This window comes from Hyperoodon ampullatus, assembly GCF_949752795.1.
Source record: "Hyperoodon ampullatus genome assembly, chromosome: X".
Classification (NCBI taxonomy): Eukaryota; Metazoa; Chordata; class Mammalia; order Artiodactyla; family Ziphiidae; genus Hyperoodon; species Hyperoodon ampullatus.
This window is the reverse complement of record NC_136913.1, coordinates 42,950,121-43,094,299: the sequence shown is the minus strand read 5'-3', so window position 1 is coordinate 43,094,299 and position 144,179 is coordinate 42,950,121. Positions and strand designations below refer to the sequence as shown.

The window sequence follows — 144,179 nt, the reverse complement described above, 5'->3', positions numbered from 1 at the left end:
CCACCCCCCGCCTCTGCAGGAGACCCTCCAACACTAGCAGGTAGGTCTGGTTCAGTCTCCTACGGGGTCACTGCTCCTTCCCCTGGGTCCCGATGCACACGCTACTTGGTGTGAGCCCTCCAAGAGTGGAGTCTCTGTTTCCCCCTGTCCTGTCGGAGTCCTGCAGTCAAATCCCACTAGCCTTCAATATCTGATTCTCTAGGAATTCCTCCTCCTGTTGCCAGACTCCCAGGTTGGGAAGCCTGACGTGGGGCTCAGAACCTTCACTCCAGTGGGTGCACTTCTGTGGTATAAGTGTTCTCCAGTTTGTGAGTCACTCACCCAGCAGTTATGGGATTTGATTTTATTGTGACTGAGCCTATCCTACCATCTCATTGCAGCTTCTCCTTTGTCTTTGGATGTGGGGTATCTTTTTTTGGTGAGTTCCAGTGTCATCCTGTCGATGATTGTTCAGCAGTTAGTTGTGATTCCAGTGCTCTCTCAAGAGGGAGTAAGCGCACGTCCTTCTACTCCACCATCTTGAACCAATCTCCCCATCTTCTGTGCGCCCATTTTAAAACAACCCTTTATTCTCTGTGGTCCTAGGGGACTCACAAATACGGAGCCCTGTTTGCCCTCAAAGCTAAATGACTTAATCCTCAATTTTGAAGATATTTTTGCCAGGTATAGAATTCTAGGTTATCTTTTTTTTTTCAATTCATTATTTTAAAGATGTAACTTCACTGGTCATTTTTATATTTTCCATGTCTCTCTTTGAGTTTTTGACCTTGTGGAATACCATTATAATAACTTTTAATGTCCTTCTCTTCTAATTTTAATATCTATGTCAAATCTGGGTTGGTTTTGATTGATTATTATTTTTATGTTTTCCTACTTTAGGATGAATGATAAGCTTTGATTGGTTGCCAGATATTGTGAATTTTTTCCTTTTGGGTGTTGGATACTTTTGTATTACTATAAATATTCTTGGACTTTGTTTTGGGATGTAGTTAAGTTTCTTAGAAACATTTCTATCCTTTCAGGTCTTGCCCTTAGGATTTGTTAGATGGGGTCCTAAGCAATGCTCAGTCTAAGGTTAATTATTCTCCTGAGACAATTGAATAATTGAGGCAAGACCTTCCTGAGGACTTTACCCAATGCTTTATGAATTAGGTTTTTTTTTTCCAGTCTGGCTGGTGGGAGCAGGTCCTATTCTTGCCCCTGTGTGAGTGCCAAGCGTTGTTCCCTCTAATCCTTTCAGATGGTTCTTTCCATGTTCTCCTCACATGCATGCACTAATTGGTACTCTTCTGAATACGCAAGAGTACTATCTTCATATCTACAGGGTTCTCTTTCTGTATTAGTCAGCAATCACTAGGGAAACAGAACCAGCAGGAATAATCTAGAACAATAGGAAACAATCTAGAATAACGTTAGACCAAATATATGAATACTGTGGCCTAGCCAAGTAGACACATACAAAATTAACTGTCACATTCTCTGTACAGCTTTTTGCTCTTTGGTACTCTGTTCTATCAACTCTAGCTGCTTCAATCTCCCATGAGATTCAGTTCCAAATCCTCAACTCAGGGAGTCAGTTGGGCTCTGCCTCAGTTCCTCCACCCTGAACCATGGCCTGAGCACTTTCTCAAGGCAGTCTGGGGGAATCATAAGTACTCACCTCATTTGTTTCCCATCTCTCACTTCTTGGATGCCTGCTCTTCAATGCTTAAAACCTGTTCTTTCATTCATTCTGTCAGGTTCCTTTGATTGTTTCAGGTGGGATTGCAAATCTGGTCCCTGTCTATCTTTGATGGAAGCAGAACCAGAATCATACATTCTTCTCCAATATAACCTCTCAGTGTGACTTAGAAGAAATCTAGACAAAACCAAGCAATTTACTTTCAAATAACTTGGGTCCCTAAAAAAATCTTTATTGGGGACTTCCCTGGTGGCACAGTGGTTAAGAATCCACCTGCCAATGCAGGGGACATGGGTTCGATCCCTGGTCCGGGAAGATCCCACATAAGTACTTATATGAAAACAAACTCAGAATTGCACATTCTTCTCCAAAGTAATTTCTCAATACCAGTTAGAATAAATCTAGTGAAACTAAGCAGTTTGTGTGCAAATTATTTATTTATTTAATAAATTTATTTATTTTTGGCTGCGTTGGGTCTTTTTTGCTGCGCGTGGGCTTTCTCTAGTTGCGGCTAGTGGGGGCTACTCTTCACTGGGGTGTGTGGGCTTCTCATTGTGGTGGCTTTTCTTTGTTGCAGAGCACGGGTCCTAGGCGTGTGGGCTTCAGTAGCTGTGGCACAAGGGCTCAGTAGTTGTGGTTCACGGGCTCTATAGCGCAGACTCAATAGTTGTGGTGCATGGGCTTAGTTGCTCTGCAGCATGTGGGATCTTCCCAGACCAGGGCTCGAATCCATGTCCCCTGCATTGGCAGGCGGATTCTTAACCACTGCGCCACCAGGGAAGTCCCTGCAACTAATTCGGAATCACATATTTCCTGTAAATAAACTCTTTACAGTGAGTTAAAGCAAATCTAGGTGAAACTAAGAGCTTTATTTAATTAATTAATTCATTTATGGCCACACCACCTGGCTTGTGGGATCTAGTTCCCCAACCAGGAATTGAAACCAGGCCCTTGGCAGTAAAAGTGCAGAGTCCTAACCACTGGACCACCAGGGAATTACCAAGAGCTTTATTTTAAAACATATTCAGAATCACAAATTTTTCGCAAAAGTAATATTGATAGAGTAAATGAAGATGAAACTAAGCTGTATATATATAAATAAGCACAGAATCACACATAATTCTAAAAAATAACTCGTGGTGATTTAGTGCAACTTAAATGGATTTAAACAATATAAGTGAAAACAAGCTTAGAATCACACGTTCTTCTTAGAAGTAATTCCCCAAAGCAGGTTAGGGCAAACCTAGATCAAGAGAAGCAGTACGTTTTAAAACAAGCTCAGAACCTCACACTCTTTGCCAAGGAAACCAATTCTTGAAAGAGCAAATTTAGATTAATCTAAGCAGTATAAGTAAAAATGTGCCCAGAATCACACATTCTCCTCTAAAGTAGCTTCTTACTGTAAGTTAGGGTAAATTTAGATGAAACTCAGCAGTATTTGTGGAGACAAGCTCAGTGAAAACAACATCAAAATAACCCATTTTTCTTAAAAGTAACTTCTTATGGCTAGAGAAAATCTTATTATTATAAACAGTATATGTAAAAACAAGATTAGAATAACACATTTTCCTACAAAGTCAGCATAAGGTTAGGTTTAGGGTTAATGTTAGTGTCAGGGATATGGCTAGGTTTAGTATCAGGGTAAGGTGCAGGATCAGGGAAACAGTTAATTTCATGATTAGGGTCAGGGTTAGTTTCAGAATCACTATCAGGATGAGTCAAGTTCATTGTCAGGGTCAGAATTAGGGTTATGTTTAGTATTAACATCAGGGTCAGGGTTAGAGTTAGATGTCAAGTTAGGTCAGGTTCTGGGTGAGGGTCAGTGTTCTGGTTAGGTTTAAGTCACGGTCAGGTTCATGGTTAGGGATAGGTTTAGGGTAAAGATCAAATTTAGGATTAGGTTAGGGGTTAGGCTTAGAGTCAGGGTCATGATCAGGTAATGTTTAGGATCTAGTTTATGGTTAGCTTTAGGGTTAGGGTTTATAATCAGGTTTAGAACCAGGTTTAGGATTATGATTAATGTAAGGGTCGAGTTCATGGTCAGAATCAGTGTTAGGGTTAAGTTTAGGGTGAGGTCAATGTTCAGTTGTTCGATTTCAGGGTCAGGGTTAGATATGTGTGAGAAAGAGGGCCAAGAAGTTCTTTACTTGAGATTGGTTAGATAGCTGGCTACAATTGGGATTGGGGGGCACATCTTGGGGATCAGGATCACCCCAGTTCCACAGTAAGCCTCTTCTAAAAAGTCTCTGAGTCCTCTGTGTTGGCCTCCAAGGACTTCCCAGAGACATCCCCCACAGTCTCTGCACCCCCTGACAGGTCCTAGAGGCCTCCTGGTGCTAGTCCTTCTCTTCCTTGACCTCCTCAGGTTAAGAAGGGGGGTCAGAGGACAACCAGGTCTACGTTAGACAGCTAGCTGTTTACAGGTGAGGGAGCATAGTGTTAGGCTTCAGATGGCTCCTGGTCTGCTGAAATTCCACCTGAAAGTCTTCTTCCTTCACTGAAGGGACCCTAAGGGACTCAAGTCACTTCACATGCTATCTGATTTCTCCTAGCTGATAACCAAGGCCAGGATGTCACTGGGTTGCAGTAACCTGGTTAACTTGCTGCAGTTGGAGGAGGAGTTTGGTCTGGAGGTAGGGACCAGCCCTGAATGTCAGGACATTCTTCAAAAAGGCCTCTTCTCCCTCTGAAGAGGCCACAAGGGCTCCTGGCACTGGTCCCACTGATTGCAGAGGTAGGAACCCAGGGCCCAGCAAGCCTATCCTCTGTTGAAGCCTTCAAAGGACCAGGGAGCCTGTCCTACTTCTTTCTGACCTCACCTGCTGAGAACCGGGGCTGGGAAGCAACAGGGTAGAGGTGGAAGAGTTAGCCTCCTGAGGTGTGAGGAGCTTGATCTTGGGCTTTTCCTAGAGCTAAGTGTCTGGAAGGGACCTCCTAAAAGGTCTCTCACCTTGTGTGGAGGTCCATGGGGGCTGAGCAAGTCAATCTAGCTTCCAGAGTCAAGCTGAGCAAGTCAGTCAACCTTCCAGACCAGGGCATCAGAGAGTAACAATGTCAGATCACAAGCTGGCTGAAGAGGGTGGAGCTTAGATGAGGTTTCAGATAGTCCCTGTTCCATAGGAGGCTCCCCTGAAAGATGTTTTTATGCTTCACATTGGTCCCTGGGGTCATTCCATGGGATTCCATTGCTCCCTCACATGATAAACTGGGCCACAGATCCCTGGTAGTTATTGGAAGACCAGCTGGATGCAGAGAGGGGCACTGCTTGGGGCCTCAGATCCATCGAGTTCTTGCATTGCCTCTCCTGAAAGGCCACTCACTGCACCCACCACGGAGAACCCCAGGGTTGACTTGTGCCATTTTCATGAATTCTTTTCTCCCCTGCATAAGAGATGAGGTCACTAAGTGCCCAGGTGCAGGCTGTGTGTCTAGCCAACTCTGTTGCAGGAGCATGTGCTGGTATTTGGTTTTACCTCTTTTTCCCAGTGGGTTCTTCCTAAAAAGCCTCTGTACCCTTGGTGTTGGCCCCTGAGGTTGTTCCACTGCTCCCCAACCTCCTCTACCCAAGAAATGGGGCTTCTAGGTGCCTGGGTCATTATCGACAGACCAACCAGCCACAGAGGGTAGAAAGGGCCTGCTCAGGGTTTGTTACTGTTCCTGGTTTTCCTAGGATCAGTCCTGAATGGACCCTGTACCTTCTTTGTAAGACTCCAGGGTCTACCTTTGCTGGTCTCTCCCCATTCCTTTCTCCTCTGCATGAGAAATGGTATCATGAAATACTCGGTTGAGGTCAGGTGGCTAGACAGCTTTGGTGACCACTTGTGAAAGTTGGGACATCCTCTGCAGTGAAAATTGGAGACTTCATCTCATGACTAAGAATAAGGATTTAGATTCTGGAGCTGAAATTGGGACTTAGCATCTCGATGCGTACTGGAGGTTTGGCCTCTAGAGGGGAAACTGGGGAACCTAGTTGATCATGGCACAGGTTGGGAGGCAGAGGTCCTGACAATCTCTGGCAGGAGAGGTCAGGGCTTGGTCTCTGGAGAGAGAGGTTGGAACCTAGTCTCTGAAGCAAAAGGTAAGAGGTAGGTTCTGGAGCTATTTGTTAACCTCTGGGGGTGGGAATTGGGGCACTAGTAGTTGGCAGCAGAGGTTGGGAGTTGGTATCTGGCAGGGGGGGAGACAGGATCTAGTGCCTGGTGTGAGGAGCCTGGTGTTATTTACCGCCTGGCCTGAGAACATTGGACTCAGTGTCTGATGGGTGCAGGTCAATGTCCAGAAATGTAAAGGGTCTGAGATTTTACCCTACTTGCAAGCTAACAATCTATCCTGTTTCATGGATGCAAGCAGAAGACATAAGACTCCTGGGTCAGAGATAAAGGATTTTACTCTTCACAGCAAAAGCAGTAGCCAGAGTGCTAGTGTGTTGTTTGAACTGGTTCTCCAAGGGGGTAATACAGGTGGGCTTAGATGCATGCCTGTGCACATAGTGGGTGGTGTTATAGAAGAGGAACACTGAATGTGGGGGATTAATTGCTCCTATAATGAGCAACAAACCTGCTTTTTGTCTGGAAGGAAATACTACCTCATTTCTCAAGGGAGCTTGCTACAAATACAACTCTGAAACTGTGTAAAGAGTGACTAAGGCCTTGCATTCTTGGCATGCCCAGCAAGAAATGTGCAGGTACCCTCAGGGATGATGAAAGATTTCCTTTTAAGTCAAGCTGACCAGATGACCTGCTTTGGGGTTTGACAAGGTGTTCTGATTTGGTGGTTGATCTTACTTCTGTGTTCGTAAGTTAACCAGATGTCTTGATTCACTGCCAAGTAGATGTCGTTTTAGAAGTTTGGTTGATTAGATGGCCATCTGGACAATTAGCCAGAAGAGACTCAGTGCAAGGGGGTTAATGTTTGTCATGGGGGAGGCTTCCACCACCAGGCTAGGGGGCTAGAGCCTGGGTCCCACTAGGTTGAGTTCCTGGGGCTAGGGGTCCTGGAGAGAGCAGGAGAGCCACTCTGGGGGCTTGGGATCACCTGAAATTCCAGGAGATTTCCTCCTCACAGAATACCCCACCTTGGTCCCTGGAGCTCCTCAGACATTTCACCTATCTACCTCTCTGACCTACCTTGAATGACCTACCTCCTCAGCCATTCCACCTCTATCACTGTTTGGAAGTGAATGGGTTAAGAGGCTAGCCAGCTGTATTGGGGGGAAGGGGAAGGTGCTCTATTTTGTGCTTCACATCATCCCTGGTCTCCTGCTGGCCTACAATAAAGCTTTCTACATCCTTCTTGGAGTGCTGGGAGTCTCCTCATGCCAGCTCTGTTGCTCTCTGAACTCCCTTGAGAAATGGGGTTGGGAAAGGACCAAGCAGAGATCAGACAGCTAGTGGACTGCAGTGAAGATGGGGGAGAAGCTGGCTGAAGCTTCAGACCCACATGCTCCCTGGAGATCCCCAATGAAAAGGCCTTTGCAGATTGGGTTTGAGCTGAGATATTCATAAACAACTTTATGGAGTTGCTTTTCCCACCTTCTGACCTGCATGTGCATGAATTGGATCCTGATTAACATACCAAAGACTTTGAGAACTGAGCTAGTGCTAGATCCCTTCCCTGGTCCCAGACTGACCACTGGGGGGTACACACATGAGACAGACGTGAATAACAGTGAAAAGCCTGTGAAAACTGAACCGACACTGGAACCACACTCACAGAAGATAGGATGGAACTTGTGGACGGAACCTAACCATGCAGATAGTCTGCTAAAACAAATGTATCAACATTCTTCATAGGATTTATTTATTTATTTATTTATTTATTTTTAACAACTTTATTGGAGTATAATTGCTTTACAATGGTGTGTTAGTTTCTGCTTTATAACAAAGTGAATCAGCTATACAAATACATATATCCCCATATCTCTTCCCTCTTGTGTCTCCCTCCCTCCCACCCTCCCTATCCCATCCCTCTAGGTGGTCACAAAGCACCGAGCTGATCTCCCTGTGCTATGCGGCTGCTTCCCACTAGCTATCTATTTTACGTTTGGTAGTGTATATATGTCCATGCCACTCTCTCACTTTGTCCCTGTTTACCCTTCCCCCTCCCCGTGTCCTCAAGTCCATTCTCTAGTAGGTCTGCGTCTTTATTCCCATCCTGCCCCTAGGTTCTTCATAACCTATTTTTTTTTCTCTTTTTAGATTCCATATATATGTGTTAGCATACAGTATTTGTTTTTCTCTTTCTGACTTACTTCACTCTGTATGACAGACTCTAGGTCCATCCACCTCACTACAAATAACTCAGTTTCATTTCTTTTTATGGCTGAGTAATATTCCATTGTGTATATGTGCCACATCTTCTTCATCCATTCATCTGTCGATGGAAACTTAGGTTGCTTCTGTGTCCTGGCTATTGTAAATAGATCTGCAATGAACACTGTGGTACATGACTCTTCCTGAATTATCTTAATAGGATTTAAATAAGACCTAGAGTCTCATAATATAATATTCAAAGTGTCCAGGATACAATCCAAAATTACTCAGCATACAAAGAACAATGAAATATTCAATTCAAGTGGGGAATGACAATCAACAGGTGCCAAGAATGAGATAATGCAGATGTTGGAATTATCTGCCAAGCACTTTAAAGAGCTATTATAAAAATGATTGACTGAGCAATCAGGAAAATTCTCAAAACAAATATGAAAATGGAAAGTATTGGAATAGAAAAAAGACATAAAGATTAACCAAATGGAAATTTTAGAGCTGAAAAATAAAATAACAACAACATCAACAAAATCACTTGATGGACTCAACAGCAGAATAGAGATAACAGAGAAAAAAGCCAGTGAACTTGAAGATAGATCAATAACAATTGTCCAACCTGAACAAGAGAGAAAAAATATTTTAAAAAATTAACAGGAACTGTTAATTTCAGGAATTGTACTTCAGGAACCTGTGGGACAACAACAAAAAGTCTAATATTCAAGTAATTGGAGTCCGAGAAAGAAGAATGTGAGGTAGAAAAAAGTATTTTAAGAAATAATGGACCCCCAAACTTCTCAAGTTAGGTAAAAGACATAAGCCTACAGATTCAAGAGGCTGAGCAAACCCCAAACAGGATAAACCCAAAGGAATCCATATCCAAACACATTATAATCAAATTGCTGAAAACTAAAGACAAAATGAATTATCTTGAAATCAGTGGGAGAAAAATGACTCATTACCTGTAGGGGAACAATGATTTCAGCAACTGCAGATTTCTCATTGAAACCATGAAAACCAGAAGGAAATGGCACAACATTTTTAAACTGCTAAAAGGCTGAAAGAAAAGAACTACCAGCCATGAAGTCCATATCCAGTGAAAATAGCCTTCAGGAGTGAAGGTGAAATAAAGACATTCTCCTATGAAGGAAAATTAAGAGAATTCATAGCCAGCATACCTGCTCTAAATGAATTGCTAAAGGAAGTTCTTCACACAATAAAAAGGATATAGGAAGGAAACTTGGAATATCAGAAATGAAGGAAGAACAACAGAAATGGTAAGTATCTTGGTAAATATAATAGACTATTCTCCTCTTGAGTTCTTTAAAACATGCTTGGGAGTTCCCTGGTGACCTAGTGGTTAGGATTCCAGGCTTTCACTGCTGTGGCCCGGGTGCAATCCCTGGTCGCGGAACTGTGACTCCTTAAGCCATGCAGCATGGCAAAAAAAAAAAAAAAAAAAAAGAATAAAACATGCTTGACGGTTGAAAGCAAAAAAATTAACATTGATGAATTTTCAGTGTATATAGATACAGTATACAATACACTTATACATGAAGGAGGAAGTGTAAAGGGACCTATATGGTGGTAAGGTTTATACATTCCAATTAAAGTGATAAGATGTTGATTCTAAATAGACTATGAAGAACTAACTAGGTATTTTATAATCCCCAAAGTAGTCATCAAAATTAATGCAAATAGATATAGTCAAAATCATGATAGGTACAAGAATAAGTTCAAATAACCCAAAAGAAGGCAGGGAAGGGCAAACAGAAGAACAATAAGCAGGAAAAAGAGAGAGAGAGAAAGCAAATAATAAAATGGCAGACTAAATGCAAACATACCAGAAATTATACCAAGTGTAAATGGTTTAAACACATCAATTAAAATATGAGATTGTCAGAAGATTAAAAAAATGACCCAGTTACACCTGAAACTAACACAATATTGTAAATCAACTATACCTCAATTTAAAAAATGACCCAGCTATATATGCTATCTAGAAGAAACTCACTTTAAATATAATGATATAGGTAGTACTTGAAAAGTAAAAGGTTGGAAAAAGATATACCATGCAAACTTGAACTAAAAGAAACCAACAAAGTAGACTTTATTTATTTATTTATTTTTGGCCATGCCATGGGGCATGCAGGATCTTAATTCCCTGACCAGGGATCGAACCCATGCTCCCTGCATTGGGAGCACGGAGTCTTAACCACTGGACCGCCAGGGAAGTCCCTGACAAAGTAGACTTTAGAGCAAAGAAAATTACCAGAGATAAAGAGAGACCTTACATATTGAAGAAGAGTCAGTTTACCAAGAAGACAAACAATTCCAAAGGTATATGTACCTAATGACAGAGTTCCAAAATACACAAACCAAAAACTGTCAGACTGAACAGATAAATAAACAAATCCAAAATTATAGTTGGAGATTTCAACACTCCTTTCTCATTAATAGAACTAGAAGACAGAAGCTTAAGAAGGATATAAAACTGAATAACACCTGGGGGCTTCCCTGGTGGTCCAGTGGTTGGGAATCCGCCTTCCAATGCTTAGATCCCTGGTCGGGGAACTAAGATCCCACATGCCGAGGGGCAATTAAAACCCACACACCCCAACTAGAGAGAAGCCTGTGCACCACAACTACTGAGCCCATGTGCTCTAGAGCCCACGCACCACAACTAGAGAAGCCCGTGTGCCACAACTAGAGAGAAGTCCACAACAAAGAGCCCGCACACTGCAACGAAGACCCAGCGCAGCCAAAAAAAATAATAAAAATAAAAATAAAATAAAATAAAATAAAAAATTAAAAAAAATCAAACAACATCATCAACTGAATCTGTCATCTGTAGAACACCCCACTTATAACAGCAGAATACACGTTTTTCTCAAGTGCACATAGAACACTTAGCAAGATAGACCATAACCTGGGTCATAAATCAAACTTTAATAAATTTCAAAGACTTGAAATTATAGAAAATATGCTCTCTGACCATAATGGAATTAAACCTGAAGTCAATGCCAAAAAGATAACAGTAAACTCTCCAATCATTTGGAAATTAAACAACACACTCAAAAAGTCTCCAAGGAAATTAGAAAATATTTTGAACTTAACAAAGATGGAAATACAACATATCAGTCTTTGTGGGCTGCAGAAAAAGAAGTGCCGAGAGGAAAAATTATAGCATTAAATGCTTATTTTAGAAAAGAAGAAATGTCTCAAATTCATAATCTAAGATTCCAATTTAAGAAGCTAGAGAAAGAACAGCATAAATCAAAATAAAGCAGAAGGAAGAAAATAATGAAGATAAGAGGATAAATCAATGAAATAAAAAATCAGTTCTTTTAAAAGATCACTACACTGATAAACCTCTGGCAAGACTGACAAAGAATAGAGAAGACACAAATAACCAGTACCAGGGAGAAAGGGGGATGTTACTACAAACCTCATAGACATTATTTTTTTAAAAAAGGAAATACTATGAACAACTCTAAGCACATAAATTTGACAATTTATATGAAAATGAATAGTTCCTTGAAAGCCAGAAACTACCAAACCTCACCAAGATTAAATAGATAACGTGAGTAGCCCTATAATTATTAGGGAAAGTTTAAAAAACCTTCTGAAAAAGAAATCTCCAGGTCCAAATGGCTTCACTGGTGAATTTTGCTAAATGTTTAAAGAATAAATAACCATAAATAGACACTATCTTTTCCAGAGAATAGAAGAGGGATTACTTTCTAACTCATTTTCTGAGGCCAGTATTACCCTGATATCAACACCAGGCAAAGATAGTAGAAATAAAGAAAACTAGAGACCAATATCCGTGATGAACATAGATGTAAAAATCCTCAACAAAATTTTAGAATGTTGAATCCAGTAATATATAAAAAGAATAATATGCCACCACCCAGGGTGGGGTTTATCCCAAGGATGCAAAAATCTATCATATTAATGTCTAAAGAAGAAAAACCATATGATCGTATCAACAAATGCAGAAAAAAATTGATAAAATACATCCAGAATACTACTACTGGGCTTCCCTGGTGGCACAGTGGTTAAGAATCTATCTGCCAATGCAGGGGACATGGGTTTGAGCCCTGGTCCGGGAATATCCCACATGCCGCAGAGCAACTAAGCCCACGTGCCACAACTACTGAGCCTGCGCTCTAGATCCCACGAGCCACAACTACTGAGCCCATGCACCACAACTACTGAAGCCCGCACGCCTAGAGACTGTGCTCCACAACAAGAGAAGCCACCACAGTGAGAAGCCCGTGCACCGCAACGAAGAGTAGCCCCTGCTCGCCGCAACTAGAGAAAGCCCGCGTGCAGCAAGGAAGACCCAACACAGCCAAAAGTAAATAAAAAATAAATAAATAAAATAAAATAAAAAACCAAAATACTACTACTACTACTAATAAAAACTCTCAGCAAACTAGACTAGAGGAGAACTTACTCAACATGAGAAAGGGCATCTACAAAAAATTCTGCAGCTAACATCATATTTACTGAAGAAAGACTCCATGCTTTTCTCCTAAGATTGGGAGCAAGGCAATGATATCCACTCTTACTATTCCTATTCAACATAATGCCGGCAGTTTTAGTCAGTGCAATAAGGTAAGAAAAAGAAATTAAAATATACATATTGGAAAGGACAAAATAAAACTGTCTACTCACAGAAGACATGATTATATATCCAAAGAATCCCAGAGAAGTTATAGAGATACTCTTAGAACTAATAAGTGAGTTTAGCAAAGTCATCAGATACAAATTCAAGCTACAAACACCAATCATACTTCCATAAATGAGCAATGAACAACTGGAAACAAAAAAATTTAAATAATAATAACACAATAGCTCCAGAAAATGAAATACTTGGATATAAACCTAACAAAACATGTACAAGATCTGTATGCTTGGGACTTCCCTGGCGGCCCAGTGGATAAGACTCCACTTTTCCACTGCAGGGAGCGGGGGTTTGATCCCTGGTCAGGGAACTAAGATCCCACATGCTGCATGGTGCAGCCAAAAACAAAAACAAAACAAAACAAAAATCTGTATGCTGAAAACTACAAAATGCTGATGAAAGAAATCAAAGAAGACTTAAATAATTGGAAAGACATGCCATGTTCATGGGTTGGAAGATTCAAAATAGTAAAGATGCCAATTCTCTCCAAATTTTTCTACAGATTTAAAGCGATTCCAATTAAAATTGCCCCAGGATTTTTTTGTAGATATAGTCAAGCTGATTCTAAAATTTATATGGAAGGCCAAAGGAACTAAAAGAGCTAAAACAATTTTGAAAAAACAAAGTTGGAGAAATCACAGTACCCAATTTTTTTTTTTTTTTTTTTTTTTTTTTTTTTTTTTGCGGTATGCGGGCCTCTCACTATTGTGGTCTCTCCCGTTGTGTAGCACAGGCTCCGGATGCGCAGGCTCAGTGGCCATGGCTCACGGACCTAGCCGCTCCGCGGCATGTGGGATCTTCCCGGACCGGGGCACGAACCCGTGTCCCCTGCATCGGCAGGCGGACTCTCAACCACTGCGCCACCAGGGAAGCCCCACAGTACCCAATTTTAAGGCTAATTTATAGTGACAGAAATCAGATGAGTGGTTTCCTGGGGATGGGTGCAGGCATACAGAAGGACCAAAGGAAAGGATTACAAAGGGACACAGGGAAAATCTTGGGGTAGTGGATAGATTCATTATCTTACTTGAGGTGTTGGTTTCATTAATGTGTATATATATGTCAAATTTATCAAATTGTACACTTTAAATATGTGTAGGTCAATTATAACTCAGTAAGGCTATTTTTAAAGTATTCTTTCCAAAGTGATACATTACATCTACTAGGTGGCAGTCGGAACCACAGATTTTGCCAAAATGTTTGATTCTTATCCTCCAGCAATATTTTAGTTTGTAAAATAACATACAGGAAAAGTAATATGAAGGTAGGTCGGCACTGCAGCATATTTTATAAGATTATGATGAAAATAAAAAGGAACATAATCATAGCAAGTCATTACCAGACTACTAATTTATTCGTGTTTTAAAGCTTTAGGTATAGTAAGTATGGAATGCAGAGTAAAGAGCAAATTATGGTCCCTTCCCCCTTCCCCGATTCCACCAGCAATTTGCAAAGAATCAAGAGGCAGGTTGACGGTTGAACACCTCTATATTTCTATAGCACTTTTGCAGAAGGCCTTATAGTATGTTATCAAAACCACCTGTCACCCCTTGTTAAAAATGCTCTATGTTTTAAAAATTGTAATTAAAAATTTAATCCTATTAATATCATTGCTTCATTTTTTTTTGTAACTAGACTGAAATTTCAGCACCAGAATTTTCTAGTTGTCTTCTAAGTCTCCTCCACTATGAAGGAAGGCCTGTCACTCATCCTGCATAGGGATAGGGAGGAATTCCTTTGACCCCCAGGCCAGTTATCTGTTAAAAAAAGAAAAGAGAGAAACTCTGATACAAGGTAATTCACAAGTATTCTCCAAAAACATTTTTATGGTTCACAATAATATATTTAGCCACCTATTATCCTTGTTTTGTTTCCTATAATATAAAGGAACTATTTGATTAGGTATTTATGGTCCAACCCAATTATTCACATAGATAATAATTCAACTAGCAACCATTTACAACTAGAATTGAAAACTGAATTTATTTCTATCTTCTTCCCATCTGTTAAGAAAGGGGTTTGCGCCAGATGATTTCTACATTTCTTTTCAGCTCAAGAGATCTATAACTCTTATCAGTGTTTATTTCACTGACAAAAAAACTTAAGAACCTGAAAATATTCTTGCAACATCAAAACAATCAACTAATCTTATAAATGTGTTTCAAACACTGGTTTTCCAAGCCTATTCTACTGATTTATAGAATTTCAAACACCGTTGAAGCAAAAAAATATTTTAAAGCACTGTACAAAGTGGGCTAAACACATTGTCCTGGATTTCAGGTCTAGAAAATCTCAATAAAATGTTTTTAAGTCTAGCATGATGAGCTTAAATGCCAAATACAGTTGTATTTGGGAAGTATGAAAAGGCACCAATCATTCAGTTACTTAACCGAAGATCTCCCACCTCACCCTCAAAATAAAAGAAATAGCCAGATCACCTTGAAAATTCCACCAGCTTCAGGTTGCTGCAGTAGACCCTCGGGGTCCATCCCGTCCCGGGCACTGGTCACATACATTTCAGAGTAATCCTTCCCTCCAAAGCAGCATGAGGTTGTTTTAAGAACAGGCAACTTCACAGTTCGGAGTCTTTTCCCTAGGTCATCAAATATTTCATCTAAAGTCTAGCTCTAGCAAATTTCCACCCGCACAACTTTTCGGGACCCCTTGTGGAGCAATAGGAAAGTTCAAAGAAGATTTGGAGGTCAGACTTCGTCCAGGTATTTCACCTACCTTCCCTGACAATTTCTTCTGGGCAAAAAAGATTTACCTCTACAGGAAAAGGAGTTATGACTATAATATTTTGGGCTATATCTTTGGCCTTTATTTCCAAAATCATCCAATTGAGACCTTTGAATGTATCTCTATATAACTTTATTAGTAATGAAATTTCTCTGGCCCCTAGTGTCTGGTGTTTTCTAGACATGGCGGGGGGTTTTCATTTTGCTGTGGGCCTACCTGTCTCAGGATCCAAACGGATCACTCTTCCTCCATTGTAACAGGCCACCCAGAGCTTCCCCTCAACATCAATACACATTCCATCAGGGATTTGTTCTTCTTTCTCCAGCTTGTAAACACTTCTGCGGTTGGCTATGGTTAAAAAAAACAAACAAACAGACAAACCAACCACACACACCCACCCCAAAACCACAGGCCACTCAATACTGAGCATCAAACAATGAGCAATCGAGTTGATTATAAATACTGATCGTTTCTGCTTATCCAGTGTCTGGCAAATGGGTACCACAGGCGGGATGATTCAGGAGGAATCCTAACTCTAAAAATGTCTAAAAACATGAGTGAGCACCCCTCAACGAAGGATTTGTACTGTAGGATTTGGGGTGGATTCACTCCCTTTAGTTTGGGTACAGACACAGCTACCTAAGCTTTCAGAGGAGGAGAGAAAAAAGAAAGCAGAATTCTTAATAAAATAACAAAAGATCTTTTTGAGAGACCTGAACTGAAGCCCTGCATGCCCACCTCAGACACACTTCAGTCTGTGGTTAGACCTTTGCTGTTTTACTTCCAAAAATGCCTACTTTGGGGAATTCCCTGGCGGTCCAGTGGTTAGGACTCCACGCTCTCCAGCCAAGGGCCCAGGTTCGAGCTGCCAACAGTTCACACACAAAAACTAACAAGGTGTATGAGTTCTGTTTCTGCCCAACTAAATGCTCCAAAATCACCTTATCTAAATATTAGAAGAGCTTGTTTCTGCAAAGGGGTATTCTGAAACCAACTGGCCAGCCTTAAAGGGAATCATAATATACAAAAAACAAGCATCAAAATCCAGAGGAACATTACACTACAAAATCCAGGTCATTACAGTAATCAGACTGAGGTATAAGGGAAAAAATGTTAAAGCCATGTGTAAGTAAAGTGGGTAAAAACAGTCATGAAAAAGAGCACTACATATTTCAAAGTAAAACATCTGTGCTGGAATATTTTGCCTCTGATTAAATCTACATGAGACTCATGATTTTTTTCAAGTCATTTTTATGACTGGTTTTGCTCTTGTGGTCTGGCACCTTTCATGAAAGTTTCAAGCACTCCTTTTTAAATTCTTTCCAATAATTCCTTCCCTCCCAGTTTCCAGCTATGGCTCATTTAGATCCCGTTGGTGGAGTTGAACAATCTGCAACTACTTTTTTTACTTTTCCATTTTGAAAGGTTGTTAATTTGTCTTTAAGTACTTGCCTATAGTTAACTAAAGTACAAGTAAGAAATATCAACCCCAAACTCTAATTTTCTGTTCTTTTGTCCCATTCTGCTGTATACTATTTGCCTTTAAGCACCAGCTGGTAGAACAGGATCCGTTTTACAGTGAGCCTCTTTCTAGTGATGGTTGCAAGAAAAAGGATTAAGGATCTAGCCATATTATGCCAACTGTGGCCATATTTAGTTGTGCTGAGAGCCATGGCTTGACTGGCAGCATAGTCAAGTCTGTGTAATCATTACAATATTGGAATCATAACATTAGGCAGTTCTTTGTTTGAAAAGTAAGGACCTTTTCAAATGGGTTAAGGGCGAGGCAGCCTGCTAGTCATATGCATATGAAAAAAATACCAGCAATATTAAGAAAAATAATGAAAAAAGTACATACAGATCTTCCCTGTCTGCAGGTCATAGTCAAAAGCATCCACGGAGTAGGACAGGCTATCGATGTAATAGAAGATCTTGTGGTCCAGAGACCAATCCAAACCATTGGAGATGTCCACCTGGTCAAAGTACTTTTCCACATGGTGGTCGGGAAAGAGGGAGTACAGGGACCCTTGGTGCCTCTCCAGAACTGCTGGAGCTGTTTCCTCAGCCATGGTACCTACAAAACCCAAAGAGCACGGAGCTCAGCTGCACAGCATCCCACCCATGCACTGCACCATCTTCTCTCACCAGGACTCCTTCCCTGTGATGAAATCAAGGAAATTATTATACAATCCCAATCTGGGTCCTATGGGTTTTTTTTTTTAATGACAACTACCTTGCTTATAATGCAAATTAAAACTACCTTGAGAGGTTCTGGTTCCAGACATCTGCACCAACCTCATTTTTCTCGCACTGAGCACAACTCTAAGACCTGGACAAAATGCATGGCATAGCTATTTGACAACTCTGCGATGTAAATTATCAGGTGGCTCAGAGAAGAACACAGAATTTGAAGTATCACCTAATTGGTGGCGAGTTCTTGATTTCTCCATTTTATCCTCTAGTATGTCCTGGCCTGAACTCAACCCAGCTTGAAACTTGGAAGTGAGCACCATGGTGCAGGCAGAAAGAGGTCCAAGAGAAACCTCTAGATCTGGCGCAAGGAGCAGAAAACACTCCTACGGCTCAGAGAGAGAGTGGAAGAAACCCCCTGCTTATTTTCTACTCCTTTTTCTCCATTTTCTCATGCACCAGCCCCCAGGCAATTCTGCAGTGAGGGTAGCAAAGGCAGAGAGTGGTCAGCAACAGGAAACTACAGGAATCAAAACTCTGAGGGAAGGCGACATTCCTCTGCATTTAGTGAAGCTGCAGGGACAAAAGGGCAGATCAAACATCGTTGCTTTCATGTTCTCTCTCTCTCTCTCCCCTCCTGCCACTTGGCCCTGGAGGCAGAACAGTCATAGAAGTGGGTGGTTTCTGACTGGAGGAATGAAAAGGAGCTACAGGAAGCTGGAAAGTACTAGAAGATAGTAAAGAGGGATGATACTCAGGAATGCAACCCCATAAAGTTGTTTGTGATCTGCTGGGCTCATCTGTTTGTACATGCATGGATCTGATTCTAATTGGCATGCTAAAGATTTGGAGAATGGCGCTAATGGATAGAACTCCTTCTAGGTCTCAGACTGACCACTGAGTGGCACACCTAATGGCACCTAATAGAAAGTAGGTTGGAACTTGAGGTCTGAACCTAAACATACAGATTGCTTACTGAAACGAATATACCAACATTCTCCATAGGATTTAAACAAGACCCAGCATCTCATAAGGTAATAGTCAAAATGTCCAGGATACAATCCAAAGTTACTTGGCATCACAAAGAAGCATGAAAATCTCAAGTCATATAGGAAAAAGAATCAAGAAGCAGACAGTGAGATGGCACAGATGTTGGAATTACTTGACAAAGACTAAAGCAATTCTTATAAAAATGCTCAAATGAACGATCTGCAAAGTCTTAAAACAAAACTCAAAATAGCAGCGAAGGAGGAGAAATATAAAGAATCCCCAAGTGAAAATTTTAGAACTGAAAAATAAAATTAATCAAATAAAAAACCCACTGGATGGACTCAATAGCAGAATAGAGATGACAGAGGAAAGAGTCAGTATATCTGATGCTAGATCAAGAAACTATCCAATCTGAACAACAGAGAGAAAGAAAGACTGAAAAAAAATAGAGTGTTAGGGACCTGTGGGACAACAACAAAAGAGCTAACACATGTGTCACTAGATTCCTAGAGAAGAGGACAAAGAATACACGGCCAAAAAATATTTGAAGAAGTAATGGCTCAAAACTCTCCAAGTTTGGTGAAAAACATAAAACTATATATTTGAGAAGCTGAGCAAACCCCAAACAGAATAAGCCCAAAGAAACCTATACCCAGACACATCATAATCGAATTTCTAAAAACTTAAGTTGAATAGGGACTTCCCTGGCAGTCCAGTGGTTGGGACTCCATGCTTCCAATGCAGGGGGCATGGGTTTGATCCCTGGTCAGGGAACTAAGATGCCACATGCCATGTGGTGTGGCCAAAAAAAAAAAAAGAACAAACAAAAACACATAAAAACCAACAACCAAACTTAAGTTAAATAGAAATCCTTAAGATTAATGAAAGAAAAATGACATACATACAACATATAGGAGAATAATGATTTCAATGACTGTTGATTTTTCATGAGAAACTGTGGAGGTCAGAAGAAAGTGATACATTTTTAATTTGTTGAAAGAAAAAAAATGTGTCAACCTAGAATTTTATATCAAGTGAAAATATCCTTAAAGAATGAAGGTGAAATAAAGACATTCTCCTATGAAGTAAAGCTAAGAGAATTTATAGCCAGCAGACTTGCTCTAAAAGAATTGCTAAAGGAAATTCTTCAGACAGAAGGGACATACCAAAAGGAACAATAGGAATGAAGAAAGAGCAATAGAAATAGCATGTATATGAGTAAATATAATAGACTATTCTTCCTTTTAGTTCCTTAAAATATTTCTGATGATCGAAAGCAAAAATTACATTTTCTGATGGGATTTTAAATCTACGTATATAAAGACAACTATGATATAAATGGGTGATTGTCAATTGAAGTGGTAAAATATTGGTTCTAGATAGACTGTGAAAAGTTAACTATACATTTGTAATCCATTCAGGAACCCTTAAAAAACTATACAGAGAGATATAGTGAAAAATCACAATAAGTAAATTAAAATTGAATTCTAAAAAATATTCAAATAACCTAAAAGAAGGCAGGAAAGGGGAAACAGAGTAACAAAAAATACAGAGGGAAAGAAGAGAAAACAAATAATAAAATGGTGGATCTAAGTCAAAGCATATCAATAATTACATGAGATGTAAATAATCTAAACACATCAATTAAGATAATGTCAGAATAAACTTTGTGAAAATAGAACTACATGCTGTCTATAAGAAACTCACTTCAAATATAAGGATATAGGTAGCTTAAAAGTAAAAGGATGGGAAAAGACCTATCCTATGCAAATATTAATTTAAAAAAACTGTAGAGGCCATGTTAGTATCAGACAAGATATACTTAGAGCAAAGAAAACTACCAGGGATAAATAGGAGTAACTACATATTGTGAAAATAGTCACTTCACTAAGGAGACATAATAATCCTAAATGTGCATGTGCTAAACAACAGACCTTCAAAATACACAAGGCAAAAGTCAGAACTTAAAGGAGAAACACACAAATCCATAATTCCAGTTGGAGATGTCAGCATCCCTTTCTCTGTAATAGACCCAAGTAGATAGAAAATCAGCAAAGAAATAGAAGAACTGAATACCATTAACCAAACTGGACTTAAGTGACATTTATAGAGAACACTCCATTCAACAACAGCAGAATACACATTCTTCTCATGTGCCCATGGAATATGCACTTAGACTTGAATGTGATCTCAGAGGACAGAGCAGAATTTAACATAATGAAGAAATTGGAAAGCTCATTTACTATAACATGCTCCATCTGAAAGAAGAGTGAGTTAGAGGAAGATGGCCTGAAACTGGGAAGCCTGAACAGCAAGCCAGACCTCCCTCCTTGTTTTTTTCTATAGGGCAGTTGGGCTTGTTTCTATTATTTCTATTCCACCCCCACCTACCCCCTTCCCTCACTATCCGCCTCACAGAAGGAGGTGCCTGGAACATGAATGTGGATCCCCCACTGCTTAGAAAGGGCTCTTCCTTAGTGGGAAAGAAACTGGAGCCCTGGTTTATCATTATCTAGTAGTAAGCCCAGACAGGTGAGACCTTGGGTGTTGGGACACCTTCAGGGTACTACCCACCACTAAGAGACCCCCATCCAGACTATCAGATGACCCCACCCTTTTCTGGGCCAGGGACAGCTCTCAACACCTGCCGGAAGCTATAAACTCTCTCTAGAAAAAGTTTCTCAGGTGCTTCTGACAGATGCACATGACCAGTATGTATGCACACTGATGCCTACAATTTTAAGGGGTCTCCAGAGGGCAAAGGTTAAGAATTAGGGACTCCAGGCTAAGGACTCAGGCCTCTGAGGGCATTTTAATTCTGTCTCACCAAGTGCCACAGAGCTGTAAACTTCTAGCCATAAGGGAGAGAGAAAATCAACTTCAACAGGAGGTAGAGTATCCAAGCATATTTCTTCATCCTGCAGAAATTACTGGCAGAAGGGCTTCCAATGGGTTCTCATCTTTAATCTTTCAACCTGTCCTGGACTAGATCTGTGGTTGTGTAAAGTCCAGGAAGATGGGAAACAATCCACGCAACCTGCTCAGGTCTTACTTATCTTCCATGTTGAAAGTGAAGGGAGGGACTTCCCTGGTGGTCCAGTCGCTAAGACTCTGTGCTCCCAATGCAGGGGCCCCGGTCTGATCCCTGCTCAGGGAACTAGATCCCACATGCATGCCACAACTAAGAGTTCACATGCTGCAACTGAAAGATCCCGCATGCCACAACTAAAGATCCTGTGTGCCGCAACAAAGACCCAGCACAGTGAAAGAAAGAAGGAGAGAGGAAGAGAAAGGAAGAAAGAAAGAAAGAAAGAATGGAGCCAGGACAGCATGGCTGATGATGTGAGGGGCAGGGTGGGGAGGTGGAAACAGCAGGGATTTAGAATCAACTTTGGCTAACTATAGGGTTGTCAGGATGGGAGCTAAATGAGAACTAAATGTGAAATGCATTATTTAATTTCAAACTAGAGTTAAAATTCATTTAAATCTGTATATAAGTCATTCTGCAGCCATCATAATAAAGATGGCTTCAAGTGAGAATCATCAAGGAATGTAAAATATAAGGAAGGTATTTTGAGGAGGACCAGGATATTTGCTTGGACTTAAAGTATCTCCCCATGTTGTAGCCAGCCTCTAAGATGACCCATAATGATCCCTGCCTCCCAGTATTCACACCCTTGTCTAGTCCCCTCCATAAGTTTGTGACCAATAGCTCATGGCAGAAGTGATGCTATGTCACTTCTGAGCTTGGTTATAATAGGACTGTAGCTTCCACCGTGGGCTTTCTCTCTTTCTCTCTCTCTCTGCCTCTCATCACTGGCTCTGGGGGAAGCCATGTCCCGGGCAGTCCTATGGAGAGGCCCACGCAGTAAGGAAATGAAGCCTCCTGCCAACTGCCTGCCATGTGAGTGAGATTTGAAGCAGATCCTCCAGGCCGCTTCAGAGACTCCAGCTCCCTCCAAGGCTGTAGCCCCAGCCAACAGCTTGACTGCAACTTCAGGACATAGCCTCGAACCATCCAGCCAAGCCAGACCCAGGTTCTTGACCTTCAGGAACTATGTGAGATAATATATGTTTGTTATTTTAAGCCACTAAATTTCAGGGTAATTTGTAACACAGCAATAGATCACTAACAGACCCCACAAACTGCTTATAAATTGCAATTTAAAAATAGTAACTATGTAGTAGAGAAATCTAAGATCTCAACTGGGTGATCAAAACTGACATCACCAATGAGGGACAGATGGTATCCAGATGGGATACCCCGAGAAGAACAGAACAGCACCTATGCAGTGATTCCAGCCATGAATATATAGCATCAATCTAATCACAAGGAAACATTAGACAAACGCAAAAACATGAGGAATGTTCTGTTAAAAAAGAGGGGAGTTGGGTGAGATTGTAGTCTTCAAAAATGGCAATGTCATAAAAAACAAAGAAAGGCTATGTTCCATTCCAGATGAAAGAGGATTAAAGAGAAATGACAACTAAATGCAGTACATAATCCTAGACTGGATTCTGTACTGGAGGGAAAGAATGCTATAAAGGACATTATTTGGTGAATTGACAAAACTGAAATATAGATAGTACATCATATAAAATTGTCATGTTAAACTTCTTTGAGTTGATTACTGTACTATGGTCATGTAAGAATATGTCATTTTTTTCTTGGGAAATTCACACTGAAGTATTTTAGAGGTAAAGGCACATGATATATGCAACTTACTTTCAAATGATCCTGGAGAAAAATGTTTATGTACTGAGAGAGCAGTTGGAACAAAATGTTGACAATAGGTGAGTCTAGGTAAAGGCTATACAGGTGTTGTTTGTACTATTGTTACTTTTTTCTTCTGAAAGTTTCAAATTATTTCCAATTTTAAACAGTAACCACAACACAACCTCTATCTTAAAACTCATTTAAACTACAAAAATACAATACAAATTTTAGTCTGCTAGAGACAGCAGTTGAAAGGGATATCTATGAAGTTTTTCTCATGGGATTTTTTTTTTTTTGGATACAAGTGACTTAAGTAATAATAAAAGAAGAACCCAAGACCTGTTATGAATACTTCTTTTACTACTGCAGCTGTGAGGCTTTTGTAACTCATATTCTGGTCTTCCCCAAAGCTCAGTAAGTAGGTGCTAAAGGTAAACCATACCGGCAAAGTATCTCCCAGCGGGATCCACCTTCCCGTCATTGAATCGATTGTTTTTCTTGTCTTTATCTACTGTGGCCAAGACAACTGCTGACTGATCTTCCCAGTTCAAAGCACAGAACTTTGATCCAACTGTGGCGACATAGCCTCCTGACTGGCGAAGGGCCACAGAGCTGACTGGGGCATCTGCAGAGATAAAAGCAGCAGTCAGGGGGCAGCCAGTAGTCACACTGGGTCCATCACACCACCCGGCATCTCTAAGAGGTTGCAGCTCTTTTGACAAGGGGCGTGCTCCCTCCTCTCTGTTGAACAGTGAAGCTTACATAACCCAGTTTATTCGTTGAGCATGAACTCCGTGTGCTGTTCCGGGCAGCATGGATGGAAAGATGAATGAAACCCAACTCCTCTGGAAGCTCCCAGTCTAGCGGGAGAAGCAGAGAAGTCAAACCACAGCAGCCACCATACACTGGGGCAGGTGCCACAGCAAGTTCAGAGGAGAGGTTCCTAAGGGGGTGGTGTGTAAACCAGGGCAGTTGTCACAGAGCAAGCGATGCTCAGTTTGCCTGATCTTCAGGAAATGCAGGGACACAAACTGTGTTTAGTTCCAGCAACTGGGTTTTGTGACATCTCTCTCTCCCTCAAGTACAGGGCTTGTCTTTTTTTTTTTTTTTAAATTAGGACTTGTCTTTTTAAAGGGAACCTGTTTTGTATGTATTTAATTGAAAATTGTTTCTTAAATCCTTTTTGGAAGTAAGCACGATTAAAAAATAATAGAGGGACTTCCCTGGTGGCGCAGTGGATAAAACTCTGCACTCCCAACGCGGGGGCCCGGGTTCGTTCCCTGGTCAGGGAACTAGATCCCACATGCATGCCACAACTAAGGAGCCCACGTGCTGCGACTAAGACCCGACACAACCAAATAAAAAAAAAAAAATAGAAATGTAGATGCAGTGATTTAAAAAATCACTTCTTCCTTATATTACTATATTTTGTATATTTAAATTTTAGGTTTTCTGGGTTTAACGTTTTTCCACATATAAGGAAGCTTTTTTTTTTAAGTGGAGAGATTGATTACCATGGTGAGTACTCACAGGAAACAAATTGACAGACTTTATTGTGAAAACATTTCCTAAGCATCTATTCAGTGCAAGACACTTGGTGCCCTGTGCAGAAGTTGATTGGAGCCGTGGAGGGTCCCAGGGAATGTGCAAGACACTAGTAGGAGCGTCATATCTTCATCAGGGATCCCAACCTGTGGCCTGAGTCTTCTGTTAGCTTTTAAGCTACTGTGGACACCACAAGCTCTTCCCAGGGTTTGGGGTTTTTTTTTTGTTTTGTTTTGTTTTTGTTTTGCAGATTAGGGGTAGGAATATATCCCTAATGTGTGCATACTGGGAAAGAGAGACTAGGGAAGGTGATGGGTCCCTCCCCCAAGTCTGATCACAGCGGGTCACAGTCATTTTGCTTCGAGCCACAGTGAATTAAAAAAGTGAATTAAAAGCTGTTCCCTCTCATGTAAAAAAAAAAAAAGGTCCCCAGTTCTGGGTTGAGAGAGAGTGTCCTGAGGTCACAGGAATTCCTGGTATCTCTTTCCCAGGAACACAATAATGAAAAGAAGAAACTTCTCTATCTCTAGTCAAGCCCATACCCTTGGGCCATAAAATGTGATAACCCCTCCATGGGAACTCACAGGGCCATTAACAGAATCATACTCCAATGCACTCGAAATTCCTTTGTGAATCCTGTTTTGAACAGTGAACAGAAAGTCCCGGTTAACGCTTTCTAAGTCCAAAATCTCCTCTTTGCACAAAGAAGGGATATATCTGTTGTTATTATTATTATTATTTTTTGCAAATTAAGGCCTTGGCCTGACCCAAGGTAGATAACCTTTGCTGTGCCACAAACCGGGTCTCCAACTTTCACGGCTGTTAACTGAAGGTATGAAGGAAAGACCCTACCGTGACTCACCATCCAAAACACAATGGGGAATGTTGCCCGGCACCCGCAGGGGAAGAGGAAAGTATTGACCATCCAGATTCTACTCCTGGGTCAAAGTGGGGGACACAGAAAGGATGACAATCCAACAGTTTTCAAGCATATTCAGTACGCTTTAACAAGAAGGTCCCGGAGGAATGACACATTAGGTGACCGCCCCTCCCCAGGGAAGAGATGGCTGTCTGGGCAGATCCAAGCCCATCCTTCATCCTTACCCACGGTCACTTGCTGCACTTGCTTGCTGAGCGAATCCCACCGGCAAACCGTTTTTGCAGGAATATCTACGAAGAGCAGAGAGTTGGATGCCTCCTCCCACACTGGAGACTCACCGCAGCGGCAGTTCTCCCGCAAAACACACTCAATCTTAGCGGAACACATTGTCTTGGGGGAGATTTACTGAAGACAACAGAGATAAAGTGAAATGTCATCGCATGGAGCAAATTCAGCAAAACACCTAAGATGCTGGTAAGATCCCAATACAGACTGAGTTTTTAAAATCAGAACTGGAAAGGCTGGACACACTTTCCCCAGATCAGAACAAAATATGCAGTGTGGCAGGAGGAGACAGATAAAAAAGAAGAAAGAGCTGATAGGCCATAACACAAGACATCTTCAATCAACTTACCGGTGCTTTTTTTTTTTTCAAGGTTTCTCTTAAAAAGAGAGAGAAAAAAAGCAACACTCCAACATCCACACCTTGGCGCTAGTGACCCCCAGAGAGAGCTGGCTGCTTCTACAAGACAAGGCTGCTTTTATGCCAGCACCCAAGCCGCCAAGGCGGGTCAGGGGGTGGGAAACTACCTCATTGGTGGCCCTCCGGGCATCCTCCTGCTGTCCTTCCCATCCGTGCATGGTGTTGATTGCCTGCTCTGACGGCCCAAAGGCCAATCTTCCTGCTCTGCACTTCTCTGAACTGCATTTTTAGAAATGCAGTTCATCAGTGATAATACACTAAAGTAGAAATAACATCCATATTCTTTTTTTTTATTGAAGTCTAGTTGATTTACAATGTTGTGTTAATTACTGCTGTACAGCAAAGTGATTCAGTTATATATATATATGTATATACATTCTTTTTTTAATATATTCTTTTCCATTATGGTTTTTCATAAGATGTTGAATATAGTTCCCTGTGCTATACAGTAGGACCTTGTTGTTTATCCATCCTATATATAATAGCTTACATCTGCTAATCCCAACCTCCCACTCCATCCCTCCCCCAGCCCCCTCCCCCTTGGCAACCACCAGTCTGTTCTCTATAACATCCATTTTCAAATTCAGACAATGGAAAGGGGGGAGAAAAGGACATTGTTGGGGCACCACTGTAGGAAATGACAGCCCCTCAGCTATTTCTTGCTGCCTAGGAAGGCACCATGCCAGTTTGGCAAGGAGTCTTGAACTCCACAGGCAGGAACGTTCTGTGCTGGGACTTTAGGCCAGAGGCTGTGACCAGCAAACAGGTAGAAGAAAAAGAAAAATTATCAGAAAAGAAAAAAATCCTTACTTAAGAAACCCACGTGGGAGAGGAAAGACAGACAACTTTCAAGAGCCTTCTCTCTTTCCCAGACTGTGTCCTGATAATGATCAAAACTGCCTGCATCGTCACCCTTCTCCTTGACAATTATCTGATTTGAAGTCACTGGTCCCACACATGGATGGGCAAATTAATGGTAGGGGAAAATAGTCTTTGGTTTAATATTACGTTCGATAAACCGCCTTTTTTTTTTTTTTTTAAAGAAACACAGCTCAAATCGTCCTCAAATGCTGCCTGCCAGCGCTGTAGCATTTGCAGTCCTCACTGGCTGTTAAAAATTGGCAGAGGTTCTAAAGGCCTTCCTGCTGTCAATCTGAGATAAGGCCCAAGATCAGACGCGGGACTTTTGCAATCGCAACTTTTAACCCCACGCTCCGTGGTGCAAGCCGGGGGGAGGGGGTGTCTGGCAAATGTCCCTTTTCTGCTCGGGCCACCTGTGCGGGCGCGGGGCCCAGTACCGGTTGGCGGCGCGCGGCCGCGGCCTCGGGTGCCGCGGGGAAGCTGAAGGTTGCGCCCGCCTCCTCCCCAGCCCCGGCCGGCCGAGTGGGGCGCGGGTCCCCGGGGGGCAGAGAGTGTCGGTCTCCTTTCAGCCGCGCGGGTTTGGGGGTGGGGCTGGCTGTCGCCAGATGTCCCCTCTCCAGGGAGGGGGCAGGGAGGCCGGCCTGAGCAGGGCACTCACCAGCCTGATGACTTGCAGGTGGCTCGGAGGTCAGGTGGCAGAGCAGGGCTCGCGGTGGAGACTCACCCGGCCGGGGCTGTGGGTGGGAACCGATTCCCTCCACGCCTCCCCTCCTCCTCGGCAGGAAGAATCCAGCAGAGCCCGCCGGGGCAGGGAGGTGGGAAAGAGGCTTGGAGCCCAGTGAACCTAAGCTTTGGAGTTTGGACGGATAGCTAAAGGTAATCTCTGACCTAACCAAACAATGTTATCCAAATGCCTCATCGAGAGATTGGGTCGAGGGTCCGGTTAAACACAAACAGGTTCAAAAGGAAAGTTCAAGCAGTTAAACAAATCCTATTTTCCTAGTGGAGAAGAGTCAACTGGAGGCCAACTCTTGCAAAACGTTTTTGGTGGGGCAAGAGGACAGGCTTTATTTGATGCGTAGTGAAATAAGTCAGATAGAGAAAGACAAATCCTGTGTGATATCACTTATAGATGGACTCTAAAGAATACAACAAACTAATGAATATAACACAAAGAAGCAGACTCACAGACGTAGAGAACAAACTAGTGGTTACCAGTGGGGAGAGGGAAGGGGGGAGGGGCAAGGTAGAGGTAAGGGGAATAAGAGGCACAAACTACTAGGTATAAAATAAAGAAGATACAAGGAAATATTGTACAGCACAGGGAATATAGCCAATATTTTATAATAACTATAAGTGGAATATAACCTTTAAAAAGTGTGAATCACTATGCTGTACATCTGAAACTTATGTAATATTGTACATCAACTATACCTCAATTAAAAAAAAATCCTGTGGAATAAATATCCCTAAACTGCACTCAGTTTCACATTCTCCATTGAGAGCCTAAATGCATTCCGGGCTCTGCCACCTGACCATCCATACTTTCTCTAAATAACCCACAAGTTTAAAACATTAAAAAATAAAATTAAGGGAGGGAGGGAAACAGAATGGTGGCTGCTCCTGGGAGATGCGAGTCAGGTATTAACTGTGAAGGGGAGTTGAGGGAATTTTCTGGGGTGGTGGAGCTCTTCTGTATCCTGATGGAGGCGTGAGTTGCACAGGTGTATGTACTGTCAAAAACCATCCAGCGCCGCACTTGAGATTTATGCGTTTTATTGTATGTGTTGAATCCAAGGTCAGTGTTACCTCATTATTTCTATCTCTCAATCAAGTGTCCCATTCTTTGCCATCTGCACTATCAAATCGCACTCAAATCACAATCATTGTGGCATTCTAATTTCCTTTAATTCACTAAGGAGGAAGAACCAGAAATCAATACCTAAAGGCACAAGGCTCTAGGCAGGCAGGAGATGGTTGGAGCAATCTCAGTTCAGTGTACGGTCAGTACTTAGAATAACTGGTGTTTATGGCCTCAATTATTTCGCCTTCACACCGGGAGGTACTTAAGACAACTACTCTCCCATGTCCCCATTTACCCGTGGGAAGGAAGTCTACAAAGTGAGGAACCTCCGAAAGCCACACATCCAGCTGGGAAAAATCTGGCAAAGAGCCCAAACCATTGGTAGAAATGTAAGAACTTGAAGGACATTTTCTTGGGTGAGGCAAAGACTGGGACTGCGATCTCCAGATGTTGGGGTTCTCTTGTGCTTTCTTTTTATCTCGTGGCTTCCTCTAACTCCTCAATGCTGATGACTCCTCCAAATATATCTCAGCTCAGATCTTTCCCCTAAACTACAGTCCTGTAGCTCAAACCCTCTACTTAACAGCACCACTGAGCTGTCCAAACTCAATCCCATTACTCTCCACAAACTGCCTGATCACTCTGTCTTGGTGACTGGGACCATGGTCCAGCCAATGGACTGTGTAAGAAGCCCGGACACCTCACTAGACTTCTCTTGTTCCCTACCTCAAGTCCAGTTAGTCACCAGACCATAAATATTGTCCCTTTAATGTCCTTCCAGCTACGTTGGCACTGCCCTAGTTCATTCAGGCCTTCCCCATTTCTTGCCCAAATTGTTGTCATCTTCTTGGAGGTCTTGTCTCACACCTTTGGATCTGCTGCCAACGTGGCCCGCTAGACCATGACTCCTGTAGAGCAGGGGATGCATCTTATTTACCCTCTCCTTCCCAGGTCCCACCACAGTGTTGACACATAGAGCTTGTTCAACTACATGCATTTTTTTTTTGGTAGGGAAGGGGTAACTATATTTTGAAAAAATTTCAGTCTTACAGAAAAGTTGCAGGAATAATATAAAGAATTCATGACTACCCTTCATCTAGATTCCCCAAATGTGAACAGTTTACCACATTTGCTTTATCCTTCTCTCATTTACATATATATATATATTTTTTTCTGAACAGTTTGAGAGTTAGTTACAGACATGGTGTTCCTTTACCTTTAAATACTGTGGTGTGCATTTCCTGAAGACAAGGACATTCTCTTATATAACCACAGTACAGTTATCAAGATCAGGGAATTTTTTTTTTGGCCACACCATGTGGCTTGTGGCAATCTTAGTTCCCCGGCCAGGCATTGAACCCGGGCTCACAGCAGCAGTGAAAGCGTGGAGTCCTAACCACTGGACCACCAGGGAATTCCCAAGATCAGGCAACTAACATCCATACAGTATTATCTAGCTGAGTTTCATCAGTTGTCCCACTAATGTTCTTTCTACCAAAAGAAAAAAAGTATTTCGTTCCCAATTCCAATCCAGGGTAAAGCATTGTGTTTAGCTGTGTTTAGTCTCCTTTAACCTGGAACAGCTCCTCAGCCTTTTTTTCTTTTATGACATTGATATTTTTGGAGTTCAAAGTGTAAAATGTTCCTTAATTTGGGATTATTTGCCTTTTCCTCATGGTTAATTCAATTTATGCCTTTTGGCAATACAATAAAATTGATGCTGTATCCATCTTAACATCTGGAGGTAAATGATTTGTTAACTTTGATCACAGTATGTGGTTATGGAATCTTTATAAAATACAATCTAATCCTACCACCCTTCAATGGACCTAAAAGCATATAAGGCCCTGCAGACTTGCTGGTAGTCCCTTCTTGACCTCAGTCATGGTCTAGCTATATACTCTCTCTGCTTCTTGCCTTTGAACTTGCTATTCTCTGACTAGACACGTTTTTCCTCCCACTAAATCCAACCCCTACCTCTGTGCTGGGCTAACTCCTACCTAAGATTCACCCTAGTGTCCCCTCTATCAGGAAGCCTTCACTGAAACCCCTGGCTCTGACATGTCACTTGTACAGCACCCTGTCTTTACGTTTTATTATAATACTCATCACACTGCCTGAGAACCGTTGGTTTGTCTGTCTCTCCTGCTACATTATGAGCTCTTAGAGGGTGAGTCCTGGATCTTTTATTATAAGTCCCTTCATTCATTAATTTGTTCATCCAGTCACACAAATCTGGGTTCACTGATTCCTTGCCATGAAGGAGAACATATATACCATACAATGTCCCGGTAAGAAGGTGTTAGATTCTATTATGGGATGTGGCCTTGTGTTAGGCGATTTATGGGGAGAGTCCAAGGATTGGAGGCTGTCAGAAAGTGGGGGTGATTCTATGATTGGGTATCTTAATCCTTATCTAGAAAGGTGAGGCAAAGGGAGTGATTGATAAAGAAGCAGCACACATTCATATGAGCTAGGAGAGGGTGATGTTTAGTCATTTGGGGAATTTGGACAATGCTTATTAGTCTAGTTTTTGTTTTGATCCATTACAGTCATAGAGTGGTCTCGTCTGATGTTTGGAGTCTGTGAAATTGGTCATGTCCATTGGGAGAGCACCAACGCCTTTCTGTGAGTGCCAGGCCAGCTCATGGATGTCAGGGGCTGCATTTCTTTCTCATTCCCCCCCTTTCATCCAAGGTCAGATGAGGTCAGGCCACAGGACATGAATTTATATATTCTAATCATCGCCATTGCTGAGATATTGCTGATCTGGAGGTGGCACCGAGAAAATTGTCTGCAGGAGGACTTGGGCAAGTCTCTTCTGCTCCTTTTGTTGCAGGATGAGGTATTGAAACTTCTGATGCGACAAGGGCTGCACAGTGGCATTTACGGCTCTGGACAGGATCCATCGGCCAAAAGCACCACAGGCAGTTACCAGAAACAAGATGATGATTCGTCCTCGTAATAGACTCTGGACACAGGGGCCTAGATGACTCAACCCAGGCCGTGGAAACATGTCCCATGGTTCAGCTGGTCTCTTGTAGAGGGCCAGGTGCCTTTTTCTTTTAGCCTCATCAGAAATTGTTCTACTTGACCTGTAGTATTTGTATAAGTGCAGCAAGAGGTATTGCTAAAGCTAACTCGCTCCTCGGATTGCTCGTGACAGCCTGGCTAAAGAATTTAGACTTTTTTGGGGGTGGGGGAGCCTTCTAGAGTAGAAGTTGTGTCACTTATGGCATCTGTTAGGGTCTGAGACAGGTTTGGGGCCATCTTTTCACCATTGTGGGAACTGCAGCTCACAGAGAATGCAGGTGGAGCCAGTTATCTCTCTGGGAGTTGTCCAGATTCTGCTGTGCTGCCCTCTTCTTTTCATGAAAATGTGATCCTCTGGAAGAGAGGTAGTTTTAAATATCTGGAAGTCTCTAACAATTACCCCAAATATATTGGATAAGTTAGTGTGTGGCAGGTTGGTGTAAGTCTGATGTCCACCTCAGAAATGGTATCCCAATGGAGCACAGACTTTATTGGGAGTATAAGTATCATTTTGCATGAGCTAATTATATGTCTCTGGAAATGGGCAGATAACGTGAGTGGAGGTAAACAGTTCCCAAAAAGAGTGTCTCTGAAGAGAACAAATGTTTGTAGGGAATTCCCTGCGGTCCAGTGGTGAGGACTCCAATCTTCCACTGCTGGGGGCTCGGGTTCGATCCCTGGTCGGGGAACTAAGATCCCGCAAGCTGTGTGGTGCGGTCAAATTAAAAAAAAAAATGTTTGTAGCTAATATTAGTTCTCATTCCTTACGGGCTACGTTTTGCTGATAGGGTTGTAGTAACCTCAGTAGAAGCATTTTGTTGATGTGAGGTCAATTTTTATGTCACTGAAGCTTGGGATTAATGACGTGGGAGAAACTTAAGAACCAGAAGGGGCCTATAAAAGGAAACGTACCTTCTCAAGTGTTTAAAAGAAAAAAGATTAATTTTTTTGTCAGCAAACAGTTAAGTTCAGAGCAGTAGCTATGGTCTGAGAAAAACCCATCAGAACATTTTACTTTTTCTGAAGTGGGAGAAGATCATAAAGGGTCAAAAGTCATAGGATGAAGATAAGGGAGAACGTATTGAGCCTTAGAGTCAGTTCCTAGGGAGTACAATAACAGGCAAGATGAGTGGTAAAAGGAAGGAAAAAGGCCACTGAAGAATCAGAAAATTAACCTTGGGCAGAAGCTGTCAACTTCCGCGGTCAGCAGTTTCTGGAGGGACCCTAAGAATCCCGTTTAAAGTATTCCAATGGAATGGCCACCCAGTAGTCAGGACGAAGTGATGTATATCTTTTTTTTATTTTCCACATCTTTATTGGAGTATAATTGCTTTACAATGGTGTGTTAGTTTCTGCTGTATAACAAAGTGAATCAGCTATACGTATACATATATCCCCATATCTCTTCCCTCTTGCGTCTCCCTCCCTCCCACCCTCCCTATCCCACCCCTCTAGGTGGTCTGTATATCTTATAAGCTGGGAAACATGAACTTCAGTATCAGTACCTTGGAGTTTTAGTGTTGTGTCGGTTGCTAACAGTACCTGAAAAGGTCTTTTCCACGGAGGCTCAAGGGCAGTTTTTCTCTGATGCCTCTTCAGAAAACCAAGCCTTCAGGTTTGGGATCATGCAGAAGCTGCTTAGGTGGGTGTTTTGAAAAAGCAGCTGTACTTGTTGGTGATAAAGCTGGAGGTATTTAATGAGTTCCCTGCTGTACTTAATGATATCAGCATGTCATAGGGTAGAGTCTAGGATTGGGATTACTTTCCAGATCCATGGGGCAACTCATTATTAACTCAGAAGGAGGTAACTTGTGGATCTTAGAGGGGACAGATTTTACTGCTGTCAAGGACCTAAAGTTCAAGGGGTTTCTGAGAACTTTAAAAATTTTGGTTTTAGAATTCCATTAGTTCTCTGCACTTCTCCTGAATTTATGGACGATAAGGACAGTGCCATTCTAGGAGATAAGAAACAAGAGTTATGTTCAGTGGCCAGTGTTTTGTATCTGTTTCTTACTTAGAAACTGTCCAGATATCCAAAGATTATTTATTAATTAACTTAACCATTTATCTAAGGCCTTAAAATTAGTCAGGATCTGGAAATTTCAATTTTAGCTAATAGGTTAAATCTCTGTGATTTGTAGCAGCTTAAGAATTTCATAAAATTTCACAACTCTTTAAAAAGTTATTATCATTTCATTTAATTGTTCTTAAATATATTTTTTTCAGGAAGTTATGGAAACAGTGGTAACTTACTTAACTCATAAAACCAGTGTAGGACATTTAGAAAGGTTAAATAATTTAACCCTGGTTTTGGACAAACCAAAATATTGTGCTGACATTATTTTTAAATGGTAAACTAATTTTTAAAGACTCTCAGTCATGGGACTTCCCTGATGGTCCAGTGGTTAAGACTCTGTGCTCTCAGTGCAGGGGGCCCAAACTCCATCCCTGGTCAGGAAACTAGATCCCACATGCCGCAACTAGGAGCCCACGTGCTGTAACTAAGACCCGGCTCAGCCAAATAAGTAAATAAATAAAGACTAAGTTGTATCAAAAGCTCTTCTTCATCTTGGAATTAAGCTCTTTTCTTCTTTTCTCATAACTAGAATAACAAAGGCTATTATGCAAGTATACTTTTCAGTGTCTACAAAAAGAAACAATTTAATAACATTTTCTTTTTTTTAGACATTTTTGACAGTTTATCTGGACTAGAAAAAAAAGTGTACACATAATAACTGAATGTTTTTTGATCAGTTAATCTTTAAAAGTGTCCTAAGGGGGTAAAACAGAGGGAGAGGGACAAAAATTAACAGGGACCCAGCTTCAGACAAATATGAAATTACAATGTTTAAAGGGTAATTATTTGAAGAAGGAAGAATGTATTGATACAGAAACCCCATTTTGACAAACACAAGAAATAAAAAGATAAATAGATATATAGATATTGAGATTACAGCTGGTTTAGACAATAACTCAGGCCACTAACAATTTTACTAACCTAAATAATTTTAAAGCTACCATTCATTAATCCTTGAAGTATAGAAACAAAGCTAATATAGTCTCCTATGTTAAAAGAAATTCCCTTTTAGATAAAAACAATCTCCTCATGACTCATGAGGGTTTCTTCCCTTTTTGTTCTAAGGTACCCTTTTTTTTTTTTTTTTTTTTCTGGCCGCACAGCACAGCTTACTTTCCGGACCAGGGATTGAACCCGGGCCACGGCAGTGAAAGCTCCGAGTCCTAACCACTGGACCACCAGGGAAATCCCCTGAGGTACTTCTTAAGTGAACAATCTTGTTCATGTCAGAAATTCCCCAGTGTGGCCATGGTAATTTCAAATTGACCCTAGAGAAATTATGCCAGGTAGAGAACATGATAGTAGGAAAATATGAAGGAGGCAGGTGTTTAGCATAGAAGGGTTGCAGTTTTAGATTCAGAAGACCCCATGAGAACTTCCATGGGCCGTAAGGATGGTGCTTGTGCAATCTTGTGTCTCTAGAGTGTGGCTGAAGCCCAACCATTACCCATCAGAAGCTGAATAAAACCTCCTGTTTGCAGGCCAATGAAACAGAGTTCCTAGGGACACAGAGACATAATTGAAGAAGTCTTTTTAAGGTTTTATTTTAATAGCTTTATTGATGTATAAGAGACATACAATAAATGGACATATACAAAGAGTATAATTTGGTTAGTTTTGACACGTACACATATGCCTGAAGCCATTACCATCATCAAGATAATGAATATATCCATCACTCTCAAAAGTTTCTTCTTGCCCCTTTATTATCTCTCAGTCCTGCCCCTCTGTGCTCCTAACTCCCAGGCAACCACTGATCCACTGTTACTCTAGATTAGTTTTCATTTTCTAGGTTTGTATATACATGGAATTATACAGTACGTTTTCTGTTTTGTCTGGCTCCTTTCACTCAACATAATTATTTTGAGAATCAAAATATCTATCCTGCTGTGTGTAGTTCATTCCATTTTTTTAAACATCTTTATCGGAGTATAATTGCTTTACAATGGTGTGTTAGTTTCTGCTGTATAACAAAGTGAATCAGCTATATGTATACATATATCCCCATATCTCCTCCCTCTTGCGTCTCCCTCCCACCCTCCCTATCCCACCCCTCTAGGTGGTCACAGGGCACCCAGCTGATCTCCCTGTGCTATGCGGCTGCTTATTACTAAGAGGTATTTCATTGTATGTAAATACCACAACTTGTTTATCCATTTAAGTGTTGTTGGACATTTGAGTTGTTCCTAGTTTCGGCAATCACAAACAAAGCTACTATGAACATTTGTGTACTAATCTTTATATGAACATTTGCTTTCATTTCTCTCCAGTAAATATTTAGGAGCAGAATGTCTGAATCTTATGGTAGGTGTATGTTTAACTTTGTAAGAAGCTTCCAAACTGTTTTTCAAAGCGGCTGTGCCATTTTACATTCCCACCACCCACTTATGAGAGTTCCAGTTCACGTGGTATGGTGAGTCTTTTAAATTTTAGCCATTCTAATAGGGGTGCAACAGTATCTCACTGTGGTTTTAATTTGCATTTCCCTAATGACTAATGGGGTTGAGCATCTTTTCATGTGAGCATTTGCCATTCATTGTCTTCACCAAAGTGCCTGTTGAGATGGTTTGCTCATTTTTTAATTAGGTTATTTTCTTGTTATTAAGTTGTGAGGATTCTTGACACATTCTGGATACCACTCCTTTATCAGATAAATGATTTGCAAACCTTTTCTCCCAGTCTGACTTCTCTTTTCATCCTAGCAACAGTGTCTTTCAAAAAGAAGTTTTAATTTTGATGAAGTCCAATATACCAGTATGTTCTTTTAAGGAAAGTGCTTTTGGTGTCATATCTAAGAAGTTTTTACCTAACCAAGATCCTAAAGGTTTTCTTCTTTGTTTTTGTCTCGAAGTTTTATAGTTTTAGATTTAGCTCTTTGACCCATTCTGAAATTAATTTTATATATGGTGTGAGGTATTGATAGGAGCTGTTTTACTTTTTACACATGGGTATCCAATTTTTCCAGCATGCTTTTTGGGAAGAGGATTGTTGAAGACACTCCTCTTTTCACTAAATTGCTCTGCACCTTTGTTGAAAATCAGTTGCCCACATATATGAGTCTACTTCTGAATTCATTGTTCCACTGAGCTATATGTTTATCTTTACCCCAATACCACATTGTTTTGATTATTGTAGCTTTATAATAAGTTGTGAAATCAGGTAGTGTCAGTCCTCTAACTTCATTCTTTTTGTTCTAAGCAGTTTTGCCTATCCTAGGTCCCTTGCGCTTTCATATGAATTTTAAAATCAGTTTATTAATTCACCCCCCAAAAAAAGCCCAGGTGTGATTTTGATTGGAATTGCATTGAATCTATAGACCAACTTGGGGATAATTGAAATCTTAATAATATTGAGCCTCCTGATCCATGAACATGGTGTCTTTCTCCATTTATTTAGGTCTCCTATTTTTCTCAGTAATGTTTTACGGATGTCATTGTAAAGATCTTTCACATCTTTTGTCAGATTTATACATAAGAATTTCACATTTTTGGTGCTGTCATAAATGGTATTATTTTTAAAATTTCAACTTCTGATTGTTCCTTACTAGTATATGAATATAATAGGTTTTTGTAAATTGACCTTTTATCCTGCAGCCTTGCTAGACTTCCTTACTAATTCTGGTAGCTTTTTTTGTCGATTCCATCTGATTTTCTACATAGATAATCATGTCATCTGAAAATAAATAAATATTTATTCTTTTCTAGTAAGGATACCTTTCATTTCTTTTTCTTGCTTTACTGCACTGACTAGAAATTCCAGTATAGTGTTGAAGAGAAGTAGTGAGTTCAGATACTCTTGTCTTACTCCTGATCTTAGGAGGAAAACATTGTCTTTCACTATTAAGTATGATGTCAGCTGTAGGTTTTTCATAGATGTCCTTTATCAGGTTCAGAAAGTTCCCTTCTATTCTTCGTTTGCTAAGCATTATTATCAGGAGTGAATATTGGAGTTTGTCAGATGCTTTTTATGTATCTTTGAGATATAGCAAATTATACTGATTATTTTTGGAATGTTCACTCAAACTTACATTTCTGGAATAAGTCTCACTTGGTCATTGTTATAGATTGAAATGTTTGTGTGCCCCCAAATTCATATGTTGAAGCCCTAGCCCACAATGATTTGGTATTTGGAGGTGGGGTCTTTGGGAGATAATTAGGTTTGGATTAGGCTAGGAGGGTGGGAACCTCATGATGGGATTAGTGCCCTTATAAGAGGAAGATTTCTCTCTCTCTCCATGAGAGTAGGCACCAAGGGAAGGCCATGTGAGCACACAGTGAGAAGGCAGCTGTCTACAAGCCAGGAAGTGGGCCCTCACCAGACATGGATCTGATAGCAACTTGATCATAAACTTTCCAGCTTCCAGACTGTGAGAAGTAAATTCCTGTTGTCTAAGACACCCAGTCCATAGTTTTTTGTTGTAGCAGCCCAAGTGGACCAAGATAGTCATGATGTATTATCCTTTTCATATATTGTTGGAGTTCAATTTGCTAAAGTTTTAAGAACTTTTTTTTTTTTTTGCGGTACGTGGGCCTCTCACTGTTGTGGTCTCTCCCATTGCGGAGCACAGGCTCCGGATGCGCAGGCTCAGCGGCCATGGCTCACAGGCCTAGCCGCTCCACGGCATGTGGGATCTTCCCGGGCCGGGGCACGAACCCGTGTCCCCTGCATCGGCAGGCAGACTCTCAACCACTGCGCCACCAGGGAAGCCCCTTAAGAACTTTTTTGCATTTACTTTATTTATTTTTATAAATTTATTTATTTATTTATTTTTGGCTGCGTTGGGTCTTCGTTGCTGTGTGCGGGCTTTCTCTAGTTGCGGCAAGTGGGAGCTACTCTTTGTTGTGGTGCGCGGACTTCTCATTGCAGTGGCTTCTCTTGTTGCGGAGCATGGGCTCTAGGTGCACGGGCTTCAGTAGTTGTGGTTCGCGGGCTCTAGAGTGCAGGCTCAGTAGTTGTGGTGCATGGGCTTAGTTGCTCTGCAGCCTGTGGGATCTTCCAGGACCAGGGCTCGAACCCGTGTTTCCTGCATTGGCAGGTGGATTCTTAACCACTGTGCCACCAGGGAAGCCTGCATTTGCTTTAAATAAAGGATATTGACCTGTAATTTTTTTGGGGGGGGGGCCGTGCTGCCAACACTGCTTGTGGGATCTTAGTTCCCTGACCAGGGATTGAACCCGGGGCTACGGCAATGAGAGTGCCGAGTCCTAACTACTGGACCACCACGGAACTCCTGATCTGTAGTTTTCTTATGTCTGTGTCTGGTTTTTATATTAGGTTAATGCTGGCCTCATAGAATGAGTTGAGAACTATTCTCTCCCGTTCAATTTTTTGGGAAGAGTTGTGTAGAATTGATATTATTTGCTCCTTAAATGTTTGTTAGAATTTACCAGCAAGGTCATTTGGGCCTGGAGTTTTCCTTATAAGAAAGTTTTTAACTGCAAATTCAATTTACTTAATAATAAAGGGTTTTTCAGGTTATCTATTTATTTTTGAATGTGCTTTAGTAGTTTGTGTCTTTGAGGGAATGTATCCATTTTGTCTTTGTTGTTGAGTTTACTGGCATAAGGTTGTTCATAATATTCCTTTATTAGTCTTTTAATATCTGTAGAATCTGTAGCAACGTCATTTCTCTCATGCCTAATGTTGATAATTTGCCTTTCTTTTCTGATCAGTTTCACTAGAGGTTTATCACTTCTCAAAGATCCAGCTTTTGGTTTCAATGATTTTCTCTATTGATTTTCTTTCCTAGTTCACTGACTTCAGCTCTGATCTTTATTATTTCCTTTCTCCTACTTTGGATTTCATTTCCTTTTCTTTTTAGAATTTCTTAAGGTGGAAGGTGAGGCCACTGATTTGAGACCCTTCTTTTCTAATATAAGCATTTGGTGCTATAGAATTTCCCCAAGGCACTGCTTTAGCACCATCCCACAAGTTGTATTTTTTCTTTTTCATTCAGTTCAAAATACTTTCTATTTCCTTTTTCAGTTCTTCTTGGGCTCATGTGTTATTTAGAGGTGTGTTTAGTTTCCAGTAATCACATTTTCCAGAGATGTTTCTGTTACTGATTTCTAATTTTATTCCATTGTGGTCAGAGAATGTTCTTTGTTTTTGAATCCTTTTAAATTTATTAAGACTTGTTTAATGGCCCAGAATATGGTCTAACTTGGTGAATGTTCCATTTGCATTTGAAAAAGATGTACATTTTGCTGCTGTGGGGTGGAGTGGTAAATGTCAGTTAAATCTAGGTGGTTGATAGTTTTGTTCAAATCTTCTATATCCTGATTTTCTATGTACTTGTGCTATTAATTAGACATAAACTGTAATTGCAGGTTTGTCTGTTTCTCCTTGAAATTCTACTAGTTTTTCCTTAGTGTATTTTGAAGTTATGTTCTTAGGTGCATAAACATTTAGGGTTTTTATGTCCTCTTGATGAATTTGCCCTCGCGTGATACTAATATAGCCACTCCAGCTTTCTTTTGGTTAGTGTGAACACGGTATCTTTTCCCATCCTCTTACTTTTAACTTATTTGTGTCTTTATACTTAAAAGTGTGTTTCTTATAGGCAGCATAGAGTTGCATTCTTTAATCCCCAAGCTCTGCTCAGGTCCCTGGGATCTTCAAGAACTCTCTAACTCTCCAAGCTACCCATTTCCTTGTAGGAGGCTCAGATAATTAGAGCATCATTCCTCATAATGAGCCCCACCTGCCTTCTATCACCTCTCCCCCGCTCCCCAGAGTTACACTCAGTGAATTATTTCCACTTCCCGAGGACAGTTTTTCAGACAACAGGGACATCCAAACCTATGGCAAGTCCTTAGGCAGTGCCAGATCCAGGCACACTGGATCAAGCAGGCCATGGAAGATTACCCAAGGCTACCTGAGACGTACCAAAGGCTACCTTGGAAAAAGTGGGTGGGAGGGAGGAAATAGAAAACTAATTTGTATAGGGAAGGATTTTATTGATTGAAAAAAACACGTATTTTTCCATTTCCAGAAAGTGTTTCAACTAAGATAGAAAGCACAGGACCAACCTAGAGTGCTCAGGTGCAGCCCAGGTGGGCCCTTTGGGAAGGAGGAATGTGCCCCTGAAAGGATAAGGAACACTTGCTCTATGCCCAGTGTATTGGCTTCCTATTTCTGCTATAACAAATTACCACAAATTTAGTGGCTTAAAACAACACAAATTTATTCTCTTATAGTTCTGGAAGTCAGAAGTCATGGTGTAGACAGGGCTGGGTTCCTTCTGGAGACTTCAGGGGAGAATTCATTTCCTTGCCTTTTTCAGCTTTTAGAGGTCACCTGCATTCCTTGGCTCACGGCCCTTCTTAGCATCACTCCAACCTCTTGCTTCCATTATCACAACTCCTACTGCTACTGACGCTGATCCCCCTGCCTCCCTCTTAAAAGTACCCTTGTGATTATACTGGTTGGGCTCACCTGGATAACCAAGGATAATTTCCATATCTCAGGTCCTTAACCTTAATCACATCTGTAAAGTCCTTTTTATCATGCAGTGTAACACATTCACAGGTTCCAGGGATTAGAATGTGGACGTCTTTGGGGGGCCATTATTTAGCCAACTACACTCAGTTACAGGTTAGACTAGCTATGGAGAAGGCAAGTTCACCAGGTCCTAGCTCCATCGCGAGGCCTGTCCACTCTAGATTTGTGTGAATTATCTTGCTCTTTGGATGTGAGCTTCTAAACTGTTTGCCTTTGTGTTAGATGACTAGTCCAATCTTCTGTCCAGGATGGCAAGAATGGAGCAGTACAGAACTCATGAGTAAACCCCCTCTCAGGTTGTTTTCTTCAGGGAGAAGCTGAGCAGAAACTTGCTGTAGTAAGTACAGCTTAATCAGCCCAATTCCATCTTTCTAGTTTGTTTATAACCTGACAATCGGTAAAAATAAAGGAAACTAAGAAGGTGGGGTGGGAGGAGTAGTCAGGGGAAGAGAAATTAATGCTTGGGGTGTCCAGGCTGTGAGGTTGGAATGCTCACACCCAAACCCACTTTAACAAAATGAGAAATGATGCATGCTCTGAGAGTTTGTCAAGATGATTAATATATTTAGGGAGCATCAGGTCAAAGAACTCATCAGTGACTGGACAGGGCAGGAAGCACCAATCTGGGGCGTGACCACCCCCGTCATCTTGGCTCATTTCAAAGACAACTATCCTCATGGTTTCAGGTCATGCCATCTGTTCCAATCCATGAAGTAAAATTAACTGAATTCACAGAAGCCTCCTTCAACAATGACGAACTGAGTATTACAGAGCTCCATGTGTAGGAGAGACAGCCTCAGGGTAGGCCTTTATTTATTAACTTAAAGTTATTTTTAAAAATCAATATGTAATTGCTGCTTTCCATAAAACTTGAAAATAGGTGAATTAAGGTTGTGAAAATCTAATAAACATTTGTTATAAATAAGATACATTTTTTGAAAATATCCCATGAAGGTTATTCAGTGGTGAATAAGGTTTTAATCCTATCATGTATTTTTCCTCCATTCTTAAGGGTCAGCAAGCATGCTGAGGATTGTAAAGTCCTGGAGGGAAAAAGCCCCGGGACTGTGCATCCTCTAGTTTATTCTATGAATTTAAAAGTTTCTTCAACATGAAAACAAAGGTTCACCTCTTATTAGAGATATAGACATTAGAATACACCCAAAGCTTTTGTTGGTTCTAACAGAGTGGTATTTGTCGTTTTAGTACTCCAACATTTTACCTAGAAATTTACTGAATCAAAACAGTTATCTATGAAGGAGAGAGAGGTGGTGGTGGTGGAGGGAGAATGCAGGGGAAGAGGGGGAGAAGGAGGGGGAAGAGGAGATGGGGGAGAGAAACAACCTTATCTTTTAACTATGTTCACTAATGATTTACCCAATGACCTTCAGCAAATGCATTTCTCAAACATAATGAAAATGTTTATAAATGCCCTCAAAAATCCCCCATGACACTACATAACCCCTATAATCCTAATATTCTCACATGACTCCAAAATAGAATGAATATTGTAAAGAATGTATATTTAAGTGAGGCCGGATCTAAGCCTTCTGAACTTTGTGACTTTAGACAGGCTCCATTCCCCTAGTGATTTATGTTGATCCTAAGGTTCCGTCTTATCGGCCTGATGAAATCATGATTTGCAGGTAAAGTCCAATTTCCGAGTTCTCTTTGTTCCCTGGTATTGACATGAATCACGATTTTGTGCTTCTAAACATTCAATTCCTTCTTCCTTTCCCCTTACCATCTGTTTTGCTTAATGAATAAGATTTTTTTAAATATAAAAGAAACATATATAAGCTTTTCTAAAACCCATATGCCAAACTAAAAAATTACCACACTGACAGTAGTTAATAGTTTTCATAATTTAATGAAAAAGTATCGGTAAAAAGGTGACATTTGAAAAAAGACCGAGTTTATCTTTGAAAACTGGACTATATAAGACAAAACGAAAAAAAATTTAACAAAGAAGATTAAGAGGTAATACTTCAAACAACAGCAAAATGTAGCAAATACATTTTGGGGCAATTGAAATGTACACAACTGAAGGCTCCTTCATTTACCTAGGAAAGTCCTGTAAAAATATTACAACTATATTTCCCTGACTGAAATTATTTTAGTCAATACTCTCCCAATGGCATTACATATGGAATTTGGCTGAAGCACTTTTTCAATGTTTGCTTTTCTTCCCACTCACTCAGAATTGAAAGGCATGAAAGGACATAGGCTACTGCCCTGGCCTCTAACAGAAGGAGTTTATAACATAGCTCCACTATAATTTTATTACCATGAAGGTGTCAAATTAATATCCAACCCAGGAGAATGCAAAGAAAAAGCACAGAAACCTAGTGCATAAATAGGAGAACTACTGTTCCTCATTTGGATAGTCCATAGCTTTTTCCATTCAAACAAAGTATAGGACACCTATTACACATGCTATGGCATGTTCACACACATACACAGGCACAAAAGAAACATTTTGAAGGTGTAGCCAAAGGAGAGGCAAAATACAGAAGTTTTCAGAAAAGGAGGAAGAAATAAAGGCAAAGGAACTCATTAACAAAGCTACAGGCTACAGGAACAAAAGCGGGGGAGAGGAAAACTGCTGAGTTTCCCATATTGACGGAGAGAAGAGGGGCCCCTGCCTTTACTGCAGCTGGGCTGTTTCACCAGGAAGCAACTTAAAAAATCTAAAATGGCCTCTTTTGTCTGAAAAGTCTCACTACATGTTCCCAAACTAGAAGAAAGAGAATACTAATTTAAGGCTAAGAAGAAAAGAGAGCAGAGAATTATAGTTGGCTTCACACTTTAAAAACTGTAACATTTTCCTCTTCTTTAAACACGAGGCAGGTATGTTTTATCTCCCACTAATGTAATTATTCTCTTCCTCCCAGAAATTAATAAAGGCTGATAGTTTGGGAACAGAGTATGAGTAACTTCTGAAAAACAGCTCCAGCCCTTTTAAATGGGAAATTGCCTTGGATTCAAAGTTGGTACAAAGCTAAATTATATCCATGTGTTAAACACATGCTTTCAAATTCTGTTTGACAATAAAAATCTGTTTCAAAATTAAAGCAGGTAAGAATACTTAACCTCTCTGCATTTTACTATATCTTAATTATACCTCAATAAAAATTTTATAAACATTAAAGCAGGTATACAAAAACTGTCAGCCAAACTTATTTAAGTCAAACTTATTTGAAAACAATAACACAAAAACCCTGACCTGATACAAACCCTCCAGAAATGTTCTCACTTTGGGAAAGGCTCTGGGATCCTTCACAAATGCCTAAACTGAGAGAATCAGAGCATTTTCCTTGGAAGTAGTACTTTTGTAAACACTATCCACAAGTTAGCCTTTTATGCTTGTCAGCTGGGTGAAATAGTTACAAGTGTGTCCCCAACAAGCAAGTCTAGGAACAGGCACTGGACACTTATAAGCATTAGGTGTATTGACTTGGTAAGTTAAGATACTGTGAAAGGAACTCAACCTTGTTCAGAGCAAAGGAAGAGAGTAGTGAGTTTGACAGTATCTGAGATATTGGTCCCTGGTCTCTCCCTGAAGAGGGTTTCCAGGTATCAGTGGAGTTAGAAACTTCGTATAGACAGGAGCTCTAGAAGTCACATGCTATAGCTTTAAAAGATAAGTAGTTTTAGTGTCTGATAATCATGGTCTCCTGCAAATCAAGGACAATGCAAGGACTCTTAATACATATGTGTATCAATGTGTTAATATAATTGGAAAGCTGCCCCAAAGTATTTACTGAGCAAATACTCTGGTCCCACCTGTTCTCACTAGCCTCTGGCAAAAAAACAAAACAAAATAAACCCCTAAACCTTTGGACAATATGTAATTTCTATGATGTGCTCATGAAAATTGGACTTGAAACTGGTTCAAAAACTGCAAAAGCCAATTTACTGTGGAAAATTTTATCCTTTTCACTACAATTCCTCCTAACATATACTAGAATCCTTTTGGTGTATGGGTTTTCCCCAATATACGAGGCAAAGGCAAAGATGGGAGTTTTTCTTGGAATTTCTAATCACCTATGCATTGAACTGTGGGAAAAGGGATATGTCTTGCTTTTACCATGGCAATCCCGTCTGGAGTCATGGGGAGGATTTTCCCTGTCTGAGCTATCTCTCTTTACCCTAACTTTCTCTTTATTCCCATCACTTTCTGCTTCTGAATCACTCAGCTCCAAATCTGGGCAATACCCATCATTTTCCTGATATGGAGCTCTCCCTGCAGACCGCCTGACAAACTGCCTGCCCCAGAGCTGCTCCTTGGGGTTAGTATTCTTGGTTGGCTTCACATAGCACGGGAGGTCCTCTGTGGTCCTCACCCACCTGTTGGTGGTCTCCTTAAAGGACCTGCTGAAGTGTTCCATGGTAGATTTTCTAAAGCTGCCCTGACTGCCCAAGTGGGAGCTGAGCATGGGCTCCTGGTCACAGAACATCTCACTTGAGCTGTCTTTTTGGGTGACATCCCCAGACCAGCTGCCCTCCAGGCCATTGGATTTGGCAAACTTGGAGCTAGGCTGACTTTTCCCATTCCCAATGGAAGACTGTCCATGCAGGGCAGCCTGAAGGACCAGAGGCTTTCCCAGAGACTGCCCATGATAGAACTCTGGAGATGGAGTTCTCCAAGCAGGACTGGGATCCTTTGCTTCACTCCTAGCATGGCTGAGACTGGCCGGCAAACAGTTATTCTTGCTCTCTAGTGGATACCTTGGGTATGACTTCATTCTCATTTCTAGTGATTCCTGAGCCACCTGCATGCTCCTCATATTGCAAACAGCGGAGCTGCCGTCAGGAGAGAGAGGTCCATGATCAGGCTCTGTGGAGCTGTTTCTGTAGTCTTCCGGGGCTGACTTGGGCATTTTTAACTTTAAGGTAATTCTTGGTGGTGGGTAAAACAATGAATTTTCTAGTGCATTTGTCAAAGGAAGTCCTAAGATCAAAAAGAAAGATTCATTTTAAATGACAGAGTACATTTTCATGAAAATGGACATGACAAGAAAGTGGGGGCAGCAATACTCATAATCAGACAAAGCATACTTTAAAACAAAGGCTATAACAAAGACAAAGGACGGTGTTATATAATGATAAAGGGAGCAATACAAGAGGAGGGTATTACATTCATTAACACATATGTACCCAATACAGGAGCAACTAACTATATAAAGCAAATACTAAAAGATATAAAGAGAGAAATTGACAATAATACAATAATAGTAGGAGACTTTAACCCCACTTATATTAATGGACAGGTCACCCAGGTAGGAAATCAATAGGCAACAGTGGTCTTAAATGACACAATAGACCAGTTGGACTTAATAGATATCTATAGGGTATTACATCCAAAACCAGCAGAATACACATTCTTTTCAAGTGCACATGGGACATTCTCCAGAACAGATCACATGCTAAGCCACAAAACAAGTCTTAACAAATTTAAGAGGAGAGAAATTATATCAAGCATTTTTTCCAACCACAATGGTATGAAACGAGAAATCAATTACAGAAAGAAAAAAGTGAAAATAAACACGTAGAGACTAAACAACATGCTACTAAAAAACCAATGGGTCAATGATGAAATCAAACAGGAGATCAGAAAATACCTTGAGACAAATGAAAATGCAAACACAACTTTCCAAAATCTATGGGATGCAATAAAAGCAGCTCTAAGAGGGAAGTTTAGAGTGATACAGGCCTTCCTCAAGAAACAAGAAAAAATCTCAAGTAAACAACCTAACCTACCACCTGAAGGTATTAGAAAAAGAACAAAGCCCAAAGTCAGCAGAAGGAAGGGAATAAAGATCAGAGAAGAAATAAAATAGATATTTAAAAAACCCAGTAGAAAAGATCAATGAAACCAAGAGCTGTTTTTTTGAAAAGATAAAATTGATAAACCTTTAGCCAGGCTCACCAAGAAGAAAAGAGAAAGGACCCAAACAAACAAAACAGGAAAGGAAAGAGAAGAAATAACAACAGATGCTACAGAGATACAAAAAAATCATAAGAGAATACTATGAATGGTTACATGCCAACAAATCGGACAACCTAGAAGAAATGGACAAATTTCAAGAAACACACAACCTGCCAAGACTGAATTGAGAAGAAACAGACAATTTGAACAGACTGATCACTAGTAGTGAAATTGAATTTATAATTTAAAAAAACTCCCAGCAAACAAAAGTCCTGGACCAGATGGCTTCACAGGGGAATTCTATCAAACATATAAAGAACTGAGACCTATCTTTCTCAAACTAGTCCAAATAATTGAAGAGAATGGAACACTCCCAAATTCATTCTGCGAGGCCACCACTACCCTGATACCAAAACCAAAGACACTACAGAAAAAGAAAATTACATGCCAATACCTTTGATGAATACAGATGCAAAAATCCTCAATAAAATATTAGCAAACTGAATCCAACCACATATAAAAAGGATCATATGCCATGATAAAGTTGGATTTATTCCAGGGACATAAGGATGGCTCAACATTTGCAAATCAATCAGTGTGATACATCATATTAACAAAAGGAAGGATAGAAAGCACATGATCATCTCAATAGATGCAGAAAAAGCATTTGACAAAATTCAACATCTATTCATGATAAAAACTCTCATCAAAGTTGGTACAGAGGGAACATAGCTCAACATAATGAAGACCATTTATGCCAAACCCACAGCCAACATCATACTCAATGGTGAAAAGCTAAAAGCCTTTCCTCTAATTTCAGGAACAAGACAAGGATGCCCAATCTCGCCACTTCTATTTAACATAGTACTGGAAGTCCTAGCCACAGCAATCATACAAGAAAAAGAAATAAAAAGCATCCAAATTAGAATGGAAGAGATAAACTGTCACTATTTGCAGATGACATAATTCTTTATATAGAAAACCCTAAAGTCTTCACCCAAAAACTATTAGAATTAAAAAATCCAGCAAAGCTGCAGGATACAAGATTAATATACAGAAATCTGTTGCATTTCTATACACTAATAATGAACTATTATCTCTCAGAAAGTAAAAAAAAAAATCCCAACGGGCAACATTTGTTCCCTAAGGGTCCATACTGAACACTCATAGCCCCCATCTCTACCAGGGCCTGCCACCTGTTGCTGCCACAAGCAGTTATGGGGCTGGGTCCCACTAATCAGAAGCCACATGGTCTAGGGGCCAATTTCCTTGGCACCATGGAGGCTCTTCCTGCTGTTCGTTGGTTCTTCTTGTCTTGTCCATCGTGGTGCTCTTGTGGCTGAGCTGCCCTGCTGTCTCCTGCTACACCATTCTGCTGTGACCCGTGATACTCACAACTGACCACGAGCCTTTGATACCTACCTGACACCTTATTTCTGGGTGCCTCTCTTGCTCTATAGCTGGCCCTTGGCAGAAGCTGGCTTCTGCACACCCTGCCCAGTGACCCCTGGTTGCCCAGGCTCCGCCACTGACCTCTGTGTTAAATGAGGCACAGGGAGGTTACAAATGTCTCTGAATATGACTGTCATTATTTCAGCCAAGCTCCCATGCTTAGGGCACTGTAATTATGCTCACTTGTTTCTCTCACTAAGTGGGCAGAATTCTCTGAAGGAATTCTGTCTTGCTGACTGCTCTGTCTTCTAGCTCAGCTCTTAGTCCATAGGAGGTGCTCAAAAAATATCAGTGAATAAATGAAGAGACAAGAGCCCAGATCTCCTAACTTCTGGCTAAGGATCTGTTATAACAGACTATTGTTAAGTAACCCTGGAATTAAATGTTTTCTGGAAACTAGGATCCTATCCTACTGACTTCTAAATGAATCCAATGATTTTAGAATAATTTCATGGCTCCAACTAATAGCCTCAAATATCTGTCTGGGACCTAGGTTATCTGTCCTAGGCCTGCCACTCCATCAACCCCACCCTGGGATTTCTTGCCTCATGAGTCAACAGTGAAATGGGCCACGTTATATCAGGGCTGGACTAGAAGAAATGAATTTAAAAGATTTTTAAGTTAAACAATTGATATAAAATTTATACAGGTTACCTGCAGCAATTTCCTGGTTAGCAAGCTGGACTTGCAAACTGAAGATCTGTTCCTGTATTTTGCTTTGTGACAGTTTCAGCTTCTCTCGCCTGGTTATCATGTAGCACAGGTTTCGGACCTGAAAGCCCAACCCCCAGCAAATAAGAGATTTTTGTCATGTTACACAAACCTGACAATTGAAATTGTTTAGCTAAAATTAAGACAACTAAATTCAGGTGGGGTTGGGGGGTGGTGGGTAGGTCAGGAGAGAAGACAGAACCTAAAAGCTGTATAACGAGAGCCACTCCACAGGAAGTCACATAGCATGATCAGTCGTGGGATCATGGTTCCCATATCAATCAGTAGCACAAGCAAAATGCTCCAAAGCCACCTTCTGAAGTCTACTCTCCCTGTGGTATCATGGGGTTGATATTTATCTGCACAGCCAGGCTCGGAAAACTGAATGATGACTTAACATTTTAGCTTTCCCTTTAGATCCCTGAGTAAATGGTGGCAATGCTGGATCCAGTACAGTCTAATGAGTGCTGGATCAGCAGGATAAAGGTCTGCTGGGAAGACTGGAAGTGGCTTTTTTGCTCACACTTTCAGCTCAGCCAAGTCCCCACACACAGCCACAAGGGTGAAATCCTCACCCTCTCATGCTCCTTCATCTGGACAAATTACTCAACCTTTCTGTGCCCCAGTTTATTCATCTGTAAATAGGGATAATAATTGTACCTTCTTCATAGGCATGTTAGGATTATATGAGTTAATATTTATAAAATGCTTAGAACAGTGGTGCCACATAGTAAGTGCTATATATGTGTGAGTTAAATTTTAAAAAGTGAGCCAAATCTATTAGTTCCCCTCCAAATTCTGGTAGCAGAGAAAAAAACAAGCCACCTCTATAATTATACTTGATTATGAGATTCTCCAGGGTAAAGACAGGGCCTAACTTATCTTTGAACCCCTACAGTACCTAATTTAGTAGATACCTGATTTTATATACATATATATACATATATATATATATATATAGCTAAATTGAATTATCTGGCACAGAGGCTCTCAACCAGGGGCAATTTTGACCCCCAGAGGGCATTTGGTAATTCGGGAACATTTTTGGTTCTCACAACTGGGCATGTGGGGGTTTGCTACTAGCATCCAGTGAGTAGAGCCAGGGATGCTGCTAAACATCTTACAGTGTTCCCCACAACAAAGGACAGTCCCCTACAACAAAGAACTATCCAGCCCCAAATGTCAATAGTGCCGAGTTTAAGAAACTCTGATCTGGTGCTCTCCTAAATAAAATTCATTCTTTCTTCAGCCTGTAGTCTCATAAATGTGTCAGTAAAATATAGCTGAGCCAATTTAGGTTCAACAGTGAATAAAAAGTAAACCAAATGAAAATTTATTTCAAATTTAAGGTTCATAGAGCATCTAAGTGAGGACGCTTCCATTCTCTGATGTGTCTACCAGAATTTCAACTAAGCCCAATGTTTGGGACCACGATGAAATCAGAAGATAAGCAAGGACACAGAAGCTTACACTATAAATGTAAATGAGCTGTGTTCTTTTAAAAACTGGAAGTGGGGTCTCCATTTCTATGCAGACCAAGACCTACACACCTAGTCACAGTTGGTCACCTTACCCTCTCTAGGTCTTGCCGTAGGTGCATAAACATTCTCATGCGAGTGTGAATACTCTCCTCTTTTGGCTGCACCAGGCCATTTTCTTCATCCTCTTTCGGAGGAAATAATGGCTTATTGAAGTTGCTTTTCCGCTTTAGTTTCCAATAGTTATAGATAAAGTCCACAGCTAGCGTGGGCAGCCCCAGCTCTGCGGCCACATCTTCCACACGGACCAGGGAATAGAACTCCTCCTCCAGCTCCCGAAGCTTCTGTGCCCGCACGCCGGTCTTCTCGCTTTTGGTCTGGCCCTGCTCTGAAGCCCTGTATAGGGGGTACTCGGCCTCCCCGAGCTTCTGCCTGTTTTGGCTGTGCTTGAGGCAGTATGACTTGAACTTTACTTCATCCCCCTCATCTAGGATGGTCTTCATTTCTAGGCTGTGCTCAAAGGCGCAGGTGACGTGGAAGGCAGTGATGCAGCTTTTCACTGAGCACTGTGGGAAGAAAAGATGTGTTAAGGCAGCAGGGCTGTGGGGGGAGAGGGGAAGCCCTATACGCCTGGGCCTAAACTGAGAGCTCATAGGAAGCAAAGGAAAGACAGGGAGAAAGTTGGTCTTAAACTGACCATGATGGACACTTTACAAGTAACCCAGGAAATCTGCTCTTATAGAAAACAGTAAAAACAGAGGCAACAAAATGTTTTTTCAAACTCTCCTTTAAATTTTAGCTCAAGCATTAAGTTTTTCCGAGAATTCTTCTTTGGCCCCTGTAAAGAGTCATGCTGTACTTTTTCTGTGACCCCAATATCACTTTATTATATGCTTCTACAATGGTCCTTTTCACACTGTACCTATAGAATAAATGTAAAATCCCTGGCCATGGCTCTTAACGACAGAAGCTGTGTCATTCATCTTTGCATTGCCATCAACTATTGAACAAGGAAGTACTCAAGAAATGCTTCTGAACAATTGAAAGAAAAACAAAATCAATATTATTGCCAGAGCAGCTATTGGTTCTAAAAAAGGCCACAGGAACTCCAATATCTAAGTAACCTAACTTCTTGAAATTGGTCTTATAGAGCTGTGCTGTCCAACATGGTAGCCAGAGTAGCCAACTGACCACAAGCAGCTATTAAAATTAAAATTACATACAATTAAAATTCAATTCCTCAGTCACGCTAGCCACATTTCAACCATACTGGACAGCACATATTTCCATCACATCAAGTTCTGTTGGACAGTATGGTTACAGACAATCTGGAATTAAGTTTATAATATTCTGCCATTCATAGATGCAACACATTTGTTAAGTATCACAATGGGGCATGCACTGAGGACTCACAGGGAAGCAGAGGGAACCTGGCCCATGATTGCTGGACTCTTGTGCTTCAGTTAGTCTCAATTACCATTTGTTATGGCTATGTTACAGTTTTCCTTCCAAAGATTTAAAATGCATGTGTGTGTTTATATTTTTATGCAAAGGAAGAAGGGAAAGCAATGGAGGATTTGTTTCAAAAGATATAGTGGGAATTCCCATGGTTAAAGCCAAGTCTCAAATCTTTTGGAAGCTTGCATCTGGAGGGCAGACTGCTCAATTACCTATATGTTGGGTTTTTGATAACTAAACATAGAAGATGACCTTGTATATGAATAAAGACTAAAAAAATGCAAAACCTGATAGGTCTCCTTATAGATTGAGAAATTCAACACTTAAGAGAATGCTGGCAACCATCAAGGCTTTAATGGGGGCAGATTCCATTTAATCTAATTTCACAGGATAAAGAATTCCAGGGATGGAAAACAATTCAAAGATCATCTTATCCAACCTCACATGTATTACTGCTTGTACTTCCTGTAAAGTACCTGATATTCTACCTACACTGCTCCCTGCCCTCAACTCCTTCCACTTTCAGTTAAGTGGTACTCTAGCCACTTACTGTATTCCTAAAACAGCCCACCCCAACTTAGATCAACTGGAAGAGTCTGTTATATTACATCGAAGTTTGTATTCTTAAAAATTCTATGTATTTGAAAAGCCTCATGAAAATGAGGATGATGAGAGCCCCAAGCTCTACTTTTATCTGGGTACCTTTGGTTATCCCTTGAATAAGAAACTAGCTGGTCATTTAAAGCACAAGTAGCAAAAGGCACTCTTTAGCAAAAGATTAAAAGTGTTGGGCATAGTGCTCTTCTGCTGTATAATAACTGACAAAAATATGGGAAGAGAAAGCAAAAGGATTGTTTTCTATTCAAGGAGATGAGTGTGTGACATAAAACTACTACTAATGGGAAGCTAAAAACAGATCATCTCTCTCAGGTCAAATTTATAGAATGTAGAGACATAAATATAAATTACTCAAAATAAAAAGACAATACACGGATAAGAATTGGGTACTTAGATGAAAAATGGAATGTCCTTAGGAAACTGCCATAAAATCCATCTAGTTTCAAAAAAAGGTCATTCTATAATATTTATAGCTAGAAGTCCATATACCTTGGTGGTAAAGGAGAAATGCTAACCAAATAACTTTTAATTTTTTTTCCAAAAACATATATTTGGCACACTCTATTAAACAAAATGCTTTTGTATATATCTCATTTCTACTGTAATCACTTACGGTGATGGGGGAGGTTTTATTATGCCCATTTTAAAAAAACAGCTTTATTGAGATATAATTTACATACCACAAAACTCACCAATTTTAAGTATACATTTCAATGTTTTTAGTGTATTAACAGAGTTGTGCAACTATCACTACTACATAACTCCAGTACATTTTTATCACCCCCCAAAAGAAATCTCATGCCTATTTGCCACTCCCTATTCCCAATCCCAGCCCCAAGCAACCATTAATCTACTTTGTGTCTCTATAGAAATGCCTATTCTGGACATTTCATATAAGTGGAATCATATGTGACAGTTTATATCTGGCTTCATTCACTTAGCACATTTTCAAGGTTCATCCACATTGTAGCATGTATCAGAATTTCATTCTTTTTAAAATATGGCCAAATAATATTCCATTATATTGGATATACCATATTTGTTTATCCATTCTTCAGCTGATGGACATTTGGACTATTTTTACTTTTTAGCTATTATGAAATAATGCTGCTATGAATATCTGTGTACAAGTTTTTGTGCAGACATGTTTTCATTCCTCTTTGGTAACGTGCAATAAAGGATTAACCTTGCCAAAGAAAGGCTTGGCCCTCTGCCTCTAGCTCCTAAGAGGTAACCTCTAAACCCTTGGAATGTCCTGCCTGATAAGAGTGTCTTTATTTACCTGGGGGCCTTGGGCCATGTCAGATAGTCTATGCTAACAATGTGATTTATGGTGGAAGCTCTGAGCCACGTGGTATCAGCCTGACCTCTGGAGGGACTGGAGTCTAAGGCCAGCCATGCAGGTGGTCAGCCACGTCTATGTGACCAACTCCTAATAAAATCTCTACACCAAGACTTGGGTGGCTTTGCTGGTTGGCAGTACTCTGTGTATATTATCATACACCAGTGCTGAAAGAAATAAGCACTGTCCACAAGATTCCACTTAGACAGGAATCTGGAAGCTCCATGCCTGGTTTCTCCTGGACCCTGCCCTATGTGCCTCTTCCCTTTGCTGATTTTAATCTGTATTCTTTCACTGTAATAAACTATGATCATGAGCATAATGGTTTTTTGAGTTCTGTGAGTCCTTCTAGTGAATTATTGAGCCTGAGAGTGGTCTTGGGGACCTCTAACTTGTAGGTATATACTTAGAAGTGGAATTACTAAGACATACAGTAACTCTATGGGTAACTTTTGGAAGAACTGCCAAACTGTCTTCCACAGTGGCTGTGCATTTTACATTCCCACCAGCAATGCATAAGAGTTCTAATTTCTACACCTTCTTGCCAATAATTGTTATTGCCTGCCTTTTTGATTATTACCACCCTAGTGGGTATGAAGTAGTATCTCACTATGGTTTATTTACTTTTATAGGGGGAAAAAGAAATAATTTTCTACCTATTCTTCAGAAATTATAGAAGAGAAATGAGTTTTTGAAATACTTTCATTAGAGGGAAAATGCTACCCTTATATGTTCACATTTGTAAGGGGAGTTGGAGTTTCTGTGGGATGAGAACTGGATCAGATAGGATGGTTGGAATAAAAATCTTTGAAAAAGAACACCAGAGACTGATTTAGGAATTAAATTGTTTCTTGCCTCTTTAAGGAAATATTTTGTCACCCCCACCCACCGCCGAAAACAAAATAGTGTGTCCTCCTCAAAAGCAGATGACACCAGCGTTGAACACCAAGGGCTGGGTGCATACGTCCTCAGCAGTTCTTATCCTGCTGCAGGACAGTGTTCATTTGGTTGCCCTTAATCCCCAATAATCTGTGAACAGACAAATAGGTGATATCAGAGCAATTTTCTCAAAACTTGGTCACTGAAACCATGTCATAAATGATTCAAAGTCAGTCCACAAAACCTATTTAGCCATTAGGTACTTAAACTCTAGCACCAACGGTGGCCACCAGCCCTTCTGATCTCTCATCCCTAAGGGTCTGCAAGGTCGGAAGGGAGTTGTCACTTGAGTGTTATTTAACTTTTCTCATGTTTATATCTGGTCTCCCTCAATAGACTATAAACACCTGAAGGCAAGGACCAGAAATATCTTAGAATAGGAACAATTTGTACTCACAAATAAAATTTGGAATATATGAGAAAAATATTAAGGTGCTCTCCCTCTTAATTTTTTTGATGCCCTTTAATCTTAACACTTAATTTCCATCTCTACTAGTACGACCTTTAATAGTCACTGAGTAGACGTACTTGCATTTCCCCACTTGTCAAAGATTTTCATTTGTTTTAAAAAAGTTCACTTCCCTCATAGTCAAGCTCATATTAGCCTAACAGTAAACTCATGGTGGCCCACCAATTTATTCTGACTTCACTAAACATGCATGTAACTCCAGACATGACCACATTCCTCTACTGTCGAAAGGGGCAACTACTCCAGCACCAAATGTTTTAATGATGCTATTCAGTTTGGCTGGATGAATGCTAGGGCTTTCCATCAACAAAGTCAGACTGACTCCAGGAAATAATATGAACAATAACAACAAGTACAAATACTAGTACCACTAATATTTACTGAGTATTTAGTATCTGTTAGGCACTGTGTTAAGCTCTTCACCACATTATTAAGTAGGTACTATTTTATCATCTCCATTTATAGATGTGGAAACTGAGGGACAGATTTGGCAGGTAACTTCCTCAAGATTACATAACAAACAAGAGATGGAACCAGGATTTGGACCCCAGGAATCTGGCTCCAAAGGCTGTATTTTTAACCACTGTTCTTCCTTTTTTTCTCAGGGAAGGCCTAAACATCTGGATCTAGGTCGAATGGGGCTTGAACATAAGATATATAAGGACCCTACGGGAATTCTGGAAAGGTGGCAGAGGGACTGTGTCCAGGGTTTAAGCAAAATTCAGAGCTGTATGGGGCATCTGTTTTGAACCCAGTCTTTAGGACCTGCTCCACGATTATCAGAAACCTTCATCCTCAGGAGAAAGTTTCTAGCTCCCAGATATGCAGGCTGTAGATATTGGCTAGTCTAGACCCCAAAAACCACCAGTGTTAGATTCTATCCTTGCCGAATGAATGTTCCCAAATCAAAGGAAGAGGAGAGATGTGGGTATTCCCCACTGCTGGGAGATTAGGAAGAATGAACACAATTCACAGTTAAGAAATTTCCATAAAGAATTTATAAAGCAAAATACCTGAGATGTGTTACTAATCACAAATACCCTTAAATAAACCTCTGAAAAACAAAGATGCTAATAAAACTTGACCCCCACCTATGTTCTGCTTATACTAATGGAGTAGGCTTTGTTTTCCATGGTTGACACCTAGTTTTCCTGTGGAAAAAGAGACCCAAACCCTTTTTTCCTTTTAAACCACTGCTAAGTTAAATTCAAACCAATTAGTAATTTAGAATCTTGTTCCCTATATGGGGATCAAAAACAGTAAACAAATACAGTGTATTAGTATAGGCAGAACATAGGTGGAGAAAAATATAGCCACACTTCACAAGGTCACCTGAGGTTCACTCCCCCTCACGTGGGGGAAGATCTTTAATGCAGCCTGGCACTCACAGTGCACTTCCCCAAACCAAAAGACTATTTCACACCTCTTCTCTCCCCAAACCTTGAGACTTCACCCACATCCTCACTCTCAGCTGATGATCCTGTTTCCTATCTCACTGAGGAAATGACAACAATCAAAAAGAGCACTCTGGGGACTTCCTGATGGTCTAGTGGGTAAGACTCCACGCTCTCAATGCAGGGGGCCCGGGTTTGATCCCTGGTTGGAGAACTAGATCTCGCATGCATGCCACAACTAAGAGTTCCCATGCTGCAACTAAGAAGTCCGCATGCCGCAACTAAGAGTTCACATGCCACAATTAAGAAGTCCGCATGTCACAACTAAGAAGTCCGCGTGCCGCAATGAAGATCCCACGTGCTGCAACTAAGACGTGGAACAGCCTAAATAAATAAATAAATAGGGCTTCCCTGGTGGCACAGTGGTTAAGAATCCACCTGCCAATGCAGGGTACGTGGGTTCGAGCCCTGGTCCAGGAAGATCTCACATGCCATGGAGCAACTAAGCCTGTGCACCACAACTACTGAGCCTGCGCTCTAGAGCCCGGTGAGCCACAACTACTGAGCCCACGTGCCTAGAGCTTGTGCTCCGCAACAAGAGAAGCCACCGCAATGAGAAGCCCATGCACCGCAACAAAGAGTAGCCCTTGATCGCCACAACTAGAGAAAAGCCCACGTGCAGCAACAAAGACCCAACGCAGCCAAAAATAAAAAAATAAAATAAAATAAATAAATTTTTAAAAATAAAAAAATAAAACAAAACAGTAAGAGCGAGGATTCTGGGAAGATGGCAGAGTAGGAGGCACCAGGAATCTGTTAAAAAAAAAAAAAAAAGAGCACTCTGCAGATTCCCAGCAGCACACCTATCTAATACTGCACCTACACACTCTGCCTTCAAGCCTGTTACCCGGGAAGAACAATCTGTGCTCTTACCTGAAGCCGCCCCCCTCTCACCCTCTTTACCCCACCCTCTCTCACCTACTGAAAAACCTCGCTCCAGCAGTTTTTCCTCTCCATGGGTCACTCTCTTTGCATGCATACTGTTATGTTCTATATGTTAACAAGTATACATACAGTAGTCTCTCAGTATCCTCGGGGGATTGGCTCCAGACTTCCTGTGGATACCAAAATCCACAGATGCTCAAATCCCTTATATAAAATGGCATAGTATTTGCATGTAACCTATGTGCATCCTCCCGTACTTTAAATCATCTCTAGATTATTTATAAAACCCAATACAATGCAAATGCTATGTAATAGTTGCCTGGGCAAGGCAAATTCAAGTTTTGCTTTTTGGAACTTTCTGGAATTTTTTTCCAAATATTTTCAATCTGCAATTGGTTGAATCTTCAGATGCAGAACCTGCGGATACAGATGGCTGACTGTACATACTTGTTATTTCTTCCACCTTAAAGAGAGGACTTCTTTCCCTCACTTTTCCGGACTGTTCCTACTCCATTTCTTTGCCTTGACCCTTGGCAATGTAGCTTTTGCTATCATCACTCCACCTCAACTGCTCATCCAGGTTACCAATAATCACATTGCTAAATTCAGGGGTCAATTTGTAGTCCTCATCTTACTCCAGCAGTATTTTTACATCACTGATCTTTCCCCTCTCCTTGAAACACTTTCTTGCCTTGATTTCTAGGCTACTATGCTCTCTTGGTTTTCCTCCTGTCTCCCTGGTGACTTCTCAGTCTCCTCTGCTATCTCTCCCTACTGTCCTGACTACTTAACACTGGAATGCTGCAAGGCCCTGTGCTTGGTACTGTTCTTCTCTCTATCTACACTCTCTCCCTCAGTGATCTTACCCAGTCCAGGCTAAAGATACCTACATGACAATGACTCCCAAATTTATGTCCTCAGTCCAAAACTTCCTCCCAAACTCCAAACTCGCATAGACAACTGTCGGTTTAATATTTCCACTAGGATATCTGGTAGACATCTCAAACTTAAATGTCTAAATCTGAACTCATGATGATCTTTCCGCCCACATCTCTTCTACTTGTAGATTTTTCCATTCAGTTTATGGCAACTTTACCCTTCTCCCTGTTCAGGCCAAAACCTGGAAGCATCCCCAACTCCTATCTTTCTCTCACACCTCATACCCGCTCCACAGTTAATCCTCTTGGCTCTACTTTCAATATTCATCCAGAACCCAACCACTATTCACCACCTCCAGGGCTACCACTCCAGACAAAGCCACCACTGCCATCTCTCAAGGATTACCGTAATAGCCTCCTAATTGCTTTTCTCGTTCCTAACCTTCCCTCCTCATAGTCTGCTCCAAATAAGCAGCCAGAGTGCCTATTTTTGTTTTTAACCTTCTACTATGGAAAAATCTACATAATAGCATAGAGAATACTATATTAAACCCTATATACCCATTATACAGACTCAATAATTATTAATGTATGACCCATCTTGATTCATCTTTAACCCCCATAGTACCCTGCCCTCCAGATTATTTTGAAGCAAATCTTAGACATCATTCCATAGAGTGATCCCTTAAAAATATAAATCAAATCATTTTACTTATCTGCTCAAAACCTGCTAACGGCTCCCCCTTTAAACTCTGAGTAAAAACAAAAGATCTTTTTTGTTTTTTAAACCTTTTGGCCACGCCACGTGGCATCTGGGATCTTAGTTCTCTGACTGGGGATCGAACCAGTGCCCTCTGCATTGGAAGCGTGGAGTCTTAACCACTGGACTGCCAGGGAAGTCCCAAAACAAAAGATCTTATAAGGGCCCTGGAAACCCTTCATCATGGGCTTGCAAACTATGGCCCACAGACCAAATGCAGCCAGATACCTGTTTTTATGTAGCCCATGAGCTAAGAATGGGAGCTAAAAATGGTTTTTACGTTTTTTAAATGGTGGAAAACAATCAAAAGTAAAAGAATATTTTATGACATATAAAATAAATTTAGAGTCCATAAATAAGCAAATGAACATGGCTATATTCCATTAAAGCTTTAAGTATCGTCTATGGCCGCCTCTGTGCTACAAAGGCAGAATTGAGTAGTTGTGACAGAGACCATATGGCCTGCAAAGCCTAAAATATTTACTATCTGGCCCTGTATAGAAAAAAATTGCCAACCCCTGACCTAACCAATCAGGTCCCTGTGTAATCTCTCTGATCTTCTCTTCCCACACACTCCATTCCATTCTCATTGGCCTCTTTCCTATCTCTCAGACAAGCCAAACACACTCCTATCTCTGGGCCTTTGCATAGGCTGATCCCTCTGCCTGGAACATTTTTACCCCAAATATCTGCATTGTCTTCTCTCACCTTCGAGTCTTTGCTCAAATGCCACAGCTACAGTGAGTCCTACTCTTACCACTCTATTTAAACTTGCAATGTATGCCTCCTGCCCCACAATCCCCATCTTCTTACCATACTCCACAGTTTTACTTTCCATAGCACTTACCATCTTCTAACATGATATTTAGTATCTATTGCTTATCACTGATTTCTCCCAAACCAAAATGTAAGTTCCATGGTGCAAAGTTCTTTGTTGGTCCACTGATAAATCCAAAGTGCCTAGAACAGTGCCTGGCACACAATTAGGCACTCAAATATTTGTTGAATAAGTGAAATTCCTTATAATCAAAATTTTAAGAGACTTTTATGACCACCACAGCAGCATACATCTCCACTTCACTGATCCATGTATCAACACATGATAATTGAAGCATGGCAGCTACCTCACAGAAAAAATTCTCCACCTGATATGGACCACAGTGAGGTAACAAGAAAGTCAACACTATTTGCACCGAAGAGTTGCTGAAACCTGTTACCCAAGCCACTGCTGCCAGTTGTTGGCATAGCCAAGAGTGCATGATAACTGTGTAATGGAGAGGCTGGCAGATAGCTACATAATGATCAAAGGCCATTACTGAAAGAAGTACACATTCAGTGGATCCTAAACTAAGGAATATGAAAAGTTAAGCTATGCATCCTAGGTAGCTGATATTTCTCCAGTGGCTTTGGATGTTGACTAGCATTTGGGGGACAGGGGAAGTAGTATATCAAAGGTCCAAAAAAGAGAGATTAGATAGAAAGAAACACATGGGGGTGTGGAGTCTGGCATCAAGGCGTGACAAGATAATGATGGCTAAATTCCCAAGGAGGGTCATTATGTAGAAAACGGAGATGGCCAGAAAAAGAACCATTTCTAGTTTGGGCCATTCAGAGAAGCCCACCAGAACAAAGCCATCAGAGTGATGAAAAGTGTTACTGAATTTTCTCATTGCTTAACACTACTTGCTGGAAACACCACAGTCAGAATTTTGAAGGCTGATTATCCTTTCCTTAGAACTTAATGCTGGTTCATGAACCTACATGCAACAGAGGAACTGGATAGGGAATGTTGAAACAAGTAAAATCATTAATGTATTTCCTTTTATTACCTCAGCAAGAAAATTAAGAATTAGCAATTATATACCTGTATTTTAACAACCATATTTTAAGCCACGGCTTTCATTTAGTAAACTCATAGTTTACTAAGTAGAGGTATTACGAAAGTAAAGGTAGTATAGATGCATTACAAAATATTTGTTATAAAAAGGTGTTGGATCTGTTAAGATTGAGAGAAACTAAGACTTCACTGGAGCTTCATTAAATCTCTAATTTACTCAGTAAAAAAAATTTTTTTAAGAGTCTTAATTTGGAAAGACCTTTACAAAATGCAGAATCTAAACTCTAAGTAATAAAAACAAAACCACTGCCCTGAAATAAAAAAAAACCCACTCCAGAATGTTTCTTCCATCCATCTGTTCATCCACTATCCATCTATCAATCTAATATTTATTGTCCATTGGCCATGTCGGGGGTTTGGAGGATCTAAGGATGAGACAGTTTGAGCTTGCAGCCTACTACGGAAGCTAAGACTCATAGATAAATAACTACAATAGAGGGCAGAATGTGGCGATATGGGGCATTTTTTCTCTCACCACAGTCATGCTGCCAATTACTAACTGTTGTAAAAAAAAATCATCCTTTAAAACAGCAAAAATGGGGGAAAATGCAGGTACCACAATAAGGAAAATAAGTAATTAACAGACATAAATTCAATGTGCTATTATAAAATGACTAAATGATAATTATGAAAAGATGGGAAATATTTTATTTTTTAGTGGGGAGAATGCATATTACAAACTAATCTATGATACAATTAAATATGGATATATTTATTCAATAAACACTAATTGAGCACTGACAAGGGGCAGGCACTCTCTTTTGTGCTAGGGGAAGAATGATACATAACCTTGGCCCTCAAGGGGCTCACATGTGGGGTGCAATCAGGAGAGAACTTAGAAAAGCATAAACAGGCAATGTGTTAAGGCAGTAGACCCCATGGGAATAGTTTTCCTTAAACACATTTCCCCTTATAATTGCTAAAGTGCTATAGTTAAAATAAATACAATCAGCAGGAAAAAAATTTTTTAAAAAGCAAGACAAAGTATCCGATTCTGTCAAATGTAAAAATGAGTTTAAAAACTAAAAGTGTTTTTGGGGTCCAGATTGTGTTCTTTAAATACCATTTCCCAGTAAAAGAACCAGGGTTACTTGGAGGAGTGGCTGATCCCAGGTCTAGAGCAAGAAATCTACAAGATGAGCCAGATAGCAAGGAACCTCACGAAACACCTAGAGCCACTGTCCCTAAGCTATGACATCATATGGCCCCCTTTCTGTGAAGGTGAACATGCAAACCTAACTCCAACCAGACTGTATCCTATGCAAGAGGTCTGGGAAGTGGAAGGCCAGCCCTTCCTCCCCTCTCACCAGGAAATCCACCTTATTACATTTGGAATAAAAGGTGAGATGACATTCTGGAAAACTAGATTATGAAGGGTCAACCTTCCTGCCTCTTCTGGGGGTGACTGGCCTCCCCCAGCCCCATCCTCCCCACCTCCAATGTTGCTTTTGGGTGCACCAGCTATGACTTCTACTTCAAGCAGCTGAATTTCTATGCCTCAGATGTCTCAGAAAACTCTACTTGCACTACCATAATGCAACAAATATGCCTATGAGAATGACTTTCAAACCTATCAACCAGAATTTATCCATTCAGATGCATCTTTCCCTATCCAATGAGTTTCACTTAGTCCAGCAACAGGGTCATCTGTCAAATCATCCTGGAACCCAAGTCATCCATCTACAATGGGTGAGCCACACAAGAACATGGGCCTGGTTGTTTAGAAGTTATGGCTTGTTTCCACCCAGGATCATCTAGCTTCAGAACTCACCTAATTCATCAGATCTGAGAGTGAAGGATGGAAATTAACCACCACTATGGCTACTGAAAAGAATAAGCTGAAGGGTCCAGAGGCAACATCCAAAAAAGGGGTTCCAGAAATGGTCTGTACAGTAGCAGAGCTCTATGAGTGAGTGGGAAGCCTGCTGAGTAACCTTTCAATTAGCAGGATGCTCTCACTGGGAGGGTGAGTCTGGCCAATCTGGTGTTAGCCCACTCCACCACTTCTCATTTGGACTTACCTGAATACAAGCCCCTGTCTTCAACTTGCACAGGCTGCAGACTAAGGCCCACCGACTGGGCGGAATATGGGAGACCTTTGTGATTGGTTCCATCCTCTCAGGACAAGCAATGCTGACCTACAAATAAAACACCACCATAAGGCAGAAGGCACGAAGGCATTCCAGAAGTACCTTTCACAAACCATAAATGATGTTACAAGAAGCTCAGAACATCAAAACAATGAGGTGAGCCATGTCTCCTAAGGTTACTATGGAACTTCGAATAAATAAAACCCGTCTCTAGCCACTGCTCAGGCCTTCGATCATTTCCAGTAATATAACTGATTCATATATAGGATGAGAGGGCAGGAGTAGAGACTAGGCATGGTTACCTTAATGAATCAAAGATATCTACACTTTACTTAGGAACCAAAGAAAGCTACTAAGGAAAGGAATTAAGATTTTCAAAATCTAGCACCTCTCACATGTTTGAGATGTTGCCACATGCCTTGTGTTCTTTTCATTTAATAATGAATGATGAAAAACAGCGGCAGTGACATAGTATCGTTGGAAAGTAGCAGCAATCTGTGTAATGAAGAGATTGCAGCACGTAAGTAGAAAAGATGAGGATAACATTTTAAAACCAGTCTTTAAAATCACATTAACTATCACCAGCTTACTCTATTCTCTCAGCCAAAGTAGCTTTAAAGTGAGATTAGTCTTTGAGAGAGTGCTGAAAGAGATGCTTTTTAAAAACACGGAACTTTTTTGCGTGTGAAAATAAGGGGTCAAGCAACTTCTGGTAAAAAGTGTTTTCTTTAAAAATACATACATGAGTTTCTAAGAGAGAAACGACTTTGAAAAGTGAAGGACTGTTGAGTAAGGACAGTTAAACTAGTACAAGTTCCACCCACATCGAGAAACCAACAGTAGAAAGATCAGAGACATCTAGCACAGCCCCAAAAGTACTAGAAATCAGGTATTAGAAACCATAAGAGAATGTCAATAGGTGAGAAAGCTTCTTTTAATTTTAAAGAACTCTTCCTGAGTCATGTTCCAGACTTTTAATATTTTGAAAGAGCCTGCTTTATTAGCTGGGGAATTTGCTGCTAGAAATTAGTGATTCTCAGGCCAGAAACCTCAGAGTTCATTTCACATGTCTATTAGCTGGATGTTCTTAGTAAGAAAAAGAAACCACTACTCAAATTAAAAAAACAAACTGACTTCTATATCCATAAGAATACCATAGTATGTACCTAGAACTTTCAGTTTAACTTTGTGAGCTCGACTGCTAGACAGATTGGATGTTAACAAGAATAAAGGCAGGCAAGTTTTAAAGAAGAGTGAATTTCTGATACAGTATCATCGGCTCTCAATAAACTGAATTCTGCAGTCTCTCTTGTTCTGCAGTTAAAATGCTAACAAATTTGCTGGCTTGGATAGGGTTTGGGGAGCGAGAATGTGAATGAGATGTCCAAACAGATTTTTTTTTTTAAAAAAAGGGCAGCCATAGGGCTTCCCTGGTGGCGCAGTGGTTAAGAATCCGCCTGCCAATGCAGGAGACTCGGGTTCGAGCCCTGGTCCGGGAAGATCCCACATGCCGTGGAGCAACTAAGCCCGTGGGCCGCAACTATTGAGCCTGTGCTCTAGAGCCTGCGAGCCACAACTACTGAAGCCCACGCGCCTAGAGCCCATGCTCCACAACAAGAGAAGCCACCACAACGAGAAGCCTGCGCAGTGCAACGAAGAGCAGCCCCCACTCTCTGCAACTAGAGAAAGCCCATGCACAACAATAAAGACCCAACACAGCCAAAAATAAATAAATTAAAAATAAATAAATAAATAAATAAAAATAAAAAGGGCAGCCATAAAAAGTAAGAAGTAATGTCTGGAAGCCCTCAGGAAATATCAGCAACTGAAGGACCAGATTAAATAGTGAGGGGTGGCATTCTGAATGAAGAAACTCTTAAAAAATGGACTACTACTCAGCAATAGGAAGGCATGAATGTTGACACACACTGCAATATAGACTGCTAGCCAGACAGAAAAGAGTGCATACTGCATGATTCCATTTTTAGACAAAACGAAACTATAGTGATAGAAATCAAAATGGTAGTTACCCTTGGGTAATAGGGACCCAGATAAGGACTGGAAAGTGGGTATGAGGGATCCTTCTGGGATGCTCTGTGTCTTACTTCTGGGATGTCCTATGTCTTGGTCTGGGTTGTGGTGACAGATACATACATGTGTAAAAACTTATGAAACTCTACACTTAAGATTTGGTATTTTTAAGGTAGGTTTTACCTTTAAAAAATCTGCCGCTCATACCCTCTGCTCTCATCCAAATTTATCCAATACCACTGGTAGTACCACCTATAAATTAATTAGCATGGGCTCACATGCCCACTTGCAAAAGAAGGATGTGAGGGGGGTCAAGTGGAACCATTGTCACCTCAGAAACTTGGGCAGGCATGAAGCATCTCCATGAAGCCTGAGTCAGACTGAACGTTGTGGGAGAGCAAATGGCCTCACAGACCTGGATGAATTCTTACCTCTGGAATCCACAGGGCACAGCTGACGTGAGCCCATTTAGTCCCTGTCCTGGTGGTCTTCATGGCTCCACCTTTCTTTGGACATAACAGACATTGTGGATGAATGCCCAGGACACAGGAGCGACACAGCCAGCTGCCTTCTGGGACCTTGAGGATGCCGTAGCAGGCCTGGAGGCACGAGGAGGAGAGGGGGTAATGGTTAGCATCTTCTCACGGGGTCAATGTCTGCTCCGGTACACAGTCACAGAGTACCCTCCACTTTTAGGAGAAAGAGGCAAATAAGGCCAAACGAGCTCATATCCAGGATTTAGTAATTTTAAAACACTCAAAAAAAAAAGCAACTTCTAGCATCTGTTTTAAGGTCAGCATGTGTATGAGAATTAACTTTAAGGACGATAGAGTAAGACTAGAAGGAAATACACGCAAAGGTTAGCCCAACTGTTATGTGAGTTTTGTGATTACATATTTTTTTTCTTTTTTGCCTCCGTTTTCTAAAGCTTTCTCAATGATTATGTATTATAATTAGTCAGTCATATACTCACTGAACAACTTCTACATGTCATGCACTGCTGTGATCAAGAAAAAAGTGTTAAGAAATAAGCAGAATGAAACTTCTGAGGAGCAAATGAGCTGATGTTAAAGAGCCTAACAGTGCCTGCTGCATAAAAAGCACTCTCAGGAAATTGTAGCAGTTACTTGCTTGAGGTGAAGAAAAAGGGACTTATGAATGGATCCTGAATTGAACAGAATATTAGACTAATCACAATAGTCCATAATGAGTTCTTGAAGCTACTTCAAATTCCTTACAGAATGAAGTCGGACAAATAAATAAATGAATTACTGTTGGAGGTGCGAGGAGGGAGATTAGTTTGGAAAATATTTTAGATTTCCTTTTCACTATCTCTAATTTCGCCCATCCTTCCCCCCTTACTGCTCTACTCTCACCATTAGAGACTATAGCTGGGGGTCACCTGGCTCCCCATGTAGCCTAGCATACCTTCACTACTGACTGATTCACCACCGCAGCTTCAAAGCCTGTGCCTGCCCCAGAAAGTTCACCCACAGCTCAGATTCCAGTTCCAACAGTCACCATCATGCTACCCCCGCAACTGGCCCCCTTCCCAAACTCTCTCTATCCATATCACCACCATGCTTTGCAGCTTCCAGATCCAAATTCCTTGACTCTTATTATCCACTTTCCTTCATCTACTGTCCCTTGGGCTTGCTACTAATCCCTACGGAGTGGTCACTAGACTCTGACCTTCCTCTCCATCCCCACAACTGCTCCATCCAAGTCCTCATTCATGTCATGCCTGGAGTGATTTATTTCTAAATTCTCTTCCTCTCCCTTCATACCTTCAATCCTTCTATTTGGCTGCCATAGTCTTCGTACTAAAACAAAGTCTTCATACCATTGCACAGCAATAAACCCTCTAAAAGCCCCTTCTGCTCCCACCCCCAACCCCATCTAAAACCTACTTCTTGAGGCCTGTTTTGTAAGGCCAACAAGCTAAGAATGGTTTCCATATTTTTAAAGGGATGTTAAAAGAAAGAAGAATATGTCACAGGGACTATATGTGGTCCTCAAAGTCTAAAATATTTACTATCTGGCCCTTCAAAGAAAAAGCCTGCTGTTCTTCACCTCAATTCTCAGATCACTGTAGCCCCTGGGTCTGCTCCACTTCCTGACTCCCACCCTCCACTCAATGTCATTTCCCTCACCAGGTACTTAGTCGACATCATGTATTCTTCTCTACTTTAACTGTTATGTTTCATCTCCTCAGTGATACTGTAAGGTCACTGGGGGTAGGTCCTTTACCATCAATTTATCTGGAAGGTTCTCTATGCTGAGCTTGAGTAGGTGGTTTGGCAGAACAAATAAATTTCACTCAACAACTGAAGCTGGATTCCAACTAGGCTGCTGTCACAAAAGCAGGGCATCATTTTATAAGGTCCCTAGCCTTCAAAGCTTTTTCTTTCTCTGAGATCCAGAAAGTCTGCAAGGAAATGAAAGCAAGCTTTCTCCCTAAAACAGAGCCTCTTTCAGACCAGCAGAAGAAAAACCAGAAGCTGGTTCTAGGAATACCCTTTATCACCTGGCCATTTTATTGGGTAGAAAATCATTTACTGAGCTCTTGTGTAGACTTATTCCTGGTCGTAAGATCATAGAAGCTTGTATTTCATTGTAGTGGCTCTCAACTTTTTCTAGACCACAAAATGACGAAGTCTGGACTGTATATTTTTTAAAAAACTGCACACATGCACGAACATATGTTTTACATATAATTTCAAGGGGTTAATAAATTTAGTGCTAAACATTATATATATGACAGGTACAAAAACTATGAGCATGTACCTTCAGGCAAATTAAGTTAGGCCTCAGTTTGAGTGTTCAATACCTGGGCTAAGAAGCAGAAAATGGAATACATTAAGGGCCTTGGAATGGTCCCAATTTTCACACTTTTTAATGGAAAAAATTTAAATTAATTGTTAAAATCCAACGTCTATTGATGTAAAATAAACGTCTCTTCTAAAGTACTGACCGTAAGTGTATTATAGTCACAGAGGAACAAACAGTTTATATAATATGGTGGCAGTAAAGAAGAAAAATTATGTTTAATAAATATAATTGTCAACATGTCCCCAATTCTGTTGAGTAAACCAAATCTTCCAAATCATTTAAAGTCACTTTTCAGTCAACAGAGGGAGCTCTAACCTAAGTATCTCTTTAGAATTCAAGTGAACCTACTCACTTCGGAAGAATTCTCTTTTATATGAAACTTTATGTGGCATCAACATCCAGCTTTAATACATACCAGCTTATATTCTGCAAGGCCTGGCCTGGCGTTATTGTCATTTCTTTCTATGTGAGGAAAGGGCACAATTTACAGTCATTACTGGATATGTTTTCAAAGCAAAATACCTTTAGGGAGAATTATTATGCTACATTTCATTTTGTTAGTTAAAGAACCTGGAAGTAATTCATTAATATTTTGTCCCAACTGTGAAGGACAAATACAGAAAATATATACAGATGACCTTAGTACTATTACCTTCAATTCTACTAAAGATCCACAATCATTTATCTGAAAACTCTAGGGTAAGAAGCATCAGGAAATTCAGAATTGTGCATATCTTAGGAAAGTGATACAGTATATACATGGCATATTACCTAACCCCCTAATGGGACCAGGGCAGTGCCATATAATCAAATACATTAATATTTCTCTAACAAAATATATGAGTATTTTCACAAAATGGAATAAAGACTACAAATAGCCTCATATGGGGTGAGTTCTGCTACTGCCCTCAAATCAGTTTTGGTGCCAAACTTAGGTAAAAACTTGTAGTTTTCAGAGCTTTAAAATTTTGGAAATGCATAGAAGGGACTGTGGACCTGTGCTGTCAGATATTTAAGTTCGTACTTCAGTAGTAAAGATTTTCTCTCTCACTAAAGGTGAGACATAAATGCCAATAACTGGTAGAGTGAAGATACATTTTCAAAATTCACTCTAAAAGGATACAAGTAAAAGGAAGAAAGAGACCCAACTGATCACAGAATATTCTGAGTACCTTTTAATACAGAGGGTTAGGTTAGGTGGCCCATGGAACTAAAATAAAGTCTTAAGTCCTGGTTTCTCTCTATCTCCTGTATTATCTAATCATTTTAATAATTTTGTAGTCAGGATGATCCTTCTAAATTACAAATCATATCCTTCAGGGTTGACAGGACAAAACCGAAGTTCCTTAGTTTGTCAGAGGAGGCCCTTCACATGTGTCCCTTGTATCCCTCTCTACCCTCACTCTCCATGCATTCCCTACTCGACCCCACCACTCTCCACAGTTCTGAACAGCTCAGAGTTGCCTCTAACATACTTTGCCTATTCTCACTACTCTACCTGAACATGTTCTCCTCTCTGCCTGAACACACGCTGCTGTTTTTTTCTGGCATTTCCCTTTGGCCATTAAGATTCAGCTTGGATGCCACCTTCTGGATGTTATTCCCGACCCCCATCCCTCCCATGCACTTCCACAGCAGCACGGACTTCAACCTAAAAAACACTTGGCATACTATGCTAAATGGGCAGTTTCCTTGTAGACCCTACACCAGATTCTAATCTCCCTGGGGGCAAAGACCATGTCTGCCTCTTCATTACTGTATCTTCAGCATGCAGCACAGTCCTGGAACATGGATGGTGTTGCATACCTATTTGCTAGATAAATTAATGAAATGAATGAAACACACAACAGGTTCAGAAGAGTGAAAAATCACTTAGGGTAAGGGAGTTCAAGAAAGGATTCGAACTACATCTTGAAAGATACGTAAAGTTTTGTTAGCCGGAGGTGGGAGAAGGCATTTTAAATTGGTGCGGCTGAAACATGGGGACAGGACAGCATCAGGAATATTCATCACTGCCCCACTGAGTAATCTTATTTTGCTAGAGCATAGGGCTTGTGGGGGAAGAAAGGGAAAGAGCTGAAAAGAATGTGGATATCACCATCATCATTACTATTAATTAAAAAAAGTAGTGTGGTAGAGAAAGAATGACAACTAGCTGTAAGAGGTTGGGTAAAGTCACTTCACCTCTCCTGGTATTATCTGTAAAATTAAGGAGTGGGACGGTTTTTTACATTCCTAAAATTCTATGATGTTTAAAAATGGAGTAGACCTCGTTTCCTGGGAGTGGTATATTTGGGAGAGAGAGGAGAGCTCTGGGTGCCAGGATGAGGAGTCCCGACTTCCAGCTGTAGGAAGTGTAAACTCCCCAAGGTTACTGACCATGGGTGTAACCTGATGATATAACAGGGACTCCAAGGCAGAGGAGAGACTCCCAGGCAGGCAGCAAGGAGACTCCCCAGGGGACTGTAAAAGTATCGAACAAGGCAATCTCAATGGCAATGGGCATGAAGATACACAATAAAGACCTGGGTTTAGCCCCCTGGAGTAAAGTTAATAAGTCACCTTGGGGATCATAAGAAGTATTATTTCTAAAGGAATTACTGGAGAACAGCCAGGCCAAATCTTTATTTTCACCCTTAAATGCAAGCTGCTACCCAGATATGGGTGCTGGAGATGATCACTGAACTTCAGAAAGGCTGACCGTGGGGAGGTGGCGGTCTCCACTCTCACTAACCTGATGCACACAGATGTTACACTTATCACAGAACACCATATCATTCCCTTCTTCACTGTCTGGAGACCGGCACACATCACAGATCACATCTTCATCATACTCTATGCCTAGCCCTTCCTCTGTCTCAATAGCATGGTTCATATTTTCATGGCAATGGCGTTCCAGGACTTCTACTGTCTTTTCCATAAGATTCTCATCAACTGGCCCACAACCTGCACAGAAATACAAACAATCAATCAACCCATCAGTCAGCTGTCATTCCCAAATCACCTACTGTGAGCCCGGTGCAGGGGTGGGGAGATTCTAAAGGATAAAACCACCTCTTCCCTGATCTAAAACAACCAGATTTTAAAGAATCTTTTACTAGAGCTATTCTAAAATTTACTTATCATCACATATTAGTGTTTGACACATGAAAGGAAAAATACATTTCACCATATTCTTTGTAAGTTATATATACTGACCCTTTCAATTTTCTGTCCAAATCCTAGCCAGTCTCCTCCTAAATCTGTTTTCTCTCTCTCTCTCTCTCTCTTTTTTTTTGTGGCTGCGCCATGAGGCTTGTAGGATCTCAGTTCCCTGACCAGGGATTGAACCTGGAAAGCCCGGAATCCTAACCACTAGGCTACCAGGGGACTCCTCCTAATCTGTTTTCTCTTATTCCCACTGAGGGAGGACTTTCATTGGACTTTGTAATCTTGAACACTTTATAGTATAATAAAATAATTAGAATCATATAACTATTTGGATATAAATAACAATTCATTCTTAGCAAATTAGTTCCAATGAGCACATCTAATGGTTACACAAGGAAATGTTCATACAAAAAGGTATTAAGCCATAAAAGAAAATTCTAGGTACTGTATATGTGATTATACATATGAAATATTTGTTATTTGTTTTTCAAACCTGACTTTTAGAAAATCCAATAATATTTTCTAATGACAAACTATAATATAAAATAAACTTATTAGCATTCATAAAGGTCTAACTGCAAATTCTGAAATTACCTTTTTTGCCTCTTGATTCCTTTTCCTTCTATACTTTAATTTTTCTTAGCCTTCTATACATAATAACTCAACTAAAAGATTCATATGATGGCTATTGGTAACAACTAAACATTTTTCTTCTTAGGGGGACTGATGATTTTGTGAGAGCACACATATATTTATTCTAACAGCTTATAAAATCAGGAGTACTTCTCAAAGTGATCCAAAACAAATTTATCCAAATACACCACTTCATCTGCAATATAAGATCCTAAGGAACTTTGGAATTCCACATAAACTACCTTTTCAATGTTGTAGCTACTTATAAAACCAAAAACTACTCAGGTAGTATGTTTAATTTTTCCAGCCAAGACAAATTACACTTTTTTTTTTTTTCCTGGAGTGAAGGAGTATAGTGTTTGGTTATAAGAGCACTTGGATTCAAATTCCAACTTGACCTCACATTGGTTATATAAGCTTTGACAAGTTATTTACCCTCTTTAGGGCTTAGCTTCCTTATCTATAAAAATAAGGATAATAATACCAAACTCATTGATTTCTTGTGAGGCAGAGATGAGATCATGTTCATACATTGCTTAGTATAGTGACTGGTATGCAGTAAGCACTCAACTTTTAGAATTCCTTAATCTGAATAAAAAGCATGCTTAAGATAATATTGTTTTTGAAAGTTTATTTTAAGCTCTTAGAACCTTACTACAATATCATTCACTCTAAAGGAATGCTGGAGATAAGGCAATCCTCTTTTTAAAACTCATCCAAGCCTAAATGCAATGTGGTATCCTGGACGGGATCCTGGAACAGAAAAAGGTCATTAGTGGAAAAACTGGTGAAATTCCAATAAAGTCTGGAACTTAGCTAATAGTACTGTACCTGTGCTGGTTTCTTAACTTTGACAAATGTATCATGGTAAAGCGAGATGTTAACATTAGGTGAAACAAACTGCGTGAGGCGTATATGGTAACTATTAAAAATGCAACTTTTCTTGAAAGCTAAAACTATTTCAAAAAAATTTTTGAAAGCTTATTTTAAAAAAACTCATCCAAAGGGAATTAACTGCAAAATACCAAAGGGACTTTGTTATAAGGCAGTGTCATGTTGAAGGCAGCACTGTAATGACTATAGTGTATATGGATGCTGTATGGTTCATAAACACAACTGTACATTGAGCCATCGATCCACTTGATTATGCCCTCATACTCTCATTTTCCCTGTCAGTCTTTTTTTTTTTTTTGCGGTACGCGGGCCTCTCACTGTTGTGGCCTCTCCCGTTGCGGAGCACAGGCTCCGGACGCGCAGGCTCAGCGGCCATGGCTCACGGGCCTAGCTGCTCCGCGGCACGTGGGATCTTCCCGGACCGGGGCACAAACCCGTGTCCCCTGCATCGGCAGGCGGACTCTCAACCACTGCGCCACCAGGGAAGCCCTCTGTCAGTCTCTTATTCCCTTCTCTTTGTGGTTCCCACCCTAAATTTTTTTGACCCCTCTCTTTCCTCTTAGAAGGCAGAACAAGAGAAAACATAAAACAAAATGTTTTAAAAAGCAAGGAGTTAGTATTGGTTACTGGCAGAATAACTATCACCACCATGCCAAACTGGATTTAGTATAATTTTAATTTTGTATTCACATGCATTCAGATACCAACCTCAAAAGAAATAAAGAAAAAAAAGGGAAGAAAAGGAAAACCACTGATCCTTGTTGTACTAACAATGATCAGATGTGATTCAAACAAAAACAATCAAATGTATCCTTTACCATATCTCATACAGAGAGTTAAAAACCACCCAGTTTCACAGGACCACTTGGACCTAAACACTGTTTAGACTGAAGGCAGGTCAAAAAGAACTATGTGTAAGTATAAGGTGAGTTTCCTTTCAGCCTAGGATTTCTGAGCATCGTCGGTATGGTACTTTGTGGCACACGTCTACCTTAAAATTTCTACTATGTTTACTACGAGGTTTTTTATTTGCTTGTTTTTGCTTCATTCTATTCTATTTTTTGAGAGTAGCATGACAACTCTAGAACTCACTGTAGGTAGCTAAGAACTGCTTTGGGGATGTTTTGCCCTAGGCCTGCCATTCTTCTTCCAGGCAGCAAAAATACAAGTCCTACATTAAGGCATCCTGGTCACATCAACCTGTCAGTTGCAGTGGTGCTGCCTAATGCTGAAGTTGCAGTTTCTCTCCATCAGGTGGAGATGTCAGAGGTGCCACTACCCTTGGCCCTGCTCACTGATCATGGTACTTTTCAGGGCCGAACGAGGAACCAGTTTCAGAATCCTTCTCAATCAGAAGTCCAATCAGCCATGACCAATCTCACACTCAGAACTGGGAAACAGCCTTGTGAAACCTACATGCCATCCCTGATCTGTGATATTCACCATGAACAAGGAAAGACAAGGTCAGATTTAAATGTTACTGCTCTACTTCAATATATTTATGCATTTCAGGAAATGCCTCATTAAGATTAAGATTAAAGAGAAAAATAAATGAAGAGCCCAGAAAAGAAAGGAAGCCACAAAATGAAAGCAAGTTAAAACGGTCCTGACAACTTTTTAAAAAAATCACAAATCAAGTCAAGGAACAAGTTACTTGTGAGGAAACAACTTACCCATTTCTGCGAGGTCTTCATTGAGTTCCTGGAGCCAGAAGATGTCCATGTCATCTAGGTCATAGCGGCACACAGATGCCGCCAGCTCCATGATGTTGATGTAGCCAGGCTCTGCGGGCTCTGGGCTGGAGCACTGGATGTACTTCCGGGGTCGGATAAATAGGACCTCCTTTACCTTGTCGGCTACAATCCTAGAAAAGCAAAAGAAAAGACACTGATAACAATCAACAAATGACAGATTCCAGGCACTGACTGGATGGGCCCAACAGCACTCAGCCCATACAGTGGAGCTGAATGTTCTCCCTTCCCACCCTGGGGAAATCCCCTGCTCTGCCAAATGAGAGGCATGACAGATCCCTTTCTAGAAAGCAAATGGTTCTACAAATCCAGCTTTGTTATTTGCTGTGAATACTCTTACTAATAAAATGTTTCATTTACCCTTTTGGCTCCTAGGCCCTTACTACCATTCCTTCTAATAAAATGTTGCATTGTGCGTTCTTGGTGCAATGGCCACCACATTTATTTAGAAGGGGAACCAGCAGAAGGGGTGATACCTGTACAAAGGCACAGCCAGATTACATACCAAAGATATACTTTAGCTAAACTCATGATTTTCTACCATGGAGGCCATACTGGATGGTGGTAAAGAGTATAGGCTATAGACTCACACAAACCTGTTTTTTTCTGCCACTCACTCGCATGGTGATCTTGGGCAATTACTTAATTTCTACAAAGTTCAGTTTTCTTAGCTGAGAAGGATGATAATCATAAGTTATGATATAATAGTATCAAACTTATAGGGTTATTATGACGATTATATGAAATAAAATAAAGTGCTTAGTAAAGTGTATAGTAAAAAACAGATGATCAATAATGCCAGTGTTTTATTTTTGTATCTCTTATTATTTTTACTATTTGTGTAGATGAGTTAAAGCCAAGAGGCCATGGATTCATACAAACTTAAGGCATTTCTCAACCATAAATGATAGTGACTATAAGTCTGAGTCAGGATAACACAATGGGATGAAAGATTCCCATTCTTCCACCAAATTATCTAGCAGGCCTGAGCAAACCCATTATTTTCCCAAACCCCTCCTGACACTTAAGAGCCCAAGGCAAGGAAACCAAGCAAGGGAAGAAACAGAAATTTCTCATACCAATGACTCGTTCTACAATGAATGTCCTAGATACTACATGAAGCATCAGAAAATGTAACCAAGATGAAATCTGAATTATGAGTCCCTGGAAATTTTAAAGAACAGGGTAGGCCACCTAAAAAAGAGAGAAAGGGGGTAATCAAAGAGGAAATCAAAAAATACCTAGAAACAAATGACAATGAAAACACAATGAACCAAAACCTACGGGATGCAGCAAAAGCAGTTCTAAGATGGAAGTTTACAGCAATACAATTCTACCTCAAGAAACAAGAAACATCTCAAATAAACAACCTAACCTTACACCTAAAGCAATTAGAGAAAGAAGAACAAAAAAACCCCCGAAGTTAGCAAAGGAAAGAAATCATAAGGATCAGATCAGGAATAAATGAAAAAGAAATGAAGGAAACAATAGCTAAGATCAATAAAACTAAAAGATGGTTCTTTGAGAAGATAAACAAAGTTGATAAACCATTAGCCAGACTCATCAAGAAAAAAGGGAGAGGACTCAAATCAGTAGAATTAGAAATGAAAAGGGAGAAGTAACAACTGACACTGCAGAAATACAAAGGATCATGAGAGATTACTACAAGCAACTCTATGCCAATAAAATGGACAACCTGGAAGAAATGGACACATTCGTAGAAAAGCACAACCTTCTGAGACTGAATCAGGAAGAAACAGAAAATATAAACAGACCAATCACAAGCACTGAAATTGAGACTGTGATTAAAAATCTTCCAACAAACAAAAGCCCAGGACCAGATGGCTTCACAGGCGAATTCTGTCAAACACTTAGAGAAGAGCTAACACATATCCTTCTCAAACTCTTCCAAAATATAGCAGAGGGAGGAATACTCCCAAACTCATTCTATGAGGCTACCATCACCCTGATACCAAAACCAGACAAACATGTCACAAAGAAAGAAAACTACAGGCCAATATCACTGATGAACAGAGATGCAAAAATCCTCAACAAAATACTAGTAAACAGAATCCAACAGCACATTAAAAGGATCATATACCATGATCAAGTGGGGTTTATCCCAGGAATGCAAGGATTCTTCAATATACACAAATCAATCAATGTGATACACCACATTAACAAATCGAAGGATAAAAACCATATGATCATCTCAACAGATGCAGAAAAAGCTTTTGACAAAATTCAACACCCATTTATGATAAAAACTCTCCAGAAAGTAGGCACAGAGGGAACTTACCTAAACATAATAAAGGCCATATATGACAAACACACAGCCAACATCGTTCTCAGTGGTGAAAAACTGAAACCATTTCCACTAAGATCAGGAACAAGACAAGGTACCCACTCTCACCACTATTATTCAACATAGTTTTGGAAGTTTTAGCCACAGCAATCAGAGAAGAAAAAGAAATAAAAGGAATCCAAATCAGAAAAGAAGAAGTAAAGTTGTCACTGTTTGCAGATGACATGATACTATACATAGAGAATCCTAAAGACTCTACCAGAAAACTACTAGAGCTAATCAATGAATGTGATAAAGTTGCAGGATACAAAATTAATGCACAGAAATCTCTCATATTCCGATACACTAATGTAGAAAAATCTGAAAAAGAAATTAAGGAAACACTCCCATTTACCACTGCAACAAAAAGAATAAAATACCTAGGAATAAACCTACCTAAGGGGACAAAAGACCTGTATGCAGAAAACTATAAGACACTGATGAAAGAAATTAAAGATGATACAAACAGATGGAGAGATACACCATGTTCTTAGATTGGAAGTATCAACATTGTGAGAATGACTATAACACCCAAAGCAATCTACAGATTCAATGCAATCCCTATCAAACTACCACTGGCATTTTTCACAGAACTAGAACAAAAAATTTCACAATTTGTATGGAAACACAAAAGACCCCGAATAGCCAAAGCAATCTTGAGAAAGAAAAACGGAGCTGGAGGAATCAGTCTTCCAGACTTCAGACTATACTACAAAGCTACAGTAATCAAGACAGTATGGTACTGGCACAAAAACAGAAATACAGATCAATGGAACAGAATAGAAAGCCCAGAGATAAACCCACACACATATGGTCACCATATCTTTGATAAAGCATGCAAGAATATACAGTGGAGAAAAGACAGCCTCTTCAATAAGTGGAGCTGGGAAAACTGGACAGCTACAGGTAAAAGAATGAAATTAGAACACTCCCTAATACCATACACAAAAATAAACTCAAAATGGATTAGAGACCAAAATGTAAGGCCAGACACTATCAACTCTTAGAGGAAAACATAGGCAGAACACTCCATGACATAAATCACAGCAAGATCCTTTTTGACCCACCTCCTAGAGAAATGGAAATAAAAGCAAAAATAAACAAATGGGACCTAATGAAACTTAAAAGCTTTTGCACAGCAAAGGAAATCATAAACAAGACGAAAAGACAGCCCTCAGAATTGGAGAAAATATTTGCAAATGAAGCAACTGACAAAGGATTAATCTCCAAAATATACAAGCATCTCAATATCAAAAAACAAACAAACAAGCCAATCCAAAAATGGACAGAAGACCTAACTAGACATTTCTCCAAAGAAGATATACAGATTGCCAACAAATACATGAAAGAATGCTCAACATCACTAATCATTAGAGAAATGCAAATCAAAACTCCAGTGAGGTATCACCTCACACCGGTCAGAATGGCCATCATCAAAAAATCTACAAACAATAAATGCTGGAGAGGGTGTGGAGAAAAGGGAACCCTCTTGCACTGTTGGTGGGAATGTAAATTGATACAGCCACTATGGAGAACAGTATGAAGGTTCCTTAAAAAACTAAAAATAGAACTACCATACGACCCAGCAATCCCACTACTGGGCATATATCTGGAGAAAACCATAATTCAAAAAGAGTCATGTACCACAATGTTCACTGCAGCACTATTTACAATAGCCAGGACATGGAAGCAACCTAAGTGTCCATCGACAGATGAATGGATAAAGAAAATTGGGGACATATACACAGTGGACTATTACTCAGCCATAAAAAGAAACAAAATTGAGTTATTCGTAGTGAGATGGATGGACCTAGAGTCTGTCATACAGAGTGAAGTCAGAAAGAGAAAAACAAATACCGTATGCTAACACATGTATATGGAATCTAAACAAAGAAAAAGAGAAAAAAAAGGGTCTGAAGAACCTAGAGGCAGGACAGGAATAAAGATGCAGACGTAGAGAATTGACGTGAGGACATGGGGAGGGGGAAGGGTAAGCTGGGACGAAGTGAAAGAGTGGCATGGACTTATGTATACTACCAAATGTAAAACAGATAGCTAGTGGGAAGCAGCCGTATAGCACAGGGAGATCAGCTCAGTGCTTTGTGACCACCTAGAGGGGTGGGATAGGGAGGGTAGGAGAGAGATTCAAGAGGGAGGAGATATGGGGATATATGTATTTGTATAGCTGATTTACTTTGTTATAAAGCAGAAACTAACAGACCATTGTAAAGCAATTATACTCCAATAAAGATGTTAAAAAATTTATAATAAATAAGAGAGAAAGGGACTTCTCTGGTGGCGCAGTGGTTAAGAATCCACCTGCCAATGCAGGGGACACGGGTTTGAGCCCTGGTCTGGGAAGATCCCACATGCCGTGGAGCAACTAACCCCGTGCGCCACATCTACTGAGCCTGCCTCTAGAGCCTGCGAGCCATAACTACTGAGCCCATGTGCCACAGCTACTGAAGCCCACGCGCCTAGAGCCTGTGCTCCGCAACAAAGAGAAGCCACCACAATGAGAAGCCCGCGAACCGCAATGAAGAGTCACTCTGGGTCTCTGAAACTAGTGAAAGCCCACGCGCAGCAATGAAGACCCAACACAGCCAAAAATAAATTAACAAATTAATTAATTAAAAATAAAAAAGAGGGAAAGAAATAGATATATGTGTCATCATAAAATAATGAAAATTGTTTCTCTGGAAGGCTTCTGGAGCTTCTGGAATTACTATGTATGTACAAGGATTCATAAAGATAAATGTATTCATAAGAATACATATAAATATATACAGAGGCATAGTCCACCCTGTAATTTTAGATTGAATATTTCCTCCTAAGCATTCTTCCAAAAGGTTATGATTCCAAATAATGCATGTGGAATAAAGTGAGTAACTACACACATTTGCATATTTTAATTTTTCTACCATATGGGGTTTTTAAAAGCCAACAACAACAAAGTATTTGAGGAAAAAAGTGGAACTCTAAATATTAATTGAAGTTAAAAATTTGGGAACTGCTATCGGAGGCCTGCTTCCAACTGAAATGAACCCAACCGAAAAGGACAAGACATGCATATGAATTCTCCAGAGACCAAGAGATTAAATATGCTGTGCTTTTTGGTGCATGGCTTATGAGGTAATTATAGAATATCTAAGTTTTTTCAAGATTTATCTTTTTCTAAAAGGAAGAATATTTTGCTTAATTATTCATCTTAATTGCCTCAAATTCTATGTGGAACAAGGTAGACTATAAATATTCTTGATTTAAACTAATACATTTATTAAGCTTCTGGAAGAAAACAAAGGGGAATATCTTTATGACCTCGGGATAGACAAAGATATTTTAAATAAGACAGAAAAACCATTAACCTCCAAGACTGAAAAACGTGTTTATCAACAATGTATAATAAACTTTTACAAATCAATTAGAAAACAACAGAGAAGTCAATTAAAAACTGGGCAAAAACCCTGAATAGACACTTCACAAATAAGGCTATCCAGATGGCGGTTCTTGACCTCATGAGTTAACACGGAAATGCAAATTGAAATCATAATCACCATTACCTGCCAGAATGGCTAAACTTGAAAAGACTGACCAAAAGTTGAAGATACTAAGTGCTTGTAAGGAAATGGAGCAAATCGACCACTGCTGCTGGGAGTGTGAATTGGTACAATCATTTTGGCAAACTATTTGGCAGATATTATGGCTGAACATGTGCATACCTTATGACCTAGGAAACCCACTCCTAGGAATATACTTAACAAAAAAGTACACATATGTATCCTAAAAGATGTATAAAAATGTCCATATTAGCATTTTTCATAATAGCTGAAAACTGAAAGCAACCCAAATATCTATCAAAAGCAGAATGGATAAATAAAATGTGGTATATCACACAATGGAATATGACACAGAAGTGAAACTTAAGGAAATGCTCCATGCAATAGCATGGATGAATCTCACAAACATAATGATGAACAAAACAATCCAGTCTCAGTATGAAGGTTAAAAACTGGCAAAACTGTCACCTATGGTGAAGGAAGTCAGTGGGGAGGAGCAGAAGGAGGGCTTCTGGGGTGCTGGTAATGTTCTCTTTCTTGATCTGGGTGCCAGTTAAGCAAGTGTATTTAATTCATGAAAACTGAGTTATACAGTTATGCATTAGTTATCTTTCTGTGTGTATATTATATTTCAATGCAAAATTTATAACAATGATGATGTTATCTCACTCATCTTTCATATGTATCTTGAACTAAAGGTCTGAATCTAAGGACTGAGCCTACGACAATAAAAAAAATTATAGGCCAAAACAGTAATACCAAAGGCAAGGAAATGCATGGGTAAAAGGTGGTTAATACACACTCACAAGGAGAAATTCTTATAACGATAGAGGGAAGGTCTATGAGAATAAATGAAAAAATATTACTTTGGGGTTTTGTAAAATGCAGCTTTAACATCTTCAGGTACACATAACATTGCTATAGCTGGACGAAATCCCAGGATCATCTCTCAGTGATTTTCTTCTCTGGCCACTATACACTTGGTAGAGGGACACTCTTTGAATGGTCACTAGACCACTGAACAAATCAGCAAAAGCTCACAAGCCTAGAGATATGAGCAATTTTGTTAGAGTAATGTAGTAAGTGCAGTTTTCAATTTGGATGCTTGAGTGTAAACGAATGCTGTAGTAACTTTCTGGATGACTGATTTTGGTGAAAGGACCCACAACCACACCTGCTTAGCCTCATAGAAAGAAAGCCTATCCACCTGCTCCTCAGGGTAGGTCAGCTACCTCTAGCCCATGTGAACACTCCTGTTGACACTGAGGAGGCAAAAAAAAGAAGCTGCAACCACTCTAAGCCGACCTACAGCCTCTTCCAGAGTCTTATGCACAGTGAGTCCTCAGTGTCTTCAGTTGATCTAAATATTTAACAGGTAGAGACTATGCTTCATTTCCTAATGAGTGGATCAGAATCATCTGTGAATAGCACAGAAATTGCACAAATACCACAACATCATGGATTTTTTAAAGGCTTGAAATAAGTGCCTTAAAAGCTAACTAAACAGGAGGCCCTTATAATAATATCTCTAGGAGTAGTTTCCCAAGATGCCCCTTGTTAATCTTGCCACTCTGCTTCTCTACAAGACTCCATGCCTCATTTATGAAACAAAAGACAATTACAACCTCTGTGACAGATGGTATTTTAAAAATTCCACACGCTCTTCTACAATGTGACTCTCCCACTGCCCCATCAAGTGGTGAAGTCTATTTCCCTTCCTTTTGAATCAGGAAGGGCATGTGACTGTTTCCACCAATAGAATACAGCAGAAGTGGTGCTATGAGAATTGCAAGGCTGGGTCATAAAAGGGAAAACAGCTTCATCTTTTTGCTGGGACACGTGCATGTGGACCCCTGTGTCTGAGCACTGTAGAGAGTCTGCTTATGCTGAGGTTGTCATGCTATGAGGAAGCCAAACCAAATGGAGAGGCCATGTGCAATCTCTATGTCATCCCAGCCCAGGTGGCAGACATGTTAGTGAAAGCCTTTAGATGATTCCAGCCCCCAGCCGCTGAGATACCCCCAAACTTCCAAGTCTTCCCAGATGAGGCCCTAGACATAGGAGAACAGAGACTAGCCATCCCCACTGTGCCCTGTCTGAATTCCTGACCCACAGAACCTATAAGTATAAAAACATGGTTGCTTGATGCTAAGTTTGGGGGCAACAGTAACTGGAAAAACAATTTATACAGCAATAGCAACTGGAAAAGCTACCAAAAGACTGCTTTAAACTTTAAATAAGATAAATGTGTGTATAAAAGTGCTCTTTATTGATTCTCATAATTGAAAGCAAAATGGTAGGCTGCTGCTGCCTAAAATGGAATGGGAAAGGAGGTGTGTGAAGAGTGGGGCAAGGAGAGTGGGGGAGGTGAGAGAAGCATGATGATGAAATATAGCAGTGGAGTGGGAGGCAGGCTTGTGCTCCCATTTATCATTAGGGGCCATTCTTCCTTTGACTTACTATATGACATCTGATATATTTTGAAAAGTAGAACCAAGGGGATCTCCTTTGATACTGAATATGGGGTATGAGGCAATGAAGAATCAAAGGTGACTCTAGGAATTTTGGCCTGAAAGACTGAACGGGAAGAATGAATCTGCTATTAGTTAAACGTAGAAAATTACAGGTGGAACTAGTTTGGGAAGAACATCACTAGTTCAGTTTGGGACACTTTAAGTCTGAGATGTCTATTGGACATCCAAGTGGAAACATTGCATTGGTGGTTAAATATTTGAGTCTGGAGTTTAGTGAAGAAAGTACTGCTCTCCATAACCCAGTTAGTCCAACATTTACATTCCAAGGAGAACCAGGCCTCTCTGGATATCTAATCATCCTCTCTTCCAGTATCACTAATGACTCAGAAGTATATGATAATATATTGTTAAGTGAGAAAAGCAAGTTACAGAATGTTCCCATTTATTTGTACATACATATGTACATGTTGTATAAGCATATATATTATACAGTTAATATTTGTATTCTGATTATTTTTGTTTTTACAGTAAGTCAATAATTCATCTACAATTTAAAAATCATATACACATACATGATAAATATAACATTAACCACTTATGTGTAATATAACTTATAATGCATGCTTCCTTTTAACCAAACATGAAGCGTTGCTTTCCTTCCATTGGAACCTTACTGTGAAAGAAACTAATTTAAATATACAAATGAACACAAAACAAAACAAAAACTATCTGAAACTTGTTTATCATTGACGAGCATCAAAATCATCCATGGTCTACCTAAAAAACATGTAATGGGGTTAACATCATCTTTATTTGTTGAACTTACTTCAAAAAATTCCTTGTGGTAATGAAAAGGCTTATTTAAACAGCTGTAACTTACAGCACAAGGTGGTTCCATTTCAGAATTCTCTGTACCCCTCCCCTCAATCACCGCATATATGCACTACACTACCCTAAACTAAGGGACAAGAGAATAGCAGAAAGGATAATGGAACAGAAAGGAAAACCTAACCTGAAAGCTGGAACAAAAACTCTAAAAGGATTTGCTCCACCTACTCTGTTGTATCTTTTTTCACCCCTTTTCAGTTTTAGCACCCAAGAATCAGGTCAATTAATTTATATACATCCAAAATTACTTCTGTAAGTTCATTAGGAAATAAAATTCTGAAGCATTTTGATAATCTTGTGGATTAGGTAATAAATAAAAAGCAAGTGCTTAGTTTTACTAGTATTTAAGTTTCTCTAGCTGATTGATTAATCTCTCTGTAGGCAATAAGACAAGTAACTCAAATACAAACATTACAAATATTACTATTGTGATGGATTGAAGATAGTCACAAATCCTTTGATAGTCCTTCTGTTGAGAGGTAGGGTCTATTTCCCTCCCCTTCAGTCTGGGAGCTCTCTGCAACTGCTCTAACAAAATATGGTGGAAGTAATACTGTGACATTTTCTGAGCACAGGCCTTAAGACTGGCACCTTCCACTTCTTTTTTTTTTAACCAAAATTATAATTATTATAATTGTGGGATTATCACACATAAATGCATTTATATTTACTGTAGAAGAAACTGTACATTTTCAAGATTGCTTTGAATTCAGCTAAATTTGGTAACAAAATGTTGTTACCTAAAATGAGTGTCAATATTCCTTTGATCTCAACTACAGAGTCAAGTAATCCCCTAGGGAAAACAGACTGAAGTTCAATGCTTACACATAAAAAATTCAGGGGATTTGGGCTTTGAAGAGTATGAGGTTTTTGTTGTCTTGACTAGTGCTTCTAGATTTTTAGTAAGACTTTTCCATTCTCTACTTTCTCTTTATGTTTGATATACAATCTAATGCTTGTGAGTATTTTCAAAGATTTGTTAGTTTTAAATTTCTTGTAAATCTGATAATCAAACTTCATTTATATTGATTTCTTAGAAAAAAAAATTCTATCCAGGTTCAAGCAGAACAGTAAAAATGAGCTAGTAACAGTCTTTTTTTGCCATAATATTGGACTTTGCATATTATTTTAAAATTATATAGTTTCCAAAAAGAATGGCACCCTTATTCCCTCCTTTGCTCCCAAAAGAAGTTAGCTAAACATCTAGATTTTCATAAATTGCAAAAAGTGAGGCACAGAAGCTAATTATGCTTAAAAAAACAGTATGTAAATAATTTATCTGGCTTATACCAACATTTTCATATTCTGGATCTGACAGTTTTGTGTAAGCAGTAAAGTTAGTGTTGTCTCCTCCTAATTAATGTAGAATTAAAAAAATTTTTTTAATGTCATTTATTAAAAAAAAGTCATTTATTAAACAGACTAAAAATGAGAGGTCGGGTGGGAAGGAAAAGCAGGAGTTGAGGACACAAGTGTCTAGGCTGACTCTCAGTTTCCTTTTTGATAATTTTTAAAAAACATGGAATTCCTTCTCTACTTTGTGTTGTCTGAGAACCACTATGGTTTTGTAAAGCCTATAACAGTAATTACATTTAATCACCATGAGTACATTTAGTTTTAAGCCTATAAATACTATGTTAGTAACACTAAACTACCTCCATTGGCTTATTTGTATAAAGAAAAGTATATATTTATATTCTTACAAAGTTAACACAGAGGGCTGAGGAAAGGGAACAAGAAGCAGTGTTTAATCACAGTTTCTCTGGACTCAATAACCAGACTGGGGTCTTGCTCAAGCCACCTGGTCAAGCAGTGTCTGAGGAAGAGTCATAGGAGGCAGCAGTGTCTGAGGAAGAGTCATAGGAGGCAGAGATGATGAAATTGCCGCTGCTGGAGTGGCACCTTCCACTTCTTATCACTTAGAAAACTCACTCTTGGAGTCCAGGGCTGCCAGGTAAGAAGTCAGACTATCCTGACCATGTGGACAGGTCCTAAGACTAAATGGGAATCTGGGCAGTACAGATCATAGCATCAACTACAGCGTTACAGGGGTGAATAAAAGCAGTGAGGTTCTGGGACTTCCCTGGTGGCACAGCAGTTAAGACTCTGAGCTCCCAATGCAAGGGGCCTGGGTTCGATTCATGGTCAAGAAACTAGATCCCACATGCATGCCACAACTAAGAGTTCACATGCCACAACTAAGGAGCCAGTGAGCTTCAACTAAAGGAGCCTGCAAGCCGCAACTAAGGAGCCCACCTGTCACAACTAAGGAGCCCCCCTGTCACAACTAAGACCAGGCACAACCAAAATAAATAAATAAATCAATAATCAGTAAGGTTCCTCCGAGACTGAACCGGGAAGAAAGAGAAAATATAAACAGACCAATCACAAGCACTGAAATTGAGACTGTGACTAAAAATCTTCCAACAAACAAAAGCCCAGGACCAGATGGATTCACAGGCAAATTCTATTAAACATTTAGAGAGGACCTACCACCTATCCTTCTCAAACTCTTCCAAAATATAGCAGAGGGAGGAACACTCCCAAACTCATCCTACGAGGCCACCATCACCCTGATACCAAAACCAGACAAAGATGTCACAAAGAAAGAAAACTACAGGCCAATATCACTGATGAACAGAGATGCAAAAATCCTCAACAAAATACTAGTAAACAGAATCCAACAGCACATTAAAAGGATCATATACCATGGTCAAGTGGGGTTTATCCCAGGATTGCAAGGATTCTTCAATATACGCAAATCAATCAATGTGATACACCATATTAACAAATCAAAGGATAAAAACCATATGATCATCTCAACAGATGCAGAAAAAGCTTTTGACAAAATTCAACACCCATTTATGATAAAAACCCTCCAGAAAGTAGGCACAGAGAGAACTTACCTAAACATAATAAAGGCCATATATGACAAACCCACAGCCAACATCGTTCTCAATGGTGAAAAACTGAAACCATTTCCACTAAGATCAGGAACAAGACAAGGTGCCCACTCTCACCACTCTTATTCAACATAGTTTTGGAAGTTTTAGCCACAGCAATCAGAGAAGGAAAAGAAATAAAAGGAATCCAAATCAGAAATGAAGAACTAAAGCTGTCACTGTTTGCAGATGACATGATGCTATACATAGAGAATCCTAAAGACTCTACCAGAAAACTACTAGAGCTAATCAATGAATGTGATAAAGTTGCAGGATACAAAATTAATGCACAGAAATCTCTCACATTCCTATACACTAATGATGAAAAATCTGAAAGTGAAATCAAGAAAACACTCCCATTTACCACTGCAACAAAAAGAATAAAATACCTAGGAATAAACCTACCTAAGGAGACAAAAGACCTGTATGCAGAAAACTATAAGACACAGATGAAAGAAATTAAAGATGATACAAACAGACAGAGAGATATACCATGTTCTTAGATTGGAAGAATCAACATTGTGAAAATGACTATACCATCCAAAGCAATCTACAGATTCAATGCAATCCCTATCAAACTACCACTGGCATTTTTCACAGAACTAGAACAAAAAATTTCACAATTTGTATGGAAACACAAAAGACCCCGATCAGCCAAAGCAATCCTGAGAAAGAAAAACGGAGCTAGAGGAATGAGGTTACCAGACTTCAGACTATACTACAAAGCTACAGTAATCAAGACAGTATGGTACTGGCATAAAAACAGAAATATAGATCAACGGAACAGGAAAGAAAGCCCAGAGATAAACCCACGCACATATGGTCACCTTATCTTTGATACAGGAAGCAAGAATATACAGTGCAGAAAAGACAGCCTCTTCAATAAGTGGTGCTGGGAAAACTGGACAGCTACATGTAAAAGAATGAAATTAGAACACTCCCTAACACCATACACAAAAATAAACTCAAAATGGATTAAAGACCTAAATGTAAGGCCAGACACTATAAAACTCTTAAGAGGAAAATATAGGCAGAACACTCTATGACATAAATCAGAGCAAGATCCTTTTTGACCCACCTCCTAGAGAAATGGAAATAAAAACAAAAATAAAATGGGACCTAATGAAACTTCAAAGCTTTTGCACAGCAAAGGAAACCATAAACAAGATGAGAAGACAACCCTCAGAATGGGAGAAAATATGCAAACAAAGCAACTGACAAAGGATTAATCTCCAAAATATACAAGCAGCTCATGCAGCTCAATATAAAAAAAAACCAAACAAGCCAATCCAAAAATGGGCAGGAGACCTAAATAGCCACTTCTCCAAAGAAGATAGACAGATTGCCAACAAACACATGAAAGGATGTTCAACATCACTAATCATTAGAGAAATGAAATCAAAACTCCAGTGAGGTATCACCTCACACCGGTCAGAATGGCCATCATCAAAAAATCTACAAACAATAAATGCTGGAGAGGGTGTGGAGAAAAGGGAACCCTCTTGCACTGTTTGTGGGAATGTAAATGGATACAGCCATTATGTAGAACAGTATGGAGGTTCCTTAAGAAATAGAACTGCCATATCACCCAGCAATCCCACTACTGGGCATATACTCGGAGAAAACCGTAATTCAACAAGAGTCATGTACCACAGTGTTCATTGCAGCACTATTTACAATAGCCAAGACATGGAAGCAACCTAAGTGTCCATCAACAGATGAATGGATAAAGAAGATGTGGGACATATATACAATGGACTATTATTCAGCTATAAAAAGAAATGAAATTGAGTTATTTGTAGTGAGGTGGATGGACCTAGAGTCTGTCATACAGAGTGAAGTAAGTCAGAAAGAGAAAAACAAATACCGTATGCTAACACATATATATGGAATCTAAGAAAAGAAAAATGGTTCTGAAGAACGTAGGGGCAGGACAGGAATAAAGACACAGATGTAGAGAATGGACTTGAGGACACGGGAAGGGAGAAGGGTAAGCTGGGATGAAGTGAGAGAGTGGCATTGACATATATACACTGCTAAATGTAAAACAGATAGCTAGTGGGAAGCAGCTGCATCGCACAGGGAGATCAGCTCGGTACTTTGTGACCACCTAGAGGGGTGGGATAGGGAGAGTGGGAGGGAGACACAAGAGGGAGGGGGATATGGGGACATATGTATATGTATAGCTGATTCACTTTTTTATACAGCAGAGACTAACACACCAGTGTAAAGCAATTATACTCCAATAAAAATGTTAAAAAAGAAATCAGTAAAGTTCTTATGCTCATGTAGCTTTGAGTTTGTAATACCACTACCAACGAGTAACAGAGAAATGCTAATGTGTTCACCAAACCCTGTTTCTTTTTCCATCTAGGCACATAGCAAGACTGCATTCCCCAGTATCCTTTGCAGTTATGTGGGCCATGTGAATGAGTTCTGGCTAATGGCGTATGTGTGGATAATCCACTTCAAAGCCTAGCCCCCCTCCAAATCTACCTGTATAACCCTCCATACTGCCTTTTCTTTTCCTGCAGACTGGATTTAGAAGTTTGGGGGTGGAAAAGGGAGTGGAAAAAACCTGGCAGACAGAGGAGTCACTCATAAAAAGAGCCTGAGTCCCTGAATGCCTATGTCGGGCAGAGATGACCCACATCCCAAACCCACACTGGATGGAGACATGTGCAAAAAATAAAACCTTCACTGTGTTAAGATGCTGAGACTTTCGGAGATGTTTGTTATAGCAGTTGGCCTATCCTAATACATACATAATGGTAAAAAATTATTTCCCAATATTTTCATGTATGTTTCCACTTAAGTAACTATTTTGTTACATTAGATTCATTCTTAAATTTCTCTAACAGATTTATATTTTAGAATATTTTCTCCAGAGATATCCATCAGTAGAAAATAACTAACCAATGAGGTTTTAATTTTACTAAAACTAACATGGAGGAGTCAACCCAAAATAATACATTAAAAGATTTTTGTTTTTACATTCTGATACTTTTCATATGCTATTGTGAACTGCTATAACACTCTTTATTAAAAATATTTAGCACAGGTTTCCCTGGTGGCACAGTGGTTAAGAAGTCACCTGCCAATGCAGGGGACATGGGTTCGAGCCCTGGTCCAGGAATATCCCACATGCCATGGAGCAACTAAGCCCGTGTGCCACAACTACTGAGTCTGCACTCTAGAGCCTGTGAGAAACTACTACGCTCATGCGCCACAACTACTGAAGCCCATGCGCCTAGAGCCCATGCTCCGCAACAAGAGAAGCCACCACAATGAGAAGCCCGTGCACTGCAAAGAAGAGTAGCCCCTGATTGCCTCAACTAGAGAAAACCCATGTGCAGCAACAAAGACCCAATGCAGCCAAAAATAAAATAAATTAAAAAAAATTTATCACAAAATCAAGGAATGTCATCATGCTTTTAATGCACACTGACAATTTTTTAAATTTGGAAGGCAGGAAGAATTTTTACAATTGAATAATTATTAGTGAACATTTATTTTTATATGAAGGTAATACACTATCGTTATTTTAAATCTAAAAGCAATCATTGCAAGGGTTTTCTATGAAACATTTACATTTGTTTAGATTTGGCAGTTATGTCAGAAGAAAATACTTTTATTTGTGGCTTTTGAGAATAAAGCTACGTCTTTTAATTTCAAAAACTATCTAAGTATTCTCTCAATAGTGTAAATAACCAAACTTTTACCAGGCACCTCCTTAACTTCTACAAAATTTGTAATCTATGAAAAAAAAACAACAAAGACATAAAAAAGAAGCACTAACATAACAAGTTGTAAAATTAACCAGTAAAAAAGGAACATATATGGTATTTTCCCATATAGTGGGAAAAAGTAACATATTTGGATAGAGTGAAGCATAAAGTAGAGAAATTAGCATCTCAGTTCAAAGTAGGAAAAACTTTTGAAAAGTCACCTTGGTAGATTTGTGAAAGGGGATTTAAAAAGATGGAACTGGGATTTCTTGGTGATTCAAGAACTGTGTTTTCTTTCATAGCAGCCTGGTGGAACCAGGTGGGTAAGGTTGGGATATAGTGTCCATTGCTTTCAAAACAGAAGCTGCTCAACAGATGGAGCTGGGATACATGGATATCCACAAGCAAAAGAATGAAGTTAGACCCCTAACACCTCATGCTATACACAAAGATTAACTTAAATGGATCAAAGACCCAAATGTAAGAGTTTTATAAAACTACAGAATTCTTAGGAGAAAACATAGGTATAAAACTTCATGATCTTGGTTTAGGCAATGATTTCTTAGATATGACACCAAAAGGGCAAGCAGCCAAAAGAAAAAAAATAGATAACCTGAACTTCATCAAAATTAAAAACTTTTGCATCTCAAAGGACACCATCATTGAAGTGAAAAGACAACCCATAGAAAGGGAGAAATGATTTGCAAATCATATATCTGATAAAAAACCTGTATCTAGGGACCTCCCTGGTGGTCCAGTGGTTAAGACTTTGTACTCCCAATGCAGGGGGCCTCGGTTCGATTCATGGTCAGGGAACTAGATCCCGCATGCTGCCACTAAGAGCCTGCACACTGCAACTAAAAGATCCCACATGCCGCAACTAAAGATCCTGAACGGGGCAACGAAAATCCCGCGTGCCGCAACTAAGATCCGGTGCAGCCAAATAAATAAATAGATAAATATTTTAAAAAAACCCTAGACTATGTAAAGAACTTTTACAATTCAACAATAAAAAGACAAATAGCCCAGTTTTTCTAACGGGCAAAAGATGTGAAAAATTTCTCCAAAGAAGAGATATATATATGAGGTATGCATTGAAGCACCAAGTAAAAATGGGATATTCTAGAACTGCTGGTCAGGGGACTTTGTCACCCTTTTCACTAAAGGGTTAGATTTTCAGCAGCCAAAGGCAGCCATTCCAAAGTGAATGTGATAGAACATAAAGAGGTGAACTGAGATGATTCACTTTGCAGTTTGAACAGTAGTGTTCCACAGGAAGGGAAAAAAGATCAACCTTGTATTTTTCTGACCACATAAAGGTTTCTTCTCTTTGTAATAAAGTAGAAAAGCTCTCTTCCCAAAAGAATATACAACTGGTTAATAAGCACATGAAGAAAAGATGCTCAACATCATTAGCCATCAAGCAAATGCAAATCAAAACCACAATGAGATATACTTCATACCTACTAGGATGGCTACAATAAAAAATACAGACAATAACAAGTGTTGGTTAGGATGTGGAGAAAATGGAATCCTCATACAATGCTGGTAGGAATGTACAGTTGATCTCTGAGCAAGACAGGGGTAATGGGCACTGACACTTCATGCAGTCAAAAATTCACATATAGTTTACAGTTGGCCCTCCACATCCATGGTTCTGGACCTGTGGATTCAACCACCCACAGACTGTGTAGTACCGTAGTATTTACTATTGAAAAAAATCCACGTATAAGTGGACCCGCACAGTTCAAACTCATGTGGTCAAGGGTCAACTATAATATCTTTTGGTTGTCTGCTAATTTTCTTTCCTAACACCCACCGCTTTCCTCTTTCCTTCCTTCATCCTATTCTCCTTACAATAGTAAATGTATATTGAAAACCTACTATTTGACAGTAAGGGTTCTGCTCTTGGGTAGCTTATAGTCACATTTGTTGTCTTTCTTCCTTTTCTCTTCTAATCATATACTGTTGTGCCTTCATGTGCCCACTACCACATTTTATTACCATCTATACACTCCTTTATTTGTGATGATTGTTTATATATTTAAATATATATTTATAATTACATATATGGATGATACTTTTATTAACATTATTGAGGTATAAATGACATATTAAGCTGCATATATTTAAAATGTACAAATTAACAAGTTCCGACACACATATAAATTTGTGCAACCAGAACTACAACCAGGATAATAAATACATCCATCACCTCTAAAAGTTTCCTTGTACCCTTCTGCTCCACTATCCACTTCCAAAAAAACCACTGATCTGCTGTCACTAAAGCAGGTAGTCCTCGCTTTGCACAGTGGTACTGTACTGTAAAAATGACTGTGCAAACTGAAACTGTGAAAAGCAATCTTAATAATCAATGGGAAAAACTGTGATTGTTCAGTGACCTTTAAAATTTTTGTCAAAGCATTTTACTCTCTTACTGTTGGCTATAACTATATAGGGAAATAAAAAATAGTAAAACCAATATGTATTTAATACACTATAATTTGAAACACTGAGAATTTAAACTCTTTTATCTCTTTGTAAAAACTTATCAAGAGTACAGTGCTTGACTCCTTCTTTTAATTACAAAATTTATGACACAGAGCAAGCACCTTTTCTATGTCTTGGCAAGTTGTCATACTCCTTTATGAACTTGGATCAGTTTCCAATATTTGTCCTTTGTGCTTTGACTGTTGAAAAATTTTCTGAGAGTTCTACTAATGTGCAGTTTTTTTCTGGCATCATTTTCTCTGGGGCATCTTCATTCTTTTCATCACAATCACTTTCTTTATGTCCATAAGTTTGCCTTCATTAAGTTCCTCTAGCTGCATATCTAGTTCCTCTCAAACTGCAACAGTGTATCCCCATTCCCATGGTCAACTATTTATTCTATAACTACATTTAGTTTGATTCAAATTTCTCTTCCAGTATCATCACTTTTTATTTCTTTATATGTTTGGAAGAATTTTCCAGTGAAAGCATCTGGGGCTGGAGGTATTTTTAGGGAGAGTTTTTAATTACAAATTCAATTTCATTAATAGCTATGGGGCTCTTCAAATGATTATTTCACACTGGGTAAGTTGTGGTAATTTGTTCAGGTAACCCTCAGGAAGGCAGGAAAAAGAAACAAGAGAAATGAAAAACAGAGAACACACACATACACACATAATAAAATAAAATGGCAGACTTAAGTCCTAACATATCAATAATTACATTAAGTGTAAATGGTCTAAACCCATTAAAAGTCAGAGGTTGGCAGAATGGATTAAAAAACATGATCCAAATATATGCTGTCTACCAAAAACACACTTAAAATATAAGCATATAAGTAGGTCAAAAGTAAAATAATGGAGAAAGATATACAATGCAAACGTTACTCAAAAGAAAGCAAGAGTGACAACATTAATATCAGATTAAGTAGCCTTCATAGCAAAGAAAATTACCAGAGACAGGGAGGAATATTACATAATGAAGAAAAGATCAATCCACCAATAAAACATAGCGATAGTAAATGTATGTGCACCAAACAACAGGGCTGCAAAATATTTGAAACAAAAACTGATTGAACTGAAAGGAGAAAAACACAATTCCCCGATTATAGCTGGAGACTTCAACCTCTGTCAGTAAGTGATAGAACAGAGGGAAAATCACCCAGGATATAGAAGAACTCAACACCATCAACTAACAGGACTGAACTGACATTTATAGAGTATTCCACTCAGCAGCAGCAGCACAGGCATTGTTTCCAAGCACCCACGGAACATGTACCATGATAGACTGTATCCTGGGTCATAAAATAAACAACAAATTGAAACAAATTGGAATTATACAGAGTGTTCTCTAATACAATGGAATTAAAACTAGAAATCAGTAATAGAGAGATAAGAAAATATCCAAATAAAGTAAAAACCACACTTTTAAATAAAAGAAGTCCCAAGGGAAAAAAAGGTGAAAGAAGTCTCAAAGGAAAAAATACACTAAAGTGAATGAAATGAAAATACAACACACCAAAATTTGTGGGACATAGCTAAAGCAGTGATGAGAGGGAAATTTTTAACACTAAATACTCATATTGGAAAGAAGAAATGTCTCAAATTAATAAGCTAAGCTCCCAATTCAAGAAACTAGAAGAGCAAAATAAATCCAAAGCAACTAAAATAATTGAAGTAATAGAGATAAGAGCAGAAATAAATTAAAAACAGAAAAGATAATGAAACAAAAAGATGGCTTTGTGAAATGGTCAGTAAAAATGACCAACCTATAGCAAGTAAAAAAGGAGATAAAAATTGCCAATATCAGGTATGAAAGAGGGGATACTACTGTTTCATTTGCTTTAAGTGTACTCATAATTGCTCACTGAAGCATTTTTATGATGGCTGCTTTTAAGTCTTTGTTAGACAATTCTAATATCTCTGTCACCTTGGTACTGGCATCTACTGATTATTTTTGTTCAAGTTGAGATCTTCCTAGTTTTTTATATGAGTGATTTTTTTCACTGGAGACTGGACATTTGGGGGATTATGCTATGAGACTCTGGATCTTCTTTAAAACTTTTGTTTTGACTGGCTTCCTCTGACACTGCTCTGGATGGAGATCAGATTGGGGGGGATATCACCTCATCACTGCCAGGTGATTGTATATGTCCTGTTTCACCATTTGGCCTGTGTTGACATCCAGGGCAGGGACTCTTTGTTACTACTGGGTGAGGCTGAGAGTTCTGGCTTCCCATTAGTTCTCCACTGATACCTCCTTTGCTGGGATTGATAAGAGCACCTTACTACCGCTCCCTATGTGGCCTCCACTGATAACATGGGGTGGGGGGAGCAGGTGCCCTCATTACCTCTAAGGAGTGGTTAAAGTCTCCTCTGATAGTATGATAGATGGGAGGGAGAGGGATGCATCATTAATGCTGGTTTAAGGGGGAAGTCCAGGCTCCCCAGTTACTACAACAGTATATAAAAATACTGACAATAAGGACATGAAAATGCCTGACTCCTATGTTCATTCATGATGCTGTTGTGATTTCTAGGAGGATGGTGGCAATGATGATGAACTAGTGAGGGTCAGTAAGTGTATTGGGCAAGACTGTGAAGTTTTCCTTAACAGAACATAGACAGTCTCTCTGTGGGTGGGACAGCCTGGGCTTGGGTTTTTAGAAGTGATTTGACAAGCATTTCTGGAATATGACTAAGACCTAAGAACCTGATGCTTGGGGCTGAGAATTCAAGAATGTGGTCTCTGACCTTTAAGAACCTAATATGTACTAGAAATAGATAGCTATACCATGAGATGTACCACTTCTCATAGTAACCAGCAGGTCCCACCAGCCCCTTTATCTGATTCTATTCCTTCCCTCCCTCACTCAAACTTATACCAAGCATTTTATTTCATGCTGGCCTTGGTGCAAAGCACTGGGAACACAAAGACCAGTAAGAAAAAATGGCTTCCAAAACCAGTCATTACTCTTGAGGAGCTAAACTTACTACTTCCTCTGTCAGAAAAGTCCTCTCCTACTTAAACTTTCTTCTCTCAAATGAAGGCTGTGTGCTTATGGTCAACCCAATTATTCTGGTTACCCCTTTCATTTGGGTTTATGCATTTTACAAACTCTGTATGTTTTGGCGCTCTGTTTACAGATGCTATCACTATGAAGCCCCTATTAAAACGAAGCAACTTGTCATGGCGTTATATATTAATAGGGTTATTATGGGGTTATGTAATTAATGCTCTGCTTCTCTTCAAAGGCTAATTAATAAATGCTACTGATTATTGTGTCAGACTGGGAAATCTTGGTCTCCAAAACCTTATCATAATTTCAGACTGGACTTCAAACAGTTTTATCCTGTGAATAGCTACATATATTATCCCTAAATAAATGACCTTGACTTCAACTACTGACCTATCCTAGCCTGGTATAATCTGCCATTGGTCTGAGTGAATTGCTGAACATGGTATGTGACTTTGCATTATAAATGTTTAATTAGCCATTCAAAGTCTCTCCTCAAGCAGCACACAGATAACCATAAGAGCATTCATCCCCTAAATCAAAGATACAAGCGTAAAAATACCTGAGGGAAGGCTGTGGAACAGTGTCTGGACTGGCTGGTACCTGGACTCCCTTCTCCCATTCTTCCTTCCATGTATCCGCAAAGAAGTAATAGCTGTCAGGATTAATATGGTGAGAGTCTGGAAGTTTCATCGCACTGATAAGGTCCTTCCGGAATACCTGGGAAGACATTGCATACACCTTGAGAAGATCATCACTATGGAACTAACACCATTTAACGTTCTCCTTTTAAAAAGACCATCCCCACCCACTCTGCACTTCAACAAGAGAAACGTCTCTTAACTTCGTAAATGGCCAGATCAACTTCTATTTGTAAAGAGTCTGAAGTATTGACAGGGAAGCCAGCTTGTTCTGGATTTAATAAAGAGTAAAGGGGTATTTCCTGAATTATTTTCCTGGGCTCCTTGAATTTAAATCAACAATACAGGTTACTCGTAAAGAGTCTGTGTAAAACAAACAATCCTTAACTCTCTCAAATTAAGCAACAAGTATCCTATGATAACTTATAATACAGAGGAACGGATAAAGAAGATGTGGTACGTATATACAGTGGAATACTACTCAGCCGTAAAAAGGAACGAAAGTGGGTCATTTGTAGAGATGTGGATGGACCTAGAGAGTGTCATACAGAGTGAAGTAAGTCCGAAAGAGAAAAGCAAATATTGTATAATAACGTACATATGTGGAATCTAGAAAAATGGTATAGATGATCTTATTGAGAGACTGGGATTGACACATATACATTACTGATACTATGTATAAAATGGACAACTGATGGGAAAATGCTGTTTAACACAGGGAACTCACCTAGTGCCCTGTGGTAACCTAAATGGGACGTAAGTCCAAAAGGGAAGGGATAACTGTATGTGTATGGCTGATTCATTTTGTTGTGCAGTGGAGGCTAATACAACATTGTAAAGCAACCATACTCCAATCAAAATTAATTTTAAAATAAATAAATAACTTATAATCGTTTATTTAGCTATCACCTAATTTTAAAATTATTTACTTAGACATAATTTTAGTCTTACAGAGAAGTTACAAAAATAGTACAGAGCTCCCATATACCCTTCACATAGTTCCCTCTAATGTTAACATCTCACATAACCAGAGTACAATTACCTAAACCAGGAAATTAACATTACTATAATACTATAATTAATCTACAAAACTTATTAAAATTTTACTAATTTTTCCCCTAATGTCCTTCTGTTCCAGAATTCAATCCAGGATCCCACACTGCAGCAGCTGTCATGTCTCCTTAGTATCCTCCAATTTGTGATAGTTTCTCAGTCTTTCCAGACCTCAACACTTCTGAAGAGTACTGGTCATATATTTTATAGAATGTCCCTACAATCTGGGTTTGTCTGATGTTTCCTCGCTGAGGTTATTCATTTTTGAGCAAAAATGCCATAGAAAGGTTGCTGTGACCCTCTTATCACATTATATCAGGAATGTATGATCTCAATGTCTTATTAGTGGTGATGTTAAACTTTATCAGTTGGTTAAGGTAGTGTGTCTCGCTGGTTTTCTCAGCTGTTAGGTTACTATATTTTCCTTTGTAATTAATAAATATCTTAGAGGAGATACTCTGAGATCATAAAAACATCCTGTTTCTCCTCAAACTGTCATGGACTAATTTTAGCATCCACGAATAGATACCTTGCCTGTAACAGTTATTACTGTGGTATTCTAATGGTGATTTTCGATCTCCCTCAGTTCTACATTTATTAATTGGAATTCCTCTGTAAAAAAGACCTGCCCCTTCTCCCTTATTTATTTGTTTGTTCGTTCGTTCATTCATTCAATTATTTATTTATATCATTATAGACTCATGGATCTATTTTATTCTTTGGGTTACAATTCAGTTTTATTGTTATTAATTTTGATGCTCAAATTGTTCCACCTTTGGTCACTGGGAGCTCTTTCAGGTTGGCTTGCACCTGTGCTCTTTTGACACATCCCACCCTTTTTTGAGTATTTCCTTAACTTCCTGCATTACAACATGCCCCAGGCGTGTTAATATCCTCCACCTGATTGTAGAAGCTATTGATTTTATATGTTAACTTCATATCCTGCCACCTTACTAAATTCTTTTTATGGCTTGAGTTAGTTTTATCATTGACTTTCCTAAGGTTTTCTAAATATACTATTGCATCATCTGCAAACAGAATTTTGCATCATCTTTACTTGGTCTTATGTCTCTAATTGGTTTCTCTTGTTTAATTGCATTGACTAATACCTCTACTGATATTTGGAATAGTAATGGGGATAGTGGGCATATCTGTCTTCTTACTGAAATTAATGGAAATGCCTCTAGTGTTTCCCCATGAAATAAGATACTAGGTTGAAGACTATGCCATATTTATGTTATAATGTTAAGAAAGTATCTTACAGTTCCTATTTTCTTGAATGTTTTATAATGCCTAAGTACTGAATTTTATTAAAGACTTCTTTAGCATATATGGAAATAATTATATGGTTCTCTCAGATATATTAATATGTTATATGATAATATTAGATTTCTTAATACTGAAACTTACACTTCTGGAATGAATATCTATTTGGTCATGATATATTATTTTCTTAATATGGTATTATATTTTCTAATATTTTATTTAATATTTTTAAATATTAAATAAATAAATGTACCATTCTCATGAGTGATATTTATCTGCAGTTTTCTTTCTTTCCTTTTTTCTGGTATTGTCTGTCTTTTAGATTTAGGTAGCAGCATTATGCATGCTTCATAAAGGGAATTAGGACATTTTCCTTGCGTTACAATGCTCTAGAATAATCTGAGAAGTATTGGGACTATCTGGTCCCTATGAAACCATCTGGACTTGGTGCTTTTTAGTGGGGTAGTTCCTTATTAATTTTCTCTACCTTTTTGGAAATTGATCTCTTTAAGCTTTCTACCTCCAATGGGGTCAATTTTGGTAATCTGTATTTCCATGGTAAGTTATCTATCTCATCCAGGTTTTCAAATTTATTTGTAGAGAGGCTTGCAAAGTCTACACAGTTACAGCAACCTAAGTGTCCATCGACAGATGAATGGATAAAGATGTGGCATATATATACAATGGAATATTACTCAGCCATAAAAAGAAACGGAATTGAGTTATTTGTAGTGAGGTGGATGGACCTAGAGTCTGTCATACAGAGTGAAGTATGTCAGAAAGAGAAAAACAAATACCGTATGCTAACACATATTTATGGACTCTAAAAAAAAATGGTTCTGAAGAACCTAGGGGCAGGATGGGAATACAGGAATAAAGACATAGATGTAGGGAATGGGCTTGAGGACATGGGGAGGGGGAAGGGTAAGCTGGGACGAAGTGAGAGAGTGGCATGGACTAATATATACTACCAAATGTAAAATAGATAGCTGGTGGGAAGTAGTCGCATAGCACAGGGAGATCAGCTCGGTGGTTTGTGACCACCTAGAGGGGTGGGATAGAGAGGGTGAGAGGGAGATGCAAGAGGGAGGAGATATGGGGATATATGTATATATATAGCTGATTTACTTTGTTATAAAGCAGAAACTAACACACCACTGTAAAGCAATTATACTCCAATAAAGATGTTAAAAAAACATAATGGAAAAGAATATGAAAAAGAATATATATAACTAAAGTCACTTTGCTGTACAGCAGAAATTAACATTGTAAATCAACTATACCTCAATAAATTAAAAAAAATGTTTTTCCAAGAAGAAAAACAAAAACAGAAACAAAGTATAGACATCTCCACTTTGCACAGCAGTGTGCACAGGGGTGAGGAGGACACGGATAATATGTTTACTGTGGCAGCCAAGAGGCTCCCAGTGCGAGCCTTAACCTTACCCCTGGCAAAGGATCCCTAGCTGTGTGGAAAGTTCAAAGGCCAGAGGTAGGGGGATGATGATATGGGTACAGCTAAAACTTGGACTTACAGAGACAAAGAGATTCCCTATAGTCCATTTTCTGCACCTTAAGCACAGTTAGGTACTGACAATATGGGAATGAATACCCATCTAAAGTTTGATGTACTGTTATCCCCTGATTGAACGGGCTCCTGCGTGATTGAGAGGCACAGAAATGTACTCACAAGCCTGGGAACATGACTTAAATTGCTGTGGCAACTTAGGCTTTGTGATTCTGCCTTTTCAAGAACAGGAAAGAAGAATGCCATGAGTTCTTCAGCTAACCTGGCACTGATTTCACTGTGAAGGCCCAGTTAATGTCTAAACAATGAGGGAATAAACTTTCATATAAAAGCATACATACACTGATATATACCTCACCTACTAATTGTTAATTCTGAAAAAAAAAATCAAACAACCACTTGCAGGTTTAAGGTAAATGTGCCTACATCTCTGGATTATCAAAGGAAGAGATGCCATCAAGCAAACATTTTAGCCTTTAATGCTAATCAAGGTTCTCTGAAGAGAAACACTGCCCAAGTTATGTGTAACATGAAAGTGGAAGCACAGCACATGGTACAAGAAAGCAATTAATTCTCAGTTGGTGTAGTTCTGTTTAAACTGACATTTCACAGAGTACAGGACTAAACTATCACATAATCGAATGATGTCATTTAAATGCATAAGGACTCATTCCATTTGCTATTTTGCAGGGACAACTCTGCAAATGCCTGTTGGTTTCATTTAGGGAAGATTTAGAATGAATAATATGACCTGAGCAGGAAACCAACGTTAAACATGCTGGTGTCGAGGTGGCAACAAAATGACCTTCCTACGAAGAATCCTAACCAATTAAAGTTAATTGGGTACTGTGCAGGGAGAAAGCTAAGTCTATAGGAAACAAAAAACTGGTGGTTTACTACATAATGCTTTGTATAAGGAGGTAAGAGAGGATCACAGACATATCCATTAACATGTTTTGCACAGAGCTCAGTGTTCTGGGTGGCTAGTTGGAGAAACTGAATCACCATTTTGCTGAACACTCTGATCCATTTCTATAAATTACCAGAGTGCCTTTAATGAGACAGTGGTTAAGATGCCGTGGCAATTTACAATTGTGCTCAACTACTGCCTGTGGGAAATCCTACCTTAGCTCTGCAAAGAATACTAGAGCCAAGTATTTTTCAACCTCCTAAAATATTTCATTATTTTCCATACAATACACTTATCAAAATAAATCAACTGATTGCAAAATCATGCTTTGGGATTAACAATAATCACACAGCATAAGCCATGTCTTCATACTTGATGTAACTGCTTATGAAAGTCTGTTTTGTAGAGTTTCCTAAGTAGCCTGGAAACATATTGCAGTGGGCTGAATGGTGGCCCCCTAGAAGATACGTCCACATCCAAATTTCTGGAACCTGTGAATGTTACCTTATATGAAATGGGGTCTTTGCAGATATAAATCACTTAAGGATTCTGAGATGAAAGGATCATTGTGGAATATCCAGGTGGGGCTTAAATCCAATAACAAGTGTCTTTATAACAGAAAGGCAGAGGGAGATTTGAGACAGAAGAGGAGAAGGGATTATGACCATGGAGGCAGAGACTGGAGTGATTCATTAATCCACAAGTCAGTAAATGCTGATAGCTATCAGAACCTGGAAGAGGCAAGGAATGGAATCTCCCCTAAAGTCTTTGGAGGGAATGCAGTCTGGCTGATTTTGGACTTCCGGCCTCTAGAACTGTGAGAAAATAAATTCCTGTTGTTTTAAGCCACCCAGTTTGTGGTAATTTGTTATAGCAGCCCTAGGAAACTAATACACACATTTACCAAACAGAAGAGTAACTTGAAGACTCTAGACAAAGGGGCCAATGAAATCTGGCCCTTGTCCATTGCTTCAGAAATAGCAAACTTCCAGGGAACAGGCACTCTGTGAAGTCTGGGGAACCTTGGACTGCAGAAATACCAATCAACTCATACCTATTTTTCTTAAGCAAATGAAGGCTAAATTCAATGACTATTGTAATCTTCCCTTCCACCTTTAGAAAAAAATAGACTTACATGGTAAGCTTGATTTCAATTTTACAAGCTAGCCAGATTAAACAGAATCAGATCCAAGGTTTCTAGAGAAGCATTTTTACTCAAGGCAGAGTGCAAGAGTCTGCCTTATCTTGCTGTAGAAGTCAAACATTTCAAGTATGAGGCAGAACATAAAATGCTGAAGAGGGGATAGGAATTTAAGTTCAGTACTCAGGAAGATATCTGCAAAGTGATATGAAATACATTTACCAGACTGGTCTCATGAATCTGCTTCTGGTAAGAAAAGTCATTTTTAAAGGTTTTTTAAAACAAACAGAGGCAAACAAAATAGTTACAGTGTATCCTGGGTAGAGGTATGAGTTTTATATACATATAGTGGCACACACATACATGCATATTTGTATATATTTTCATAAACAATAAAAGGATAAACCAAGAATTAAAAAAAAAAAAAAACAGCACGGAGGAAAGGGGAGAAAATAGGGAGAAGAGAGACAAAAGCTGAATCTTTCTGAATGTACTCTGTTACATAGTTTGATATCTGAACCAGGCAAATGTTTTATATGCTAAAAAAAGAAATTAAAAGTGATTAGGGGACTTCCCTGGTGGTGCAGTGGTTAAGAATCCACCTGCCAATGCAGGGGACATGGGTTCAAGCCCTGGTCCGGGAAGATCCCACATGCCATGGAGCAACTAAGCCCATGCGCCACAACTACTGAGCCTGCACTCTAGAGCCTGCAAGCCACAACTACTGAGCCCACACACCTAGAGCCCGTGCTCCACAACAAGAGAAGCCACCACAATGAGAAGCCTGCGCACCACAACGAAGAGTAGCCCCTGCTCACCACAACTACCCCGCTCGCCACAACTAGAGAAAGCCTGCGCACAGCAACAAAGACCCAACTCAGCCAAAAATAATAAATAAATAAATAAATTTATTAAAAAAAATTCTTTAGGACTTCCCTGGTGGTGCAGTAGTTAAGAATTCACGTGCCAATGCAGGGGACACGGATTCAAGCCCTGGTCCAGGAAGATCCCACATGCCAAGGAGCAACTAAGCCCGTGTGCCACAACTACTGAGCCTGTGCTCTAGAGCCTGCGAGCCACAACTACTGAAGCCTGCATGCCTACAGCCCATGCTCTTCAACAAGAGAAGCCACCAAAATGAGAAGCCCGCACACCGCAATGAAGAGTAGCCCCCGCTCTCAGCAACTAGAGAAAGCCCATGAAGCAACGGAGACCCAATGCAGCCAAAAATAAATAAATTTTAAAAAGAAAAGAAAAGGAAAGAAAAAGGAAAAGCGTTACCAAAAAAATCTTTAAAGAGAGGAATATGGGTGCAGGGACAGACTGCCTGGATTGGTCTACTGGTTTCACCACTTACTAGTTTGGGAAGCTGTCTAAATTCTCCATGTTTGTTTACTTATTTGTAAAACAAGGATAAGAACACTTACCTCATAGGGGTAGTTGTAGGGATTAAATAGGTGAATTTATGTAAAGGTCTTAGCATGGTATTGGGCTCATTGTAACTGCTAAATAAACTCTAGTTGCAGTTATTTTATTATCATCATCATAGTCTCAGCTTTAGTTCTAAAAGCAGAAAGAAATATATAGCTGAATTCTCCTCTCTAGTCCATTAAGTAATTGTTGATGGGTAAAAGGAGATGTGAGTTCAGGGCTCAACTAAAACATGCATGGTTTGACTCCCAAAGACAGTGTTCCCAAGCAAGAGCTCCATCGAGAACTTTAACCAACATTCTATAGGTCATGCGGTAATGCAGAAACTTCACAAAATGAAACATGGCTATTTGCTGCTAAATTAAAGATTTTGAATGAGGGATCTGGATGTTGACACTGACCTAGGTAATGAAGTTGAGAAGTTTTACAAGTTCTTAACTGTGTGCCTATTTTATATGCACTGGTAGTTTCCCCAAAAGTTCCTGAAACAAAAATGCTTTGTACTTACCAGATATCTGCTCATTTATGGTCAAAGAGGGGATTCACAGGCTAACATACAGCCCAGAAGCTATGCCAAGTCCAACAGTGCATGCACATCTTGGCCTCTCAGATGCTTGCAGAAACAAAGGAGGCCTCACTATGAATTCAATTAGAATATCAATGCTTAACCTGCCAGAGCCACAAAATGGAAATGCCCTTCATGGACAGCTCTGGCTTTTACTGTTCTCATTAACATCTCTCAGTGGGCAGTTTCTTATAAGCACAGCTAGTCTGAACATTTCTGTGACATTTTTTAGAGGAAAAGCCAAAACATTTGCTTCCTGTATGACACAAAGGGGAACACTGTCTGGTCCATGTATAATGAAGCAGAGAGATTGATCAGTTTTGATTCATAGTCACTAAATCTGAAACTATACATAACTGAACAACAAACAGATGTCACCCCCAAAGCATTAAAAAACAGCTGCAAACACGGTAACTCTATTTAATCAAGAGGAATTAACCGTAAGTGATTTTCTTAGAATTATACAATCTTAAGGCAAGAAAAGATTTTTCAGGTTATCTAAAAGAATCAAGCACTTAAAGCAGAGAAAACCTAGCAAAGAATACAAGCTTGTTTTTATATCAACAAAAGTAGCCAGTGTTGTCAAGATACTGTGTCCCACGTTGGTTTTTCCAATGAAGCAAAGCTTATTCAGTTTCTAAGTTTAAAACTTTAAAAATCATGGAAATACTTTTCAGATAGTTTAAAATAATTCTTAGGTTTCTTATAAAGAATAAATAGGACATTTCTGACGGCTAATGGGCTGACATCAACTGGAACATCGATTCCCGTAAAGCAATGTACTTTTGGGCTGCTTAGGTAGGTTTGATTATTCTCCTTACCCTGTATCAAACAGAGGCATATACATCCTGGTAATGGAGGAGGAGGAACAATTGAGTCTGACTTGGAGATGTGAGCAATTTTCATACAAGAGATGACAACTGAGGTTTGCTTTGAAAGTTTTTCTCCTATTCCTCAATGTCCCTTTTTGTGCAGTAAGTGTGCATTTGCAAGCTTAGTACTTTTTATCTGCTGTGGGTCAGAAAACCAAATAATCAAGCTTGTTAGAAACACAGGTAAAGTGATATAAATAGGCTCTATTTGGGAGTATGAAGTGTTCTCCGCTCAGTTAAAATATATGAGCTTTCACTCTGTTGCTATGAAAGTCTTAGATATAATAAATGAGACTCTGGGCCTAGAGAAGATATGCAGTCAATCTTTTAAGATAGGTTGATATATTTTATAGACCAGTCAAACTAATATTAGGTGAAAATATGCAGGCTTTTGAGAAAGAATAAAAGACTTTAATATATTCAAATTGGTCATCTAGTACTATGAGCTTTTACTAGGGCAATTAGCTTTTTAAAACATCTTTTAGAATAGGAGCCCTTTTGAGAATCAGATGAAGGCTACTAGCTCAGAAAAAAAATACACATAAAAACATACGCTTAAAAGTCTGTATACAATTTTCAGAAGGTACCAAAGCCCCTGAACCGTATGTGGAATTCACACACCCCTAGGAAATACTCCTCTAGAGGATAACTGGGGGAGGCACACACAGGAATCTCACCAAAGCATTAAACATCAAAGAAAATATTTGTCTATCAATGCAGCCAATTAAGCCCCAGTAAAAAAAGATCATTTATATTGCACTTCAATGACTAAAAAATAAGGTTTCATCTTGGACCTGTAGAGAGTCAGAAAAAAGAAATTCTCATCTTTACAAGAAGAAAAAGGCAGGAGAGGCAGCAAATTAACGAGCTTTTGTGAAGCCATTAGAGAAATGAGTCACAGGACAAATGGTCAAACTCAAAGAGAGACAAGCACGCCTGCAGGGAGACACAGGACAGGAGCATTTCCTTACTTGGGGCAGAAGCCACAGCAGGAACATTAAACTAGAAATTCTGATGAATCTCTGGGGGCTAAGTGGGGACTACTATGAGAATATGAAGTTTCTGGGGGCTGTAGTCATAGGGGGTTCCCACCTTCTTGTAAGCTTTTTCTCTAGAAACCCAGGAGGGCACTCACAGGGAAGATGGGGGAGAACCTGGAGAAAAAGCTCCCCCGGGGTGCTGTCTGGGTCGCTGGTGCTCAGTGTCCTGGCTCCCTTATTGAACAAAAGGCTTCATCTACAGAGGAAGGATTTCAAGTGAGGGCACTGGACTAGTGCTGTGGGAAGGGAAAAGCACCCAGCCTCAGCTTCCCTGTGTTACTCAACAGAGAAAAAAGCCTTAATCTGCAGGAGAGAAAACCTCAAGGACATAGACTGAGAATACCAGAGGATACCTGCTGCAGGCATTCAGGAAAATAGTGGGCAGGGTCACAAATGCTCTATCCCTGAAGGCCACCTCCCCAACCTCACTCCCAGACACAGGACCACTACATACTCCAAAGACCGAGACATAATCAGAAGAGTAGAGAACACCACCCCTCCCTCATACCCTACCACCACACTAAAGCCTCGAGTGATAACAGTGGCTTACAGCTAGGAGAGCTGTAGAAGACAGAATCTCTCTGAGGACAAGCACAAGGGGAAAAGTCAAGAGACGAGACAAAAACAAGGTTATCTGAGGAATTCCAAGTCTCTGGTACCCATAGCAATAACAAATTTCAAACACTCTTGTACACTGCTGGTGGGAGTGTAAACTGATGAAACCCCTTTGGAAGATAGTCTGGCATTCCCTCAAACGGTTAAACAGAGTTACTATGAGACTCAGCAATTCTACACCTAGGTGTTTTTGAAAACATATGTCCACCTAAAAATGTGTATATGAATGCTCACAGCAGCATTACTTATAATACTCCAGAAATGGAGACAACCCAAATGTCTATCAACTAATGAACGGATTTTAAAAATGTGATATGTGCATACAATGGAGTATCATTTAGTCATAAAAAAGAAATGAAGTACTGATACATGCTACAGCATGGATGAACTTTGAAAATGTTCAATGAAAGAAGCCAGACACAAACAGCCATATATTGTATTATTCCATTTATATGGAATGTCCAGAATAGGCAAAACTGTAGAAACAGAAATTACATTAGTGGTTGCCAGTGGCTGGGAGAAGGGGCCCGGGGAGTTAACTGCTAATGGATAGGGAGTTTCTTTCTGGGGTGATGAAAATGTTCTAAATTTAGACTGTGGTAATGGTTACCCACACAACTCTGTGAATATACTAAAACCCACTGAATTTATACACTTTAAGTAGATGAACTGTATGCTGTAAGAATTATATTTCAAAAAAGATGTTAAAATGTCTTTTAAAAAAGAACAATTGTTGTGGCATCAGTGGACATCACCTGAGAGGCTTTGACATCCACTCCCACCCAGCAATAACAAGTCATTCCTCCTCCTCAATGTGATATCAGCAGAGACTGGGTAGGGAGCCTGGACTATCACCAATGCCCATCAGTAATGCAGTACCCCTTACCACACCACTCCCCCTGCTATCAGTGGAGGTAACAAAGTGGGGATTTCCACCCCTGCCAAGTAGTAATGAGCCAACCTTCCCCCTTCCCAGAGGGATAACAGAACTACTTTCCTAGAGAGATAACAAAACTAGGATGGGGAGCCTAGGAATTGTGTAACTGGTGGTAAAAAGTCAGTGTCCCTCTTCCCCACTGGTCTGGTTATTATGGAAGCCTGCTAAAACAGATTTAAATAAGACTTAGTGTCTGATAACATAATACCAAGAAACAAAACAAAACAAAAACCCAGCCCAGGATGCAATAGGAAATCGTTCATAATACTAAGAACCATGAATAAGAGACCATCAATAGATACCAGCACTGAGATGACACAAATGTTGGAATTATCTGACAAGGATTTTAAAGCAGCCATCATAAAAATGCTTCAACGAGAAACTACAAACACTTTTGAAACAAAAAAAATGAAAGTTTCAGCAAAGAAATAAGAAGATACAAAGAATAACCAAATGGAAAATTTGAAATGGAATAATATAATAACTGAAATAAACACATAGGATAGGCTCAATAGAATAATGGAATTAACAGAATAAAGAAACAGGGAAAAAGAGAAATTAATCTAACCAACAGAAAGAATATACACTGAAAAAACATGAAGAGTCTGAAGGACCTGTGGGAAATAACAAAAGATCTAGCATTCATGCAGTTGAAGTCTCAAAAGAAGAAGAGAAAAAAAGGTGGAGCTGAAAAATAGCTGAAGAAATAATGGCTGAAAATTTCCCAAATATGGCAAAAGATATAAACTTAGATTCAGGAAGCTGATCAAAGCCCAAACAGGATAAACCCAAAGAAATCCATGCCCAGGCATGGATTTCTAAAGTTTTTTTTTGAAAACTAAAGACAAAGAAAAATCTTGAAGGCAACTGGAAAAGAAATGACTGATTACCTATGGGAGAGCAACCATTTGAATGAGAGTAGATTTCTAATTAGAAAACATGGAGGCAAGAAGGAAGTAGCACATTTTTCAAGTGCCGAAAGAAAAGTTCTGTCAAACCAGAATTCTATATCAAGTGAAAATATCCTTCAGGTAAAACCAAGACATTCTCAAATGAAGGAAAACTAAGAGAACTTATCACCAGCAGACTTCCCCTAAAAGGATAGCTAAAGGGAGTTCTTCATATAGAAAGGAAATAAACAAAAGGAAAGTTGGAACATCAGGAATAAAGGAAGAACAAGAGAATAAAAACATGGGTAAATAGACTACCCTTTTCCTCTTGAGTTTTATAATAATATTTTACTGTTGAAGCAAATATTCTAACATTGTCTAATGTAGTTCTCAATGTATGTAGAGAAAATATTTAAGACAACTATATGATAAAGGTGGGGGTGGGTGGATAAACCCAAATGGTGGTAAGCTTCCTTTACTTCAAAGTGGTAAAATGCAGAGACCAGGAGACTGATGTCATGTTTGTTAAAGGCCCTCCCTTTTAAAGGTTGCTTCCCAAGAGCAACCACTAAAAATCTACACAAAGATATACCTTTAAAACCACCATAGAAAAATCAACATGGGGGAATTCCCTGGCAGTCCAGTGGTTAGGACTCTGCACTTTCACTGCTGAGGGCCCAGGTTCAATCCCTGGTTGGGGAACTGAGATCCTGTGAGCTGTGCAGTGCAGCCAAAAAAAAAAAAGAAAAGAAAAAGAAGAAGGAAAATCAACATGGAGTTTAAAAAAATGTTCAAGTAATCCACAAGAAGACAGAAAATAAAAGAGGAACAAAAAACCCAGAGAAAACAAACAGAAGAATAGTAAAATGGCAGACTTAAACCAAACAGTAGTAAAAGTTACATTAAATATAAATATGCCAATTAAAAGACAGAGATTGAAAGAGTAGATTAAAAAATGACCCAACTATATATCATCTGCAAGAAACTCATTTCAAATAAAAATCATATGTATAAACAAAAAGTGAAAGGTTGGAAAAAATATACCATATACCATGTAAACAGGAATCAAAAGAAAGCCAGAAATGATATTAATATTAGATAGTATAGACTTCAAAGCAAACAAAATTACCAAAGACAAAGAGGGACATTATATGATGATAAATTCACCAAGAAGACATAGCAATCCTAAATATGTATGCACCTAACAACAGAGCTTCAAACTACACAAAGCAAATTTGATAGAACTGAGAGGAGAAATAGACAAATCCACAATTACAGCTGGAGACTGCTACAGCCCTAACTGAACAACTGATAAAACTACTAGGCAGAAAATCAGCTGGGATACAGAAGAACACCATCAACCAATAGGACCCAACAACAGTGGAATACACAGTCTTTTAAAGTTCCCATGAAACATTCACCAAGATAAACCATATCTTGGGCCAGAAAACAAACCTTGACACGTGTAAAAGAACTGAAACATACAGACTACACTCTCTGACAAAAATGAACTCAAACTAGAAATCAATAACAGAAAGATAGCAATAAAAGTCTCCAAACGCTTGGAAACTAAACAACACACTTCTAAATAATCCATGAATCAACGAGGAAGTCTCAAGGAAAATAAAAATATTGAAATGGATGAAAATGAAAATAAACATACCAAAATTAATGTGGTGCAGCTAAAGCAGTATTTAAAGGGAAATTTATAGCTCTAAAATTCTTATACTAGAACAAAGGAAAAATTTCAAATAGCCTAAGCATCTACCTCAAGAATCTAGAAAAAGTACAAAATAAAACTGAAGCAAGAAGGAAGAAAATAATAAAAATAAGAGCAGAAATCAATGGAAATTGAACAGAGAAAAATAAGAGAGATGATTTCACTGATATATAGAATAATTTGAGCAATATAATATATTATGTAGTACTGGATTATAACCCAAAGTATAAAACAAATATATGTCAGTCCATACTGATATAAATAAGTTATTAAATAAAATTTTTAAATGAAGGAAGCATCCAAGGAGGTTCTTACAATTGCTTAGTTTTGGGAAACAATCAGATTATCTAATAAAAAGCTCTTGGCACAGAAAATTACAATAAATGGTACCGATGAGAGGTAGGCGTGATAATGTCCATGTTATAATGAGAAAACAAATGATTTCAGAGAGATGAAATAAACGAGCCAAGCAACACATGGAATCAATCTTTTCTAATGCCAAGGCTGGTTTTGTTCTACAATATCAGGTTCTCTCTTTTATAATAGAATGGGACATATAAATGAAAAAATTTGCTTCCAGTAGCCCAGGTCCCCTATCTCTTGCAACAAAAGACTGATATTCTCACTGAGTCAGAGGCAGCAGGCCTTAAGACCCAAAGCTCTTGAGTCACTTTATGTTGGAGGACTGGCTGTCCTAAATGGGAAAGTAGCAAGGTTTCTTTCTCACCATTCTGTAGTCAAAACCTCCTCTGGATAGGTGGGAAATTTGTTCTGCTCCTGTTTATGTGCGTTTTATTCCCTAAGTTTTTCTGCATGACACAGATACATATAAACACACACTGATATTTACTGTGCCCAGAAAGATCCCTGGCAAAAGGTGAAAATGAAAAGTGACCTCTGAGAAAGGGAGAAATGCTCTCTCTGGCTCACACCCTAAAGCAATGCCACATTCCCCCCCACTTGCATGAGGGCAGGTGGAACCTGGACTTGTTTCTAATCAACAGAATATGGCAGACATGATGGGATGTCACTCCCCTGATTAGGTTATGTTATGTGCCAAATGTGATGGGATGTCATTCTCATGATTATGTTATATAAAACTCAGTCTTAGCAGACTGGAGTAAAAGACTCTCCCCTTGTTGGCTTTGAAAAAGTAAGCTGCTGTGTTTTGAGAGGATCTATGGAGAAGGCCACATGGCAAAGAACTACAAGAAGCCTCTAGGAGTGGAGGGTGGTACTCTACTAAAAGTCAATGAAAAAACAGGGACCTCAGTCCTCCAGCTGGAAGGAGATGAATTCTGCCAACAATCTGAATGAGCTTGGAAGCAAATTCTTCCCTAGTCAAACTTCCAGATGAGAACACAGCCCAGCCAGCACACTGACTGCAGCCTTGAAAGACCTTGAACAGAGAGAACCCAGTCACGCTGTGCCCAGACTCCTGACCCACAGAAACCAAATCCAGGTGCAACGCTGGCACTTTGCTGCCCTTGAGGCAGAAGATGACTAGCCTCACAAGGACTGGCCCATTTTTCCTGGCCTGGTGGTAGTGCACTGAAGGCTGTGAGGACATACCAGAGCCCAGATCTCCAACCCAGTCCTTTCCTTCTCGACCCACGACTTCCTCATCTATCCTTTCCTGCACTGCCTCCCACCTGCCAACTTAGCTATTTCCTATCATAGGCCAGATCTTTGGCTCTTTTGGTCCTTCCCAATTCTCCAAATATGGCTCCCTTTGACTCCTCGGCTAGGAGAGGATTTATATTCTAAAGCCAGGCACTTAGGTGTCATCACCAAAATGAAAGCACAGTGAAGATTACTGTTTTCCCCAAAGGAAAAAGGAAACGGAATCTTTCTTGAAAAACAAAAAAGTTCATCAGAAAACAAGCCTATCCATTGGCATGTAGTTTACTCCTCACGTCTCCAAGATCTGGTTATTGTAGATATGTAGGCAGAAGGTAGCTGTCTATTTTTTAAGTCTTAAGAATTTAATATCTGATCTCACCTCAGCAGGTTTCTTGTGTTCATTTGGAATTTTTGACTTGCTCCTATACATTGAGCCAGAAGTAAAGGAAGTGGAAGGACCTGCAAAAGATAATTAGAAAAACATACTGAGACTTATTACCTGCTATTATAACTAAATGTCATCCAAAATAATATGAAATATATGGTGGAGAAGAGTGCAGTGACCTCATACCACTGAAGAGAATAGTTAAATTGCAACCAAAAAAGTTTCATAATGGAGTTTAATGACATTTATGGGTGACATCCCAGGGTGCAAAAGCTTCAACAATGTTAACGCTGAGGAGATTCAATTTGGTGTAATCATATTTCATAATAACTTGGAATAACACAATTCATGTTCCATCTGGAGAAAAAGTATCTGCAAAAGCAACTGAAAAAACTAAAAATGTGGAGCAGGTAATCTGTGTATCCTTCAGCACTTCCCCAAATGCTACTGTTAATAAAGTTGTTGTCTTTTACAAATGATGACTCAAACACTTAGTACCTGAGCTACAAATAGAACTGCAGGGCCTACAATTTATGCTCTCACGCTTTTCTTACTTTCTAGAAAAGAACTGTTAAATCATTGGTAGATGTGGCTTTTGTTGCCTGGGTAAATAAAAAGTAAAAAACAAATGCTATATGCCACACAAAACCAATTCTCTCACCTAACTTATCTATGTCTAATGAAATTTAAATGAATAAGAAAAATGGTACTCCAAGCTTTCCTTCCTAGAAACATTATTTTTTAACCATTAAAAGAAGCATGAAACAGCTTGTCCTCAAGTCAAAGAAATCCTCAAGGATTACAGATACAGAGGTTACCAGCTGTTGGCTGGTTCTACTCACTCTCGTCTGAACTGTCACTGCTGCTGAGAGTTCTATGACGTTTCATCCTGGAGCATCCTGGGAAAGAGAACAACACTGAATAAAATAGTCAACACACACATACCCATCCCAGACAGCAGTCAATATTGCTCAAGAAGCAGCAGCATGCAAATCACACAAATCAAATAATTTCTGTTAAGAATATTCTCAAATGACCTAGAGTGATGGGAGAAGAGTACTACCAAATTCTCCAATACACAGTGTGTCAAAGACTGGGTGAGGCCACATATTAGCTTTAGGAGGAAATCCAAGCAGAGAATGAATGGTATAGGATTGGCTGGAGCCTCAGATGTGGCCACATGACCACTGTCCACCCAAACAAAGGGGGGCAGCCACAGGGCCACCATCAGCCAGGGATCCCCAATAAGAGAGGAGCAGGAAAGGGAAAAGCAGTTGCAAAGTCAGAGCTGTCAAGGGCCAAGGTTAAAAAGGCACGAGACATGGCTGGCTGAAGAAAGAACAAGTGAGGCATGTCCCATCTTTAAAAGCACAAACCACTGCTTTTCTGCCTGCCCTTTCTCCCCCTTTCTCACTTTCTACCTGTTCCCATCCCACAAACAACTAGCCTAATTTAAAATTATATCTATCTATCACAAGAAATGCTATAGAAAGCTCCTATATCTTGAAAAATAATGTTTTTAATGAAAACGTCCAATGGTTTAAGCATCCTTGTGTGTGTGTGTGTGTGTGTGTATGAGAAGAGAGAGAGAGAGAGGGAGGGAGAGAGAGAGAGAGAGAGAGAGAGAGTGAGTAAGGGAAAGAGAGAAAGAGAGACCAGTGACAGATAAAAAAGAGGCACCACCTTTCTGGGAACACATCAGCACTAGAGAGTAGAAAAAAAAGAAAACACGGTAAGACACTTTAAGTCACAAAAGAAGTGCTGAAAATATAAACTAGAAAAGACAGTGATACAGTCAATAACTAACATTCTTTTATGTGCCACAGTATATAAAATACTACTAGGGACAATCATGATCCAACAAGGAATAAAGGTCAGGGCTACTGCCTTCAAGAGACTCACAATCTACCAAGGAGATAGAAATCCAAGTACAAGGCCACTATGAGCAATTAGGAGTAACAGAAACAAAACTGTATGCTAGAGGGACGAGGGGAAGATGGCGGAAGAGTAAGACGCGGAGATCACCTTCCTCCCCACAGATACATCAGAAATACAACTACATGTGGAACAACTCATACAGAACACCTACTGAACGCTGGCAGAAGACCTCACACTTCCCAAAAGGCAAGAAAGCCCCCACGTACCTCGGTAGGGCAAAAGAAAAAAGAATAAACAGAGACAAAAGGATAGGGACGGGACCTGCACCAGTGGGAGGGAGCCGTGAAGGAGGAAAGTTCCACACACTAGGAAGCCCCTTCGCGGGCGGAGACTGCGGGTGGCGGAGGGGGAAGCTTCGGAGCCGTGGAGTAGAGCACAGCGACAGGGGTGCGGAGGGCAAAGCGGGGAGATTCCCACACAGAGGATCAGTGCCGACCAGCACTCACCAGCCCGAGAGGCTTGTCTGCTCAACCGCCAGGGAGGACGGGGCTGGGAGCTGAGGCTCGGGCATCGCGAAAGGACTGTGGTTGGCGGCGTGAACACAGCCTGAAGGGGTTAGTGCACCACGGCTAGCCAGGAGGGACACCAGGGAAAAGTCTGGACCTGCCGAAGAGGCAAGAGACTTTTTCTTCCCTCTTTGTTTCCTGGTGCGCGAGGAGAGGGGATTAAGAGCGCTGCTTTAGGGAGCTCAAGGAGACGGGCGCAGACCCCAGAGACAGGCATGAGATGCTAAGACTGCTGCTGCCGCCACCAAGAAGCCTGTGTGTGAGCAGAGGTCACTATCCACACCCCCCTCCCAGGAGCCTGTGCAGCCCGCCACTGCCAGGATCCCGGGATCCAGGGACAACTTCCCCGGGAGAACGCACGGTGAACCTCAGGCTGGTGCAATGTCACGCTGGCCTCTGCCGCCGCAGGCTCGCCCCGCACTCCGTACCCCTCCCTCCCCGCGGCCTGAGTGAGCCAGAGTCCCCGAATCAGCTGCTCCTTTAACCCCGACCTGTCTGAGCGAAGAACAGACGCCCTCTGGCGACGTACACGCAGAGGCGGGGCCAAATCCAAAGCTGAGCCCCGGGAGCTGGGAGAACAAAGAAGAGAAAGGGAACTCTCTCCCAGCAGCCTCAAAAGCAGCGGATTAAAGCTCCACAATCAACTTGATGCACCCTGCATCTGTGGAATACATGAATAGACAACGAATCATCCCAAATTGAGGAGGTGGACTTTGAGAACAAGATTTACGATTTTTCCCCCTTTTCCTCTTTTTGTGAGTGTGTACGTGTATGCTTCTGTGTGAGATTTTGTCTGTATAGCTTTGCTTCCACCATATGTCCTAGGGTTCTATTCATCTGCTTTTTTTCTAAAAAAAATTTTTTTTTCTTAATAATTATTTTTTATTTTAATAATTTTACTTTATCTTACTTTATTTTATTTTATCTTCTCTCTTTCTTTCCTTCCTTCCCTCCCTCGCTCCCTCTCTTCCTTCCTCCCTCCCACCCTCTCCCTCTCTTGCTCTCTCTCTCTCTCCCCCTTTCTTTCTTTCCTTCTTCTTTCCTTCCTTCCTTCCTTCCTCCTTCCTTCCTCCCTCCCTCCCCCCCACCTCTCTCTCTCTTTCTTTCTTTCTTTCTTTTCCTCCCTTTGATTCTGAGCCGTGTGGATGAAAGGCTCCTGGTGCTGCAGCCAGGAGTCAGGGCTGTGCCTCTGAGGTGGGAGAGCCAACTTCAGGACACTGGTCCACAAGAGACCTCCAAGCTCCACATAATATCAAATGGCGAAAATCTCCCAGAGATCTCCATCTCAACACCAGCACCCAGCTTCACTCAATGACCAGCAAGCTACAGTGCTGGACACCCTACACCAAACAACTAGCAAGACAGGAACACAAACCCACCCATTAGCAGAGAGGCTGCCTAAAATCATCGTAAGTCCACAGACACCCCAAAACACACCACCAGACGTGGCCCTGCCCACCAAAAAGACAGGATCCAGCCTCATCCACCAGAACACAGGCACTAGTCCCCTCCACCAGGAAGCCTACACAACCCACTGAACCAACCTTAGCCACTGGGGACAGACATCAAAAACAACGGGAACTACGAACCTACAGTCTGCAAAAAGGAGACCCCAAACACAGTAAGATCAGCAAAATGAGAAGACAGAAAAACACACAGCAGATGAAGGAGCAAGATAAAAACCCACCAGACCTAACAAATGAAGAGGAAATAGGCAGTCTACCTGAAAAAGAATTCAGAATAATGATAGTAAAGATGATCCAAAATCTTGGAAATAGAATAGACAAAATGCAAGAAACATTTAACAAGGGCGTAGAAGATCTAAAGATGAAACAAGCAACGATGAACAACACAATAAATGAAATGAAAAATACTCTACATGGGATCAATAGCAGAATAACTGAGGCAGAAGAACGGATAAGTGACCTGGAAGATAAAATAGTGGAAATAACTACTGCAGAGCAGAATAAAGATAAAAGAATGAAAAGAACTGAGGACAGTCCCAGAGACCACTGGGACAACATTAAATGCAGCAACATTCGAATTATAGGGGTTCCAGAAGAAGAAGAGAAAAAGAGAGGGACTGAGAAAATATTTGAAGAGATTATAGTTGAAAACTTCCCTAATATGGGAAAGGAAATAGTTAATCAAGTCCACGAAGAACAGAGAGTCCCATACAGGATAAATCCAAGGAGAAATACGCCAAGACACATATTAATCAAACTGTCAAAAATTAAATACAAAGAAAACATATTAAAAGCAACAAGGGAAAAACAACAAATAACACACAAGGGAATCCCCATAAGGTTAACAGCTGATCTTTCAGCAGAAACCCTGCAAGCCAGAAGGGACTGGCAGGACATATTTAAAGTGATGAAGGAGAAAAACCTGCAACCAAGATTACTCTACCCAGCAAGGATCTCATTCAGATTTGATGGAGAAATTAAAACCTTTACAGACAAGCAAAAGCTGAGAGAGTTCAGCACCACCAAACCAGCTTTACAACAAATGCTAAAGGAACTTTTCTAGGAAAGAAACACAACACAAGGAAAAGACCTACGATAACGAACCCAAAACAATTAAGAAAATGGGAATAGGAACATACATATCGATAATTACCTTAAATGTAAGTGGACTAAATGCTCCCACCAAAAGACACAGATAGGCTGAATGGATACAAAAACAAGACCCATATATATGCTGTCTACAAGAGACCCACTTCCGACCTAGAGACACATACGGACTGAAAGTAAGGGGATGGAAAAAGATATTCCACACAAATGGAAACCAAAAGAAAGCTGGAGTAGCAATTCTCATATCAGACAAAATAGACTTTAAAACAAAGACTATTAGAAGAGACAAAGAAGGACACTACATAATGATCAAGGGATCGATCCAAGAAGAAGATATAACAATTGTAAATATTTATGCACCCAACATAGGAGCACCTCAATACATAAGGCAAATACTAACAGCCATAAAAGGGGAAATCGACAGTAACACATTCATAGTAGGGAACTTTAACACCCCACTTTCACCAATGGACAGACCATGAAAAATGAAAATAAATAAGGAAACACAAGCTTTAAATGATACATTAAACAAGATGGACTTAGTTGATATTTATAGGACATTCCATCCAAAAACAACAGAATACACATTTTTCTCAAGTGCTCATGGAACATTCTCCAGGATAGATCATATCTTGGGTCAGAAATCAAGCCTTGGTAAATTTAAGAAAACTGAAATTGTATCAAGTATCTTTTCCGACCACAACGCTATGAGACTAGATATCAATTACAGGAAAAGATCTGTGAAAAATACAAACACATGGAGGCTAAACAATACACTACTTAATAACGAAGTGATCACTGAAGAAATCAAAGAGGAAATAAAAAATACCTAGGAACTAATGACAAGGGAGACACGACGACCCAAAACCTATGGGATGCAGCAAAAGCAGTTCTAAGAGGGAAGTTTATAGCAATACAATCCTACCTTAAGAAACAGGACATCTCGAATAAACAACCTAACCTTGCACCTAAAGCAATTAGAGAAAGAAGACCAAAAATACCCCAAAGTTAGCAGAAGGAAAGAAATCATAAAAATCAGATCAGAAATAAATGAAAAAGAAATGAAGGAAACGATAGCAAAGATCAATAAAACTAAAAGCTGGTTCTTTGAGAAGATAAACAAAATTGATAAACCATTAGCCAGACTCATCAAGAAAACAAGGGAGAAGACTCAAATCAATAGAATTAGAAATGAAAAAGGAGAAGTAACAACTGACACTGCAGAAATACAAAAGATCATGAGAGATTACTACAAGCAACTCTATGCCAATAAAATGGACAACCTGGAAGAAATGGACAAATTCTTAGAAAGGCACAACCTGCCAAGACTGAATCAGGAAGAAATAGAAAATATGAACAGACCAATCACAAGCACTGAAATTGAAACTGTGATAAAAAATCTTCCAACAAACAAAAGCCCAGGACCAGATGGCTTCACAGGCAAATTCTATCAAACATTTAGAGAAGAGCTAACACCTATCCTTCTCAAACTCTTCCAAAATATAGCAGAGGGAGGAACACTCCCAAACTCATCCTACGAGGCCACCATCACCCTGATACCAAAACCAGACAAAGATGTCACAAAGAAAGAAAACTACAGGCCAATATCACTGATGAACACAGATGCAAAAATCCTCAACAAAATACTAGCAAACAGAATCCAACAGCACATTAAAAGGATCATATACCATGATCAAGTGGGGTTTATTCCAGGAATGCAAGGATTCTTCAATATACACAAATCAATCAACATGATACACCATATTAACAAATTGAAGGAGAAAAACCATATGATCGTCTCAATAGTTGCAGAGAAAGCCTTCGAGAAAATTCAACACCCATTTATGATAAAAACCCTGCAGAAAGTAGGCATAGAGGGAACTTTCCTCAACATAATAAAGGCCATATATGACAAACCCACAGCCAACATCGTCCTCAATGGTGAAAAACTGAAAGCATTTCCAGTAATATCAGGAATAAGACAAGGTTGCCCACTCTCACAACTCTTATTCAACATAGTTTTGGAAGTTTTAGCCACAGCAATCAGAGAAGAAAAGGAAATAAAAGGAATCCAAATCGGAAAAGAAGAAGTAAAGCTGTCACTGTTTTTCAGATGACATGATACTATACATAGAGAATCCTAAAAATGCTACCAGAAAACTACTAGAGCTAATCAATGAATGTGATAAAGTTGCAGGATACAAAATTAATGCACAGAAATCTCTTGCATTCCTATACACTAATGATGAAAAATCTGAAAGTGAAATCAAGAAAACACTCCCATTTACCATTGCAACAAAAAGAATAAAATATCTAGGAATAAACCTACCTAAGGAGACAAAAGACCTGTATGCAGAAAATTATAAGACACTGGTGAAAGAAATTAAAGATGATACAAATAGATGGAGAGATATACCATGTTCTTGGATTGGAAGAGTGAACTTTGTGAAAATGACTCTACTACCCAAAGCAATCTACAGATTCAATGCAATCCCTATCAAACTACCACTGGCATTTTTCAGAGAACTAGAACAAAAAATTTCACAATTTGTATGGAAGCACAAAAGACCCCGAATAGCCAAAGCAATCTTGAGAATGAAAAACGGATCTGGAGGAATCAGGCTCCCTGATTTCAGACTATAATACAAAGCTACAGTAATCAAGACAGTATGGTACTGGCACAAAAAACAGAAAGATAGATCAATGGAAAAGGATAGAAAGCCCAGAGATAAACCGACGCACATATGGTCAAGTTATCTTTGATAAAGGAGGCAGGAATGTACAGTGGAGAAAGGACAGCCTTTTCAATAAGTGGTGCTGGGAAAACTGGACAGCTACATGTAAAAGTATGAGATTAGATCACTCCCTAACACCATACCCAAAAATAAGCTCAAAATGCATTAAAGACCTAAATGTAAGGCCAGACACTATCAAACTCTTAGAGGAAAACATAGGCAGAACACTCTATGACATAAATCACAGCAAGATCCTTTTTGACCCACCTCCTAGAGAAATGGAAATAAAGACAAAAATAAACACATGGGACCTAATGAAACTTCAAACCTTTTGCACAGCAAAGGAAACCATAAACAAGACCAAAAGACAACCCTCAGAATGGGAGAAAATATTTGCAAATGAAGCAACTGACAAAGGAGGAATCTCCAAAATTTATAAGCAGCTCATGCAGCTCAATAACAAAAAAAACAAAGAAGCCATTCCCAAAATGGGCAGAAGACCTAAACAGACATTTCTCCAAAGAAGACATACAGACTGCCAACAAACACATGAAAGAATGCTCAACATCATTAATCATTAGAGAAATGCAAATCAACACTACAATGAGATATCATCTCACACCAGTCAGAATGGCCATCATCAAAAAATCTAGAAACTATAAATGCTGGAGAGGGTGTGGAGAGAAGGGAACCCTCTTGCATTGCTGGTGGGAATGTGAATTGGTACAGCCACTATGGAGAACAGTATGGAGGTTCCTTAAAAAACTACAAATAGAAATACCATATGACCCAGCAATCCCGCTACTGGGCATATGCCCTGAGAAAACCATAATTCAAAAAGAGCCATGTACCAAAATGTTCATTGCAGCTCTATTTACAATAGCCAAGACACAGAAACAACCTAAGTGTCCATCATCGGATGAATGGATAAAGAAGATGTGGCACATATATACAATGGAATATTACTCAGCCATAAAAAGAAACGAAATTAAGCTATTTGTAATGAGGCGGATGGACCTAGAGTCTGTCATACAGAGTGAAGTAAGTCAGAAAGAGAAAGACAAATACCATATGCTAACACATACATATGGAATCTAAGAAAAAAAATTCATGAAGAACCTAGGGGTAAGACAGAAATAAAGACACAGACCTATTAGAGAATGGACTTGAGGATATGGGGAGGGGGAAGGGTAAGCTGTGACAAATCGAGAGAGAGGCATGGACATATATACACTACCAATCATAAAATAGATAGCTAGTGGGAAGCAGCCGCATAGCACAGGGAGATCAGCTTGGTGCTTTGTGACCACCTAGAGGGGTGGGATAGGGAGGGTGGGAGGGAGGGAGACGCAAGAGGGAAGAGATATGAGAACATATGTATATGTATAACTGATTCACTTTGTTATAAAGCAGAAACTAACACACTATTGTAAAGCAATTATACTCCAATAAAGATGTAAAAAAAACTGTATGCTAAAAAGCTAGTAGAGCTCCACTTCTGGCATGACAATGTGAAGAGATTTGTGGATCCATTCCCCAGTGAAACTGGTGAAAATTGCTTAAAAAATAAACAAAAAACACTCATTTAAAATCTCTGGAGGGCTTCCCTCGTGGCGCAGTGGTTAAGATCCGCCTGCCAATGCAGGGGACACGGGTTCGAACCCTGGTCCAGGAAGATCCCACATGCCATGGAAAAACTAAGCCCATGCGCCACAACTGCTGAGCCTGTGCTCTAGAACCTGCAAGCCACAACTACTGAAGCCCGTGTGTCTAGAACCCGTGCTCCACAACAAGAGAAGCCACCGCAATGAGAAGCCCATGCACCACAACAGAGTAGCCCCCACTTGCCTCAGCTAAAGAAAGCCCGTGCAGCAACGAAGACCTAATGCATCCAAAAATAAATAAATAAAAATAAAGTTCCTTTAAAAAAATAAAATAAAATCTCTGGAAATGGTAGTAAGGGCATACAGAAAATGAAGAGGCACTCATTAAAGAAAATCTACTACAACTCAGTACATAAAGTAAGAGTCTGTGGTATTTGGGCCTAGATCCACTCTCTCCATCCCCACTCCCTCCATCCCCACTCCCAGCACAGATATCATACCAGACTCGTGCAGCCAAGAACACAGAGCTCCCTCTCCTCCAGCCCCCAGTTATAAAGCTTTCTCCTGGGAAGAGCAGGATGTGTGTTTCTCATCTGGTCCGCAGCGACTATTGGTTGATGAGGCTAGGTTCCAGACAACTATGGCTGAGAGATGGGGGTTCCCTTCTTCCAGGTGGCCCCCATTCCTGGTATGGAGGCTAAGTCCCGGGGTGTGACACCACCAAGAATACTGAGGCCCTAATTGCCCTGGGCCCAGCTCGTGGGTTCTACATTAGGAGAGGCAAACCTAGGAGACCTGGGGTCACCACTCAGAGGGAAACACATCACTGTCCCCACCCCCTGCACTAGAGCTGTGGCTCAGAGATTTTGCCTAGGGAGAGAAGTAGGCCATAGAATAGAGGGCTCTAAATCTTCCCCCAATGGAACTGACTTCATTTGCATCAGTGTGTGGAGAAGTCCAAGCCTCTGCTAGCATGCTGGAGAGAACCAAGGAAAGAAATAGCTGGGAGGAACCATCCTGGGGTCAGAAGAAATCTCTAATACTGATCTCAGGAACTATCCCTTCAAAGGAGCCCTAATTTGATTGGATCAGTTTGGGGAGCAACATATGCCCCAGGGCACTATTAAAAACAACAGCAATCAGTGGAGTTTAACAGCTGGACGTGGTCAGGGTAAAGAGTCAGAAAGAGCCCTGCCAAAACCACAGTCAATCCCAGGGTGACTGTGGGCATACCAAAGGCTGTATGCCTAAGAATCAACATCAAGACTTCACACTTCAGGGCAAAGGGCGAGAGTAAATAGGCTTCAATAAAATAATGCAGCCAGTCACTAAAATAATTCACAAGCAAATAACAATAAAGAGCCCTGAGGGGCGGTGGGGCACCAGTACTGAGTTGCTATGCTATATTAGCTAAAATGCCCAGTTTCTAACAAAAAGTTACGAGACATGTAAAGAAACAGGAAAGTATGACCTATACACCAGCAAAAAAGCAGGCAACAGAAACTGCCTGTAAGTGCAACCAGATGTCAGATTTAACAGGCAAAAACTTCAAATTAGCCATGTAAATATGTTCCTAGAACTAAAGAAAACCATGAACCAGGAAGAAAGATGAAGAAAAATGTACAAAGCCTGAGAGAAATGTGGGGTACCATTAAATGCACCAACATATATGTAATGGGAGTGCCACAAGGAGAGAGAGAAAAAAAGCAAAAAAAAAATTTTTTTAGTGGCTGCAAACTTCCCAATTTAACTGAAAAACATTAATTTGCACATCCAGGAAGCTCAAAAAAACTCCAAGTAGTTTATACTACTACTACTACTACTACTACTACTACTACTACTACACTACTGTCTGCAAACAGCTGCACAAATAGATGGCATATCATGGTCAAATTGCTGAAAGCCAGACAAGGAGAAAATCTTGAAAGCGGCAAGGGAAAAATGACTCCTCACTTATAAGGGAACGCCAATAAGATTAACAGCTGACTTCTCATGAAAAACAATGGAAATCAGAAGGCAATGAGATAAGATATTCAAAGTGCTCTGTAGTGATGTTGGCACATATCAGTGAATATATTAAGAATCATGAAACTGTACACTTTAACTGGGTGAACTTATGGTATGTAAATTATAACTCAATAAAGCTGTTATTTAAAAAAACGAATAGGATTAGCATAAGTATCAAAATTATTGGGCTTCCCTGGTGGTGTAGTGGTTGAGAGTCCGCCTGCCGATGCAGGGGACACGGGTTCGTGCCCCAGTCCGGGAAGATCCCACATGCCGTGGAGCGGCTGGGCCCGTGAGCCATGGCCGCTGAGCCTGCGCGTCCAGAGCCTGTGCTCCGCAACAGGAGAGGCCACAACAGTGAGAGGTCCGCATACCGCCAAAAAAAAATTATTAATCAAATTCTATTTGTCCTACTATCAAAGTCAAATGAATATTTCTTTTCTTAAATTGTGATATAATTGACATATAACACTATGTTAGTTTCAGGTTTATAACATAATAATTCAGTATCTATGTATTGCAAAATGAAGAATGTTTCTTTAAATAGGATGTTAACCTCCTGTCACATAAATTTTGGGGGCTGTGTTTGGTTCCCAGTGTAAAACTCAAGACATTCAAACACTCTTCTGAAATGCAAACAAAAACAAGTCACAAAACACTTCCCATCAAAAAGGAACATAATTTAAAGTCACAATGAATGTAGAAATTTAAAGATAAAAGTAATATATTTTCTAATCATTCCCCATTGAATGCACAAATCTACCTAGAGTAGCACTTCATTTGCCTGATACCATTGGGATGTTCCATATATGTAAACTTTCCAGATAAATGGTGTGCCCAAACATATAGAATCCTATTATCAATGGGAACTTTTCTGAAATATCCATTTATTAGCATTCTATTGTTGCAGCAATAAGTTGCCACAAACTCAGTGGCTTAAAACTACACAAATTTATTATCTCTAATAGTAAGTTCAGTGGGTTAGAAGTCTAATACAGGTATTCCTAAGCTAAAATCAAGATGTTGGCAGGGCTGTGGTCCTTCCTGGAGGCTCTAGGAGAGAATCCATTTCCTTACCTTTTCCATCTTCTAGAGGCCATTCACATTCCTTGGATCCTGGCCAGCTTCCTCAATCTTCAAAGCCAACAACACTGCATCTCTCTAACCCTGCTTCTATCATTACACCTCATTCTCTGACCTTTCTCTTCTGCCTCCCTCTTCCACTTTTAATAACCCTTGTTATTACATCAGGCTCACCCAGATAATCCAGGATAATGTCCCTACTTTAAAGTCAGCTGATGAGCAACCCTAATTCTCCTTTGCCATGTAACCTACCATGTTCACAATTTCCAGGGATTAGGTCATAGCCATCTTAGGGGGCCCATTATTCTGCCTACCACAACCTAATATATTTTGCAGTATTAAAATGAATATACTCCCACACGAATATGTCCAACAGATTTTTGACAGAGGTAGAAAAGTAATCAAATGGAGGAAGATGGTCTTTTTAACAAATGGTACTGGAACAATAGGAAAAAAAAAGAAGTTCAACCTAAGTCTCATGCCTTATACAAAAGTTCACTTAAAATGGATCATGGACTTAAATGTAAAAGTAAAAAAACTTTAGAAACACAAAGGAGGAAATCTTCAGGACCTAGGGTTAAGCAAAGAGTTCTTCGATTTGACACCAAGAGCAAGATCTATCAAAGAAAAATTCACTTTCATCAAAATGAAAAACTTGCTCTGCCGAAGACTGTTAAGAAAATACAGAAACAAGCGACAGAATGGGACAAAATATTTACAAACCACATTTACAACAATGGACTTGTATCCAGAATACGTAAAGAACGCTCAAAACTCAACAGTAAGGAACAAATGATTCAATTTAAAATGGGCAAAAGATTTGAACAGACATTTCACCAAAAAGCCTTACAAATGGCATATAAGCACATGAAAAGAGGTTCAATATCATTAGCCATCAGGGAAATGAAAATTAAACCCACAATGGCTGAAATAAAAAACAGTGAAAATCCAAATGGTGATGATGTGAAGAAACTATATCATTCATACACTGCTGGTGGGAATGTAAATGGTACAGGTATTCTAGAAAACAATTTGGCTATTCCTTTAAAAATTAAACATGTAACTATCACAGGACCCAGCAATTGCACTCCTGGGCATTTACCCCAGAGAAATGGAAATACATGTTCACACAAAAACCTATACACAAATGTTTACAGCAGCTTTATTCATAATAGTCAAAAACTGGAGACAACCCAGATTTCTTTCAACAGGTGAATGGTTAAACAATCTGTGGTACATCTGGACCATGGAATACTACTCAGCAATAAAAAGGAACAAAGTACTGATACATGCTACAACGTGTAAAACAAATGTAAAACATGTAAAAAAGCCCACTTAACACAAACATTATGCTCAGTGAAAGAAGTCATAAACACCATATCACTTATCGTATGATTCCATTTACATGAAATATCCAGAGTAGGAGCAGGCCTATCTATAGAGACAGGAAGTAGATTAGTGGTTGCCTAGGGTTGGGAGTAAGAACACATACTGACTGCAAATGGGCACAAAGCTTCTTTTTCAGGTGACAGAAATGTTCTAAAATTGGGTAGTAGTGATGGTTGCAAAACTCTGTAAATATATTAAAACCCACTGAATTGTCTACTTAAAATGGATGAATTTTATAGTATGTAAATTATATCTCAATAAAGCTAAAAAAAACATTTAAAAATATTGTGACATTTTACCAATGAGAAATTTTTAGGTAGAGTCAAGAATAACATCAATAGAAAAATTCTATGTCTACTGAACATAACCTCCATATGGATAGCTTGTACTGGGATTGAAGGCAGCATATGCCATAGAAGAAATACTTTTATTCTCTAAAAACTCTCAGTGAAGAAAGCCAACTGAGTATGGCCCCTCTCTCTTCACTTTCTTGAAAGTTTCAGGAGACCTAAGGCTTCTTGCAAGCTAGATACTCCTCTCATCTGAAGTTCTGGTCTTATGAACTCTGGCTAAAAGAGTGTCTCCATTTTCTATAATATTCTCTTCTTTAGATGAGCTACCAAACTGTTCATGACTGAGGGAGGTGCCGATTTTTAAGAATCTGTAAAATCTGGTGCTTTTTTTTTGCCCCCCACGCCACACGGCTTGTGGGATCTTAGTTCCCTGACTGGGGATTGAACACAGGGCCCCAGCAGTGAAAGCGCCGAGTCCAAACCACCGGACTGCCAGGGAATTCCCAAATCTGGTGCTTTTTAAACTATTACAGTAACAATCATGTTTTACTATAGATGGAAACAAAAAATCTTTTATTATCAATAAAGAGCCTAGGAAACAGATTAACACCAATAACACCAGTCCTGGAAACTGGGTTGCTTATAATTTTTAGAAAAGAAAACAAAGCAAGCAAATTTTTGGGTCTGGGCTATTAAAGTCCACTGATTTATTTCTGTGACAGCACTGCTGTTTTAATTACTACAGGAAAATGACAAAGAACAGTAAATATCAGCAGAATAATTCCATGATGGCAAATCTTTAGATCTGTCTTTATTACTTCTAATCACAACAGTCCTATAAACATCATTACCACCATTTTACAGATGAAATTGGGGCTCAGAAATGTTTAAATGACATGCTTGGAGCTACATGGCCACCAGAGGGCAGAGCTCAGGGCACTCCAAGTTGACCCTGAGACCTGAAGCAGGCTGGGGGGTTAACAGCAGGAATGCTGCCCCTTCTAAGCGCAAGACTCCTGAGCATAGCCTTGGAGGCCCACAGCATTCCGGCTCAAATTTGTCAGGCCTCATCAGCTGCTGCCCCCCTGCCTCCTGCACATGCTATGCCTCATGTGATTCCATGAACATACCATCCTGTTTCATACTTGCCAGCCTTTGGACAGGGCTCTTCCCTCTGCCTACAGTCCCCTGCCTGTTTACCCAGACCACCCCATTTTCCCCCAACCTGGTCCGACCCATTTGTTAGATCTCCTCAGTGAGGTTCCCCAGACACACCTCTCTCACAATTATTCGCTCCTTTGCTTCCTATCCAAGTCTCTATACATGCTTCTGTCCATGTAAAATGCTCTTCATTTGCACTGTAAATATTCTTTACATGGTCAGCCCTGCCACAAGACCACAACCATCTTCAAAGCAGGAACTATGTCACATTCATCTCTTACCCCCAGGTCTCAGCACAGTGTCCTGCACAAAGTAAACATGCCCCACCCACATCCCCTTTACTGCCTAGCATACCCATCTCCCAGGTACTGCTTGTTGGCTGCTAATGGCTCACAGTTGTCCCTTTCCCCAAGGGCTGGAGTCCTGCCAGGGAGATTATACTCTCCCTGTCTCCCTCCCAGGGGCAGCCAGCAGCTCTACACCACCCCAACCATGCCCCTAACCAAAACAGGCTAATGCTAGACTTTCCTAAGACTATATCCTTACTTTAGCTTCTTTCTCTTCCCTGCCTTCTTGTCCTTGCTCCCTTGTAAGTTTCTCTTGAGAGCACTCCCTCAACAAATCATGTACGTTCAAATATGGTCTCAGGTTCTGCTTCCAGGCACCCCTAAAGACAACATGTGAAACTTCATTTGGTGGTTGGTACACTTTAAAAAGTACTTTAGAATAAAATTTTTTGTTAAGTAAAACCAAAAATAAGTACAGTGCAATGTACCTCATTGCCTTACATTTGGATATATTATTCAGCTGTTTATTTTCTAGTCCTCTATTCAGCGTGCAGACTTTACAATGACATTATTTTCTTCCTTACCTCCCACAATGAGTATTCCTTTGTTTTGGCAGAAATGAAATGTGCACCAGCCCTTACCTTGCACCCTTGAGAACAGTAATTTGAAGGAGGTTTTCAGACCTTATTCCTACTATAATCTCAACCAAAATGATTAACAGCATTCTGATTTATCTTAACAGTGACTGTAAGCCAGGCAAAATACAACTGTATAAAGTAAATGCCTTCCTTGGGTGAAACTCCCTCTTAAAGGAGCACTGTCTGGAAGTCAACCCAACTAGGATTATTTGGGACTGGAACCTAATTCTGCGGTTTGGTGGCTACTTGACTCCCCATTAATGTTCCCACAGAAGAGCAGGCAGCAGGAAAAGTGATTAACTCAAACACAGCCCTTTCTTTCCTTCTATACACCCACCAGACATACTTCTGAAATGCATGGTCAGTTCAAGGAGCCACTATTCACTGCCATCTGTGGGGCCATGAAGCAACTTAAAAATAATTGAAGGCTCTACTTTATACATATTCATACCCTTTGATCCAGGAATTCTACTTCCAACATTCATATTTGAAAAATAATCCAAAACACAGAAAATGGTTTATGAACAAAATGTTCATTGAAACCCCCTAATAAAAACAATAGATGAAACCTAGCTATCAAACAAAAGAGGAATACTTAAAGTATATTAATATTATGGTATTTCATTCAATTACTTAAACATGGTACACAGGGAAACATTTATGTTAAAATGTTAAGTGGAGGGCTTCCCTGGTGGTGCAGTGGTTGAGAGTCCACCTGCCAATGCAGGGGACAGGGGTTCGAGTCCTGGTCTGGGAAGATCCCACATGCCGCGTATCAGCTGGGCCCGTGAGCCACAATTACTGAGCCAGCGCGTCTGGAGCTTGTGCTCCATAACAAGAGAGGCCACGATAGTGAGAGGCCTGCGCACCGAGATGAAGAGTGGCCCCTGCTTGCCGCAACTAGAGAAAGCCCTCGCACAGAAACGAAGACCCAACACAGCCATAAATAATAAAATAAATAAATAAATAAATAAATAAAAATGTTAAGTGGAAAAACAGTATAAAAATTGGTCTTATAGCAAGATTGCACCTATGAAATAAAATATATAGAAAATAATGAAGGCCATAAACCAATTTACTAACATTAGTTGCATCAATAACACTGAAGTTTTCTGAGTGCCGAAAACATTCTTTCTAATTTTTTCCATTCTCCACATTTTTACAGTACACATATACGACATTTATAATTAGAAAAAACTTCTAAGTTTTCAAGGTATTTGTTCCTCACACCACTCACAAACGATGCAGCTGACCTGAAAAAACTGAAACTATGAAAAGTAGTTGTCACTGTCGTTCAAGATGGACATCAACCAGAGCTGGAAAAAACCCAGAAAAGCACAATACAATCAGCTGGATAGAGGAGCCTCCATATTTATAAAGTGAGTCCCAAAAGCACAAAACCTTACAGTTTGTAAAATACAAATATCTAAAGCAGTGGTTCCCAGCTGAAGGCAATTTTGTTCCCCAGGGACAATGTGGCAATATCTGGAGACATTTTTGGTTATCGCAACTGGGAAGGGGCAGCATTACTGGCATCTTGGGGGTAGAGACCAGGGAGGCTGCTAAACATCCTGCAATGCACAGATTTATCTGGCCCAAAATGTCAATACTGCCAAGGTTGAGAAATCTTGCTCTAAAAGAATGAAGCAGAAATCGATAAGAATCAAGACGAGTGTGGAAATTGTTGACTTTATTCACCCAGTCACTGAGTTAAAGTAACAAAGGGGCAATCCCTGTAACCTAAAGGCAATTTTATCAGAAAGAAAGCAGGACTTTGAGCAATGTTTGGGGAACTTAGAGAACTCATCAGCTCAAGAAGTGGAACAGAATGAAAATGTAAACAGGTTCAAGAAGGACTGAGATAAAATCAGGGAGGATAAATCCATGATGGTATTTGGAAGTAATCCTTAAGTAAAGAAGCATCTAAAAGTCCAGCTCCCTTAGACTTTCAGGAAAATACCCTTCAGGGCTATTAACAGAGACAGACGTTTGAGTTAGACCACTGGTCAGACCAGAGCAGCACACTTCTTTTATTCTTAAGGATCAATTCCTGCTCATATGGGCAGAGAAACTCCCAAACTATTCCTTAAACAGAAATCATAAATACTATAGATGTGTTTCTTGAGCTGATTACCTCTGCTCTGGGGTAAATACTAACCCTCTCCACACTGAGACCATTTGAGTCCACTGCCTATGCTTTAATTCAGAATTCACCCCTCTCTACAAAACAATTCAATCTATCACTGTTTCAGTGTTGTGGAAACAAAACTTCCCTTCAAGCCTGTTCACCTCAAATATCTTTTATCTTTACCACATTTCAGTACTCCAGTAACTAAAACCATAAATATTTAATTGAGTAAACAAAAAATAATCAGAAGAAAAAGAACATATCCTACATATTTTACTGCTTCTCCTTACCCCCCACAAATCTTTGTCCTTAAAAAAGAAGAGATACCAGAAATTGGAGTCGGTGAACTTTTCTGTACTTTTTAAAAGAAGACTGCCTTCATCTCAGTCATTTTAAAGCTTGTTTTTAAAAATTAAGACACATCGTGTGACTCATGAGTCCCCTGTGACCAGATGAGGAGTCTGGAGATCAACTCTTTCCCAAAGCCCTCAAAAAGCATTAAAGAAAAAAGAAGAAAATACCAATTTACCTAGGTAGGTTCCTGCCACTCAGTCAAGTATTTCTATGTCAACCACAGTTATCCCTGTTGCCAGGAAACAGGCTTACCCTCTTTAATGTTAACAAATTATTTGGGAATTTCAAACCTCCTGAGTAGAAATCATCTTGCATGGGAAGGCCACATTGGGAAGGGAGTTTAAAACAGGGTTCAGCAAACTTTTTCTTTAAAGGACCAGATAGCAAACATGTTTGGCTTTGTGGTCCATATGGTCTCTGTGGCAATTACTTAAATCTGTTATTGTAGCATGAAAGCAGTCACAGGCAGTACATAAACAAATGATCATGGCTCTGTCCCAATAAAACTTTATTATACTAAAATTCAAATTTCATATTTTCACATGTCATGAAATATTATTCTTCATTTTTCAACCACTTAAAAATGTTAAAAACCATTCTTAGCTCACAGGCCAGACAAAAACAGGTGGGAGGCTAGATTTGGCTCACAGGCCATAGCTTGTCACCCTCTGGTCTAAACTACAAGAAACCTTTCTTTTAATGAAAGAAAGAATACTGAAAATTGGAAGCATACAACTGAATTATCACTTTCCTAACACCGCCCCCTCCTTCCCAATCTCTCAGCCCACTGTTTGGCTAATAAAGACCTCACTGGAAGGTTTCAGCTTGGGTGGCCTATTCTGTGACGTTATCTTGACAAATTTTAATGGTCCTAGACCCTTTCTAAATTAAAATCTGTTTTATGCCTTTTAAGCAAAAAGGCCCCAGTTCTAATAACTTTTTTTAAATTAGCAGTATGTTCCCTTTCTTTCTTTGTTTCTTTTTTGACTGCGCCACGTGGCTTGTGGGATCTTAGTTCCCTGACCAGGGATTGAACCTGGGCCACGGCAGTGAAATCGTCAAGTCCTAACCACTGGACCGCCAGGGAATTCCCTACATTTTCTATTTGATTTATGTACATATATTCAATAACTTCAACTACCAGATAAATAAGTAGGCTTGGCATCTTAAGAATAAAGAGATATATGTACAAAGCATAAATCCTCTTAAAATACCATTTGCAAATATGACCTCTTAAGAATAAAGTAAATCAACAAGAATAGCTTTTACTATGAAATACATAATTATTTCTCCAGATAGAAACTCAAACAATTTTTTAAAAATAATGATTTCCATTATGTCTTATCTCTTGCTGTGAGTTGCTTCCACATTGAAATTTAGGCACATGTACCCCTAATACATTTACAATAACATCTACCTGATTTAAAGTGATCATCAGAATTTATTAGGAGAAAAATACCTTTATCCCAGGTTTTAGAAACAATAACAGGTCTCACATGTAAGGTCAAACAAACAACCCCAAACTTACTGAGCAAGTGCAAATCCACCGTACATCAACTGTTAATACTGTGTTAAAGGGCAGGCACTGCACTGGCCACCAGAACGGAAAAACCAAGTCCTTCGGCTCCCTCAGAGCCAGGGTCACAAGACCAGGTGCACTAGACACACTGTTACTATGGCTTGGGTGATCACAGCCTAAAGCTGGTGACCAATGATGTGTGACAAACCAATTAGAGGGGGTTTTGGGGGTTAATCCCAAATCAATCAAGGTGCTGTGGGTGTGAAGTGGAGGGGGGTTGCAGTTGGGAACAGTTCACCTCTGGTCAGGGTTATACTGATGGCAAAAGGGCAGTCAGGCAGGGAAGTTAATATACAAGGGAAAGGATCAGCACTGACTTTGAGGGCAACAAAAAGTGAGAGAAAATGAAACGACTACAAGTTTTCCTCAGGAGGAATGAAAGGGGCGGGCCATAGATGCCAACACTGGTTAAACCCTGAGAAAATTATCTGGCCTCCACAGCAGAGGTTCTCAATTCCCATTAAACATTGGTATCACCTGGAGAGATTGTAAAATCCCAATGCCCAAACTGCACCCATTACCAATTAAGTCAGAATCTCTCTTTTCAAAGAACCAGCTTTTTTGGATTCATTGTTTTTCTCTACTGTTTTTGTTTTCAATTACATTAACTTCTCTCTTCTTTATTATTTCCTTCCTCCAGCTTGCTCTGGGTTTATTTTGCTCTTCTTTTTTTCTATTTTCTCAAGGTGGAAGCTTAGATTATTCATTTGTGACCTTTCATCTATTCCTCATATAAGCACTTAGTGCTATAAATTTCCACTCAGCACTGATTTAGCTACAACCTACCAGTTTTGATATGCTGTATTTTCATTTTCATTAAGGTCAGTGTATTTTTTTATTTCCCTGAGACTTCCTCCTTGACCCATGGATTAATAAGAAGTGTGTTGTTTAATTTCCAACTGTTTGAAGACTTTCCTGTAGTCTGTTTTTCATTTCTAGTTTGATTCCATTATGGTCAGAGAATATACTCTGTATGATTTTAATTCTTTTATATTTGTTGGGGTTTGTTTTATGACCTGGGATATAGTCTACCTTAGTGAATGTTACATGTGCACTTGAAAAGTAAGTATATAATGCTATTGAATTTCCCACCGATAACTGTGGATTTATATCTATTTCTCAATTATGTTCAGTTTTGCTTCATGTACTTTGAAGCTCTGTTGTTCGGTGCATACACATTTAAGATTGCCCTGTCTTCTGGGTGGACTGACCCTTTGAATCATTATGTAGTGCTCCTCTTTGTCCTTTGTAATTTTCTTTGCTCTGATGTCTAATTTATCTGATATTAGTATAGCCACCCCAGCTTTCTTTTGATTGGCATTTGCATGGTATGTCTTTTTCCATCTATTTACATTTAAACTACCTATATTGTTGCATTTAACTGGAATACGGTGAAATGTGTCTACTACATCTTGTTTGGAACAGGAAATTTGCCTCTATATTATTTTTGCAACTCCTCTCTAAATTTAGACACATTATCTCAAAATCTTTTATTTCAAAAGAAAAAATTTAACTGTTAAAAAGTAAGTATATGATTAAAAGGGCATTTTAATTCATGTTCTTAACATGTTCAGAAAGTATTCAATTGTGAAAGGAAAAGAATCAACCTGTGGACTTGTAAGATTTTCACTTACTGCACTCTCCCAGAGCAAGGAAACAAACAGGCTAAGAAACGGGTAAAACTTACAGGCCTGGGGGTAACTGGCAGGCTGCTCCCCTATCCATGGGCCATAAGAAGGAAAGTCAGTTGGTAACAAGGATGCAACTATTTTTCCTTAAAAGATAAATATTCACCACACCTGGCGCTTATTCTTGGGGGCGGGGGAGCTGTTTTTTCCAGTACTTGCATTTTTTAGTTTCCCTGTATGGATTTGTTTTACTACTTATTAGCATTTTCAAAAGGTTAACAGAGAGAATTTAAAATGTATAACTTGAAAAGGAATACAAGTCTAATTAATTAGTTATACCACTTGTTAGTTCTGTAACAGAAATGAGTGAGAAAGTTGGAAAGTACTGACTAAAATGTGGCTTTCTGAGAATTAGTTGAGTTCAGTAATTTATGCTGTTCATGCTTCAGTACCCCAGGAAGCCAGATTTGGATACAGATAAGTAGTCATTTGAGACAAACAGCAAAGTTTACCCCTGAATTGTTTTTAATGCTACCCAAAAGGACCACTAAAAGATCTAAGATGAGGACTAGAGAGCAGAGATGGAAACTAATTATCTCCTCTTGGCCTTAAAAAACCAAACTTCTATGTAAACTAAAAGCATCCATATAGGAATATGAATCACAGAGAGAGAAAAGGAAACAGATTTTTCTTCTCTATCCATTTCTCCTATAATCTCAGTGTTATTTTAATTATTCCAAGTAACAGTGTTTTACAAAAATGATGGACAGATAAAAAAAAACTCTCAAAAATTTGAAATAAAGGCTCTGTTGTTGTGTGTGGAAAGTGACTACCTTGTCAAAAATACCTGTGAACCCAGACCATGGTTGACTGTCATAGTGATGAAACGTTCCTGGACACCGAGCCTCAATATTTTCTTATCTAAGAATCTGCAGTTTAATTTCATCCTTCAAGATCAAAGGCACATAAGTTAACTTGGCCCATTGATTTGATCAATCTATGGAGAGCTGCCAGGCAACACAAGTCCACAGAATAACTCATTAGTTTATAATGCTTAAATCAACTTTGGGCAAAGTGTTGAGAATTGAACAGAGACTAAAACACCCAAAGACACTCACCAACATATCTTTCTACACAGCTGACTAGAAAACATCTAATCTGTATTCGACCACTCCAGTGACAGGGGGCAACTATCTAACAAGGCAATCCGTTCTAATTTTTAGACAGCTCTAAACAAAGAATAACTTTCTATGAATAGAAAAAAATCTGCCTTCATACTAAATTTTTACCTGTTAACAGATTTCAATCTCTCCCCACCTTTATTCCCAAATTATCTCTTGACATCATTTTTCTCTATTTAATACCTAATCTCCTTCTTTCTCTTCTCTTGCAAACTCCTCAAAATGTAGTCTATGGTCTGTCTTCCCTTCCTTGCTCTCAGTCACTCCTCAATTACCTTCTACAGAGTTCTTGAAAAAGTCACCAGTCTGTGCACATTTCCCAACCCTCATCTCTAAGTAGCTGTATGCTGCATCTGACATACTGATCACTCAGTCCCTCCCTCCCACTAACCCTCTTGAAACAGCTGCCTTGGTTTCCAAGGGCTTTTTCCGGGTTCCCTGTATTGCTCCCTAATATCCTTTTCTTCCTCTAACCATCTTGTGATGGTGTTTCCCCAAAGTGCCCTACTACACTAAACCCATGCTATGGCTCCCAGAATAGAAAGAAAGAGGGATGGGGGAGGGAGGAAGGAAAGGAAAAGATAAAAAAGAAAAAAAAATCTAACACCCCCCCGCCCATGCCCCCCACCCCCCCACCAACCAAACACATCAACCTGAAAGGTGATCAACACTAAGGCCACTACCTTCTTTTCTCCACTGGTTCTTCCTCCCTTCTAGTGGTCTCAGTTGGTACCCTCTATGTAGTTAGAAAATCTAGAAAAATTCTCTTAACTATTTCCTTTCTCTCATCCTGGAACATCCTCATCAAACCCTGCCAAGTTAACGTCTGAAATAGTCTTCTAAATCAATAGTCCCATCCCATTTTAGCCTTCATTTTCCTAGGTTGAGACTTAACCATCTCCTGAAACTGAGACTGCAACAGCAGCTTCCTAACTGGTCTTGGGGCTCCTGATCTTGTTGCCCTCAAATTCACCCTCCACCCAAATGCCAGAAACTTACCTGAAACACAAATTCGACCATGCCCCTTCATTGTTGAGACTTCAGTGGCTTCCCTTTGCTCCTAGATCTTTATTAAGGTCCTCATCAAGGCCAACAAGGTCCTCCACAGTCAAGCTACACCTACTTCTGCAGCTTTATTCCTAAACACACTATGCTTCAGTTTTATGCTCTAACAATGCTGAACTTCTGTAGTTCCCACACCCATGTTGCATCTCACCCTTATGCTTTATATAATCATACTATCCCTTCTGCCTGGAAGGCCCTCTTCTAACTTCCTCACTTTGCAAACACATAAACTCATCCTTATAAGGTTTAGCAAACATGTCACCTCTTCTAAAAAGCCCCCCTTGTCTGACTCACCCCCTTGACAATCTCAACAGCAGTATGCTCTGAAAGGACTGTGTACAGCACCATCACTAACATAAACGATTTTGTAATCACTGATATATATTTAAAAATCTCCAACTAGAATATGAGTTCCTACCAGGTATGGCTAGATTTTTAAAAGACTTATCATGCAAGTTATTCTTGCTTTAGCTCTTTGAAAATAAACTTTAAAGTCACTCTAAAATGATTCTCATTGGGAGTAAATTTATTTGCTGGGTGCTTATTTGGACAACTGTTCTCACTTTGAAATTTTAGTTTGTAAGCTAACCTTGGAAGAAGTTCATTTCCCTCCTTCTTCATTCACCCTCTCCACTGAGAGTTGCTTCCTTCCAGCATTTTCAATCCCATCCTACCAATAGGGATAAAAGTACAGATTTAGACAGTAAGCCAATAATACATTTGCATCTGGCCCCGACTCTCTCTCTGCTCTCCTGCCTGCCACTACAAATATAAGTAACATCTTTTTCCGTCTCTGTTCATGAGCAATCCTTGACTTTGCACAGCCAGGGATCATTTCCTCCAATCACTGAGTGTTTTCATTTCCATTGTCTATAGAAATACAATTCCCAGCCGTCTCTACCTTTCTCTGGATCTAGAGTCCAGTACATCACTAACTAGCGGCCCATGACTAACAATCTCCACTTACTGTTTGATCTGTTTCTGGTCCAGAGATTTACCTTTTCTTGATCACAGATATGTCTTTCTAATTTTTTATTTTATCTATTATCACTTTATTTAGAGAGGACATATGAGTTTGAAGCATGCCATCAGAGCCATCTTGGCCAAAAGCCCTTAGGTTTAAATTTTACAAATACTACATAATCTTTTAGAGCAGGGGTCAGCAAACTATGGCCTGTAGGCCAAATCTAGCTCACTGCTTGTTTTTGGTATGGCCCATGAGCTAAGAATGGCCTTTACATTTTTTAATTGTTGAAAAAAATCAAAAGGATATTTTATGACATAAAAATTATGTAAAATTCTTATTTCAGTGCCCATGAAAAAAGTTTTATTGGAATACAGCCATGCCCATTCATTTATTCTGTTCCAGTTTATCAATTGCTATGTAACCACTGTAAAATATAGTGGCATAAAGCAACCATCATTTTATCTCACAAATTCTGTGAATTGGGAATTCAGGTGAAAAACAGCAAGGATGGCGTTTTTCTACTCCATGATGTCTGGGATCTCAGCTGCAAAGACTCAAATCAGCTGGAATCATCTGGAGGATTCTTCACTTCACTCAGCTGGCCCCTTTGACAGGGATGACTGGGCTTAGCAGAGAGTACCTCTGAAGTGCCCACACAAGGCCTCTCAGCACAGTAGTCTCAGGGTAGTCAGGCTTCTTACATGGCAGCTCAGGGTTCCCAGCATAAATGTTCTAATGAACAAGGCAGAAGCTGCACTGCCTTTTATAACTTAGTCTCAGAAGTCACATACTTTGTTGTATTGGTTGAAGCAGTCACAAGCCCACCCAGATTTAACTCAAAGGAGACATAGGCCCTACCACCTGATGAGACTAGTGTCAAAGAATCTGCGGCTTTGTTTTAAATCTTCATTTATGTTCTTTGTGTCATTTAGTAGCAAGGGTCCAGTTAGTGACTTTGATTTAAAATGTGAGGCACTCTTCAATAAGTGGTGCTGGGAAAACTGGACAGCTACATGTAAAAGAATGAAATTAGAACACTCCCTAACACCATACACAAAAATAAACTCAAAATGGATTAAAGACCTAAATGTAAGGCCAGATACTATCAAACTCTTAGAGGAAAACATAGGCAGAACACTCTATGACATAAATCACAGCAAGATCCTTTTGGACCCAACTCCTAGAGAAATGGAAATAAAAACAGAAATAAACAAATGGGACCTAATGAAACTTAAAAGCTTTTGCACAGCAAAGGAAACCATAAACAAAACGAAAAGACAACCCTCAGAATGGGAGAAAATATTTGCAAATGAAGCACCTGACAAAGGATTAATCTCTAAAATTTACAAGCAGCTCATGCAGCTCAATATCCAAAAAACAAACAACCCAATCCAAAAATGGGCAGAAGACCTAACTAGACATTTCTCCCAAGAAGATATACAGATTGCCAACAAACACACGAAAGAATGCTCAACATCACTAATCATTAGAGAAATTCAAATCAAAACTACAATGAGGTATCACCTCACACCAGTCAGAATGGCCATCATCAAAAAATCTACAAACAATAAATGCTGGAGAGGGTGTGGAGAAAAGGGAACCCTCTTGCACTGTTGGTGGGAATGTAAATTGATACAGCCACTATGGAGAACAGTATGGAGGTTCCTTAAAAAACTACAAATAGAACTACCATACACCCCAGCAATCCCACTACTGGGCATATACCCTGAGAAAACCATAATTCAAAAAGAGACATGTACCAAAATGTTCACTGCAGCTCTATTTACAATAGCCAGGACATGGAAGCAACCTAAGTGTCCATCGACAGATGAATGGATAAAGAAGATGTGGCACATATATGCAATGGACTATTACTCAGCCATAAAAAGAAATGAAATTGAGTTATCTGTAATGAGGTGGATGGACCTAGAGTCTGTCATACAGAGTGAAGTAAGTCAGAAAGAGAAAAACAAATACCGTATGCTAACACATATATACGGACTCTAAAAAAAAAAGGTTCTGAAGAACCTAGGGGCAGGACAGGAATAAAGATGCAGATGTAGAGAATGGACTTGAGGATATGGGGAGGGGATAGGGTAAACTGGGACGAAGTGAGAGAGTGGCATGGACTAATATATACTACCAAATGTAAAATAGATAGCTGGTGGGAAGTAGTCGCATAGCACAGGGAGATCAGCTCGGTGCTTTGTGACCACCTAGAGGGGTAGGATAGGGAGGGTGGGAGGGAGATGCAAGAGGGAGGAGATATGGGGATATATGTATAGCTGATTCACTTTGTTATAAAGCAGAAACTAACACACCATTGTAAAGCAATTATACTCCAATAAAGATGTTTAAAAAAATAAAATAAAATGTGAAGCACATTCAGGTATCAGAGCATCAAAGTCCCACCCCGAAACTCAACTTCACAAAAGGACTATCATCATGGCCCTGACTTGTGAACGATTTTAATACTTCCTTATTTGTTTCTGATCAGTCTTCAACCCTGTGAATAAGAATTATGTGAATATACACAACACATGAGTTTTAAATGTTACAGGAATAACTGAAGCCTTTAAGAAGAGTAATCTGTATTTGTCTGATAGACAGCAAAAATGGTCTCAATTCTCCACCTTATTCTTTATCTATGCCCTTTCAAGGTGATTTTGAAGCTCCTTCCCATTCCCTGAATCTGGACTGGCTTTATAACTTGCCTAGGCCAACAAAATGCAGCAGAGGTGATGCTGTGCCAGTTCTAAGCTTAGGCCTCAAGAGGCCTTGCTGCTTCTATTCAGTCTTAGAAACCTGCCCAGCTATCATGAAAACAAGCCTGGGCTAGCCTGCTGCAGGATAACAGATGTATAGCCCAGTACTCCTACCTTCTACCACTGTCCCAGTTGGCAGCCAGCCAACCTCAGAAACAGAGCTCCCTGCTGACCTGTAGCTGACCACAGACATAAGGGAGACCAGCTAAGAACAGAACTGCTCAGCTGAACCGAGCCCAAATGGCCAACTCACAGAATAATGAGCTAAATAGATAATTACTATTTTGAGCCACTAACTTTTGAAGTGGCTAGGTGTACAGCAAGAGTTAATTGACAGAATTTAGAAGTCAGTTTTTAATGATTAAATATAGAATGGAAATTTCATCACACACCACAGTCCTACTACACTGAATCACTTTAGACATTGAATAATTCTCCAAAGCAGGCACTACTGCTGGGCTCCACTGAGAAGGGCACTCTAGCTAATGCCAAGATCACAGAGGGGGTCAAACACCTGACCCCAAAGAAGAAATCTGTAATAATGGCCATGCGAATAACCAATGTCATTCCATATGCAAGTCTCTCATCCTACCTGATGCCAAGGTAGCCATAAGGTACCTCCTCAGATCAGAGGTAGTGGCACCTGCAATCAGCAGTTAACCAGTTAACTAGTTAATATGTCCCACACTGCTAATATCTCACCTGAAGAGAACTTAGCATTGCCATTAGAATCCCTATTCTTTTTAGTTATAATCCCCATCCTCTATTTGCACACTGTTACCCTTCAGTGCATTCCAGTAAAGACAGGGCAGTTACCAACTCAAAACGTTAATTACACAGATGTATGTAACTATGAAGTAATTAAAAAAAACCAAATATACCAGAATTCACACATCAAATTACAGGCTGACTTCCAAGAGACCCTCTGAGGCAAATGCAATTCCTCAAAACACTTAGGACATTTTCTACTTTGATTTGCTTTCTGTCCCTTTGGTGTATCATATTTCTCTGAGTAAGGTCAATGGAAGCAATTTTTCTTCCTTTGAAAGTGAATTTCACTTTTGGAAACAATCAAATGTTATTCAAAGTCCACTGAAATGGGCATGCAGTTGAGGTGTGTAAAACCAGTTTCAGTCAGTAACAAGCTGGGAAAATAAATTGCAAGACTGATTTACAATTCCAATTCTACTGTCATCAGCTGGCAGGTTAAAACTCTAAAAGCACAAAACCTTCAATGGCTCCCTACTGCTCACAGCACAAATTTCAGACTCCTAGGCTTAGTATCCAAGGCACTCCACAATGTGGCCACAGCTCACCTTTCCAGTGTTATTTTCCTTGCATGGTCTCTTCTCTAGGGAAGCTGAGCCACTCACTGCTCCCCACTCACATGTCCTGGTGCTTTCCTGCACACATGCTTCTGTTCACACTCCTTCCCTGGACCACCTTCTATGTCCATGTCATCTGTCTCTGTACCCGATACAATGACCAACATTGTAAAATAATACCTTTTTTTATATATAATAGCCATCCTAACAGGTGTGAGGTGATATTGTGGTTTTGATTTGCATTTCCCTGATGATTAGTGATGTTGAGCACCTTTATATATATACCTGTTGGCCATATATAACCAAAATAATTGAAGTCAGGATCTCAAAGAGATATTGGCACTCCCATGTTCACTGTAGCATTATTCACAATAGTCAAGATATAGAAACGACCCAAATGTCCATTTGACAGATGAATGGATAAAGAAAATGTGTTATATACACACAATGGAATACTAACCTTAAAAAAGAAGGGAATCCTGGGCTTCCCTGGTGGCGCAGTGGTTGAGAGTCCGCCTGCCGATGCAGGGGACACGGGTTCGTGCCCCGATCCCGGAAGATCCCACATGCCGCGGAGCGGCTGGGCCCGCGAGCCATGGCCGCGGAGCCTGTGTGTCCGGAGCCTGTGCTCCGCAACGGGAGAGGCCACAGCAGTGAGAGGCCCGCGTACAGCAAAAAAAAAAAAAAAAAAAAAAAGAAGGGAATCCTTTCATTTGAAACAACATGGATGAACCTGGAGGACATTATGCTAAGTGAAATAAGCAAGGACAAATACTTCATGATTCCACTTATATGACATATCTAAAATAGTCAAACTCACAGAAGCAGACAATAGAATGGTGGTTGCCAGGGACTGTGAAGAGAGGAAAATGGGGAATTATTGTCCAATGAGTGTAAGGTTTCAATTATGCAGAATGAATTAAGTTCTAGAGGTCTGCTATACGACACAGTGTCTATTAATAATACCATATTGTGCACTTAAAAATTTAAGAGGGTAGGGAAAAGAAGGGCAGGGTCTGCAGAAAAGGCCGCAAATGAGTAGGAATTTCACGGTGAACGGACTACTATAGCTCCCAAGGTTACTGCGCCTCAACCCGAGGCTGCAGACGGTGCTGAAAGAGCCCCAGTGCACATCCTGCCGCTCCCTGCTGAGGACCGACTGGGCCTCAGGCCTGTGCTGGAGTCAGGACTGCAGCTCTCACTGCTCAGGCCTCTGAACGACACCACACGTCCTGTTGCCTGATCATGAGGCAGACCACTGCTGCAGTTTGCCCCTTGTCAAATCACTGACCCCGAGGCTTCAAAGGTGCAAGAGATTCTGTACATATTCAAAAACGCACTTGCTGGACGAGGGGAAGATAGCGGAAGAGTAAGATGCGGAGATCACCTTCCTCCCCACAGATACACCAGAAATACATCTACACGTGGAACAACTCCTACAGAACACATACTGAACGCTGGCAGAAGACCTCAGCCCTCCCAAAAGGCAAGAAAGTCCCCACATACCTGGGTAGGGCAAAAGAAAAAAGAATAAACAGAGACAAAAGGATAGGGATGGGACCTGCACCAGTGGGAGGGAGCCGT

At 39.8% G+C, this 144,179-nt stretch overlaps 2 protein-coding genes and 1 pseudogene across 6 annotated transcripts; all 3 read right to left on the bottom strand.

Annotated features, from left to right (window-relative positions):
- Window positions 1-14,343: 14,343 nt before the first annotated feature.
- Window positions 14,344-26,085, bottom strand: RGN (regucalcin; the record flags this gene model as incomplete). 2 transcript variants are annotated; one of them, XM_079727737.1, is made up of 6 exons in its annotated part: window positions 14,344-14,394; window positions 15,076-15,230; window positions 15,593-15,724; window positions 17,235-17,450; window positions 23,716-23,898; window positions 25,923-26,085. In XM_079727737.1, 6 exons carry the CDS (start codon window positions 26,083-26,085, stop codon window positions 14,344-14,346), a joined length of 900 nt encoding a protein of 299 aa, XP_079583863.1. The 2 variants fall into 2 exon arrangements, with proteins under 2 accessions (XP_079583863.1, XP_079583864.1); XM_079727738.1 differs by lacking the exon at window positions 17,235-17,450.
- A 19,637-nt stretch (window positions 26,086-45,722) lies between these two features.
- On the bottom strand, window positions 45,723-114,283 carry JADE3 (jade family PHD finger 3; the record flags this gene model as incomplete). Of its 3 annotated transcripts, XM_079727455.1 has the most annotated exons (11): window positions 45,723-46,633; window positions 49,718-49,835; window positions 51,348-51,818; window positions 63,974-64,090; window positions 66,505-66,672; window positions 71,640-71,851; window positions 75,256-75,438; window positions 81,703-81,776; window positions 97,335-97,492; window positions 113,384-113,463; window positions 114,232-114,277. In XM_079727455.1, 11 exons carry the CDS (start codon window positions 114,275-114,277, stop codon window positions 45,723-45,725), a joined length of 2,538 nt encoding a protein of 845 aa, XP_079583581.1. The 3 variants fall into 3 exon arrangements, with proteins under 3 accessions (XP_079583581.1, XP_079583583.1, XP_079583582.1); XM_079727457.1 differs by lacking the exon at window positions 81,703-81,776 and having other exon boundaries at window positions 75,256-75,446; window positions 114,232-114,283; XM_079727456.1 differs by lacking the exon at window positions 81,703-81,776 and having other exon boundaries at window positions 75,256-75,446; window positions 113,384-113,472.
- On the bottom strand, window positions 61,090-61,725 carry LOC307069053 (olfactory receptor 2J3-like; annotated as a pseudogene). The gene has a single exon. The product of its transcript is annotated as an olfactory receptor 2J3-like (transcript).
- Window positions 114,284-144,179: the final 29,896 nt, after the last annotated feature.